This window comes from Lampetra fluviatilis, chromosome 29, assembly GCF_964198595.1.
Source record: "Lampetra fluviatilis chromosome 29, kcLamFluv1.1, whole genome shotgun sequence".
NCBI lineage: Eukaryota > Metazoa > Chordata > Hyperoartia > Petromyzontiformes > Petromyzontidae > Lampetra > Lampetra fluviatilis.
In genome coordinates, this window is record NC_136303.1 from 4,316,826 (window position 1) to 4,437,360 (window position 120,535).

Sequence of the window (120,535 nt, forward strand, 5' to 3'; positions counted from 1 at the left end):
GCTTTCTCCTACAACATCAGAGTGCAGCGCCACATTAAATACGCACTACAATGACAATAGTTTAAAGCGATTTGAAGCATGTTTTATATTTGTGGGGGGGGGGGGGGCAGAGCTTTGTGACGTCATATTTGAGGGGGGGGGGTCTGACTTTTTGTGACGCCGTGTGACGATGGGGGGGGGGGGTCAAAAATCGTCTAAAATCGCGTGACGTCATTTATGGACTACGTTTATTCCGGCAGCATTTTGGCTGTAGACCAGCGTCACCTGCGCACGTTCTCTGATTCACGTGCTCCTTCTCTCTGTCTCTCAATGTAAGGGGCCGTCCATAAATGACGTCACGCGATTGTGGACGATTTTTGACCCCCCCACCCCCTCGTCACGCGGCGTCACAAAAAGTCAGACCCCCCCCCCCTCAAATATGACGTCACGAAGCTCTGCCCCCCCCCCTCCCCCAAAACCATATTTCCATTTTGAAAATAAAACATGCTTCAAATCGCTTTAAACTATTGTCATTGTAGTGCGTATTTAATGTGGCGCTGCACTCTGATGTTGTAGGAGTGTTGTTATAACAATTAGTGTTGTTATAACAATTCTATATTTATTCAAAGTTGCGCACTTTGATGTGACGTCACATTTCTCAACCCCTTCCCCCCTCGTCACACATCGTCACAAATGTCTGACCCCCCCCCCTCCAGGTGCGTGACGTCATTTATGGACGGCCCCTAAGTCGAAGCATGGGACGTGTCCATGATTCTTTTCACACTTTTTCAGAATTTGTTCCTCGATGAGATGTTTATCCCCAGCGCACCGTTCAATTTAAGTCCCGTTAAAAGTTATCGAGGGTTGAGAGTGGTGACACACCGGTTGGCGCACCGTGCCATGAACACATGATTTCGATTTAAAGCTTTCGTGACTGCAGGGATTCATCTTCTTGGTTCTTTCGGTAAAGTCACGTAGAAGGGAAGTAATAAGACATTTATTATTTTATTTTATATTATATTATTTTATTATGTTTCCCGTGGTCCGACAGTTAAGTGAGTTCGTCTTACACTGAACACATTACTGATTTGTATCGTCATCTAGGCGAAATTGAACATCGTTAATTGGAATAACGCAGGAGGGGTTTATGGGCTTTTTAACGGCTGAAACGCCATCCTGTAGTACTCTGAAACATCCTATAGGTTACATTTCGATATAAAGCTTTCGTGACTGCCGGTATTCATCTTCTTGGTTCTTTCGGTAAAGTGAGAATTATTTTATTATGTTTAATTTTTATTATTTTATTACTTCCCTTCTACGTGACTTTACCTAAAGAACCAAGAAGATGAACACATGAGTTCGATTCCCAGCCACGACTGACGTTGGCTCGCGTGGTATCTGAACTAGTCTGCACCACCCAACTTTACCAACCCGCATTTACCAGCGTGGTGAAGTGTAGTATGTTCTAGCAACCTCCACGTCTAACATGCATGGCCTTCATCCAGCAGTTGATTGACAAAGGACCGTACATGATTAAGTAATGTATGCATTATTGTATTTACCATGTTACCATGAAAGCTGATTAAACCACATCTGTATATGCACTCAATCAACACGTGACAAACACACACCGATCGGCACTCGGTCTACACAGCTAATTGTATTCAAACCTCCCGTGAACACATCTGAATATTATGCTTTATAATCAATAATATAATCACGCCAAAGTTTACAATAATTACGGAAGAGTGTGATGTTTCGTCTCTCTGGGCTCTGACATAGAGCTTCAGGGTGCAGCGATAGTCATTTGGATAGAGTTGCCCAGCTGAAGCTCTCAAATTAAAGCTCATTCCAATACATGCTGCAACACGCCGATTAAGTGGACCCAACGCATTATGTCAATTACCAAAGTTGAAAATTAGGATTAAATGTTCTTGGTTCTTTCGGTAAAGTCACGTAGAAGGGAAATAATACAAATTAAACATAATAAAATAAATTGATACTGTTTTATTTCTCATTATTTTATTATTTCCCTTCTACGTGACTTTACCGAAGGGAACCAAGAAGATGAATCCCTGCAGTCACGAAAGCTTTAAATCGAAATTTAGGATTAAATGCTTTACGGGGTGAGTTGAACTCAAACGTGAGTAACAGGTGCAGAGACGAGAAAGAAAAGCATCAGTCAAGACATGGGAAATAATAAACGCCGTCTTTCAAAACGAAGGAATCTAGAAAATCGTGGTGGACAACACCAAACGGTGACATTAAGAACGATTTATGAATACTTAACATTTTGAAAACGCATTAGAGCACGCGAATTACATGCTCTGAAAGCTGGAAACGAGCGAACGCATCTAGAATTAAACTAATGCACCGACTGCATCGAATGGCTTTGTACTGGGGCACAGATTTGTGTGTGCGTGTGCTGTGGTACCCGATAAACAATGGAGTCATTTACTGTCGGCTCCATTGCCTTTAAATTCGCGACTGACCACATCGTTTGGCACGGCCTCTCAGCTTAGCTCGGCGTGGTGGGTGGGTGGATAGGGGGGTTGGTGGGGAGGGTGACACTAAAACGCAGCCAACAAACAACCAAAAATATGCAAAACAAATCCCCCCCGGGGCAGACAAAATGACGGACGCATGAAAAAAAAAATTGAAAAAAGCTCACGGCGCAATTCTGGTTTCCAGAAAGGGGCTTTGTTAAACCATCCAGGCTCAGCAACGGCGCTCGATATAAATACTTTGGGATGCTCTTCTCTTTTCAACCGACGGGTGCAAGTTCACACGATCTCAGCCGCAACCAAGCAAGCCACCTTCACCTCTTAAAACAAACGGAAAGAGAAAAAAACCCAACAACAACACCCCCTCTCCGAAATCAGCGCAATGGAAGTGACCATTCAGCACCCGTTCCTGCGTCGCTCCTTCGGCTCGCTCTTCACCAGCCGTCTCTTCGACCAGTTCTTTGGAGAGGGCCTTTTCGACAGCGAGCCTTTCTTTGGGCAGAACGTCTCGCAGAACCCGTTCCTCCTCCTGCAGGGCCGCTCATCGCCCCTGCAGCGCCTCACGTCCATCCTGGATTCGGGGCTCTCCGAGGTGAGCGGTGCAAACAAACAAACAAACACTAAACAACAACAACAGCGACAGCGAAACGCGACGCGCGCAACATCCAACCCTTTGGAGTTGCATTGGGAGATAGAAAGGTGGATACGCGTGAATTAGAGATCGTGTCTATGTTACAAATAAGAGTTCGCGCTGTTCAGAAGAACAAAAAAATAAGATGTGGGGCTTGAGCACAGTACTTTGTTGCGAGCAATTGCCTCGCGGAAAACGTGGTCGTCTCTGCAACCAGTTGCGGTCGGTTGCGCAACCGGTTGCTTGCAGTCGAGAGAGAATCTGCTCTCGAGAGTCGATCTGCACGGCGTCTTGCAGTCAGGTTATGTCGCGTGCACATTTTGTTCTTGCAATCCTGACATCGCAGGTTTAATTTTATCTTTGTGCAACTTACTCGCTCAGATGATTAAGTTGCGCGATATTGAGAGCGCTTTGGTTGCCCGGGCTGATCACGCAGTTACGGACCTTGCGCTTTTAATTGCCGTATTTACTCAAAAGCGCATTTCATTTCGTTATTCAATAACCATGAATTCTAAATAAGCCATCCTTAAGGCACGCAGCATAGAAGAGTGTAGTGATGAAACTTAACTCAATGCATACATCGCACCGAGCACGTAAGGTCAGCTGCATCATTTACCTCCTCTCCTGGTCCCCCCTTCCCCCCCCCAGGATCGTCCTCTTGTTGAGATGAGGTAGCAGCTGTCCCTGGGGAAACCTGCAAGCCTTCCCGGCAACGCTACAAGTCCACATCTATTTTTTGTTCAATAATAATAATAATGCACCTTCATGACAAAGTCTATTGACATGCGGTGCTCCCCTCTATTCTGGAATTGAGAGATATTCGTCATCCCGTGATATGCCCCTGTTTTTTTTATGTTCCTTAGAGATGGCAACCTCAATAAATAATAATCCAGCCAGTGGACGAGGGCCTCTCCCAGTGGTGATGTTGACACAACGCGCCAGTTACTCATTTAAGGAGGGAGGTGCGAGACCGGTTCAGATGTCACCGGTGCGACCAACGGTCGGGGAACGAATCTAACGCAGGTCGCTACATTCCGTGTTGTATAAATGCCTCTTCAATCGTTTTGATAATATGGGTACATACTCTTAGTTCCTTCGGTAAAGTCACGTAGGTAAAAAAAATGAAATAAAAATTAATAAAAATAAAAACAATATTAATTTTAATTTCATTTTTTTACCTACGTGACTTTACCGAAAGAACTAAGAGTATGGATCCTTGCAGTCACGAAAGCTTCAAATCTAGAATTAATATGGGTACAGCAGTACGTCTGGGCTGTAGCTGCGGTAGAGTGGATAGCCAGGCTCCACTACGAACCTGGCGACCCGAGTTCGATTGATTCCCGACCTGGGCTAGCACCAGTGACCAAGTGATACCGGTAATGCCCTTCACCCCCTTGGCGTCCACAACCCGCACTGACAGGCGTGGTGAAGTATAGTCCAAATGGCATCGTGACACGACGTGGCGTGTGGAGGCCTTAAATATATATTGTGCGTTTTGTTGAAACTTTATTAACCTGTAAATCGTACTAAAAAAAGAACAGAACGGAACGACCACTAATAATGAAATGCATAATAGTTCACTATCTCGGATTGCAATGCGCGCGGCAAACTCCGTGCAGGTAATAATAATCATAGTTTACATTTATTTGTAAGGCTGCGTTCCACCAAAGTCTCGAGGTTATGTAATGCGGAGCTTGGGAGATTCTTCGGTTAAGCAATGAAGCGAGCAAGATTTCGATTTGACTACTTTTCTGCATATTCTTGGTTCTTTCGGTAAAGTAACGTAGAAGGGAAATAATAAAATAATAAAAATACATTTTTTAAATATTTTTATTGTTGTATTATTTCCCTTCTACGTGACTTTACCGAAAGAACCAAGAAAATGAATACCTGCAGTCACGAAAGCTTTAAATCAATACTTTTCTGCAGTTGATTAATCGGGCCCCTTTCAAAAGTATCGCGATCGATCCCCACATCCTGCCGTCCGAAGGAGGGAAACCCCCCAACCCCGCCCCCACCCATATAAGCCACGCCCAGCGTAACGCAGTTGATGATGTCGATGACATCGCCGAAGGGGTGCCTTCAAAGAGCTGAAGACAAACGTTCTTGTGTAGATCGCATCGAGTGTTTTGGCAAGCGAGTGTTTGGGTGCAGATATTAAAGCAAGTTCGGCGCAGGTCGGGCTGAAGTGGCTGAGACTACGTCCCGCTACGTCTTTGTATCCCCAGCGCTGATGTTTACACACCGCACCAGGTCTTCAACAATGGCTCGACCTCGGGAGAGGCCCGGTGACCGGTTCAAATATTCGCCACCGATGTCAGCAGCCGGCCGGGAACCCGAACTGGGCACGGTGAATTCGTAGCGTAGTGCGCTAAACAGAGGCGCGCGCACACACGCGGGCACCATGTGCCCTGTTGCGTGGCACCGGGCGAATCGGTGATTTGTGCATCATTGTCACCGTTCGTTTGCAGCGCTTCTTTTTTAACATGTTGAATTTCACTTCTCAGACTGTCACCATCTGACACTTTCTTAGCTCGACGAATCGGCGTCTTGATAAGAGCAGCAACAGGGCATTGAATGCTAAAACCAAATCAAATAACAAGAGCATTGAAACTGCACAAGTAATTAAAACGATCAAAATATCGTACATTGCGGGAGTAACTGATAAACTAGCCAGATGTTTGGAAAAACAAAACATCCGAGTCAAATTTGGCACAGTACATAAAATACAGAAATTCATATCTGGTACAAATGATGTATTACCGAAGCTATCAACACAAGGTGTGTACAGGATTAACTGCACGTGTGGCAAATGTTATGTTGGGCAAACAGGACGAATGATCAGCACGAGACTAAAAGAACATCAGAGAAATATTAAATTCTCCCAAATACAACTGTCAGCAGTAGCAGAACAGGCGTGCCACAAGGACACTCAATTGATTTTGATAATGTTGAAGTTTTCTGCAAAACTAGCTACTGCTGGCCAAGACTAATTAGAGAATCTATCGAAATTGAAAGAAATCAAAAATAACTTAAACCGTTCGGATAACTACCGCCTTAATGCTGCGTGAAAGCAAATCATCAAATAAGACATCAATTAAATGCATGCCTATGAAGGGCAGCGTACTTCAATAGGGATTAACGTTGGTGGGGCTATTTTAATAAACACAATAGACAGGAAGGACAAGTTGAAAGGGCTCACATAATGCACATGCATAGTGTACGTTGCCTCAGTAATCCCCCCCACATTGTGCAAGAGCGCGTGGTCAACACATCTACGCCTCCACGTAAGGAACGAAACACAAATCTGGCTATCGCCTGATGAAGCTAGTTGCAATTACTGGCGAAACGTCATAGTCAGATTGTAAATGTTGTGGCTTGGCTCTCCAACACACCGGCTAGTGCTGTACTAGTATACTACACTATACACTACACTATACACTACACTATACACTACACTACACACTAGTGCTGTACTAGTGACGAATTGGCCACGTTTTGTTTACGTGACAACCCTTACTAGTTGGCTGTGTCGGGTGGTGGCGGGTTTAACGACACATTTATATATTTACGCGATCTAACCCAAAACCCTCTATTTATGGATGAATGATGGCCGATGGAGAGTCCGTGGGTAAGTCCGCCGCGAAGATGGAGCGATGAAATCAAGTCCATTCGTAATGTGCATGAGTGCGGTGTACGCTAGCGGCACTGCAGCGTGAGCGATGGCGACAGCGTTCTTCTGCATGTGTATGCATACCTTCTTTCGCACCGTACGGAGCCAACCGTGCTAATCGGAGGTGCTGGGGAAAGACAACAAACTAAACACAAAAGGCGATTCTAAAGAAATTCGTTTTCACTCGAGATGTAAACGTGCGCAGCTCCAGCGGCTCCGTAACATCGGAAGCAAGAGCGTTCCAGACGGCCCGCTAGAAGCGCATCTGAAGGCGCCCGATGCAGCGACCGCCTTTGTTCGACGGGTTAGCCAAACAATCATCCAGCAGTGGATAGACATTGACTGCTGCTGCTGCTGCTGATGATGGATGAATGTGTGCTTGGAGTGCAGTTGCGCGTCGACAGGGAGCGCTTTGCCATCCACCTGGACGTGCGCCACTTCTCCCCCACCGAGCTGAGCGTGAGGATCGTGGACGACGCCATTGAAGTGCACGCCAAGCACGAGGAGCGCGCGGTAATGGCTCGCGCACGCACACGCAGCACCTACAACAAAGACAAAGGTCCCCCGTGTAGCCTTAACAGACTGTTGGGGGCAAGTGCTGTTAGCGAGTAGCACCCTAGGGGATAGGCCAGCACAGCACACGAGGGGGGCTGGTGGCCAGCATCCACACCCGGCCGCCTTTGTCTCCCCGGCGGCGATGTTTTTGCACACCGCACCAGGTACTTAATTTGAGGCTGAGTCGACCTAGGGGAGGCCCAGGACCGGTTCAGATAATCGCCACTGGCGTTGGCCGTGAGCGAGTATCGAACTCGGTGCGTGAGTGCAGCGGCACTCACCACTTGGGGTGCGACGGGGAATAATGCTCCGGCTCTTACATTTTTTGTTAAAATCAGGATTTTATGAAACAACAACGATGGGGACAAACTCGAGACCCCTCCGACCCGATGCAACCAGTTCATTGCTATTTTTTTTATTTATTTTTATTTGACCTAGAAAGGCCCACTGAGCTACATGGCTCTTTTTTCAGAAGCGACCCGGCCACAAATGAGAGCTCAACGAAGTGGCTTATCAGGTGGAAATTTATAATACCCAAATACTCAAAACGCACGGATTTTTTTCGAAATGTGGAGGGAAAACGCGGAGGACCTAGAGAAAAATCCACGCGACCACGGGGAGAGAGAGACGCAAACTCTAAATGTACAGCAGGTGTCAGGGTCGCAATCAAACCCACGACCTCCTGTATACCAGGCGAGGTAGTTAACATCTCGCCATTGTGGCGCCTTACATTAAAAAGCGGGGGGATGTAAACGCGGGTGTGTGGAGGAGGTGAGTACATTTATCGCCTCTTTCACATAAAGGAATCGAGTCAGGGAGCCAACTTTGCTTTCATCCGAGAGGTTGGAAGGGAAGAAGGGGCAGAGGGAGAGGTGGGTGGGGGGGTATATATTCATACTCTTTTGTTCTTTCGGTAAAGTCACTTAGGTAAAAAATGAAATAAAATACATGAATTTAGTTGTTTTCATTTATTTAATTCTATAAAGTCACGTAGGTAAAACATAAAATAAAAAAAAATTCATTTAGTTGTTTTCATTTATTAATTTTTTTACCTACGTGACTTTACCGAAAGAACCAAAGCGTATGAATCCTTGCAGTCACGAAAAGCTCCAAATCTACATATCTGTTTTCAAAACCAACGCAAGTAACGAGCAGCTTTCCGTGTCCGGCCGTAACCTAAAGGGTCAAACGTCCGCCCCGTGTCCACCCCACCCCCCTCCAGGACGAGCACGGCCTGGTATCACGCGAGTTCCTGCGCCGCTACCGTCTCCCCGTAGGCGTCCAGGCCGACTCGGTGACGGCGGCGCTGACCACCGACGGGGTTCTGACTCTGTCGGCGCCGCGTCGCGATGGACGGGAGCCGCGGGACGGACGCGAGACGCGCGACACGCGTGAGCGTCCCGTGCACATCGCGTGCGACGACAAGCCCTCCCCCGTGGGGCCTCCTCCCCCCGAGCGCAAGTGAAGGGAAAGGTGGCGGGCGTGGGGGAGAAGTAGCGAAACGCACGAATTTGTTGTGTACTGCATATACCGCGTGCGTTGACTGCTTTCGACGGCCATTGCTACTACTGTGACCGTCGCTATCGCCACGCGCGCGCGCGCTCACGCACACGCACGCACGCACACACACTCACTCACGCATACACACTCACACATACACACTCACGCACGCATACACACTCACGCACGCATACACACTCACGCACGCATACACACTCACGCACGCACACTCACTCACGCACGCACGCAAGCACACTCACGCGCGCACGCACACTCACTCACGCACGCAAACACACACTCACGCACACTCACTCACGCACGCATACACACTCACGCACGCACACACACTCACTCACGCACGCACGCACGCACACTCACTCACGCACTTACGCAAGCACACACTCACGCACTTACGCACGCACACGGGCACTTACCTGCAGCGGTGTTTTAAATTAACAAACCAAAAAAGGTGCTATCCCACCCAGTAAACGGGCTACGTTGGTGCGACGTCTGCATGTGGTCGGGACCGTGAGGCCAACGTTGGCACGACGTTAGCCCAACGTTTCGTGTTTACTGCGCAATTATTGCTCTTCATCGGCACGAAAACCATCTGGGCACATGCATGAACGCATAATCTATGCGCAAGAATGCTCACAAGCACGCGTACAATGTGTGTTCGGGAAGTTGAAAAAGCAAACACATTTTTTAAAAATCGTGTTCAAATTACTCTAGATACATCCATCACGGTCCAAGATGTACACTTATACACAATAAAGTAAAAAAACAAACCTTTTCGCAAACGCAAAATCAATATTTACGAAATCGAATATTCCAATAGTTCCCTGTGAGAAAATATGAATGTTATAATATATGATAGTTCAAGTGAGACGTGTAATTCCATTTAGGGCGGTTTCAATTGTGTCTGGTGTATAATTGGCACTGAATTGATGGACGGACGACTCTATGGGTCCTTGCTTATTGTTCTAAACGCATGTCGTGTGCATGCTATTACAGATTGGTGGCGAGTCAGATAGATTTGTGTAAATGCGTGGGCACCCGTTGACAGCTGAAGCATGACTTTATAAATTAAGAAAAGGATATCGTTTGGTCTGGAAAATAACCACTCCCTTCGTATTACGACTTGCTTAATCATGTTTAAACCGTGACAAGTTATTAAACATCAGAAATAGTGAGAAAAACAATTCGCAAAAATGCAATTTGAAAGCGCGTTTTTGACACGTTTCTGAAATAACTGCTTACGAGGCAGTGGACCAATTCGACTATTAGCGATTCGGAAAGCCAAACAAGAACAATACGTGTGACGATAGTTGATGTTGAAAATGTCATGTGGGGAAGGGACCCATACTCCCGCAAGTGATGCGTGTGCCTCGTGTACGGTGACACGTTGTGATCTGTCGCTAATTACTGTGGGAGCAGGATGACACCTTACCGATCCACGCACCGTGATACCAGCCGATGATAAGATGAAATAATTAGATTTCCCCGCTTGCACGAGTCGAACGCAGCTCCGTCCTGCGGTCGGCTGCTCACGACAAACACCGCTTCGCTCTCTCTCTTTTTTTGTTTTCCCAAAGTGGCGCTCAACTGAACACAATGTAACGGCAAATTAAAATGCAATCACGTGACTAACATCCGCTGTGTGTCCTCTGGTCTTATTTCATTGGCATTGAGGGGTTTGGAGTGCGCTGCGTGGCGCTGCCTGTCCGCCACGGCGTACAGGGTTCAGAAAGGTGGCCATCAGACGAAGAGATAACGCTTTGGAACACGATTGTTGTTCCTGGGTAGTAAGTGTTATTTTCTAATCGCTTATGCCTCAAAAGTATAGAAAATGGCTATTTATTCCCTACAAACTTTGCTTTTGTGAAACAGGACTTTATGTGAAGGAATGACACAAATGCACACGTTTTCTCATTGAAAATAGGTACATTTCAAAATATCACTGTGCTGGTCACAAAAGCAAAGTTTGTGGAGAATAACAGCCGTTTTATGTACTTTTGAGGCATAAGCAATTAGGAAATAACACTTACTACCCAGGAACAAAAAAGAATAGTGAATTAGTTACACAGTGTTATTGATGGAGTGCATTATTAACTTTGCTTTTGAGTTCTGGTCACAAAAGCAAAGTTTGTGGGGAATAATAGCCATTGTCTGTACTTTTGAGGCATAAGCAATTGGAAAATAACACTTACTACCCAGGAACAAATATATATTTTTTCTACACTATGGGAACCTCATTTGCCAGTAAAAAATATGATAATTGGTTATTTACCCTTCTATCTGGCAAATGAGGTTCCCATAGTGTAGATGCTTGCCCCGAGCTCTCATACTCTGATGGTGCATTGTCGTTGAGTTGTGCGCCTTTTGGCGTCATCTGGTCCAACCCATGTGAGACTAGGCTCTAAGGAAAGCTGTCTCGGGTGTGGACCAATCAACTTCAAGGACAGTGCACATTATCAGAGTTATGTTCTTTTGTTTGTATTATGACTGCAGGTATTGCGGTCTATTCAAACATGACTCCTTGTAAAAAGGTGTCAGTTTTGTTGCCAGATAGAAGGGTAAAGAACCAATTATCATATATTTTTTCGTTACACAGTGTAATCGAACGCAACCAGAAATATTTTGCGTGGAGTCGATAAAAAAAACAACACGCTTAGGAATTGCATTGAGTAGACGTGAAGAGGAACGCTTGGCTTGGAGAGAGTACGCACGCAGTTTGACGGCATCGTTCGAGTTTCCGAGAGACGTAAAGAGGACCTCAAGCAGCACGTGTCCGCGGCGAGAAGAGACGGAGCGATGAAATCAGCTCCTGTGCAGTCGGTTGGATCATTACATATTCTGTGGTTCTTTTGGTAAAGTCACGTAGATAGAACATTTTGACAGGTAGGAATGAACAGTTCCACACTGCCCACCAGGGATGATTTGACTGTCTGTCGTGCACGAATGCGCTGTCCAACCAAGTTCCTACTTGCCCACTCCGAAGGAACGTGTTTATTAAAAATAAATAAAATAAAGTAAATTATTTTTCAAAAAAATGTGTATTATTATTCTTTTTCTTCCACGTGACTTTACCGAAAGAAGCAAAGCATATGAATTCCTGCAGTCACGAAAGTTACAAGTCAAAATTTGGATCATTCCATCGCAGGATCGTGAGAGGCGGTGGCGGCTTGTGGTGGCCTTCATCCAGCAGTGGATTGACCATGGCTGCTTATGATGGATCGCGTTGTTGGATCTAGTTGTAACTTCCTTTACACGTGAGATGCATTCCTTGATGTGGCCCTTCCACAACATGCGCGTCGTGGGAGGTTAAATGCCCATACTGTACTTCGCCACTCTAAATTTCGATTTAAAGCTTTCGTGACTGCAGGGTTTCATCTTCTTGGTTCTTTCGATAAAGTCACGTAGAAGGGAAAAAATTAAATCATAAAAATTAAACATGATAAAATAAAAATTATCACGACGTTTCGGCCACAACACAAGCAGCCGTCCTCAGGTGAAGAAACAGAGCTGTCAGAAAGACAGCGTCTTTCCGACGCCATCTTTCCGACGCTTGTGTTGTGGCCGAAACGTCGTGAGAATTTTTATTTTATTATGTTTTATTTGTATTATTTTATTATTTCCCTTCACCACTCTAATTAGTGCGGGTTGATGAAGAAAGGGGAAACACAGGCGTGAGATGATGGGATGCATGATAGTCGTACATCCAAGCACTATGTATGACCGGCTCACCGATAATTGGCTCACGGAAATCCCCTTACCCACGCGATTTGTTTTATGATTGTGCAAATTACGAACACGGCAGAAAATTCATCATAATGTCCGCCGTGTTCACTTTCGCTCTATCTGCGTGAAAGCAGGAATCATCTTTCTTGGCGAGATACACACGAACAAAAGGGATTCCGCTCTGGCAGTCCCCCACATCATCAAATCGGACAAGCGGATGTTGTCAGTACTGTATCATGCCAGCGATGGTCATACTTCCTGACCCTGCGAGCAGAATGACCAACACCTCCATATGATCGAGGTCAACCAGGACGCAAATGGGCCGATCACGCGGCTGGTTCGTGGCGGGGTCTGTTTGAATTTAGAAATCTGCGGCAGCACCCTCGGGAGAACTCAAGTCTGAGCACCGCTGCTAAGGGGACAGTGGCCCAAGCCAGCCGGACGGTGGTGGTTCAAGTTCAAGTTCATTTATTAGGTATAGCCCTGTGAGCCATTCGGCTCTTGAATCGGGTGCAACCGCAACAAAGAAAACACAAAAACATGAACAAAAAACATCTTAAAGTGAATATGTGACTGAATGCAAACAGAAAATCCAAGAAAAGACAGTAAAATATTGCAGAAAAAGCACCGTACACAAAAATGTGCAAAAATCCCAGTGGGATGCAAGTCAAACAACAACAACCACAAGACAACTTAGATTAAGGCCATCAGTCTAACTCTGTACTACAACAAACAAACATGGCCAAACCAAAAAAACGTATCGAAAATCACCAAAATAAAGCCATAAAAGCAATGAAAGAGTGATCATAGGAACTGTGACCGAATTTTCACAATAAACGACGGAAACAACATGTACTACCAAACTCTGCAGCCATAGCTGGCTGCATGAGTCACTCCACAGCAGCAGGAGCATCAGTCGGAGTATCAACATTTTTCAATGCACCTTTAAGATCAGCTATGCACGTGGCCTGTAGCCCAGCGCCATGCAGGCAGCAGCGTGGGTTGGCGAATTACACAAATGTTGTGAAACTCTCTTCCCGCGTGCGTGGAGGTGCCCATACCCTGGCTCGCCGTGAGAATGCAGTACAGCAAACGGGAAGGCCTGTTCCGTCCGTATGGGATCGCGTGTTTCGCCCTCGCACGCGTGGAGTTTTCTCCAGGTGCTCCGGTTTCCTCCCGCGTGTTATTATGGTTACGCCGCCTTCGCAGATTTCTCTTTGGTGTTTAAAAGAAAGTTACGCCGTATTGCAAGGTTATAAATGAGCTGCGTTACTATTATGTACAATATATAGCTATTATATAAACATTACACGTTCATTTTGACATCTGGCTGTCAGCAAGAGATTGGCAAACTTTCACGTGACGCGATCCCTCAGCGTCTTTATACCGAACCCTGTGCGAATTACCTATTTGCCGGATTATAAGACGCCCCAGAAAGTCAGACGCACTTCCAATGTTGTGTCTTGCGTTAATTCGCGTATACAAATTTGTCCTCACACACACACACACGCGCGCAAATACTGTACTGGATTATAAGACGCACCCCAAACTCTTGCTTGAAAATACAGGGGGGGGGAGAGGAAAGAGCGCGTCCTATTATCCGGAGAACAATGTATTCATTTAATTTTACAATTCGATTAATTTTCATGATTCCGTGACGCGTATCAACAGACTCTGCCTTCTCGACAGACCTGTTCTCCACCTGAAGACGGCTGCTAGCGTTGTGGCCGAAACGTCGTGAGAATTATTTTATTATGTTTTATTTTTATTATTTTATTATTTTCCTTCTACGTGACTTTACAGAAAGAAGCAAGAAGATATAAAATGTATTTCCCCTCGTCATGAATGTAGCGGCCTCTAGTGGCAGTAGTGGTCACGTGAACCCATTGGCACGGTTGGCTAGGTACGGTGCGAAAAAAGTCCAACATATATACAACAAAAACGAGTTGAAAATAATGAACTTTTTTTCGTACCATGTATGGTGAGCGAAATAATCTACCGTATTTGATTTACCAGCGTGTGCTATACAATACGTCCATAACGTTGTACCAGCCACCACGCCTCGAAACAAAGTGGTTATGACCATCAATTTCCAAAGTTCGTCAGATCGCGAAAGCCAAGCAGGATTTTCGTGTCTGGATATTGCTTGAATCGGTGAGCACAAAGCGGAGCATACGCAACAAAAAAAAAGAAACGACCTGACCAGAATGTATAGCTGAGCGAAGTGGATAATCACGTGGGAATGTATAACAACCAAATATTCTTAAAGCATGTTGATGATTCTAATGTGAATGTGGAGGGAAAATCCGGAGGACCTGAGAAAAATCCACACAAACACAACGAGACACGCAAACTCCAAATATACAACAGCAGGCGTGAGAGTCGGAATCGAACCCACGACCTCCTTGTATACCAGGCGAGGTAGTTAACATCTCCTCGCCACCGCGACGCCACACGTTTATCAGCGGATGGCCGTGCGTAAAAACCCACGTGTGTGCTTGGCCCGCCTTCAGCAACCCACGTGAACCAGCGTGGTGAAGTATGGTCACATAACCGCCGCGGCCCCCCTCTCATCCAGCAGTGAATTGACTGATAGAGGGCTGGACAGCACGAGTGCGTGGGGGGAGCGGGTGTGGGGGGAGGTAGGACGAGGAGTTGGGAGGGAAATATTTTCTGGAGCTCAGCCCCGGACAGCTGTTGTTGAACTTAAGGCAACTACGGCTAAACGACATTTGAATGGGATCGTGCGTGGCAGGAATCGCTGAGTGCTTTTTTTGCGTTTAATATCCACACACGTTAAATGTCATTGGCTCACGCCTCTTCGCTACATTCACCACAATGGCCCCAAACTTCCCTCCCCTCCATCCCCCACTGATATTTAATTGAATCGCAACGGCCACAAATCTTTACACCACCCCCTCGCTGTTCACACACAGTCGGCTGCTTGTGGTTTAAGACAAAGGGTGCTGATGGCAGGTGGGTGTTGAGAAAGGGCGCCGGCTGACCTATGAACTTATACGTCACGGTTGGAATCCCACAACAGCCAGTGCCAGATTATCCTCGTAGCACAAGTAGCTACATATGTAGTAGCTGCTATATGTGTAGTAGCTACGGGCCCCGCACTTTCAAGGGCCCCGCGCTAAATGCTTTCAAGCTATCAATTCCGGTTCAGTGATTCTGCACTTGCTCTATTACTATAGTACTATACCGCCTTCAACTTTAATGAACGACTGGGTGTTTAAGGTTAGCGATTTGTCGCATTATCTGGCCGTATAGCAAATAAAAAAAACTACAATTACTTTACTATGCAAGCTAAAAATGTGTGTTTTAATATTTATGTATTTTTTAAGTTTAGGGCCCCTTTATAACAACAGGCCCCGCAGTAGCTTAATCTTGCACGGACAACATCCCTGCCCGCCCAGGCAGGGATGTTGTCCGTGCAAGACGTGTTGCGCGCACCTTATAATCGTTGTGTACGGCAGATGGCGCCCTAAGATATGGTTAGCAAGTTTACGATTGTAAAAAAATAAAATTATCCCTACCGGTTCAGTTTCTCTTGTAAAGCTCCATCACGATCTAAAGCGGCTACATGCAGAACATGTTGTTGTTGTCTTCGTTGTTGTCTTCGTTGTTGTTTTTGTTGTTATTGTTGTTGTTGTCGTCGTTGTTGTTGTTGTTTTTGCTATGACGTACCGGACACGTTCTCGCGAATGGGTGCCAGGAATCACAAACAAACCGACGGAGTAAAATGTAACAACACAGTGGTGGTAGTTGGAGGCTTTCGCGACCAATGTCATCCACAACAGAGGTTTGGGGGGGGGGGGGTTCATGGATGGAGATTAACGAGAGTGCGTTTGCGATCTGGAAATTGATTGACGACTGAATTGGGGGACGACGGTGAAGGAACCGGAGTTTTGGAGAAAGAGGTAATGGAGAGATAGGGTGACCTGGTTTCTGACCCACCCCGACCGGACATCTGCAAAAAAAGAGCTTCATAGCTCATCGGATTTTTCCAGGTTTAAATAAAGAATCTGATTCTGGTCTCATTCAGATGGAGGACAGGCAAACATCGTGAGCACCTTTGGACGCTGCTAACATTTTACGTCAAAAGGCTCCACGTGGCCTTGCACCACAGCCCTGGTCAAATGTAGCTTGCAGTCAGCTGATGTGCACGACAGTGTTGATATTCGGTGTCCTCACACAACACGTGTCAGTCGCGAACGTACATTTAGTAGTCCTCTTGTTGGGAAGTTCACATTTAGACCGGATTATTATTTCATGCATCTAGACGAAGATGACTGCCGGGATGACGAAGGTACATTCTGATGATGTTCTAGAATGGCGAGAAAGATTTAATCTGCCATCAAATATAGTACATTCGAGTCGTTGATTATCAGTAGACAAATGTGAAATAAACATGTTTTTAACACTTGGGCCACCAAAGGTTACGACTTAGGTGTTGATTAGTTTCATTCATAGGGCAGGGTTTTCCCAAAGTTGTACATTAATGCAAGTCTTGTGATAAACACTTACACTACAGTATATGATCTCCATTATCAGGCAACTTCGCGTTTCGTCCTCCACGGAGTGTGATATTAAAGCTTCTAGAAAGTGCGAAAGGCCTGCTAATGGTTACTAAAAAAGACATTTATAATTTGAGTGCAGAAACAAGTAGACCTGTGCTGCTAACAAACAGCAGGAAAGCACGACTCCCACCATGCCTTGTGTGCATCTAACCTTGCATGCACAAATGCTCTCAGCCTTGTCTAGACCACCAACTCAAAAGCGCTTAAAAAGCGTCGCCGTCCCTTTGCACGTTTTTCGTGTTCTTCGACGAGTTTCCCTCCTCGTTTATGGAACGCGTTGGGGTTGCGTTGACCTCGGTGTGGTCAAATCCACGGGTTTTCTCCGGCACTTCTGGTTTCCTCCCACGAAGTGATACGCTCATGAATGTAATTGGACAAACATTTCGACGCAGGACCCTATATCCCGAGACTCAGTGTGGCTTTGTTTGGATAAAGGACGTTATTAAATGTAAAATTTTGAATTTATTTAATGTTCATTTTATGTTACGTTTCAAACAGTGGATCTTACATTTACGAACGATCATAATTTCCCTCCTTTATCGAACCGCTGCTGAATTAATGTCTCCCCAAGCGGAATTGGCTATGGACCGTGCTTTAACCGTGCTGGTGAGTACAGGTTGGTGATGGGTCGCACCTCGGACCAGTCCAGATACCGCTTGTCACTTGTGTTAGTTGTGACCGATACATCTCGGGCCACTGGGTTTCGAGTGGATTTGCACCACCGCTCCATCCCATACAATGTGTCCATGTCGAGATACATTGACCCACAGTTGTTGGAGGATACAGTATCGATGAATTTTTTTTTCCTTTAAACATAACCATACAGTCTGAGACGTATGCACACTTATAAATAAAAGGCGGGATAGGCTGAAAAGTGTTGAAACAAACTATTTAACTATTTTTGTTTTACCACATAAGGCTCTCTGAACTATATAGCTAATTTTCAGAAGCGAACTGGCTATCACAAATGATAGCTTAACGAAGTGGCTTATCACGTGGAAATGTTTAGCAGCCAAATACTTTATAAACGCATGTTGATTCTAAATGTGGAGCGAAAAACCGGAGGACCCGGAAACAATTCCACACGATCACGGGGAGAATATTCAAACTCCAAATATACAGCAGGCACCAGGGTAGGGATCAAACCCACGTCCTCCTGCAGACCAGGCGAGGTAGTTAACATCTCATGTACAACATGCAGAGAAGCATGCTGTACATTACACTGAGAGGCAGAAGGAGAAACACTTGCAGACAAAGAACAAAAGGACACGAAGGACATAATATTGTGTGGTGAATAAAAATAGATGGGCTTGGGCAGGACGCATCCTTGAGAAGGGATGACGATGATGGTGATAACCAATGGACGAGACTGGTGATGGAATAGCAGCCAAAGTAGGGAACACGACCAATAGGACAACCGCCACTTGCACTGGGCGATGAGGTCAACTGGCGTGCAGGAATTAGATGGATTGCGGCGACAAAAGACCGTTAGAGAGAGGTGGTAATTGCATGAGGAGGCCTTCATCCGGCAGTGAATAGACCATAGCCACTGATGACGATACATAAAATAAAATCCACGTTGAATCACAGTTTTACACTGTAACCAAATACAAAGAATTTCAAAAAGTCTGCATTGTATTACTGCAGCAAAAGCAAAACAAAATGAGAAGCGATTTAAATGTTTTTACCTCCAAGAATTGGCCATCACGAGAGAAGGAAATGAGAACGTCTAGGGTATTGCCGGCATATGCCGTATAACATGTGCACGGTATCAACACGCCCACTGTATATATTGCAGGATGTATCGCAATGGTCCCAATAACTCGAAGCACGTGTGTTTCGCTCACTTCCAAGTATTGTGGCGAGCATCAATTGAAATTGAACAGCCGGCTGAGCGGGCGAGGAATTGAACGCGACGTGGAAGGCAACGTCAATTTTACATAAGAGTGCGTAACATGCGCACAGACACGGCAACATCACGCGCGGCCCGTTGCATTTCAAGAGCATTCAAAGAGGGAGGGGAGGGGGAGACGGCACAACACTGACTTCATTCAAGCCCACCCGTTCTTGCCACACACTGTAGTAGCACGTTGCCCGTGTGCTTAGTTTCAGTCGGAACAGTCCGGAATGCTGTTCCGGGAATTATTTTGGCATGCCACATCCATCTCGCGCTGCCTTATTTTGTCCTCGTGAGACGGTGGTGGTGGTGGTGGTTGGTGGGTGTGCAAGATTCGTGCGCAAATAACTCTAGGGGTTTGCCAAGGGTGGTAGTGTTGTAAGGGTTGGTAGGGCCTTACGTATAATCCGTTGCTCCAAGTCAGCCTAGCAGCATTCCGGAAAATATTGAGTGATAAATTAAGCACTGCGCATTGCACGTAAAAAACATTCCCATTTTTTGTGGTTTTATTTGTAAAGAGACAGGTTTGGAGTGCGTTCGGAAAACTGAACTCAACGATGAAAAGCGATATACCCACGTGCCGAAAGACAGACATGTTTTATCTGTATACGTTACCCGCTATTCGTATCGACACATACAAAGGAAATGGAACGAGAGCTGATAAGTGCACTGTGAAGCGTGGAGAGATGCATGCTTGGAATTCGACTAGGAGACAGAAACAAGTATAACCCGTAAAAACAAAGTTTTTCACTATAAATCCTTTATATGCGTGGCGGCTAGAGTCCTCTCGTCCTCTGGCTTGAGATGGCTGCCACCTATGGGGCAGATGATTGCATTGCACCATTAAGCAATTGGTAATTAAATATAATATTTTTGTCCTTAAAAGTGTAAAATTTTGGAAAACAAATTTCACGAACATTAATTGTCACGCACAACGAGTCTGTGTGGAAAATGTCAGCTCGATTGGATCACGGGAAGTGGGTTAAAGAAACGACCGAAAGATTTGCACGGTCGTAAGCAAGCAAGCGAACTTAATATAAAGGATTTAAAAATAATACTACATGGACCAGAGAATAAGTTAGAATCATCGCGTTGTCTGTGAAGAAGGTTAGGTTTTAGCAGGACGCATCACTGGAAGGATTTATGGCTGGAGGTTGAAACGAACAAGTCAGCTGGCTGTGAGTCTCTGCCAGAGGTGGGACAAAGTCATTGTTATGCAAGTCCAAGTCGAGTCGCAAGTCATCAAATTCATGACTCGAGTCTGACTCGAGTCCAAGTCACATGACTCGAGTCCACATCTCAGAGGTGGGACAAAGTCATTGTTATGCAAGTCCAAGTCGAGTCGCAAGTCATCAAATTCATGACTCGAGTCTGACTCGAGTCCAAGTCACATGACTCGAGTCCACATCTCAGAGGTGGGACAAAGTCATTGTTATGCAAGTCCAAGTCGAGTCGCAAGTCATCAAATTCATGACTCGAGTCTGACTCGAGTCCAAGTCACATGACTCGAGTCCACACCTCTGGTCTCTGCATAAGGCAACCACTGATTACTTCACTGACAATATAGGACTGATTTTAGTCAGCCTGGTGGGATGAAATGCTAAATCGACCTCCCCCCCTCTCGGTCGCGACTTGAACTCGCAAGCTTCTGGTTGCAAGCTGATGAACGGAATGAAACATATTCGTGCAATTGAAACGTACAACAGCCGCGTGCATGCAAAGAATTAGGCATTAACAAGTTTGAAAGGAAAAAAAATGCATCCTCAAGTGTTAAACATTACACAACCGTTACGCCTGCATTCACATTGTCCTAATTGAGACTCAGAATTTCGATTTAAAGCTTCCGTGACTGCAGGGATTCATCTTCTTGGTTCTTTCGGTAAAGTCACGTAGAAGGGAAATAATAAAATAATTATTATGGTTTATTTTTATTATTCTTAGGTTTTTTTCGGTAAAGTCACGTAGGTAAAAAATTAAAATTAATAAAAGTAAAATAAAATGAAAATCACGACGTTTACCGAAAAAACCTAAGAATATGAATCCTTGCAGTCACGAAAGCTTCAAATCTAGAATTATTTTTATTATTTTATTATTTCCCTTCTACGTAACTTTACCGAAAGAACCAAGAAGATGAGGCTAAGAAGTTTGCGCGCAGTTTGTGGCCAGGAGATGGCGCTATAAGAACTCATTGTTGAATCCGTGCGGAGCTTTTTGCTTTCACCATTTTCTGTCGTGAATGATCTCCAAGCACTCGGATTTCCTCACACGTGTCAAACAAGTCACCGATGGGATTGGCCAAACATCTCAAATGTAGGACCCATCTGCAATGAAAGTGCCATGAAGAAGGCCCAAATAGATGTGAAGCTTTCGTGACTGCAAGGATTCATACTCTTATAATAAAATAATTATTATGGTTTATTTTTATTATTCTTAGGTTCTTTCGGTAAAGTCACGTAGGTAAAAAATGTAATTAAAATTAAAAAAATAATAATAATAAAAAAAAATCGTACTATTTTATTTTTATTATTTTTTATTTCATTTTTTACCTACGTGACTTTACCGAAAGAACTAAGAGTATAAGGCCCAAATAAATTAAGGCCCATTACCCAAAACGTCACTTGTTTTTTGACCTTTTAAGGCCACAGCTATATTAACGATGTAATGTGCTGTAATGCTTTTATTTGTGCTTGTGCGCCACTGCCAATGCATCAGCATGTCCAAATTATGTTTAATCCTGACAAAGATATTCTCAGACTCGGGGAGGATTTACCGGTATTATCACATCACTTGCTAAATGTGATTTAGAGGTAGTGTCATTCCATTTCTGAGGAGCATCACACATGCCAAATAAACTAAACTAAAGTCAGAACATGCTACGAAAGTGTAGAATCGGCACAACTTCAGTGTTGAAAGTTTGCCAGGCGTTCCACAAAACGACCTGTAATACCGAATGCAAGAACTTCCTTTTTCAACAGATGTGGCGAATCAACAGCGAGAATGATGCCTTTTACTTTACCCAAGAAAAGCCTCGCTGGGTCTTGAGACTGTTCTTTTTAGGATGGTCCCGCATTGGGATATTTGGTCAATTCCATTGACGAGCGTTTGGCGCATACGATGGGATGACACTCAACAATGTCTCCGTTTGCTGTGCTGTCATCATCTCCTGGCCCACCTCGTGGCCTGGCGAAGTTCTGGAATCTCTCGATTTAAAGCTTTCGTGACTGCAGGGATTCAACTTCTTGGTTCTTTCGGTAAAGTCACGTAGAATGGAAATAATAAAATAATAAAAATAAAACATAATAAAATAATTCTCACGACGTTTCGGGCACAAAGCAAACAGCCGTCCTCAGGTGAAGAACAGGTCTGTCGGGGAGACAGCTGCTTGCGTTGTGGCCGAAACGTCGTGAGAATTATTTTATTATGTTTTATTTTTATTATTTTATTATTTCCATTCTAAGTGACTTTACCGAAAGAACCAAGAAGATTCTGGAATCTCACTAATGCGTGCGTGTGACCCACCAACCCATGTCTCCAAAGCGCTGGATTTTTAGCCGTGCATTGAGAGTGGCGATGTCATCATGCGATGCACACAACGCCGAAGCTGCCGTTGTTGTTACGCATTAGCTGGAACACATCAAAGGGCGTACGGGCCACATGGCACATGATTTTGTGAGTGCGTAAACAAGCACGCTGGAAGCGGTATGCCTTTAAGAACTTGAATGACGCACGTAAGGGAGGAGAAAGGGGGGTTTTGCGGTAAGGCGGGGTGGCATGGTGAGTGAGTGTGTGTGTGTTGGGAGAGGGGGGGGACTGATGCGGGTTGTTGAGTGGTGGTGGTGATTGTGATAGTGTGGTTGGGGTTTGGGGGCTTGGGTGTTGAACCGATGTCACGGCAACGGGGTTAGGAGGTGCTGGTTCGTGGACACAAACAACAGTGAAGTGAGTTTTGAGAAATGCAAGCGGTGGAGGGGAGGTCAAATCGGTGGTGAGTTTCGGGGGGGCAAACAAAGACAAAGATCCCCCGCGTAGCCTTCACAGACGGTTGGGGCACGTGCTGTTAGCGAGCACCAATGAAGGTGTTCGGTGGGTGGGGGGCCAGCACCACGCCCGGCCGCCTTTGTCTCCCCAGAGGCGGTGTTTACACACCGCACCGGGTACTCATTTGAGGCTGAGTCGACCTAGGGGAGGCCCAGGACCGGCTCAGATAATCGTCACTGGTGTTGGCCGTGAGCGGGAATCGAACTCGGGTCACCGGGTTCGTAGCGCAGCGTAGCGCTAACCGCTACACCACCGCTCCTCACACACACACAAGGACAAAGATAAAGATCCCCCGTATAGACTTTAACAGACTGTTGGGGCAAGTGCTGTTAGTGAGTAGTACCTATGAAGGCCGGGCAGGGCACACGAGGAGGGGGGGTGTTGGCCAGCACCACGCGCAAGGACACACACACAGAGAGACACACAGAGAGACACACACACACAGACACACACACACAGAGACACACACACAGACACACACACAGAGACACACAGAGAGACACACAGACAGAGAGAGACACACACACACAGACACACACACACAGAGACACAGAGAGAGACACACACATAGACACACAGAGAGACACACACACACAGAGACACACACACAGACACACACACACACAGACACACACACACACAGTCACACACACACACAGAGAGACACAGAGAGAGAGAGACACACACACAGAGACACACACACAAAGACACACAGAGACACAGAGAGAGAGAGACACACACAGACACACACACAGAGACACACAGAGAGAGACACACACACAGAGACACACACAGATACACAGAGAGAGAGACAAACACACAAAGACACACACACACACAGATACACACACACACAGACACACACACAGACACACACACAACATGGGAGGGGTGGGGGTGGTTGTTGGGCCACTGAAAGCCCGGGGAGTCACTTCAAAGCCATCGCCTTCTGTTCGCTCCGCCTAAAATTGCATTGACGTAGGTAGGGGTGGGTGGGTGGAGGGGGGGTAGAGCGCGTAACGTCATCGCGGCCAATAGATTTGCATGTGCGTGTGTGTGTGCGTGTGTGTGCGTTTGTGCGTGTGTATGTGTATGCGTGTGTATGTATGTGTGTGCGTTTGTGCGTGTGTATGCGTGTGCGTGTGTGTATCTGTGTGTGTATGTGTGTGTGCGTGCATGTGTGTGCGTGTGTGCATGTGTGTGTGTGTGTGCATGTGCGTGTGTGTGTGCATGTATGTGTGTGCGTGTGTGTGTCTGTGTGTGTGCGTGTGCCTGTGTGCCTGTGTGTGCATGTGTGTATGTGTGCATGTGTGTGTGCATGTGTGTGTGTGTATATGTGTGTGTGCATGTGTGTATGTGTGCATGTGTGTGTGTGCCTGTGTGTGTGTGCGTGTGTGTATGTGTGCATGTGTGTGTGTGCCTGTGTGTGTGTGCGTGTGTGTGTGTGTGCGTGTGTGTGTGTGTGCGTGTGTGTGTGTGTGCGTGTGTTTACGTGCATGTGTGTGTGTGCGTGTATGTGCATGTGTGCGTGTGTGCCTGTGTGTGCCTGTGTGTGTGTGCGTGTGTCTGTGTGTGTGCGTGTGTGCATGTGTGTGTGTGCGTGTGCATGTGTGTGTGTGCGTGTGCATGTGTGTGTGTGCATGTGTGTATGTGTGCATGTGTGTGTGTGCGTGTGTGTCCGCGCCGCTCGCTAACGGCACTTGCCCTCCTCCCCCACCACACCGCCAAGCAGTCTGTGGCAGGCTACACGGGGGACCTTTGTCTTTTATGTCAGGCGCGCCTTGGTGGGGAGGGCGAGCGCGTGAGAGTTGAGTCGCTTTATCGCCACACACACACCCGGGCGACCCCCCACCACCACCAACACCACCAACACCACCACCACCACCACCCAACACCACCAACACCACCACCCTCCCACCCCCCACCACCACCACCACCCACCACCAACACCACCACCACCCACCACCACCACCACCCACCACCAACACCACCACCCAACACCACCAACACTACCATCACCACCACCCACCCCCCACCACCACCACCACCAACACCACCCACCCCCACCACCACCAATACCACCCCCCACCCCCCACCACCACCACCACCAACACCACCCCCCACCACCACCATCACCACCACCAACACCCACCCTCCCCCAACCAACACCACCACCAACACCATCACCACCCACCCCCTTCCACCACCACCACCCCTTCCACCACCCCCAACACCACCACCACCCACCCCCACCACTATCACCACCACCACCCCCCACCACCACCACTACCACCAACACCCACCCACCCCCCACCAACACCACCACCACCATCACCACCCACCACCACCACCACCCCCCCCCACCACCAGCACCACCACCACCACCAACACCACCCCCCACCACCAGCACCATCACCCCCCACCACCACCACCCACCCCCCACCAACACCACCACCACCAACACCATCACCACCCACCCCCTTCCACCACCACCCCTTCCACCACCCCCAACACCACCCACCCCCCACCACCACTCATCCAATGCCTGCCGGCCACGAGAGGAGGCAGACGCAGCAGCAGCAGCGGCGGCGGCGGCAGCAGCAGCATCACTGAGCGAGAGAAGAGAGGAGAAGAAGAGAAGAGAGGGGAGAAGGAGGAGGGAACGATCGTGGTGTGTATCGTGACTCTTGGCATGCCACCGTGCGCTCGTCACTACAGGCAGCGAAGCAGCCTCCTCCTTTCATCCAGCAGCAAAGTCCAAGAGACATCATCATCAGCATCATCAGCAGCAGCATCAGCAGCATCATCAGCAGCTGCTGCTGTGGCTGTGGTCCCTCGGTGCTCAGTGACCATGGCTGGGTGCATGCACAATGTGCAGCTACGAACCCCCGTCAAGGTTGGCTTCTACGACATCGACGGGACGCTGGGCAAAGGGAATTTCGCGGTCGTGAAGTTGGCGCGGCACCGCATCACCAACACCGAGGTGCGTTGCGAACGCGTGGATTGGTGGTGGTTGTGTTGGTGTGTGTTGTTGTGTGGTTGTGTTGGTGTGTGTGGTTGTTGTGTTGTTGTTGTGTTGTAGGTCCTCGCGAACATCACTTGGCCATAATAGTGTGCTCAGGCCATGGGGTGTGTGTGTGTGTGTTGTTGTGTGTGTTGTGTGTGTGTTGTGTTGTTGTGTGTGTGTTGTGTTGTGGTTGTTGTGTGTGGTTGTGTTGTGTCTTGTGTTGTAGGTCCACAACAGTGTGCTCAGGCCATGGGTGGGGGGGTGTTTATGTGTGTGTGTTGTGTGTGTTGGGTGTATGTTGTGTGTGTGTTGTGTGTGTGTTGTGTGGGTGTATGTTGTGTGTGTGTGTATGTGTGTTGTGTTTGTTGCGTGTATGTTGTGTGTGTGTTGTGTGATGTGTGTATGTGTGTTGTGTGTGTATGTTGTGTGTGTATGTGTGTTGTGTGTGTATGTGTGTTGTGTGTGTTTGTGTGTGTTTTGTGTGTGTTGTGTGTGTGTATGTGTGTGTTTTGTGTGTGTTGTGTGTGTGTGTGTATGGTGTGTTGTGTGTATGTTGTGTGTGTATGTTGTGTGTGTATGTGTGTTGTATTGTGTATGTTGTGTGTGTATGCTTTGTGTGTTGTGTGTGTGTGTATGTTGTGTGTGTGTGTCTATGTGTATGCTGTGTGTGTGTTGTGTGTACATCGTGTCGTGGCCGGACACAACAACAACACCACCACCACCACACTCCATTCCCATTACACTCCTCGAGCGCCGTGCACGTTGACAGCAGCACTTGCCCACAACGGCCTGTGTGGGCTATACGGGGGATCTTTGCATTTGTGTGTCTCTGTGTACTTATTGCGGATGTATGTTGAACTTCTTTCGCACGCTACGTAGCCAACCGTGTCAATCTATCTGTGTGTGTGTAAGTCTGTGTCAGTGCCGGCCCGAGCCTCTTGGGGGCCCTAAGCAGAATTTGATTTGGGGGCCCCCCTCCCACCACGCAGACTCATCTGTGCTAGAAGATTATTGACACAAATGTCACACTATAATGTTATAGCGAATATTATAAACGAATACAGTGAGGTTATGTATTAATAAAAAATAAAAACAACACTTAAAATACTTCACTCTTTTATTAAAACTTCTGAATACAAACGGTCACAAAAAACATATTAAATAAATTATTTGCAAATGTGCATTAAATGTGCAATCTTTTAAATAAAACCAAAATAGACAAACATTAATCTAATCAAAAATAGAATGTTACAAAAAAAAAGATACTTAAATAATGAAAGCAAACATAAGAACAGCAAGGGTTCAACAATGTCAACTGTACAACAATGACCTCAAAATCGTTCCTTCCTAGCTTTTCTGGAGGCAAAGTCACTAATGACATCATTGTATGGTATTGCTTGGCCAACTTTGTTATTAATACTAATGACTGCAAGTCCACTTAGTCTTTCCTGGGCCATTGATGATCTCAAATATGTTTTTATCAATTTGAGCTTGGAAAAGCTCCTCTCTGCTGAGGCAACTAACATGGCTTTGGTATATTTTCTCATAAAGATCAATACCATCGCTTGCCAAAGATCTTAAAGCAGAGACCGCACGTGCTTTGCCTATGAAGCTGGAATATTCACTTCAACACAAACAGCAATGCTAGCTAAGCTTGTCATCGCTGTTTTCTCCAACTTAAACCGATATCTATCAACGTGAAATACACACCTACTACCTAGATAAATGTATATTAATAACATTTCACTGTTGTGGCGGGGATTTAGCTCTGGTGCGTTATATTACCACTTTTATGGCTTATAAAAATATCATGAGTCATGACTAGCTAGCTGCTTCCTCAAGTGACGTGAGCACAATTTGTGCTGCTGCTGCACAAAACATACTGTAAATAATAATGCAAACATACCTTTATCTCGCTCTTTTTTCTCCTCCTCGGTCCTTTTCTTTTTTCTTTTTTCGGCACCAGAGGGATACGTCCTTTTTTGTGACATGGCTTAGGCGTATTTATTATCGTGACGTACAATTGCGCGCACCTGCCCGCGCCCGCGCCCGCGCCCACGCGAATTGTCAATGAGCCGTGACATCCGTGAGCCGTGACAAAGCAGCAGTTGTCGACAGAATTTTCTTGTCTTGAATCATTTATTCATTCATTCATTAATTCATTTATATCACTTGTTTAAGTTATTTAATTGTAAAAAAAAACGATTCGGGGGCCCCCTGGTGGCCAGGGGGCCCCAAGCAGCCGCTTAGTTCGCTTATGCCTCGGGCCGGCCCTGGTCTGTGTGTTTGTGTATTGAGAATTGTGTGTCCGCGACTGTGCATTATTTGTCTGTGTGTACAGTATTTGTCAGCGTGTATTTGTTTATATGTGTGTATGTGTGTCTGTGTGTGTCTGTATGTGTGTGTCTGTGTGTGTCTTTGTATGTCTGTGTGTGTCTTTGTATGTCTGTGTGTGCATGTGTGTATATGTGTGTGTCTTTGTATGACTGTGTGTGTATGTCTTTGTGTGTATGTCTGTGTGTGTATGTACGTGTGTCTGTATGTGTGTGTCTTTGTATGTCTGTGTGTGTATGTACGTGTGTCTGTATGTGTGTGTCTGTATGTGTGTGTCTGTGTGTGTCTAAGTGTGTACGTCTGTGTGTGTCTATGTGTGTGTATGTGTGTGTGTGTCTATGTGTGTGTGTCTTTGTATGTCTGTGTGTGTATGTACGTGTGTCTGTGTGTGTGTATGTACGTGTGTCTGTGTGTGTGTGTCTGTGTGTGTCTAAGTGTGTGTGTCTGTATGTGTGTGTGTGTCTGTGTATGTCTGTGTGTGTCTGTGTGTGTCTGTGTGTGTCTGTGTGTGTCTGTGTGTGTGTCTTAAGTGTGTATGTCTGTGTGTGTGTCTCTGTGTGTGTCTAAGTGTGTGTGTGTGCCTCTGTGTGTGTCTGTGTGTGTGTCTCTGTGTGTGTCTAAGTATGTGTGTGTCCCAAGTTTCGTTTTAAATCGAGCAGCATTGTTTACATGAGCAGCATTATTGTGACGCTATCCCATTGCATTCCCCTTTCCGTGCAACTCCTGATCACAACAGTGAACTTTACTTTGTTTCAAGTTACGGCCGCGTGTTGAATCGGAGCATTTTTTTCGGTTGTAAGAGAGGTTTTGAGAAGAAGAAAAAAACATTTGGATAAATGAAAATGTAACGCGTAACGCAACGAAACACATCTGTTACCCAACTCAAGATCATGATAACGTAACATGCCTTAAAAGAAAAAATCTCCCCTAAATAAATACATGTTCGGACGCATTGCATGATGTAAATGTAGAATTTTGTATTTGTATTCGGTTTAAAAAGGTTTCAATGAATGGAAACCTCTGCTGACTGATGGACACCATAAATGTATAATATATGTAGAGCTAAAATGTTGTAGGGGGAAAAAGTCTCCTGGTTTTGAGTTCTTTCACTCAGAATTCATCACGAACAAAATTGATTGACACGTTTCTCGTGAGAATTCAGGGAAGTTTGTGGGGTTTGTTATCTTAGCTAACGTGGACGAGTTGAAGATACCTCCTTAAACTGACACCATTTTTGCAAATCAACTTGTTTTTTCTCCTGTTATTGCTAACAACTCATCTTTCCTGCATGGCCATCGTAACACGCAATGTGTTACAGATTGTAACTTTCAAATTGCCATTGGTAATCTTCACCCATCAAATGATGATGCCCCCTCTACAATGATGATGGTCTGGGTGACAGTCATCTCACGGTGACGTTTGTATGACAGCAAAGACAAAGATCCCCCATATAGCCTTTAACGGACTGTTGGGGCAAGTGCTGTTTGCGAGCACCTATGAAGGCCGACACGGCACGCGAGGGGGGGGGGCATTGGGTGGCCAGCACCACGCCCGGCCGCCTTTGTCTCGCCGATGGCGATGTTTTTACGCACCGTACCAGGTACAAATTTGAGGCTGAGTCGACCTAGGGGAGGCCCAGGGCCGGTTCAGATAATCGTCACTGGGTGTTGGTGACCGTGAGCGTGAATCGAACTCGGGTGGCCAGGTTCATAGGGCAGCGCGCTACATGCTACACTACCACACACAGACACACACACACAGACACAAACACAGACACACACACACACAGATAGACACACACAGACACACACACATAGACAGACACACACACAGACAGACACACACACAGACAGACACACACACACAAAGACACATACACACAGACACACAGACACACACACAGATAGACACACAGACACAGACACACAAACACACACACACACAGACACACACACGCGCGCACGTGGTGGGTTTGTAACAACATTACTGTTAATAAGATGATGCTTATTTTCGCTCCAGTTATAGGTCGCAACAACGGCAAGTTATACAGACACCTCGTTTAATGCTTCTGCATTGACGAGTCTCGCAAAGCACTTTGTTATTATACCTGGAGTACAGTCTATTGTGAAATAGCAATCATGCGACTTGCACATCCAGTTTGCCATGCCAACTTGTCTTGGTTTACTCGCATAAATCCACAGGAATTCGAATGTCTAACTTACTCTTATATTTAACTCTGAAAACAATAACAGACCGGAAAATATTTTTTTGTATGCATCTCTTGTAACACACGTGGGCGCGTGTGTGTTTGTGTGTGTGTGTAGTTTTGTGTGTGTATATTATTCTGTTTGTGTTTTGTGTGTGTTTGTGTAAGTCAACCCATGGCACCTGGGTCTGTCCCGTGACCTCCTGCCAGCGGGCGTTCGACACTTCACGTGGCCTTTAAAGTGCACATAGCCTGGCACAAGCGTCGTGGGTATGTCACCGCCATTTAGTGGCGAATGACAGTTGTGTATGTGTTTGTGTGTGTTTTTGGGTGTGTTAGTGGTGTGTGTGTGTGAAATCAGTGGATCATGAATATGTGGTCAGTTGTGTTTCTTTATGTGTGTAATGTCAAACGCAGCAGAGCGTTTTCCAGTGCGTCTTTGAAACCGCGACAAACACCGGCGACACAAAACGGGGAGCCACTTTTGCCCGCTTGGCCAGCCTGGGTGCCGTGTAAATTTTGCCAGGGGTCAGAAAAAAAAATCTCAATCCGCCACCGTTTGAGGTTTAGCAACCAACGCATTCCAAGTGCACGCATTTTTGCCAATTTACAGGTAAGCTGTGCCTTTTTATGGCCGCCCGTACCCCTCGCTTTGATGGCCCAATCCCAGAGTACCCTTTTAGGATTCGTGCGATGTATGGTAATGATTGCCGAAAACGTGCATTGTACGGCCACTCCTGTTCGGTCAGCCCCTTTGCAAGTGCAATGATCCCCGTGTTTCTTGAGTTCTCACCGGGTTAAGCAAATAAACTTGAACTTATTGTTTGCTAATGTCCCAGGGTCGTGGTTGTGTTGTGTGTAGGCCTGCAGGCGGATTGGAGTGACATGCCACGGTCTGGATGCTAAACACTTATTTTGTGCAACTTTTCCGAACGCATGTAGCAACCTACAGCAACTGTTGCGTTACATATCTTTGGGACCTTTGTGCCAGTATACAAAACGATGAAAAATAGGTGTTAATAATGTTCAAACGCCAAATAGATGGCTTTTATAAAGGCATCACTTCTGAATTAACCACACATACTTGTGGCAAAACATGCACGTTGCGTTAAAGTGATGTTTGAATGTGCTTTTAGTTTGTTGTCCTTACCTGGCAACTCTCGATTAGCACGGTTGGCTACGTACGGAGCGAAAGACGTTCAACAGACACACACGTGCACACAATGCGTGCAACTTGCCTTAAGCGTAATTTATTAGTCGTACGGGCAAGCATTTTGTGTTTGCCAAAATCACACATTAGATAAACATATTACCATCAGCATCATCATCATCATCATCAAGAGCCATTCTCTTATCCACTGCTGGATGAATGCCACCGATCTACCACTCGTGAACAGATCGCTCACAAAAAGCGATAGGTCTGCATCAAGCTGGGCTGTTTGTGAATGGCAGCCTTGTTGTGTATGCACAGGTATTGCAATTGTTGTTTATGTATGTATATGGATTAGTCAATTTGTGTACAGCTTGGCCATACTGTCATGAAGATATCTATTATATAATAATAAGCCCTTAACAAGGCAAGTGACATTTTCTCGGAGATGCTGGTGGCTTTTATTTAGTCAATTAATTACTTTTGCTTAATTCGTCTTGGAAACCAATTAGGAATGCATCGTTGGAGAGATTAGCCCTAGAGTTGATTGTAAGGCCTTGAAAACAGCCTCCGCTCCACAAAGATTAAACACCAAAGCATAAGAAACGAATACAAAATGAGGCATGATTTAAGAATTGCTTCAGTGCGATCTCTTTGCAGAAATAAAATAGGAAGAGTAGTCGTTTGTACTTGACCACACTAATTAGTGTGTGGTATACACGGAGGCAAATGTCCAATGCATCATCACCATCATCGCGAATTTTGCCGTGAGAGTCCACGAAACCAGATTCTTGAGTTTTTCGCCACAGTAAATTCAACTCGCTCGCCTCTGGCCATATGGACGGCGCTCTTTTTAAAAAAATAAAGTATTTACAGTGGCATAACGACGTTACGCAATCATTGCTTTCCCTGCTGACGGATTATACTGCCATGGAACTTTGCTCTACGACGGTGCAGCCGTGAAGTCAGCCCCTTCTTGTGTGCGGGGAGCGGTAGTGTAGCAGGTAGCGCACTTGCGCTATGAACGCCGAGTTCGATTCCCACTCACTTGCCAACGCCAGCGACAGTTATCTGAGCCGATCCTGGGCCTCCCCTAGGTCGATTCAGCCTCAAATGAGTACCTTGTGCGCTGTGTAAAAAACATTGCCACTAGGAAGACAAAGGCGGCCGGGCGTGGTGGTGGCCACCCACCCCCTCGTGTGCCGTTCCGGCCTTCATAGGCGCTCGCTAACAGCATTTGCCCCTACAGTTTGGTAAAGGCTATACGGGGGATCTTTGTCTTTGTGGAGTGTTTTTGGGAAGTTTGCCACCCCCCCCCATAATCGAGTGCTTCATGCCTCATCACCCCTACTGAAGGTGCTTGCCCTGTGTGCCTGTCACGGTGCCGTATGTATCACTAGAGTTGTGCGTGTTGTTTTATTTCCACTTCTATTTTTTACCGTCGGCCCCGTTTGCCTGCCTGCCTGCCTACCCTGCCCTGCCCTACCCTACCTGTCCATCAATTTGGCCGTCGGTCCGTCTGCCCATCTGTCCACAAAATCTGTGCCATTAGCCGGCCCTAAATCTGCATGTCTGCCCGCTCCCATCTGCCCGCTGATTCCCTCGGCTGTCTGTCCATTTAACAGCCGCCACAGACATTGGGGGATGGGGGTGGTGGGGCTCTCTACCTTTGAATTTTAAAGGCCGCGTAAAATCTCCGCTGTCTACCCCATGATGCGGCATGCATGCTCGTGTGGTCAGTTGGACGATTGCCGTGGCCTTCCAATGACACCGACATCACACTGGCTTATTATCAGCATCATCATCATCACCATCATCATTTTACCATGGGCCATGATCAGTCTACTGCTGGGTGAAGGCATTGCCAAGCTCATCTTCACCGCTGATGGTCCTGCATCGTAACCGCAACTGCCCAGCATCTGCGCATGAGCCACATCGCGTCGCTCCATCTCCACGGCGGAGACGCTCTCTTGGGGGTTGTTTATTCCTCTGCCTTCCGCTCGGGAGTTATCATCGCCCACCGGGGTCTGCAACCAGCATAAGTTGCGTGATATTAATGAATGAATGGATGCATGCGCGTGGCAAAAGTACAACTTTGAAACGGGATGGAAATAAACATCCATCGGGGCAGTCAAGCCACCCGGGCGAAACACCAAAATGTCGAGTCCGGACAATGTGTGAAAAAAGTTCACAATAATTAAACGCAGATGTGCCATTGCAAAACACAAGAGTATCGACGGCGTTCGAACCATTATGCCCCGTAAATGTTGAGCTCGGGGGATTTCTTTCGGGCGGGGTGACGGGACAATGCATCGGAAGACGAGCAGTGCTCCTGTAAAGATGCGTCCTATAAACGCGGCGTCGCGTGCGTGCGCCTTCGTGCGTCCGCGTTGCATCTCACGATCCCAGCGACAAAACAACACGCGCTCGCTTGCTGTGGCGTCAGCTTAACCTAACGAGCTGTGCAGGCGGTGCAACTGCGTACGCTGCCCACGGGCTGGAGGGGGCACAGAGGCGTGGAGAGCTACGGAGAAGGGGGGGGGCGGGCACGTTTGGTGGGGGCAGGATGGCCCCATTTTATTCTTTGCACGAGAGTGCCGTGCCAAGCACGCTACTACACCACTCGCTTGTGTCATCAGGGATGTCCACGGGGGGGGGGGTGCGGGGCCTGGGGGAAATCACACTGGGGGGGGGGGGGGCTGTGAACCTTGCGCGAGAACTCGCCTTGGTCGACTTAGCCTAAAGAAGGTTTGTTCACACTCTTAGGTTTTTTCGGTAAAGTCACGTAGGTAAAAATTAAATAATAAAATAATTGTAGAAATAAAATAATAAATCACGACGTTTCGGAGGCAACACAAGTCTCCGTCATCAGGTGGGACCGTCACAGCTAAATGTACTGTATCAAGTGAGGCAAAATCCAAGAGACAAGCTCTTAAATACAAGTCGAGGGTTTGTTCCGCCACCTATGAACGTAAGCGCTGGAGAGACAAAGGCGACCGGGCGTGGCTCAGACCACACCGACTTCTTTTGTCCCGTCTCGTGTCTCGCCTTCAATAGGTGTTTCCCAACAGCACTCATCTCGGACTGTGAGATTTAAGTGGATGTGGGACCTACACAACCTTTGTCTCGTGTGCGTGTGCGCGCGCGTGCGTGTGTACCTACGCACGCACGTGTCACTGACGCAAGTGGCCGTAATGTCACACAATCCTGGAACAAAAATCAACACGATGTCACAACAATTAAAGTGTCACAAGCGTGTTCCTTGCCCCCTAAGCACCCGGCGTTATCGCCTCCAAAACCAAAAAACACAAAAGACAAAGCTCCCTCGTATCGCCTTTAACAGACTCAATCACAATCAGAATATTTAATCCGATGAACTATGAAGCTATTTTTTCACAGATGCCCAGTAGGGATGGGTCAGAATGTTACGACAACAACAAAAATACAGAAACACGATAGAAGTGCAAAGTATAGGAAAGATAAGCAAATCACAAAAAACAGACTCGATTATAGAATGCAATGAAGCATTGAAAACTGTATTTTCTTTAAAACTAAACACTTTTTTTTTATTTTACCAGGTAAGGCTCACTCAGCTGTTAGCTTCTTTTTCAGAAGCAACCTGGCCACAAACGACAGCTCAACGAAGTGGCTTGCCATGTGGAAATGTATAGCAGCCAAAGACTCCAAAAGGCGTGTTTCTATGTGTCTGTGGTCGTGGTGGTAATCGGGCAAACACCTATGAAGGCCCATAATCAACGTTTTTGGGTTTAGATCACGTTATTTATAAATGTGTCGTAACCCTCCACCACCCAACACGGCCAATCAGTAAAAAAATGTCACGTTGACAAAAGACAAATAGTTCACTGCTTTAGCCCACCGGTGTGTTGAAGCGTGAAACCACAACATTTACAATTTGTCTTTTGTCAACGTGACACTTTTTTACTGATTGGCCGTGTCGGGTGGTGGAGGGTTACGACACATTTATAAATAACGCGATCTAAACCCAAAAACGTTGCTTATGAATAATATTGGTCGCGAAAGCCTACGTGTTAAACTGACCTATGGAGGCCGGCCGCACGGCTGGCCGGCACCACGCCCGATTACCACCACTAGCGCAGACATCGCCTACTTCACGCATCTTAACCTGCTGCCACATCCCCCATCATCCTCCTCCTCCTCCCCCCACTGAGCCGGGTTGGACCCTGGAGGAGAGGGAGGGGGGTGTTTGGGGGTCGTTCATTGACGTCAGTAATCGGCGCTACATTTGCGCTTACGCATGCAGGTTAAGGCAGAGCAGCAGCAGCAGCACCTTCGGTCGCATTGCCGTGGCGTGGTTGCTGTTGTTGCTGCTGCTGCTCCGCCTAAGGACCTGGCTGGCATGTTACGGGGCACGCATTGACGCATTCCAGCCGGTAATGAAACATGAAAAAAAAGGGCGTGCGCGCACACACACACATTGCGATACACCTAAAGTATGTGCATAGCCATGCCATGCGTTATGGCATATTCGCATGAGAATGTGGAAAATGTTGCGTTGGCTAGCCGCGAAACAGTTCCCACATGTTTGTAGGAAAAGGAAAAATTATTAATCGTGATAATGACCACTGCTGAATGATGGCATGCACCTTAACAGCAACCACCTTTTCCGCAGACGAAACGCGGGCATTTCTCAGTCGGCACGAGGTCTGCGATAAAAGCTGTGCAGTAGCACTGCGATAAAGTTCAACGCTAGACCGGTACCTAGCAGATCTCGGGTGCAGAACAATTCCTGCCACATGAACACACATGGCAATTACTGGACTGTCCGGGTCAAACCAAAACAGACGGCAATCCTATCGTCGTAATAATTATAAGCCACGGTCAGTCCGCCGCTGGATGGCAAGCGTGGAAGGAGTCGGGAAAAAAGAAATACCCTCTCGAAGGAGCTCACTAGTGGATAATACCTTTCGCCGATAATCCTTACTCCCTCCAAGCCGGCCTAGCGGCGTTCAGAAGAAAAAAAAAATCGAGTGTGAAATTAAGCCCTTCCTCTAACCATATTGTGATCTGCGTCATAGACTGCACAAGTTGCTTCGCTTGCGAACCTCGTTGGGGATTAATCTGCGGATTTGACAGCAGCGGCGGCAGATGACGATGATACAACAACACATTGGTCGTAGGAAAAAAAAAGTATTTAAAGTGGGACGTTTCGGGCAGTGGGCCCTTTCCATAGCGCATCAATGAAAAATGACCGTCGCCCGTAATGTCATCTAAAAATAGGGGTGTATCAAATGTAGCGTACGAATCCTCATTAGCATCAGCGAATTAACGTAACACGTCAATTCATCTCTCGTCTGTCACTGCGTCCACATCTCTCTTCTCTCATCTGTACCGCGTCTCTATTCGTGAACTTCATTTATCTTGTCTCACTGCATCTACATCTGTTCATAAATCTCCTGCCATTTCACGAGGAATGAAATTCCGTTTCGGGCCGTCAGAATCCCGTAAAACGTGTTTGCGGCTTCTCCTGACGCAGTCAGTGTAAAATTACAGTTGGTGCTTTACATCAACATCAGCCATACGCAGAAGAATAAACGATGGGTTTTAATTTTAATTCATCTAACTGCTAAGCCCTCAAGTATGTCTGTGCATTACGGTGCCACGGTGGTGAGATGTTAACTACCTCGCCTGGTGTACAGGAGGTCGTGGGTTCAATCCCGATCCTGACGCCTGCTGTATATTTGGAGTTTGCACGTTCTCTCTCCCTTTGATCGCGTGGATTTTTCTCCCGTTTCCTCCGGTTTTTTCCTCTCCACAATTAGACTCAACGTGCGTTTAGAGTATTCGGCTGCCATAAATTTCCACGTGTCTTTGTGGTTGCCAGGTCACTTCTGAAAAAAGAAATATGTAGCTCAGTGGGCCTTACCTGGGCTAAAAATATAGTTTAGTTTAAAAAAAAATACACAGTTTTCATTGCTTCATTGCATTCTATACTCGAGTCCGTTCCTGTTGGATTCTTACTTTTATTTTAGGGCTCTACTGGCCACCGGCTCCATTCAAAATTGCATCTCACTTGTCGAATCCCCTGCCACGTTGACCCGGTTACGACCGCTGCCACGGCGAATGCCTGTGCCATCAGCTCCGTCCGTGAAGGGAGCATCAGGAATGGATTAGCTTTCGTGCGGCCCGTTTTTTTTCCCCCCCTCATTCTGACCACATTTATTTAATACAGTGCATACTCTTAGGTTTTTTCGGTAAAGTCACGTAGGTAAAACATTTAAATTAATAAAAGTAAAATAAAATAAAAAAATCACGACGTTTCGGAGGCAACACGACAGCTGTCGTAGCTGTGACGGTTCCACCTGAAGACGGAAGCTTGTGTTGCCTCCGAAACGTCGTGATTTTTATTTTATTTTACTTTTATTAATGTTAATGTTTTACCTACGTGACTTTACCGAAAAAACCTAAGAGTATGAATCCTTGCAGTCACGAAAGCTTCAAATCTAGAATTAATACAGTGCACCGTTGGGTTATTTCATTTCTATTTTCTGCCCTCGCCCGAGTTCCCACCCTCCTATCGCCACCAACGCCGCTTCGCAATCGAGGCAAGATGTTTGGAGGGAGGAGCAGTGGCCAACCAACGTGGTGAAGAATGAAGTATGGGGTCATATAACCACCTCCCCCTCCTCCCAGATCCGTACTTCGTTGGGAGACCCTCATCCAGCAGTGGATTGACTGACAAAAGGGCTGGACAGCACGAGTGTATGGGGGATGGGAGTTGGCAGGGACATATTTTCTGGAGCTCAGCCCCGGACAGCTGCTGTTGAACTTAAGGCAACTACGGCTAAACGACATTTGAATGGGATCGTGCGTGGCAGGAATCGTTGAGTGGTTTTTTTTTGCGTTTAATATCCACACACGTTAAATGTCATTGGCTCACGCCACTCCGCTACATTCACCACAATGGCCCCAAACTTCCCTCCCCCCCCATCCCCCACTGATATTTAATTGAATCGCAACGGCCACAAATCTTTACGCCACCTCCTCGCTGTTCACACACAGTCGGCTGCTTGTGGTTTAAGACAAAGGGTGCTGATGGCAGGTGGGTGTTGAGAAAGGGCGACGGCTGACCTATGAACTTATATGTCACGGTTGGATTCCCACAACAGCCCTGCCCCCCCAGGCTAATTTTCGCGGGGGGCATTCGTGTTATTACCGCGTTAAACCGCGACCTGCGCTGTAAAGTGGATGTTGGCGACCCACTGACGTCATTCGCAAGAGTATGCCATTATGTGCCGCCACGGTTATGGCTAAAATTGCCACCCCCCCACCACCAACACCGCCACCGTTAAATTGTAAAAAAGTAATCGCAAGCGGTTACTGCTCTTGCGTAATTATCATTTATAGTGGCAGAGGTTTGCCTTGCAAAGCAAAAAATGCTATGCCTGCGTAGTTCAGCAGTTTGTTCAGGTGCTAAATGCCAATGTCGAGGTCTGATAGGCATGACAAGGCAGCTTCAGGAGAGAGTTTGTGTAGTTTGTTCTATTCCTCCTGCTCCTCCTCCTCCATTGAAGGGGCACAGAATGCAGTGGTTTACTGCATGGCCCACAGTTTGTGTTGCATGGCCACAATCGCAGCACTGTGTGTGGCTTGTGTCAAAAAATGTGCCCCCTCTGCGAAGGTTGATGATGTGCGGCATCGGCCTCTTGGCGTTTTCTGACGCGGTCGATGTTTTCCGCCAAGTGTCTTCGAGGAATGCCGAACAATAAATGCAACAAAGATCCTTCACAAATGTTTCTATTCGTATAGAGCATCTTATCTCACCGGTTGACTGCTAGCCCAGGTTTCCACCCTTGAGCTCTTGTACATGTAAAGGGCCGTTCGGGACACGCTATGCGAACTCATACAATTTATCTTTTTACAGATATCTTTAAAAAATACGGGTGGGGTGGGTGGGGTGAAAATAAACTTTCATTTGGTTTCATCGAGCCTTCCCGTCTCTTGGAAGTGAGTGTCGATTACTTGCAATGCCACGGTTAGGAAGGAAACGGAGACGGCATGCCACGATATCAATGCAAATTGTGTGTTTTTTTTTTAACTCGTACAACCCACGCGCACAGTACGTGCGTACGTCTGAGCCCGAATTTCAGCGCAATGTTAGAGGTCTCCCTAACGGTAGCAGCTGCAAAACGCAGAAGCAAGGTCATCATCGGACGAGCCCGATGTTAATGAATGTGAACAATTTCTGCGCACATTTTTACCACCCCACCTTTACCCCGTCGTATGAAAACCATCGCAAGAATGGAACAAACAGTGTCGATAAAATGCTATCCAAGGCGAATGTGGATTTATGTAGTGGTGTCTACAAAAATGCGACCACATCGCAAGAAGCCGCACGGAATCGGTGGGAATAATCCATGCGGACCATATGGTTGCGGGTTTTCAGATTTATTTGATTTAACACATTTGATAAAAGGTTACGCAAAACTAAGAAAAACAATCGTGCTGTGTGCCATCTTGGTTCATGCGATTGTTTAGCTTGTTTCGGAGGGGGCGATGGGGTTTGGAGTTGAGTATCCTGAAAAAAAGTTGATGACTCAAAATACAGCATGCATACGTATAGCTTTTCAAACCCACCCTAGCGTCAATGGAAGACTTTAAATGTCCACTTTTTAATTGAATCGTCTCCCAACAGATGGCAGCGGAATGGAATGAATCGAAGCCACACACTGGCAAGAAAAGCCTTCGTCCCGGAGAATTAAGATATTGTGAATCATCAAGGGGTTTTTTGCAGGGTGCCCCGCGGTTAGATGCGTGCAAGTGTGGATGTGTTGGTATTCATCCGACCCGAGTTTAGACTTTGCGGCTTCCGCTCAGGTGTGGACACATTTCCCGAGGCTTCGCGTTTAAAACGGCGGGCGGGAGAATAAACGCACGCTAATCGGGCCCCCTCCGTGTTTGAAATGTCGACATTAAAAATACAACGATGTTAAATAATGGTTGCATCGCAATCACTGCAGAGTGATAGTTCCTAGTTCAAAGCGAGGAAATAAGTTAACGCTGTGTAAAAATGTAATGGCGTGGAGCGGTGTTAAATCAGTTCGCTCACTGCAATATGAACCTGGCGACCTGAGTTTGATTCCCGGCCCCGGCTAACATCAGTGTGGTGAGTGAGGGCACTACGGTGGCGAGATGTTTACTACCTCGCCTGGTATGCAGGAGATCGTGGGTTCGACTCCAACCCTGACGCCTGCTGTATATTTGGCGCTTGCATGTCTCTCTCCCCGTGGTCGCGTGGATTTTTCTCCAGGTCCTCCGGTTTTTCGCTCCACACATTTAGAATCAACATCAACACGCGTTTGGAGTATTTGCCTACTGTACATTTCCACGTGATGATAAGCCACTTCGTTGAGCTATCATTTGTGGCCAGGTCGCTTCTGAAATAAAGAGTTATAGCTCAGTGGGCCTTACCTGGTAAAATGTAAGTTAAGTTTTAGTTTAGTGTAGTATATGAGAACTCGTCCTGACCCTCCCCCACTTACACCAACCTGCACTGACAAGTGGGTGAAGTATATTCTTGGTTCTTTCGGTAAAGTCACGTAGAAGGGAAATAACAAAATAATAAAAAACAAACATCATAAAATTCTCACGACGTTTCGGCCACAACGCAAGCAGCCGTCCTCAGGTGAAGAACAGGGCTGTCTTTTGTTATTTCCCTTCTACGTGACTTTACCGAAAGAACCAAGAATATGAATCCCTGCAGTCACGAAAGCTTTAAATCGGGTGAAGTAAAGTCAAACAACACAGATTTTTACAAGACCTGCCATGACTTTGGAAAGCCTAGGCCACCACTGGCTATCGGTTAGCGATAAACTCGCAGTGTTTTCATTCGATATTGGTTGGTAAAGCGCGATTACATGTATGTGATGAAATGCCAGTGGCTCGCCTGATGTAAATCTACACCCCGTGTTTATGTGGTGTTGCGACACCACTTTCTCAGCCTGCGCAGTTTGGAGTTGCGTTTCAGGCCTGGTACATTCTTGGGGTGCAACGATGCATCGATTCGTCGATTACATTCATTTCTGAAGACTCAAGCAACAACATATGCCAACGAGCATATGAACCGCATGCTAGTTCGATGTTTCGGCGAACCGGTGCAAACAAATCTGTACATACGAGACAGGAAAACAAAACCCGAGGAACAATACAAACAAGATGATAAAAACGAGAGAAATAAAATAAAATATTCTTGAAATGCGTCTCCATCACCGAATCTCAACAGTTAATCGAATTGTGTCAGCTTGTTGTTTCCTCCCCCATCCGCACCCCCAATGAGCACGGTTGGCTACATCCAATGCGAAAGAAGTTTCAACATACATATAAAAGGGTTAAATCTAACACCACCAGTAGTATAGTATATTGTACCCAGGGGGCTGTGTTGAACAGTGGTGGTGCGGTTTGTTTCAACATGGACTGGCAGCCCAGCCAAAGTGTTCCCAGCAATTGCCAGGTTGGCTTTGTAGGTAGTGGCTTTGAGCTCAAATGCAAGTGGGACTGACGGCTCCGGTTATGATTAAACGTGCCGCATGTATGTTGAACTTCTTTCGCGCCCTACGTAGCCAGCGGTGCTAATCGGAGGTGCGCGATCATGACATTCAGACCCTCTCTCCCCTACCAAATATTCAGAATCAGAATCTTGATTCAGACCGGAAGCATCCGAGGAGTCGTGAAGCTCTTTTTCACACATGTCCAGTATGGGCAGGGTGAGCAAGATACAGCAGCAGACAGCACACACACAACGATAGGGAGTGCAGAATAGAGCAAAAAAACTGGTAATCAAGTAATTAAATAGAAATAAATAATGCGTGCATTAATTCTATAGGTCCGATTTAACAAGCTTGGGCAAGGCAGCAAACAAACCAGTCCCAGGCTACAGCACGATAACACCACGCAGCCGTAGTTCCCCAATACAATGGCAGCATTGACATTGAACTATCGATGCTGCGCAGGTAATGATCAATGTTACAAATGACATTCGCAAATGTGTGACCGCTGCCATGTCCAGCACTAAATCTTTTGGTGAATAATTTAATCAAGTAATGAATTTCATCATTGCACCCCAGTTAGTCCATGCACAGCAAGCAAGCGCAAGCAAGCGAATTTGGCAGCGGCACAAATTGTTGATGGACATTTCAGACCACTGTGAAGATGCGGGTAATCATGACTATGGGGCCGTCCATAAATGACGTCACGCACCTGGGGGGGGGGGTCAGACATTTGTTACGATGCGTGATGAGGGGGGGGGGGGTGAGAAATGTGACGTCACATCAAAATGCGCAACTTTAAATAAATATAGACAACTCTTTCTACTTAATTAAATAGACTTTTTAATAAATGTTTTCTCCGACATCAGAGTGCAGCGCCACATGAAATACGCACTACAATGACGATAGTTGAAAGCGATTTGAAGCATGTTTTATTTTGGGGGGGGGGGGCAGAGCTTTGTGACGTCATATTTGAGGGGGGGGGTCTGACTTTTTGTGACGCCGTGTGACGAGGGGGGGGGGTCAAAAATCGTCCAAAATCACGTGACGTCATTTATGGACGGCCCCTAAAATCGTTAAGCGGATTTTTTTTTTACTTTTGCAACAAAAAATGTGAACTTCAGGGGGGATGGGTGGGTGGGGGGTGTAACTCGAAAATAAATCACGTGTCCACCCTTTTCGACAAAAGTCAGAGAATCTCACGAGATACTGCGGTGGTGTCGGAAGTCGTCGGACAAGGTTGGACAATTGGTGCATTATTCAGTTTTAAGTGTAAAACCATTTGACTTATTATTCCATCAACGATCCATACTTGAAAAAAAAACTCTGACCCCCTCCCCTCCTCTCCCCCCCTCCTTCCACCGTGTGTATCGTGAGGACGATTTTGAAATGTTTGACTGTGAGCTTGCCTATAATTTGTGAAAGGGCCCCCATGGAATGAGACGGTGACGCAAGCAGCCACATGCCAGCGTCGTACACTACACTCGACATGCACACACCAAGACAAGACAAAGGTCCCCCGTGTAGCCTGCACAGACTGTTGGGGCAAGTGCTGTTAGCGAGTGGCACCTGTGAAGGTCGGCACGGCACACGAGGTGGTGGGTGGCCAACACCACGCCCGGCCGCCTTTGTCTCCCCGGTGCCGATGTTTACACACACCGCACCAGGTACTCATTTGAGGCTGAGTCGACCTAGGGGAGGCCTAGGACCGGTTCAGATAATCGCCACTGGGTGTTGGCCGTGAGCGGGAATCGAACTCGGGTCGCCAGGTTCGTAGCGCAGCGCGCTAACCGCTACACCACCGCTCCCCACTCACGCACACTCACCCACCCACTCACCCTCCACTCACCCACGCAACCTTAAACACACATACACACACACACATGTACACACACGTGTACACGCAGACACACTAAGTGGCGGTGACGTCACCACGACGCTTGTGCCAGGCCATGTGCACCTTGAGGCCACGTGAAGTGTCAAACGCCCCCTGGCAGGAGGTCACGGGGCAGACCCAGCAGGTGCCACGGGTCTACTGACTGAGATGACTGGCTGATGCACCACCTGTGCCCCCTACTGTGCCAACTTACTGTGCTTTAGCCACCCGGCGCTCCGCTCGTTGTTGTGAGCGTCGCTCCTCCGCCCTCCGTTGTTGTTGGAGGGCGACTGCCTCCAACTGCCCAGTAGCGTCCTTCACGAGCCTCCTGCACACACACACACACAGAGACACACACGTGTACACATACAGACACGCACGTGTACACGCACGCACACAGTAGGTGCTGGCTCTGTGCAGGAAGGCTGTGAAATGAAATTGCCAAGGCACGACGGTAACACGCGCTTGCCAGATACAGCACTCCCCGCTTACACCGTTGCTAGTTGGGGGGGCATTTTTAGCATTCCAGCATTTCTGTGTTACACAAAATGCAATTATTAATTCACCGAAGTGTAATATTGCACGGGGAAGGAGGTGGGGGCCTTGGCGGTGTTTGTTGATTCCAGGATGTGTGGGTAATTTACAGGCCAGGATTAATGGGCTGCTCCGAGTGGGTTTTGTGGCCCCTGGCTTTATTCTGGCGAAGTGACCTTGGTGGTGGTGGTGGTGGTTGTTGTTATTATTAAGCAGACACACCACGGAGTTTCTCTGATTTTAAACAAAAAATTAAAACAGGCCTCCGTTGTTTCGCCCTTGGTGTGTCTTTGCTGAGTGGTCGTTCAATTTGGCATATTATTTTTTAATTGCTCTGCTACAGCTGACTACTATTGTTGTGATAATTGTTGTTGTTGTGTGGTTAATGTTTTGTGTTTGGTGATATGCCAGTAGTGAGTTTGATGTTTTCTTTATTTAAAATCTCGATTTAAAAAAAATAGAGAACGGTTAGGTTTACATGCCCTACTATGCATGTGTGCGAAATTGTAAACAACACAGCTTTCTTTACGTAAACAAACACGCGTTTGTGTGTGTGTGTGCGTGGTGAATGAAACCTTACTGTGCTCGATAAGTAATGTGTTTTTTTTCTCCTTTTGTTGGAGAGTCGGAGATATTTGTTGCGATAAACACCCAATTTTTTACATTGACTATGAACGGGTTTTTTGATTGGGCTGCAACGCGATTAGACTATAATCTGCCACTAATGGAAGGGCATACTTTCTTCTTATCGGAGGGAGCACCGTCTTGAGTTTATCTGGTAGACCGAATTGTCCGCTGTGCGTTCCACGGGCACCTTTATCTCTACTGTCCAAGACTGAATTCCAGCATCGTCATAATAAAAGAAATGGGCCATTGAGGTTTGTGTGGTGTGTTGGTTGGGGGGGGTGATTGCATTCGGTGACAATGTGTGAGCCATAGCAGGCTGTAAGTTTAATGACGTCAAGCCCCCAGACAGCAGCACCCCACCACCTCAGTGCTTGCGTACGCACGTGCGTAGGTTCGTATGGGCGGTAAAGACATAAAGATAACGAGACCTGTCAGTGTTACTGGAACACAAATTAACCCGTAAAAACAAAGTTTTTCACTATAAATCCTTTATATGCGTGCCATCGGTTTTATTTTATTATTCATTTCTGTTTTTCTTGAGTAAGAGTTTCATTTTCATCACGTTGGTATTTTAAATTAAATATGAAAAAAAATGTTTCCTAAAAAGTGGAACATTTTGGAAAAAAATTTTCACGAAAATAAATTGTCACGCACAACGAGTCTGTGTGCAAAATGTCAGCTTGATTGGATCACGGGAAGTGGATTAAAAAACGACCGAAAGATTTGCACGGTCGTAAGCGCGCAAGCAAGCAAGCAAGTGAACTTAATATAAAGGATTTAAAAAATAAAAAATAAACTCGCCTCTTGGTGCCCCCTTGTTTGTGCATCTCTCTGCCCTTGCTTCGCCAGGTCGCGATCAAGATCATCGACAAATCTCACCTGGACGAGGGCAATCTCAAAAAGGTGTACCGAGAGGTGGAAATCATGAAGCTGCTCACGCATCCGCACATCATCAAGCTCTACCAGGTGAGGATGCCGAGGGAAACAAAAGGGGATTTAGCTTTTTTGGGTGGGGAGGGAGGACGAATTGGATGTGTCTGAGGCTTCGGGGACTCCTGGCAGGAGGTGGGGAGGCGGGGGAGGGGTGAAAGGAAGGCGATGGTGATGGGGAAGGAGGGTAGTGGTGGTGGTGGTGGGGGTTGTGATGGTTACCCTGGCAACCGTTGCTAAGGAAACAGTTTCAGTTCCCACCCCCAAATGCGTCATTATTGTACTAAGTGGCAGGGGTTTTTTCTTCTCTTGCTTCCCTGTTTCACTTCACGGGGGACGGGAGGGTGGTGAGAATTCTCCGAGCCGTGCACTTTCGGCAGCTGACAAAAACTGGGGTTTCGCTGGTGCGAGTTACCCGCAAACACAGGCGCGCACCGGATTATACCCGCCGGAAAAGTTCGCTCGTTCCAAAAGCGTAAACATTCTATTTAACGTTTACCAAAAAAAAAATCGAAACGAAAAGAATCCACCCTTTGTGAGTGGCTTTCGGCGCAGCGCGAGAGGGCCGGGCGAGCGCGTGCGTGTGTCTGCGTTATGTTTTCGGGTGGAAGTTGTCCGTTTTATTTTATTTTTTTGCAACAAAAATAATTGGCTTCCAGCGATGGTCGACAAGCATTTTTTTTTTTGGCCACAGCTTCATGTGCCCCTTGTCGAAATTTGCAATTGCTGGAATCGTTATTGGCGGCTGCATTGTCACCGTTTGTACTCAAGTCGATTTTTATAATTCCACCTCTACCCCCCAAAAAAAAACATTTTCAGAAAATGTAATTTTGCAGTCTGCCACAGATATTTTCTTTTGGTATTGTAAGAACAAAAAAATTATTTTGTAAATAAATAGTTTTTATTGATCACAATTTATGGTATTATATCAGTTAAGTTGGCAAATGATGGTGATAAATATTCCTCAACCTATAAACTTTGAACATGAAAAAGTCTTTCAACAGTCATCATTATTTCTGTGCGTTTGCAATCGTAACCCCCTAAAAACGCACAAATAAATTAGGCTTAACGATCAGGACCTGAGCACCATTCCAACGAGACTTTTCACATGACAACTATAAATTTATAGCCAGCGTTTTGCTGTGCACGGAGGTTTGCAAATACTGCCCTTAGTGCGACATTGCAGTGCTATCAGCAAGATCAATCCTTCAGTGCATTTGCTACGAACACTTTTTAATTCTGAAGCAGACCCAGCATTGTGCCGTTCTGAATTGTTTGCCGACACCTAAGTGGTGGCGACGACTTGCGGGAGGCTTTCATCCAGCAGTGGATGGATCGTGGTCGTCGTCGACGACGACGACGATGTTGACGAAATAAGTTGCATCGTTCTCCTTTCCGTCGTTTTTTTTTCTCTCTTTCATTTTGAAACTTGCGGCGGTTTAAAAAAAAAAATAGTAATTTTATTTTTCTACGGACCGTAAACGGAACACCTAAATGGGTATTATTTTGGTCGAAACGAGTTCCTAAGTGAATGCCGGAGTGGCTCCCCAAAGGGAGCATGCGGTGAGGGTGGCAGTCAGTGAGGGCAGCAGAGCCGGGCCTGTGTTCTTTAGCCGTCGAATGATTTACTGGGTGTCGGCCCATTGGCTTAGTGTCGTAACCTGATCGTTGCCCAGTTTGACGTCAATGTCTTCGGGATTCTCATAAATAAACAAACAGATTTGGCAAAGCCAAGCGTGGCTGAGAATGTGAGTTGGGTGGGTGGCTGGGGGGGGAGGCGGCGTGCGGTTTAAGGTGGGGGCTCGAGGGGAGATTGGGCCTGTGGGCTTTGGGGAGTGATGGGGGGGGGTGTGAGACTGCACTGCCACCCAGACACTCTGGGGGCTTGGTGAGATCTGGTTGGGGCGGGGGGGGGAATGGGGGGGTTAGAAAAAGAGATTGCAAAACGTGAGGCAGATAAGAATGTCTGACTACACCACCACCGTGCTTGAATGTTCTAAGAAGAACAAAACATTAACAATAATCAAGAATGATAATCGCAGCGTTTTTGCAGTCTTAATTCCTTCGTTAGCTGCAGGCTTGAACAAAAAAAAAGGAATTACAATTGATGCTCTGTCAGCTTTACGAGCGCTGCGATGCCATTTTGCAGCGAGCAAAGTGTGCCACACGCCGGCAGTTGTGCCACATGCCGGGCGCATTGGCCTGCGAGGGTGCGTGTTTGCAAGATGTCAGCGGCGCGGCTATCGAGTGTGCAGGCGGTGCAATTGCACCCGACCCACGAGACGGAGGAACCCAGGCCAGAGGTTGCAACCGGGTACCCGATACCCGTACCCTACCCGATACCCGGCTACCCGTACCCGGCCGGGTACGTACCCGGCTGGGTACGGGTACGGGTAGCCGTTTGCAACCCTGGTGCGGCCGGGTACGGGTACGGGTAGGCTGTGAGTCACTGGTGAGTAACCGTTTGTCACTCATTTCGGGTAGGGTACGGGTAGGGAATGGGTACCCGTACCCGGCCGGGTACGGGTATGGGTACCCATTTGCGACCCTGGTGCGGCCAGGTACGGGTACGGGTAAGGAATCAAAACCCGTTTGCGACCTCTGACCCAGGCGCTGCATGGGCACCAGGGGGCCCATGCCAACCACCGCTATGCCTCGGCGAGATGCGCACAGTCCGTACAGCTAAAGTGAGAACGCCGTCGTTCTGCTCGATGTGCTGTGCTGCTGGAACGCAGCTTTGGTACGATGTTGATGACATCACCAAGCCCAGTCCGTCACCTCCCGTCCAGTGGCACAACTTGCAAACGGAGCCAAGAGTTTATTCGGCGAAACTTATTTCGCGTTACCCGATGAGTCGAATAATCGAACCGATACAAATCGGTAAATCCATGGATGACTTAAATCATCGGATGGCCGGCCAGCCAGCTCTGTCGACGCCCGCGTGTGCCCGCGTGCGTGTGTCCGCCAGCAGTGCTGGAAGAGGCGTGCATGCGTACACGTGAGTGTTGCCCAGCTGACGTACCAGGAGAGTAATGCGACCCCCTCCTTCCTGGTCCCTTGACGTCAGTGGCCCCTTCCTGCCTTGGCCGGGAGCCAGACGGCACACACACAGAGAGAGCGAGAGAGAGGGACGACAGAGAAAATGCTTCGTGTAATAACTGTTTAGAGGCGTGCGAGAAGGGCACACGCTCCAACGGATGCGCGCACACACACATGCGCTCGCTTGTGCGTGCTTTTGTGCGTGCACGATCACTCGGCTCGCTCGTGCTCGGCACGCATCCGCCGCTCGCTCACTGCCCCACGGTTACGGTGGGACGGGTTGGACCCCTGGCTCCCGATGCACAACCACCAGCGTTGTAAAATCCGATGGATGAAACCCAGCGGCGTATGGTGCAGTTGTTGGCATGTGGGCCCTCTAGGGCTCGGAATGAAATGGGACCCCCCCCCACCACCACTCCCCGTCTCTCTCGCTCTCTCTTCGTAGCTCGGCGCTTTTGGGCTCCTCTGGCCCGTGAGTCCCCCAGTTGCAGTTGCACCGCCTGCACACTCGATAGCCTCATCGCCGATGAAAGCCTCGAGAACAATGAACAAATACGTTGAGATTGTTGCCAAAAAATATTGCGTGAGTTTTACAACAAAGAACCCCCGTGGCTATGCAAGCACAAAGAGAAACGGGACTTCTGATCAACCAGTTTATTTCTACGGAGAAAATAAAATGTGTTGCGATTACTCTTTCTCGACGTAAACCACAATGAAATGGACATCAACCCGTGGAAACGTCTTGACGTAGCATTCCCCTTCAATGCGAACACGCAGAAACATGCAAGCGTGTCCGCTAATGCTTTGGTCTGGCATCCACCGGCGCAAACGCGCCAGTGGCAATTGATATCTACTAAAGCACGGCCTGGGTCACCCATAGGTTTGACTCACGCCACTTGAAATGAGTAACTGGTGTCGTGTATTTGACGTCAGCCTTGCAGAGGGGGAGCGGGTAGGCGGAATTGGGGGGGGGGGGTGGTTGAAAATGCAATGGTTAAATTTCGATTTTAAGCTTTCGTGACTGCAGGGATTCATCTTCATGGTTCTTTCGGTAAAGTCACGTAGAAGGGAAGTAAAAATATATATTATAATATAATGCAATGGTTCTCTGTTGGTATTAACAGATGCTCGCTAACAGCAGTGAGAATCTGGGCAGGATTTGTACAAAACCCTGCCCTTCCCACTGTGGCCGACTTATTAGTGAGCTTCACGGCACTCACCAAAGCAGCTGCAACTTCTCTGTGCCATGCACAGCCCCCTTTGTCAATCCACTGCTGGATGAGGGCCTCCCCACGTTGTACGGGTCACGGTGGGGAAGGGAGCGGGGTTATTTTTGGCCCTACTTCACCACGCTGGTCAGTGCGAGCTGATAAAGGAGGGGAGCTTAGGTACGGGAGAATAGAAGTCCTGTGTGTGTAGAACTTTTCGATTTAAAGCTTTCGTGACTGCAGGGATTCATCTTCTTGGTTCTTTCGGTAAAGTCACGTAGAAGGGAAGTAATAAAATAATAAAAATAAAACATAATAAAACAATTCTCACGACGTTTCGGCCACAACGCAAGCAGCCATCCTCAGGCGCCTGAGGATGGCTGCTTGCGTTGTGGCCGAAACGTCGTGAGAATTGTTTTATTATGTTTTATTTTTATTATTTTATTACTTCCCTTCTACGTGACTTTACCGAAAGAACCAAGAAGATGTGTTGAACTTCTTTCGCACCATACGTAGCCAACCGTGCTAATCGGTGGTACAGTTTGACATCTTACATGAATTACCCATCCTGGGGATAAGGATACCGAGAGGTATGAGTAAAGAATTGGCCGTACACAGACACATTTTTTGTTACCAGGAATTCCTAGTATCATTCGCTGCGGATGCCCCTGCTGCAAAATGCACAGTGATGTAGTTTACAGGAAAACTGTACCGGGCCTCTTGCAGCACTCTCTTGCTGTGAGAGTGAACAAAACACAATCCCCGTGTGGCCTTGCAAGAGCAGCAATTCTATTGGCCCAGACGCGCACAATGACGCAAACCGATCTTCCGTTGAGGCCAATCACGTTGACTCGTACCCGTGGTGAATGTCCAAATTGGCGTCGCTCCCATCGATGCAGGCGAGGAGATGGCACGGAGTTATTCGAGATGAAATATAATTAGTTATTTCCACAGATGTATCAGACACGGTCACAAGACAGACAGTGGCTTGGGGTGGGGGCTCCCTCCTCTTACCCCCCCCCCCCACTGTCAATTCTTCTAGCGGGTCTAAATACCCTTGCAAAAAAAAATGCACGTATAAATGGGCTCTCTCTTAACTTGTTGGAATTCGGATTTGTTTTTTTGGGAAACCAATGATGGCCATTGCAGAAGAAAGTTAAATTGTACAAATTTATCACGGTGGTATACGGGCAATAAAATTTAACACTGACCACTAATAATCTGAAATGTGAGCATTTACGCCTCAGGCCTGGGTTGCAGTGATTCAGAGCCAGTCGACAAACAAAGCCGCCCTTTTAGGGTGTCATAATAAGCCCGGTATTCTAGATTCCAGAATAACCCGGAATGATGTGAACGCTTGTGATAATTCTGCTAAAGTGCAGAGTATGCTCGGCACGTCACCGCCCGTCATTATATTATTAGTGGATTAAAAAGGCGTTTGTAGTTTTGGCCATTATCACCATCATCATCACCATCATCTTCCTTTTTATTCATTGGTTCCAACTTACACGTCGCGGGTGGCAAATGACAGACCACAGGGGGGTTCCAAACCAGTTCCAAGGCAGGTTGGAATTTTGATTGATGGCGGCGTTAAGTCTCAGAGCTTACGAACGTAAGTGCCCCCACCCAACCCCCCACAAAGCCCCCCCCCCCCCCCGTGCCCCCCCCCGCACCACCGACCCGGCCGTGCATCCGTCAAGCAAATGCGAGCGCCTTTAATGGGCGCGCGACAGCGTTGCTCAAGCGAGCGCGCAATTAACAAACCCACTTCACCGCTTGCTTGGTCAGGTGCCCAGCCCTCGGCCGCCATCAAACAAACCAAAAAATTGTGGGGGGGGTTTTTTGTTATAAACTGCGGTTTTTAAAAAATCGCTGAATAATTATCGAAGTCACGTGGTGAATTACGCACGGAGATTACTGTGAGAAGCCAAGCGGCCCTATAAGGTTGGATTGTCCCAACTAATTTAGTATCACCGTATTCTCTTGATTTATAAGAACCCCAACTCCAGAAAGAAAAATGCACCCCCAAAACGTAGCGATACGGTTATAACGTATCTCTCTGCTCACGTACGCATGTGCACGCGCACACATCTACCGGATCGCCGAATAAGCGGCACCGTCGAATTTGTCCTTACGTTATGAAGTGAAAACAAAAGTGTCCCTTTGACTGCGGAGAATGCGGTGTAACTTCGCTGAATGAAATCGAAGCTGAACTGAAGTGCGGACGCATGATTAATGTGCTGTCGTCACTCCGAGGCAGCTGGACATTTTCGGCGTGTTTCAATACCTCCTGTGCTGTCGACGATATCCCAGTCACCCTAGATCATTTACTCCTTGTTTTTTTTATTATTATTCTTATTATTATTCTTACACACGGTGTTGTGCACCGACTGCGCTAACACACACACACAAAAACCACGCACAAATTGACGGTCGTAATCCACGGTAATTCAGGAAGCTGATGCGCTTGATGATTTGAAACAAGATTTGTCTCGGCGATCTTCGGAGCAGAGAGAGAGAGAGACGCGAACTCACAAATTGTCCGTTCTTGCCTCCGCGCTACACCGCTGTGAGCCTCTACACCCGCTGCCGCCGCCGAGTGTGAAGTCTCCCTTTGTAACTTCGCTTGTTTCCATCCCCCTCCCCTCCGCCACTCCCCCCTTGCCCTGCCTTGGCGACAGGTGATGGAGACAAAGAACATGCTCTACCTAGTCACGGAGTACGCGCGGAACGGCGAGATGTTCGGTGAGTTGCCCTCTCGGCCACGACTTCCCTCGCTTCCCCCCCACCCCCTCCACGCACATGCCCAGCGTCTTGCCTTCGTGTGTAGGTCAACTCAGCCTTAAAATAATTAACCCCCCCCCCCCCCTCCACCGGTGCGGTGCGTAAAAGATTGGCACTGGGAAGACGCGTGGACGGGCGTGGTGCTGGTCACCCACTCCCCGTCGTGTGCCGTGCTGGCCTTGAAAGGCGCTCGCGAACAGCACTTTCCCCAACGGTCTGTCGAAGGCTAACTGGGGGATCTTTGTCTCTGTATGTTGTTGAACTTCTTTCGCACAGTACGTAGCCAACCATTATCTATGGTGTGGTAATCTCGTGGTTAGCACACCGTGCTATGGATCCGGCGACCCAAATTTGGTTCCCGCTCACGGCCAACATCAGTGACGAATTAACGAATTCGTCGAGGGCCTTGCCTAGGACTATCCAGCATAAAATAGCTGGTGCAGTGTGTAAACCTCGATAAAGTGATGAACAACTTAGTGGGGAAAGCCAACAGTAGTTGTCCTACGGATAGACTCGTCCCCGCCAAAGGAATGTAACATTTCCACCGATTGCCTCAGGGGAGATGAGCTCCGGCCGCCCCCATGCTTATTTGGGCAAGCAATCGGAGAGCACCGCGCAGTGGTTGTGGAATGCGTGGGTGGACAACGGGCGTTCACAGCCCCCCCCCCCCCCCCCCTTGTAAATTAACACGAGCCCATCGGAGGTGCCGCCATGGTGTGACGCATTCGCAGATAACATTGCCTTTCGATTTAAAGCTTTCGTGACTGCAGGGATTCATCTTCTTGGTTCTTTCGGTAAAGTCACGTAGAATGGAAACAAGAAAAATAATAAAATAAATAATAAACTACAACATCATATTATATTTTATTATTTGTATTGTTTCCATTCTACGTGACTTTACCGAAAGAACCAAGAAGATGAACATTGCCTCTTGCTTTTGATAAGAGCCTGACAGGGTCCCTGTGCGAGTGCGAGTGGCAGCGTGGGGCGCCGTTCAAACATTCGTGCGTGCAGGTTTGCGCTGCGGATCCGGCGGACTGAGCTCAACAGGGTCACGTGGTTATCTGCAGTTTTGCTGCGCCTCTCGTACTGTGATCGAATACAGCACGTTCATTTGTACAACTTCAAAATGCCTACAACAAAAAATATCCATCGATTCAGCCGCAGATGAGTAGTACCGAGTACGTTGTCTAAACTAAACTATTTTTTATTTGACTAGGTAAGGCCCACTGAGCTATATAGCTCTTTTTCAGACGCCACCTGGCCACAAATGATAGCTCAGCGATTCCCAGCGATTCCCAGCCATGGCTAACATCACTGACGAATGATGTCAGGACCACTCAAATTCTTTATCTAACGGACAATGAAACATCATCGGCTGAGTTCGAGGAGTTTCCGTTGAGCGAACGAGCTGAAATAACCATCGCACTGACACTGTTTATACGCAGACACACGGGGGCCCTGACCGTAAACCTCGAGGCACCTGAGCATCTTTGCACGCTCTGTGGCTTGGTGTGAACACCTGTTGGCTGGTGCGCGCTTGCTCCTGTACCTATGGGGCAATGCATGCCTCTATGGGGCGTCAGCACCACATTGCAAAGGAGTTCCCCCCGCCCAACCTCGCTCGCCCCCCCACTGCCCCCGTAGGAGCGAGTGCATGCGAACGGGAAGTTCAGCTTCATTAACTGAAGGGGTCAAACTTGTGAGGCTCCACAGGGGCTCTCTGTGTCTTGACCTTCGCTCTCTCTGCCAGCGAAGTGTCGCTTTAAAGCTATCTGTGTGTGTGTTGGTTCATGGGGAGCGGCGGTGCAGTGGTTAGCGCGCTACGAATACGGCGACCCGAGTTCAGTCCCCGGTCGCGGCCACCAACAACAGTGACGATTATCTGAACCTGTCCTGGGCCTCCCCGAGGTTGATTCGCCTTCACATGAGTACCTGGATACGATGTGTAAACATTGCTAAGAGGGAGGCAAAAGTGACCGGGCTTGTGCTGGCCTCCCGCCCTCTCGTGTACCGTGCCGGCCTCCATAGGTGCTCGCTAACAGCACTTGCCCCAACAGTTTATTAAGGCTACACGGGGAACTTTGTCTTTGTTGGTGAGTGAGTGAGCGAAGGAGGAGCAGTGGTGGAGTGTGATTTGTGCACCCGGCGACCGAAAATTTGCGAGTGACATATAAAACAGTCTTGGGGGAATCCCCTAGGTCGACTCAGCCTCAGACGAGTACCCTGAGCGATGTGTGGCCGCAACCGATTCCTCGTTATGCCGCTTCCCACCTTGATAGGTGCTTGCTCAGCCCTCGCCCCAACAGTCTTTGGGGGACGATCGGGTGGGATCTTTGTCTTTCTGCGGTCGGCGAGTGTGGGAGTCTGAGGCTCGCACCAATTGAGTTTCTTTAAATGTTAGTCGAGGCGTAGTCATCGGGCGCGGGGGGGGGGTGGTGGTTACGCTGCTGGAGCGTTGTGTGCAGAGCATCAGCCGGTGATGACGCGCGTGCGACGCACACGAGCTGGAGGGTGAATCACAGAGACGCGTCTCAACTTGATTGGCGATGTCTCATTGCCCTTTGCCTTCTACGTTTTTGTAAGGTATGCGCAGTATTTGCGTATTTATCTACGTATGCATCAGGGGTGAAGATTGCTTAAGAAAAGAACAAATATATATTTTCAGGTTTTTTTTGTTGAAAGAAACACTTTTCAATCGTTGCCCGGGCTTTAAGGTGTTCGGACCATTTGCTTGATGTAATCGTTTTAAGTATCGTCACGCTAACAGGAGTAACGTCACCTGATGCCATGTGACTCCACTTGTGGTGGGAAAAGCACGGACGTAGCATCGTGCAGTTGACATCACAAGAAGTGATGTCATGTCAGATGAATCCCTTTTGTCATATCTAGGCCGGATTTTCTGAATTTTTGGAATTCATCCCAGAGTCGGAAATACGTGCTGAGTATGTGTGTTTGTGCTTATCCAGTGACGCTGTACATAGGTGTATGCGTAGTTTTCTCGAGTTATAATAAGTATAACCCGTAAAAACAAAGTTTTTCACTATAAATCCTTTATATGCGTGGCAGCGAACTTAATATAAAGGATTTAAAAATATATTCACCTGTGGAGGACGCGGGGATCGATCCCGCGACCTTTGGCATGGGAAGCGAGGGCGCTACCAACTGCGCTACTCCGCCACGGCCTGTGGAGGGGTTACGCTCTGGGCTCTTACACTGTGACGTTCAGCCAAAGCCATGAATGAGTTATATTTGAATATATGTAAAATATTTTTTTTTTGCCTAAAAAGTGTAAAATTTTGGGAATTTTTTTTCACGAACATTAATTGTCTCGCACAACGAGTCTGTGTGGAAAATGTCAGCTCGATTGGATCACGGGAAGTGGGTTAAAAAACGACCGAAAGATTTGCACGGTCGTAAGCAAGCAAGCAAGCACGCAAGCAAGCACGCAAGCAAGCACGCAAGCAAGCAAGCGAACTTAATATAAAGGATTTAAAAACGTCTATTGGTCACTGCTAGAAACATTTCTCTGCGAATTTGCAACGACAAATCGTTCAAAAAAGTTCTGGCCGCCCCAAATCCACGCCTCTTGCACCTCAACTCGCATCCGAGCAACGTACGCACATGCAACCGAGGGGTTCTCGAACGCTGTCGCTCATCTCCACAGCCCATCTCCTTTCCCCACCTTCGCACAACTTTCCCTATTAAATTGCTAATAAGACATTGACATGTCACGTGCCCCCCCCTCCCCCCCTATTGATTGTTAAATGATAAAATAATTCACCTTGGCGCGCATTCGCAACTGCGCGCTCGCGTTTGGTGAGTCACGAGGAGCCAAGTTGGAACGGATTCCTCCGCGTCACACGCTCAGGAACGATCGCGCGAGGTCACAGAGGGTCAGGCCGAGCGTGCTATGGAGCCACGCGGCTTTGCCACGCAGCGACCCGGCAACGCAGCGTTGGTGGATCGCGCACAGAGCTGGCCCATCGTGTACGTGAGACCAGAGGACAGCGGTGCGATGCCTGCAGGAGGCAGTGTGGCAAGCAGGTTGCTGACTCTCTGTCTGCGCCGGGATTCACCGTTTTGGCGGAAGAAAAAAAAATCACGTCAGCCGACAAGGAGTTTGGCCAAACGTGTCAAGTAAGACGAGATCGTGTAACCATCGCTGCTCAAAACTATTTTTATTTTTATAGAGTGCAATTGTGAACAACAGACAAATCAGACATTAGCACATCAAATCGGCATAATCATTGATTCACTGCAGCTCAAAGACTCTTGAGACTCGGCGAAGGTTTTCCGTAACAGTAAATGATTTAGGAAACAAAACGAAAAAAAAAACACAGATTGGGACTGGATACCTGCGTGCCACGCAATTGAAGCAAGACGTCCTGTGAAGAGCACAGCGATCGTTCTCGAACGAGACGCCGCTGTGCCCTCAAAACTGATCGCGTGATCATCTGTGGAGGGGGGCGGTGGGAGAAGGGTACATGGGAGGCTGCTGTGGATTGAATTGGGGGGGGGGGGGTGCCCGCAGTGCTGATGGCATTTTTATACCCCCCCAAAAATGCAGAAATAAATCCAGAACGGAACGTACAGCCCTTGATAAGAACGTGCGACGAACCTGCGACCGACGTCACACTTCAAGTGAACCCGTGGTACGTGCGAATGTGCGGTGGGCGAGCTAATTGCACGGTGCGCGTTCGTGTGTATTATTATATCGTGTCGTTTGTAAGGCAAGTGAGAGAGAGTGAAATCGGTGGCATTGGGAGTTGGGTTTTTTTTTCTTTCTTTTGCCGGGCAAACGAAAAATCGGCGAGAATCGGAAGGCGCAATGGTAATTGTTAGATACGTGTTTGGGAGAAAAACAAATCTTAATTGTGCACTGCAACATTGTAAACACAGTACGGTCGTGGGTTTCGTGAATAGGGAAATATGTGAGCGTGGTTGGCTTAAAATGTCGAGTTGTTTAAAACGACGAATGCAAATTGTGAAATGCAGTACTAAAGGGTATTGCAGCAGACTATGAAGGCATCGTAAAATAAAATGTACTCGCATTTTTATTTGTGAAAGAAAATTAAAACTTGAATGCACAGTGTGCATTAAATATAGGAGGAAAAAGACAAACATCCTGCTATAGCCACCACACACTGTTGAGAACGAGTGATGTGAGCGAGCACTGATGAAGGCTGGCACGGCGCATAAACAGGGGAGGTAGGACATCACCACGCACGGTCGCCTTTGTCTCCCCAGTGCTGACGTTTACTTACACACCACACTACGTACTCATTTGAGGCTGAGTCTACCTAGGGAAGGCTCAGGACCGGTTCCGATAATCGTCACTGATGACGGTGGCCGTGGGCGGGCATCGAACCCGGGTCACCGGGTTCGTAGCGCAGCGCGTTAACCATTGTGCTTCCTTCACAAAGACGAAGATCTCCTGCATAGCCTTAACAGAACTGTTGGGGCAAGTGCTGTTAGCGAGCACCTATGAAGGCCAGCACGGCACACGAGGAGTTGGGTGGCCAGCACCACACCCGACCGCCTTTGTCTCCCAAGTGGCGATGTTTACACACCGCACCAGGTACTAATTCGAGGCTGAGTCGACCTAGGGGAGGCCCAGGACCGGTTCAGAATAATCGTCACTGATCTTGGACGGTGAGCGGGTACCGCTCCGCTGTGTGCGTGCGCACACACACGCACACACACGCACACACACGCGGCCTGGCCGTACGTCCGTGGCGCACGCGCACAAACGCAAACGCCGCCGCGCGGGGGGCCGTGTTTGATGAGCGCCCGTGACGTGTGGCCAAGGGAAGGGGCCCCCGCAGGCCCCCCACTGGTCCCAACTGCCCCCAACTGCCCCCCACTGGTCCCAACTGCCCCCAACTGCCCCCCACTGGCCCCAACTGGCCCCAACTGCCCCCAACTGGTCCCAACTGCCCCCAACTGCCCCCCACTGGCCCCAACTGCCCCCAACTGTCCCCCACTGGCCCCAACTGGCCCCAACTGCCCCCAACTGGCCCCCACTGGTCCCAACTGCCCCCAACTGCCCCCCACTGGCCCCAACTGCCCCCAACTGCCCCCCACTGGCCCCAACTGGCCCCAACTGCCCCCAACTGGTCCCAACTGGTCCCAACTGGTCCCAACTGCCCCCAACTGCCCCCCACTGGTCGCAACTGCCCCAAACTGGCCCCAACTGCCCCCCATTGGTCCCAACTGCCCCCAACTGCCCCCCACTGGCCCCAACTGGTCCCAACTGGCCCCAACTGGCCCCAACTGGTCCCAACTGGCCCCAACTGGCCCCAACTGGTCCCAACTGGCCCCAACTGGGCCACCACGGCCGTGACGTCCCACTCCCTGGCTCCCACCGCGAGCATTGGCGATATTTGCCGTGCGTTTTCCGGGCGTGACCTTCATCGAAGGGGGGGGGCAGGGCGGCCCCCCTTGACGCGGCCGGCGTGCCGTGCTCACACCCCGGCCGTAACCTTTTGCCGTTCCCCCCCCCCCCCGCCGAGTTTGCATTTCAAGCGGTGGCTCCTGTGTACGCCCCCCCCACCCGCCGTGCCCCCATCACCCACCTGGGGTCCTCAAACAACAACAAAAAGCGGGCTTGGCCTTTAAGGTGTTTTTTTTTCGTTTTACATCCCCCGCTTATGTTTTGTTTTTATTAAATTGCTGCGAGTGGTCGTACCGTGCCGTTGGCAAGGCACTGTCGGTTGCGTGACGCCACTGAGCAGGTTCTCTTCAAGAAGTTTTACAGACCTCGGACGAAGCATTTGAGTGCCTAGATCACTCACGAGGACATCTCTTCTCATGGCCGCTCTACATAAGCCGTGCTAATCGCACCTCAGATTAGCACGGTTGGCTACGTACGGTGCGAAAGAAGTTCAAGTGCGCGTACGTACATACATGCAAGGCAGATAAAAGAAGAAGACGCTTCGTCTCAATCCAATGCTGTACCGGATGAAGGCCTCCCCTCAACGTGAGGACGTTTGATCGTACTTCACCGTGCTGGCCAGCGATGGTTGGTGAAAGATCAGTGGCTGGGCGGGCTACGACCACTTCAGATATCACATGCCGATGTTAGCCGTGACCCAGGAGTAGCGCGGTGCGTCAACCACCGCACCACCGTTCCCACTCCGTTCGACGAAGCGACATTCAAATAAAAGACATTGCCCGTGTGGCACAGACGTCGCAAGAAACACAGCATTAGCTTAGGAGTTTGTGGTGTCTTTCTCCCCGTGGTCGCGTGGATTTTTTCCTCCGGGTCCTTAGAATCGACATCACGCATTTGGAGTATTTGGCCGCTATACATTTCCACGCGATAAGCCACTTCGTTGCGCTGTCATTTGTGAAAGCCAGGCCCGCTTGTGAAAAACATCTATATAGCTCAGTGGGTCTTGCCTAGTAAAATAAAAAATAGTTTGGTGTTTTGCATTTCGCCCTATAAGGGAAAGTGTGTGGGAGTTTTGCGGGAGGCCGTTGTTTTAAAAGATCCGCTCATCCACATTTTACGGGGGATCAGGTGACACTTTGTTCAAATCGCGGTGAAACACAACGCCATTATCCTCCAGGTGACACGAAACCCCAAACTGGAGGAGGGTGTCTTTACCGCACGGACAGATGCGTCTTTACAAACCGTGGCTGTGTGCATTAGCCACCTGGCCGCACGAGCACCTGCTTTGGGTTTGTACCTCAGGACCTATTGCCTCCCCAACAACAACAGCCGCCATTCGCCACTAAGCGGCGGTGACGTCACTGCGGCGCTCGTGCCAGGCTGCGTGCACGTTGAGGCCAGGTGAAGTGTCGAATGCCCGCTGGGCAGGAGGCCACGGGACAGACCCAGCAGGTGCCACGGGTCAACTGACCGAGATGACCGGCCGACGCACCACCCGTGCCCCCTACCATGCCAACTCGCTGTGTTTTAGCCACCCGGCTATGTCAATATGAAATATAACGACTCTGAATTAACGTCGCGCCCGTAACATCACAACACGTGTCTCAGAGCGAAGCTTTTTTTCTTTCCTAGGGGGGGGGCGTTCCCCCCCTGACGGTGGCAGCTGTCCCTGTGCGGAACAGGGTGAACACTCTTACTGACCAACCTCGTTACAATGCAGGGACACACACACACACACACGTCGTGTACCTGTGTATGCTTTGCCTGTGTTCATCATTTAGCGGCTCGTTGTTCTGTAGGTGTCCTGCTGTTAGCGACCGAATTCGGTGTGAGGCTTTCCTGTGCCTCGACATTGGCTCGTTCATCTAACGTTGGACTTTGCACGCTCATCAAGGTGGCCTGCTGTATGATGCGCATATCCGGAACTTACAGGCAAAGGATGGAAGTGCATTATTAAAAGGCTGGCTCTCCTCGAGTGCTGAATTATTATTTAATTCTATGATTTATTGCAGTGATACCTCGGGGCGATTTCACGACTCATGTGTTTTTTTACATATTTGCTGACAATATGATTTACGCGTTTGATATTCCCTTCACTCTCATAGCATAGAATTGTTTCAAATTGTTTTGCCGAGAGAAAAAGAACACCTCAATATTTTGATCAACTGACCCTTTTGTGCAAATTATGTTTTCATACGTGTACACGTACACACTAAGTGCAAATACACGCATAAGCGTATAGACTACTCATTATATTATTATTGTTTTACCAGGTAAGGTCCGCTGAGGTATATAGTTATTTTCAGAAGTGATCTGGCCACAAATGATAGCTCAACGAATTGGCTTATTACGTGGAAAAGTATAGCAGCCAAATAATCTAAACGCACGTTTCTAGACTCTATGTTTCTATAGAAAGAGCTCCCAGGGTGCACTGATTTGCACCCATGCTTGTCTACTCGGCTGGTATATTACAATGTGGTGCAATGTTGATTATATTACAATGTCTAGCACATTGCACTACGAACCCGGCGACCCGAGTTACATTATTCAAACAACAACACAAAATGTGTCAAACGTGTCGAAAATCACTCGGCCTTTGAGCATTACGCAAAAAAACGACACCATCAGCATTTCCTGAAGAAGTGCAGTGTGGTCCCTCTCGCCGCTGAGTTGACCCCGTCCGTTGGACCGACATCTGCTATGAGTGAAAATGTGAACCACGTTTACCAAACCCACGCTGACCAACGCCAGAGAGTGGCATATCTGTCAACCCAAACGGTTTACCCTGTATTCTTGTACAGGGATATTGAGTTTTCAGGGTCATATGGCCTACAGCCGTTTCAGCACGGGCAAAAAAAAAATCTTTGTCTAGATGTTTGTGTTTCTCCCTTGTGATGGGACCTTGTGGGATGAACGTTGAGATTTACAAGGGCACGGGGTGACCAATAAGGTCTGAATTGGTCTGTGATGAGGTAGAGAGAGGCACTGACAGGTATGGAGCCCTCATCCAGCAGCGAATTGACCAAAGGGCCGCCAGAAAGTTCACGGACGTGCCACGGCTCGCCGACGACTCGACTCTTGCGAGCCGTGCGTTTTGCACCCCACGGGCCCCCCCCCCCTCTCCGCCGCCCCACCGTCATCGTCGCTGGCTCGCCTCCGAACTCGGTCGCGTCACGACGCTCGCGCACCTTTCGACGCGCTCTCAAAAGCCCGGTCGGACCGGTCAACCGTGCGCGAACTTCTTTATTTTTAATTCCAACCTCCACCAAACCTCCCCCTCCTCCCTCCCTCCCTCCCCCTCCGAGCCCTGCGGCGGTTCCACTCATCACGCTAGAAGCGCGCCGCAGTGGAAAAGTGACGTCTGCGCGCGCGGCACAAAGGGGCCCTGATGGAAAGGCGCACGGTGGCACAGCGAGGCTGCAGATGATTGCGCGCGCGTTAGGAGCGCGGACAAGCTGGAGGAGCCACGTTCTAATGACGTCAGTCGCCCCCCTGGTTCCCATGGCAACGGCGGTTGCCCTGACAACGTCCTCTTTAGGTGGTGATGATACGGTTGCCTGGCGACCGCTGACACAATGCGTGTTTCGCACTTTGCACGAAGTGAAACAGAATTCGGCGTTATTCCCCAAATTCTGCGCAGAACGGCCGCAACTTGAAATGCGTTTTTATGCTTTTCATTGTGTGCAGGGCAGCCGATTTAAATTGCTATTTCCCACATTGTTTGGCGCATTCAAAATTAGTTTTCCTTTTCGGCCGGTTTCATTTTTTAATGCCGGTGCCTTTAAAAGGGCCATCATTTCGAATTCGATTTAAGACCAAAAGTTTAGCATTGCAGGTGTGCATTTAAAAAAATATGCATTTTATATGAAACAAAAAATCCAAAATCTCACAGACTGCCAAATGTTACCATCCCATTCGACATCATTCCCACCTTGTTTAGCGGTTAAAATTAACCACCGCCTAAAAAACGTTTGCATTTCACAGCGCAACGCAATGGGCTCTCGTGTGTGCGTATTTCAATTTGCAACTCTATCCCTGGCATCCACATGTGTTCTTGGCCGGGTGATCTTTGCCGGATTGAAGCTGGGCCAGCTTTCCTTGGCGGCGGGGGGGGGGTTCCTGAGTTCAAATCCCGACTCTCAGCGTCGGTAACAAACAGAGTTCAGATCCCCTGGTCCCTTTGCTTTGAGGTCTGGGCAAGGCCTTCTACGTAAAAAAGAAAAACACATGTCGCGACGGGCGTATTGTTGCGTTGCTGGCACCGCTCCGCTTTGTAAAACGGTTAAAACGAAACAAACGAGGGAGCTCGCAAAATCGCCAATTTGGGTTGCGTAAAAATGCCACGGCGTTTTTACATGAAAAGGAAATTCGACTTTAATGCTGCTTTTGATTTTTGGAAAGAGAGTCCTCGTGCCTGGCGCGAGAGTGAGGGAGGGAGAGAGGGTGGCCATCCGCTAAAGGCTCGAGTCCTTTACGACTGCTACTACTTTTTTTTCATTTCACCAGGTAAGGCCCCCTGAGCTACGTAGGTCTTTTTCAGAAGCGACCTGGCCACACACGAAGTGGCTTATCATGTGGAAATGTATACTCTATTAACGCACGTCGATTCTAAATGTGGAGGGAAAAACCGGAGGACCCGGACAAAAATCCACACGACCACGGGGAGAGAGAGAGAGAGAGACATGCAAACTCCAATTATACAGTCGGAGTCAGGGTCGGGATCGAACCCACAACCTCATGCACGCCAGGCGAGGCAGTTAACGTCTCGCCACGGCGGCGAGATTGCCGCTCTCCTCTCTCTCCGCTGCACCGCTGCAAACGCGCCAACGAGAACTCTTCACCCCGGCTCACCGAGGTGCACATGGCAGACGGGGGCACGTTGTCTGTAGAGATGTTGCAACTGCGACGGGGTCACGCGAGGCCAGGGCGCTATAAACGTTTCACCTTTTGTGCCGTTACAGCGTTCAGAGCGACCGCACGCTTTCGGCTGCCCCTGCTGGCGTGCCCGTGCGCGTTTGTGCGCGCACGCCACTTCTGTGCATTTGTTAATGCTTGATAATTTAATGAGTTTTGTGGTGATTGATTTTAATTCACGTCTGTTTTAAGACATTTACATTCACTTGCTACAAAGGCGCATTTCAGAAAATTCGACAAAAATTCGCTGCGTAATCGCGAACATGTTTCAAACTAAATGCTCTCTGCGCTCACGTCATATCTTATGGAACAAGATAATTAATGACGTATGAATTGCGTTTGATACATACACATAAGGTGTGAATGAATCGATTAAGGCATGAATTAAAAACGGCTTAGCTTCAGAGATCAGAAGAGATCGGGCACACTCAGGGTGAATTAGAATTAGTCTTTTTTGTTTTATCAAGGTCATTTATGAACTGTATGGAGCGGTGATGCAACGATTAGCATGCTGCCCAGTGAACCCGGTAACGGAGTTTGATTTCGGACTGCAATTAACATTGGTGGCAAGCGTTATCGGATTCTTGTTGCCTTGACCAACCCGCGCTGACCAGCAAGGTGAAGCAGGGTCACGTGACTCCCCATGGTCCGCTCGGTGTGGGTGTCATGTGACCCCCATGACCCTCACGGTGGCGTGGGGGTCATGTAACCCTGCCTGAGCGCGTGGGGAGGTCTTTGTAAAGTGTAGCGGGTCAACGAGGCCTGTGGATGGCACACACACGTTCGCATCAGGATGAGAATGGAATTACAAAGCGCCGAAGCGTGCGTGCGTGCACGTGTAATAACTGCCCAGTAGAGGCTCCAATTGTGGAGGCATTTAGCAGGACGATGTCAAAAAACCGGCGCCTCTCTCCGATGTGTTTCCATGTTTCTTGGTGCGATGTCCAATGGTTCGCCCCAGGTGCTGGAGGCTTCTTCGGCAACTCAAGTAGATCGCTCACGTTTAATTCGGTTTCTTCAACAAGCTCCCGGGCACGTGGCGTGAAAAGGTTTGGACATCTTTCCAGCCGATCAACACTCGGTGGGCAACCCACGTGTGTATACAACGTCGGGGAGTTTCACACCGCGACCGCAAAAAAACAACTCTTCACAGACGTTGCTCATCCTTCCCCGCCGCCCTTCCCCGCTTCTCTCGGCAGACTACCTGTCGAGCCACGGGCGACTGAGCGAGCGCGAGGCGCGACGGAAGTTCTCGCAGATCTTGGCAGCCGTGGGGTTCTGCCACCAGCACGGCGTGGTGCACCGCGACCTCAAAGCCGAGAATCTGCTCCTGGACTCCAACATGAACGTCAAACTTGCCGGTAAGAGAGCTCGCACGGGGGCTCGCGTCCGTTGTCGGGTTTATTTTTTTCTTTACCGGTGCCCCGTCGGTCATAAAAAAAATGTTATACCAGGTAAGGCCCCACTGAGCTATTTCGTTGTTTTTTTAGAAGCGTGGAAATTTATAGCAGCTAAATAACTATAAACGCTGTGATTCTAAATGTGGAGGAAAAAATCGGGAGGACCTGAAGAAAAACCCACGGGACCACAGGGAGAATTTGCAAACTCCAAATATCAGGGTCGGGATCGAACCCACGAATCTCCTGCGTACCAGGAGAGGAAGTTAACATCTCGCCACCGCGGCAAGTAAAGCCGCCACGCTCTCAACTGCAACGACTTCCGACGTTGCCTCTGTGTAAGCGGTGGAAACGGCACATTCCTACGGCAGAGCACAGTCAGATTGGTGCAATTGTTATTGACTTTTTCAGTGATGTAACTCGCAAGGAGGGGGGTGCCCATTACAGAGTAGAGATGATGACGTTAATTGTGATGATTGCAATGATAAATATCGTGATGATGTATCTTGATGATACAGATAATGGTGTTGATTATGGTTATTGGCGATGAGGGTTATAATGGTGATCGGGGTGGTGATGATGATGTGATTGTCTTTATGCACTCAGCAAAATTCTGGCTGAGATTTCAACTAGCGCCCTTGTATTTCATGGGCCCACGACTACCTCTCCAACTGAGCTGCAATGAACACGCTCGCATAATCTAAGCACATACTCGAGACAGAACCACGTTTTATGTACACTCACACACAATATATCACAATTGCTACGACAGTGTTCCATCCGCTGCTTAATTTATCATATATTTAGACTATTTTTTTCCCCTACTTTCGCAGACTCTCCGTTGGAGCACATTAAGACCCATGTCCGAATGCCCGTAAATATTTATGCGTTGACACGCGTCCGGTATTTTACGGAACCTTCCGAGTTTCCATTGCGTCCGCGAGCGCGCTGGGCTAACAGCGGCGGGGGTTATAATTACGGCGCGGGTGTCGTGTGCAGTAGACACGGCGCGTATTCGATGGCAATTGAGAAGTTGATTGCGAATGAATGAGAGGGGTTTGTAAACGAACAGAGCAGGTGGTAACTGCGTCGCTAGGGGACACATCGGGTAACCTGGCCGTGGCTATATCTTTTTATCCAGATTGTAATCCTATCGCCGAGACCAATGCGTAGTATGGTACATTGACCTTTAACCGTCAGTGGTTTCTCTCCTTCCAAAACATTGGAAGAACATTGTGTTAGGGGGAGCTTTGGGGGGGGCAGGAGGAGTGGGGGGTAACAGCATGAAAATGTTTAACTTAAGTACGTTCCGTTCCTACGTACGGTGCGAAAGAAGTTCAACATACAACACTTTGTTTTCGTAAACGCGGCGGTGCTGCTGCTACATTGGCGGTGGCGCAGGGGAAAATAAAACCTCAACGGCGCATTCATCGACAACACTATGACCTAAATAAAATATAGATACTCATCGCTATGGAGGACCATTGGGCGAATCATCGTTTTGTTTATTTTACGTATTTTTTAAAAGCATGAGTTTTTGTTGTTTAACAAATCGATTGAGACGTTTCTTTCCCCCGAAAAGGTTAACATCAGCCGCGTTGCAAATTTGTCTCAAGCACCATTTGAACAAAAAAACGAACACGTTAAATGGCCGTTGTTGTTTTCTGCATTGCTCGTTCTCTCTCTCTCGGCGGAGGTAACGCGCGTGCATTACGTCGATGTATTACGTTCAGATGGAAGTGTGTGGAGGAGTGCGCCCAGGGGGGGGGGGGGGGGTGGCGGATACAAAGCTGGTGCACCATCAGCGCGATCATTCCACGCCGGCCAACCGAGTGGCGCCTCCGAATAGCGCGGTTGGCTACGTACGGTGCAAAAGAAGTTCAGCGCACGTACAATTGTCGTGGTTGGAGAACTCTCCAGCCACGTCTGGCCCATTCGCAGCATTGCCTCAACCACTAAACTCTGCGACCTTTGCCACTGCCCTAGAATGATCCCTTAACCCCCGAGCCTGACTCATTTATTCATTGGAACCGTACCCGCAGGCGCATCGCGTCGGCCGCGTGTTTCTCCATTATTAACGACTTTTACTTTGTGTCTTTCCGCGAAGGCGATTAGTTATGGAAATGCTTGGCTCCTGCCACGGTAATGTGGAATGTCTCGCCGCTGGCTCGGTGCTATGAGGGTCAAATGAGCAGCAACCCTTTTACCACCCGGACGGTCGTTCACGCTTTCCACCTTTTCCCTCGAGCGTTTTACCTCTGCAAACAAAACGCAACGGTTATAGCAAAGGCGCTCGCTCCTCCCTCCGCCATCCGTGGCCAATCCTGGGCTGTCTTCCTCACCTGACCCTGACTCGGCAACATCGGCTGTGTTTTTGCATACTGAGTAAATGTGGTGGTGGTGGTGACGATTGTCGGAACCGGGCCTCCCCTAGGTCGACTCAGCCTCAATTGATTGCCTGGTGCGGTGTGTAAAAATCATCGCCACCGGGAAGACAAAGGCGGTCGGAGCGTGGTGCTGGCCGGCCACCAACCCCTTCGTGGCGCCGTGCCGGCCTTCACGGGTGCTCGCTAACAGCACTTTCCCCAACAGCCTCCGGGAGGGAGACTTTACTGGGTTTCTTTGTCTGCGATGAGGTCAAGTTTTGGGGTTGGACTCATAGAAGCCACGTGGGTACAGCCGAGTTCAGTCGGCGGTCATACGAACGGCCGGGTAGGAGGAGGGGGGTGGGAGTCTTCGCTCACGTGTTCTTGTTGTTTAGCTGCACGGCATTGAGTAAGCGGTTTATACAGCGGCTGGGGCGAGGAGGAGGAGGATTTCTCGAATTGCCTCCTTTTGCGACGCCGTTAAAGCGGCTCGCGGTGCCCCTTTCCGATTCCCACTTTCGTTGCGCGGCTCGGTGTGCGTACGTCCGCACGCGTGCACGTTGAACTTCATTTGCCCCCCCCCCCTCCCCCCGTACGTAGCCAACCTTTGCTCATGGGATGTGTATGAGAGCCAGGGTATGGCCGTTCCCCTAGACAGGGTGTTTCCACTTAATGTGTTATTAAAGTCAGGTTTTATTTCAAACAGAGGGGTGGGGTCACATGACATCTGGACCACCACCCTGCGCAAGCATCTTGTAAACAACAACAACTGCTCACGTGATTTCGTGTGTGACGTGCATTGGAGGGCAGGTGATTATAAGTACGTGGATGCACGTGGAACTTCTTTCGCGCCGTACGTAGACAATTTGACACGGCCCCGCCGTCACAATTTGAGGTTTGTGATTCGAGTCGAGAATCGATTTTTTTTTGGTATTGTATTGTTTCCCACGTGGTTTACGACCTCGTTTGTGCGTTCATTGGCCCACCTGGTTAGTGTATTTACCGCTCGTCTTGCCGAGCCAGGCAGCCAGCCACCTCATCAGCAGCGTGGAGGTGTAGTCCCCAGTCCTCGATGTTATTATTACGACGACGACTAATAACAATGATTATTTATGAATTGTCTAACGGAGCACTGCAGTGTTTCATTCACAGCCTTTGCGCGTCATGCAAAAGCCGTCAGCAGTTGCTGAAAAACTGCATTGTGGTTCCCTTGTGGTGGGTTACCATCAATATACATGTGTGCACACGTGACCTACTGACAGCAGCAGTGATACCAGGGATGGATAACTGTGGAACGGATTTCCCCTTAGTCGGGCCTCCACAAATGTTTTTAGTTTTTTTTTCTTCCTGTAAACCTCCTGCTGTAGTGACGTTGGCGCGTGATTTGCATACGTTTAGCAAAAACAATCGTAAATAATGGATTCTCACTCGCCCATTCTGCATCTCGAGAGGAAAACTCAATCTTACAGTCGGCAAATCGATGCCTGATCGATGTCATGCATGTGCGCGGTACGGCATCGCTTTTATGTTTTCCTGAGTAAGCTCAGCTAACCGTATTAACAAAAACGCCAGATCGTGATTTCTTTGAAGGCTTTCAAACAATAGGTGGGGATTGAAACGTGAATGAAAGAATTCGAACAAAGCCCAAAGTGGGCCACTGAAGGATGCAATGGTTGTGTTGTGTTTACGACTAAAGTCGTTCTTGTGTGTTTTGTAACGTTACGTAAACGTTGGTTAGTACTCTCTCCAATCGAGAATCTACATCTAACTCTGCATGAGATTACAATATGTGTGTATATATACACACACTGTGCTGTTGTGGTGTTTATCTTTGTAACCTCATACTCAAACAGAACCGTTGCCATAGGTCAAACAGAATGTTCGTTTAATGTTACATTATTCCCCGGATTATGAGATGCTTCTGGAGGAAATGAAGACGTGCCTGGTGTCAACGGAGTTTTTAAAGTTATCTCATTCTGGTCAACATCAACGTCAAATCTGGGCACGCACACACACACGCGCGCGCGTGTAGGATTATAAGAAGCACCCTTAGTTGGAAGAGCTGTAAATGTACAAAGATAAAGATCCACCGTGTAGCCTTCACAGACTGTTGGGGCAAGTGCTGTTAGCGAGGCCCTACGAATACCGGCACAGCACACGAGGTGGGTTGCCAGCACCACGCCCGACCGCATTTGTCTCCCTAGTAGCGATATTTACTTTTGAGGCTGAGTCGACCTAGTGGTGGCCCATAACCGGTTGGGACAATCGTCACTGGCGTTAGCCGTGGGGCGGAATCGACCCCCCCCCCCCCGGATCGCTGGGTTCGTAGTGCAGCTGCGCTAACCGCTACACAACCACCCCTCCCCTCCCACACGTACATCGCAACAAAGAAAGCTGTACAACAGGAGTATGGGACCAGCAGGCACGGAGCGTTCCGCGTGATGGGAGTGCAAAGGGGCTTTTTTTTGTCCGTGTTTGGGACACTACTGGGGCACTTGCTTGTTTCGGCGGTGTGGGTTGACCGGGGGTCGTCGTGGGCTGTTGTTGAAATCTCCGTGGGCCCCTTCTCGCCTCGCCTCCGCCGCCGCCACTTATTTATTGCATTGTCCCGTGACTTTGGCCATTCGTTGGCGACACGTGCTTCTCAACAACAACAGCAACAGCGACAAAAAAACGCCAGCAACAGAAACGCGTCTTTGCCACTTCCATGTAAAACGTTCCCAATCGCAGCTTGGCACGCGTCCGATAAGTCTGGCCGAGCGAAACAAAAAGCGCACGCACGCACACACGCAAGACAAGGATCTATCTCTCCGTTGAGACTTTCACACCGCTGTGGCCAAACGCTGCTTAGCGAGCACCTATTATGTGTGGCCTGTGTGTGCGGCGGCACACGTGGGGATGGGCGATTCGTGCGGTCAGGGCATAATAATGCACCTTTGCCTGGGGTTTGCCACCTTTGGCTTTCTCGTTGCTGGTCGCCAGACGCCGGACGGGGATTACTCATTTAAGAGCAATTGGCCGCGGGTCGGGAATCGAACTCGGGTTGCTTAGTGTATCGAACTTGCTTGTCTATTCACATAGCGCACACAAAGGCAAAGAAACCCCCGGGGTAGCCTACGTAGACTGTCAGGGCCAGTGCTTTTTTGCAAGCACCTGTCAAGGCCAACACCACGACGGGTACTGCACTGAACTCATTCAAGGCTGAGTCTACCTAGGGGGGGCCCAGTTCAGATATTCGCCACTGATGTTGGCCGTGAGCGGCAGGCGCATCGTGGGTCGGCGCAGGGAGCGGCAGCCCCCCCCCCAAACAGGTTGGACCTCATTAAATTTTCAAAACTTGCCAAGATGTATTAAGTTCACGTTTTACTGGTAGGAACGAAGTGAACCAGCCTACAATAGATTATATCGTCTGTCCGATGTCCGATTAGGTGTAGCAGCATCGCCCCCTACTGCAAACACTTGGCAGGACCCTACAAAAAACTTTACACTCAGTGAGGCTTTCCTGGCTAAACAAGTGTAACATTCCCTTATAATTCCCTGAGATAGTTTTTGATTAAAACATTTCAATTAAAAATTAACTCACAGCGGCCTAAAGCCTACAGCTAGGCCTAAAGCCTAGAACTAGGCCTCAAACTCTCCCTTCGTATCGTACCCCCCGCCATTTCATTTTATTATAGTCATTCATTCGTTCGTTCCTACCAGCCCACCCCGCAGGGACCTGCTATTACGAGCGCGCGGGCTCGCAGCAGCAGCAGGAGCAGCGTGAAAAACAACAAATGGGTGGCGAGCCGGCACCGTTCTGCACCCACCCGAAAGGGCCTTTATTTTGAAATGCCACGAGCCTCTCGCTTCAAGGCGCGAGAGAGTTAGCGATTGACGTCAATTGGATGATTAGCATGCGGGACATGACTGGGCAGAGGGTTGGAGGTGGGTTGGGAGGGGGGGGTTGCTCTGAGCAATTGAAATGTGACCCCCACACACCCACCCACCCCCCCATACGCTACGCACACGTGGGGGTGGTGTGTGGGGGGGTCTGGTTGTGCTCTCGTGGCAAAATAGAACGGGGGGGGGGGGTGGTGGTGGTGGTGGGGTAGGGGGGACAACGGGTCGCGGGAGAATGAGTTGGCGGAGAATGAGTTCGGTTTTTTTCCTTCAAATTAAGTCAACTCCCCCCCCCACACGAGCTTCGGAAATGTGTTTTTTGTTTTTTTTTAACCGGGATGGCAAAAACTCGATAAAGAAAAAGAGAGACCCCGTGGTACAACAAGATCAAGATTTCATTCCGCAAGAGTCACGTGGGGGGGGGGGTCACCGTCATGACATAGACAAAGATCCCCTGTGTAGCCTTAACAGACTGTTGGGGCAAGTGCTGTCAGCGAGCACCTATGAAGGCCGGAACGGCACACGAGGGGGTGGGTGGCCAGCACCACGCCCGGCCGCCTTTGTCTCCCCAGCGGCAATGTTTACACATCGCACCAGGGTACTAATTTGAGGCTGAGTCGATCTGGGGGAGGCCCAGGACCGGTTCATATTATTGTCACTGATCTTGGACGGTGAATCGAACTCGGGTGCCCGGATCCGTAGCGCAGCGGAACGCTATCCGCTCCGCCGTGTAGAGACGGTCCATAGAGACGCATCGGAGGTGCGTGGGGATTTCGAAGGTACGCGTAGCTTTTTGTGTATCAAGTTTCATTTCACGCAGCTCAGGTGAGCGCACTGAGAGACGCGGGGGTGGGGTGTGAGGGTGTCTCGTTTCTCAGGAGTGAGCCGGGTCGCCCCAAGAAATGTGACGGCGGCGAAGGCGAAATGAAATCAAGGAGACACCCGACGAAGAGAATGGAAATCGAGGCGGAAAAAAAAACCGCCTTGCTTATGAGATCCGAAATATTTGCGCCCGCGTTTAAAAAAAATCAGGTTTTAAGTAATAGGTCAGCCGTCTTAAAACGTTGCGCAATTGAAGCGAGATGCATTTCTCACCCGTTTGAAGTTCAACAGAAATGCATCTTCCTCTCCACACACCCCTTATTTTCTAGGTGTCTCTGTGTGCGTGGGAGCGGTGGTGTAGCAGTTAGCGCGCTGCACTACGAACCCGGTGTCCCGAGTTGGATTCCCGCTCACGGCCAACACCAGTGACGATTATGTGAACAGGTCCTAGGCCTCCCCTAGGTCGCATCAGCCTTAAATGAGTACCTGGTGCGGTGTGTAAACATTGCCACTGGGGAGACAAAGGCGGACGGGCGTGGTGCTGGCCACCCTCGTGCGCCGTGCCGGCCTTCATAGGCGCTCGCTAACAGCACTTGCCCCAACATTCTGTTAAATCTATACGGGGGATCTTTGTTTTTGGGTGGAAGGTTTACGTACACGCTCGCCTTATTAGCCGCATATTCAAAGGCCCAATCTATTATTAATGGAGGCCAGGCGATGATGTTAAAATACATAAATTTCCACTGGGTGGGGGGGGGTGATGTGTCTATTCAGCAAATGTGATCTGATGTTGCTGGAATCAACAGTGGCTTTCCAATGCCAAAGTACATTTGGCTGGGGAGCCGGGACATACGTCGTTTGGGTGTGTGCGTCGCCGCACGTACAATGCAGCTTGCTGCTCACTCGGCAAATATTTAAGCAGGCTTTTAAAATAAAATAAAAAAACACGGCCCTGGAAGATGCCGCTAAATCAGATGTGTAATTCACAAAATTGCGGATTGGCCACATCGGGTGTTATCGACCTGCCTTGTCGGTTTCTTTGCGAAGTCTCTTCAGTTTTTGTGGTTGCGAGATGGGGGCCGAAGGCAGACTCACGCTGGCCGGATGAGCACGAAAAAAATCACGGACGGGCACACGCTCGGTTTGGCAGAACGGGATGGCAGAGTCGATGCCGTGTTTGTCGAGCGATTAAAGTGCAGTCACACGCAGCACGTGGTAGCTGGTGCCACGCGCTGTCAATGACACGCTATCTGAGCTGGAATAAAAAAAAAGTAAATTTTGAAATGCACCCCACGATCAACAAATATACAAACACACGCCAGATAAGCTGATTAAGCAAAGAGTTGGTTTAGATGGCACCTGATAAGTAATTCATCCAGTTTTGTGCAGTACATTCGATATGCATGTTCCTATATGCATGTTCCTATGCGCTAATTGAGCATAAAAGTCACGCATGTGTTCACATTAGCTAACGTATTCCACAGTCAACCCAGACATCGACGTCACGCCTGGATCTCATTCGAACAAACGTCATGCTGCGTCCTGCACATCCTGCACAGTAAAGTTACACTAAATACACGCGGGGTGATCTTGTACGTATTGTACGTTGATCTTCTCTCGCGCCGTATGTAGCCAACCGTGATAATCGGTGGTGCTCGTATAGAAAAGGTTTTCCTCCGATCCTATAGCTCTTAGGGGCCGTCCATAAATGACGTCACGCACCTAGGGGGCGGGGTCAGACATTTGTGACGATGTGTGACGATGTGTGACGAGGAGTGGGGGGGGGGGGTTGAGAAATGTGACGTCACATCAAAATATGCAACTTTAAATAAATATAGACAACACGTTCTACTTAATTAAATAGACTTTTTAATAAATGTTTCCTCCTACAACATCACAGTGCAACGGCACATTAAATACACACTACAATGACAATAGTTTAAAGCGATTTGAAGCATGTTTTATTTTTTGTGGGGAAGGGGGGGGGCAGAGCTTTGTGTCGTCATATTTGAGGGGGGGGGTCTAACTTTTTGTGACGCCGTGTGACGATGGGGGGGGGGGTCAAAAATCGTCCAAAATCGCGTGACGTCATTTATGGACGGCCCCTTAATCCCCCTCGCCACTAGCAGCCAGCAAGCCCCCCTTTGCCACGTGAGTGTTGCTGAAGATCACTTTGCTCTTACACCAAGTGAGCTCCAGTTGGGGTTTGTTCACCTGGTGGGCGGGCGGGCGGGGACGAAGCCCAGCTGGTGTTCAGCTCCGATTGGGAAACGTGTTTTACTTGGAAGATGCAAAAAAACGCATTTCTGTTTTACAAAAGACGCGAGGTCGCCCCGGCCGGAGATGTGGAACCGCAACCAGGCCCTGACACGGGCGCCAAACCGCCCCACGGCCTGGCACAGACAGAGGGACACGTTGATAATAATTCAAGACATCTTCCCCAGCTCCCAATAGCCCCGTTGTTAACCGAGAGGACAGGTGCACTCTGCCATTAAAGACGAGATTTCCATCGGACGTGGAAAAAATGTGACCGGCTGTGCGAGAGGTTAAACCCTCGGCTGGCTTGTGACCTCCCTGTCACCCACACCCCCTCTGCTGCATTTTCCGACGGTGCGGTTGTGGAGGAGCCGGTATCCACGCCGCCGCAGCAGCAGCCTCCACCGCGGCCGTACAGTGACGTTATTTACAGTAAAGTGACGGCGTTAGCGGGAGTCCATCAGGCGCTTACGTCTGTCTGCCAGTTGAAGGTCGGGTCTGGAACAAAAATTCTGCTAAAAAAACTTTTTTTTCTCCCGGTTATAGACCCGGCGACGCGCATCCCGGGAGACCGCTCGTCACGACTCACTGCTCGACTTTGGCGTTGGGAAGTTTTTTTTGCTGGTCTCGTGGTCTGGGAAGGGGCAGGTAGCTGACGGTATAGTGACGTATTCTTAGGTTTTTTTTTCGGTAAAGTCACGTGGGTAAAAAAATTAAATTAATAAAAGTAAAATAAAAATAAAATAAAAATCACGACGTTTCGGAGGCAACACAAGCTTCCGTCTTCAGGTGGAACCGTCACAGCACGATAGCTGTATCAAGTGAGAGAAATTCCATAAAAACAGTCCTTGTATATATACTGGTTGAGGGTGGGAGGAGCCAAGGTAGGCCCTGAATATTATTTTTGTGAGGTTCGGTGCGGCTGAAGCACGCTGTTAGGAATGAGCCTTTGTTGTGTAAACTAGGTGCAGATTATGTAAAGGTGCGTGTAAATGGGACTGAGCCTTTTGTTATGTAGAGGTGGTTGATACAGCTATCGTGCTGTGACGGTTCCACCTGAAGACGGAAGCTTGTGTTGCCTCCGAAACGTCGTGATTTTTATTTTATTAATTTAAATTTTTTAACTACGTTACTTTACCGAAAAAACCTAAGAATATGAATCCTTGCAGTCACGAAAGCTTCAAATCTAGAAAGGTAGAGTGACGGTCCACTGGTGTCCAGGGCGCCGCAGTGGCGAGATGTTAACCAGCTCGCCTGGTATGCTGGAGTTCCATGGGGTTTCGATCCCCATCCTTGACGCCTGCTGCTGTATATTTGGAGTTTGCGGTGTCTCTCTCCCCGTGGTCACGTGGATTTTTCTCCGGTTTTACCCTCCTCATTTAGGATCAACATCACACGTTTTTGGCTGCGATACAATTTCACTTGATAAGCTACTTCGTTGAGCTATCATTTGTGGCAAGGTCACTTTCGAAAAAGAGCTGTAGAATATAGCTTCGTGGACCTTACATGGTAAAATAAAAAGTTTAGTTTGGTGTTAGTCAAATAATTAAATGTCTTATTCCTCAAAACCTAATTGCGAGAGGCACACAAGTGAATCCAGATAACTCGTGAAATCTCATCGTCCAAACGTGGGCTTTGGTTGAGAGTGGGCAGCTTAAGTGGATGAAAGAATTAACCCGTAAAAACAAAGTTTTTCACTATAAATCCTTTATATACGTGGCGGCTAGAGTCCTCTCGCTTGAGATGGCTGCCACCTATGGGTCAGATGATTGCCTGCCACCATTAAGCAATTGGTAATTAAATATAATTTATTTTTTCCTAAAAAGTGTAAAATTTTGAAAAAAAAATGTCACGAAAATTAATTGTCACGCACAACGAGTCTGTGTGCAAAATGTCAGCTAGATTGGATCACGGGAAGTAGGTTAAAAAACGACCGAAAGATTTGCACGGTCGTAAGCGCGCAAGCAAGCAAGCAAGTGAACTTAATATAAAGGATTAAAAAAAGTAAATCCTCTGCGGGGAGACTGCACAAACTATAAGAAGTGCCTTGTGAAGTGTTCCAACGAAGCTCGCACGACTATGCGGGCTATCAACTTTGCTCCAGAATAAAGCCTCATTTGCGAGAGCACATTGGACACGCTCATCGGCACTTTCGCTTGGTTTATATTATCAAATTGCTATATTTTGTTCTTCATATTTTTTTGGTGAGAGGTACAATTTGACGAATAACGCCCCTTCGTTTCCTGCTCGTAGCACCTTGCGGTATGTTGAACGCGAGCGGTACGTGACGGTAACCGGTGAGATTTTGAAACGTCCATCGGCCAAATGGCGACACGAAAAATCTCGCTTAAAGGCCCCCTCGTCGCAGGCCAAAAGCCGCTTTGCGCAACACCGCTTGGGGGACACATCGATGCCGCCCCTGTCACCAGCTCCCCGCGACGGTCGTGTCCTCTCTCGCGTGCACGTACGCCTGAGATAAATGTCTGCGCGGAGTCAAGAGGCCACGGCGTCGAGCGGCAGAACGACGGCACGACTGGCAGACGTAAACAAAAGCGTGCGTGCAAGCATACGTATGCATCTACGTATGCATCTACGTATGTTGAACTTCTTTCGTACCGTACATAGCCAACCGTGCCAATCGGAGGTGTGGGGGAAGGACAGCAAACTGAACACGAAAAGCCCTTTTTTGTGTTGAGTAGCTAGAAACCCTCCAGTGCAACAGATGTTGACAACAGGTTTACTTTGGGCATAGTTTTTATTTTAATGCTTTTACACGTGACTTTCACGCAGTTGTATGTAGTTCATTGGCAGCCTTAAGAGGGATGCTTAATCGCGTGCATTAAATCGTACCTTTCACCCTCAAATTCAGTCTCTCGGTTTCACGCTCCACGGACGTTTGAACAAAAAAAATCCTACAAAAGAAATCCTACAAAATAAATCCTATAAAATAAATCCTACAAAATAAATCCTACAAAATATCCTACGAAATAAATCCTACAAAATAAATCCTACAAAATAAATCCTACAAAATAAATCCTACAAAAAATACTACAAAATAAATCCTACAAAATAAATTCTACAAAATAAATTCTACAAAATAAATCCTACAAAATAAATCCTACAAAAAATATCCTACAACGGCCAGAGTGAATTCCACGAGCATGGGAAAACTCGCCCAGTGGCAAACGTCGCATTTTGCTATCGTGGCACCGTCGTCTCTGAAGGTCGAGTTGTATTTTATTCGCCGCTTGGCAAATTACTTTGATATGAAATGAGCGTTTTGGCAAGAGCGTCAGTTGTGGGAAAATGTACAGCATTCATCATGGTTCCTTACTCCAGGGGACTTCCTCTTAAACTTTATAATGTTGAGTCTTTTCCCTCTCCCCAGCTCTTATCGCATTAATGAAGGTAGCGGAAAATGTTGCTTGCAAAAAAAACCCATTGTTGTGGAATTAGCCTGGGAACAGGCAGTGCTTTTTTGGGGGGGGGGGGTAGGAAAATAAATATACAAACAAGGACAAAGACCCCCATGTAGCCTTAGAAGAATTTTGGGGCAAGTGCTGTTTGCGAGTAGCGCCTATGAAGGCCGGCACGGCACACGAGGGGGTGGGTGGCCAGCACCACGATGTTTACACACCGCACCAGGTACTCATTTGAGGTTCAGTCGACCTAAGGGAGGCCCAGGAGCGGTTCAGATAATCGTCACTGGTGTTGGCCATGAAGCGGTAATGGAACCCGTGCGGCCGGGTTAGTAACGCAGCGCTCTCTAACCACTGCGCCACCGCTCCCCACTGCGCCACCACACACGCACACGCGCACACATGGCCGTTAAATGTCGTGACAGCGAACAGGAAGTGACTGGGATCTGTGACATCATCTCCTTTTCCGTTCTTACCCCGTGGCAGTCGGTCAAGGACCCACATTTTTTTTGATTGTAATGTGGAGCCATTTAATGACCTTATTTTGTCCATATTTTGTGGGTTTTTTGTTGTTGTTGTGGTGGGTTTGTTTATTGTTGTTTTAGAATATGATGTTCGGAGAAGGACTTGCAAACAAACGGGTTTCCAGTCTGCACAAGCCCGGCACGGACTGTGCGTGGAAAGAGCCGATTCAAATCTATCCGGCACAAATGCCAAATTATGTTCATCCATTTGATTAACGGTCCCGAATGGTGCCACGTTTCCATAGGTCCCAGTGGGATTGCTATTATTGCCACTTCAGCGATAATGCGCCCCCCCCATCACTCCACCCCTACACACGTCAGTGAACTGCAGGACCACAACACATCGTTAATTTTTCCATTGTTCCCTCGCAAATAAAATTTGTTGGGGTTTTTTTTATCTTATTCAAACATCGCTGTTTTTAACCCTTTTAAATGTAGCTAGCGTGATGAGACGTGGTTAGTTTTTTTTGTTGCATGTTAAACAAACGCATGTTGAACAATCCTCGTTTGGCGATGTTTGCACCTCCCAAGTGTGGCAGACGTCTTGAGATTATTCCGCCGTTTAGGTAACCCATTTGAAAACCAATTAATTTGTAATGTTTGCATTGATATCAGTTATTTTCTATTTCTGTCGTGGCTGTGAGCGTTCCAAATCCCAAATCTACTAATCTCGTTCCTCCATCTCATTTTCTCCTTCTCATTTTCTCCCATCTCCCTCTTCTGCTTCCCTCTAGATCGTTCTATCGTCTAGCTTGTCCAATATTGAATTAATTCACAGGAATTAAAATAATATTGTTCGACACTCCCATGGTTACACTATTCAACTAGAACTATCAACAATTGTTTTTTACCAAGCCCACTGAGCTATACAGCTCTTTTTTAGAAGCGACATGATCACGAATCATAGCCCAATGAAGTGGCTTATCGTGTGGACATTTATAGCAGCTAGTTGCTTTAAACGCACGTTTCTAAACATGCGTTTATAGTACTTGAGTGACGTGGTGGAGAGGCTGTCGGATCGTGTATATGTGTGATGCACCCATCCACAAAGCACTAAGTTCCTGCGAAGTGGAAGTACAGCAAGTAGGTTCTAGATTTGAAGCTTTCGTGACTGCAAGGATTCATACTCTTAGGTTTTTTCGGTAAAGTCACGTAGGTAAAAAGAAATAATAAAAATAATAGAAATAACAATAGAAATAAAAATAAGTAATTGAAATAATAATATCATTTTAAATAATTGTATTTCTATTATTTTTATTATTTATTTTTACCTACGTGACTTTACCGAAAAAACCTAAGAGTAACAAGTAGTTTGTTGACCTATTTTGTGTTCAGTTCATATGTTTTTTTTTTTAACGAGTGAGTTTTCCCCAAACACTTCCAGTTTCCTGTTACACGCAAAAATGCATTTGCCAAACGTCCCAAGTTGGAACCGTCTGAATAGAAAATTGTCTCGGAACTCGTGAAGCTTTTCTGGCTAAGTGCGAATTTATTCATGCAAACCACCTGGAATGCGCCAGATCTCATCAGATCTCGGAAGCTAAGCAGGCTTTGAGTCTGGATAAGCGCTTTGATGAGGGATTACGTGCATAACAGGATATTACTATAAGTCACCGGGTCACTTTGTGGGCAACATTGGGCTTTGCAGAAATAACACTTGATGTTACTTTACTTCTGCTCGCTCGCGTCTGTGCTTGAGCCGCTGACGCCAACCCCCGTTGACGAGCACGGTGAAGTACGGTCAAATAACCTCCGCAACCCGTGCAGAGTTGGGAGGCGCTCCCCCTACCCCCTCCAACCAGCTTTGGATTTATAAAGGACTGTACACATTGCACATCGACCAGTGTTACGAATCCTAGATTTGAAGCTTTCGTGACTGCAAGGATTCATATTCTTGGGTTTTTTCGGTAAAGCCACGTAGGTAAAACATTAAAATTAAAATTAATAAAAGTAAAATAGAAATAAAATAAAAATCACGACGTTTCGGAGGCAACACAAGCCTCCGTCTTCAGGTGGAACCGTCACAGCACGATAGCTGTATCAAGTAAGAGAAATTCCTCAACCAGTATATATACAAGGACTGTTTTCTTGGAATTTCTCTTACTTGATGCAGCTATCGTGCTGTGACGGTTCCACCTGAAGACAGAGGCTTGTGTTACCTCCGAAACGTCATGATTTTTATTTTATTTTTATTTTACTTTTGTTAATTTTAATTTTTTACCTACGTGACTTTACCGAAAAAACCCAAGAATAGTGTTACGAACACTCAACACATAATGCCCGCGCTCCGAATTGTTGCCAACTACCGCTACGTCTTTCCCCTCCTCACCCCCCTCCCTCCCCATGACCCCACGATGACCTCCCGCGGCGCAGACTTTGGATTTGGGAATTTCTTCCGGCGGGGCGAGGCGCTGACCACGTGGTGCGGCAGCCCGCCGTACGCTGCCCCCGAGGTGTTCGAGGGGCTGGAGTACGAGGGGCCGCAGCTGGACGTCTGGGTGAGTGGTGGTGGCAGCGGCGGCGGCGGGGGGCTCGTAGCGGTTGGCGGGGGGCTCGTAGCGGTTGGCGGGGTCAAATGGGCCCGCGAGCAACTGCGCGGCCCTTTCGCCGACACTCTTTGAGGGCCACGTGTGAATATGGCTCGCGAAAGAAAAAGCTACGCACGCACGTCCGGTGCAGGTCGCTGGTGGGAAAGAAGTTCTACATATACACAACAAGCTTGCAGAGATGCACGTATGTATGTTGAACTTCTTTCACACTGTACGTGGGCAATCGTGCTAATCGGAGCCAACCGTTCTCATCGGAGATATCGCAGCTTCAAATCACTAAAGCCAAAATATTGTAATAAGGAAGATCCCAATTCTGTTTGGAATGTGTTCCCGATTTTTTGGATTGTTTCAAATAATCGATCATCTTTATTTTGTACGTTATAATTTTTGACAGTTTTCTTTTGGATTGATCCAAAAGCACGATGCCACTTGCATGATGCCACTTCCATGCTTTTCCCACCGAAAGTGCTGCCATGGGGCATCGGGTGACGTCACTATTGTTAGACCCAAAGAAATCCAAATATTCTTTAAAATCAAAAACCCATCCCGAGTGTGCACTCTGTGTGTATGATGCACAATAAACGATTGCGTGCGTGCCGGTGGTGGTGTGTGTGTGTGTGTGCGCGTGCGTGTTACGTGCCGGTGGGGGTGTGTGCGTTGCGTGTGCTCGCTAACAGCACTTGCCCCTACAGTCTGTTAAGGCTATATGGTGGATCTTTGTCTTTGATGCATGCGTGTGTCCCGCAGTCCCTCGGAGTCGTGCTGTACGTGCTGGTGTGTGGAGCTCTCCCGTTTGACGGTCCGACGCTGCCCATCCTCAAGCAGAGGGTACTGGAGGGGCGATTTCGCATTCCCTACTTCATGTCTGAAGGTGAATCCCCCACCCCCCCTCCATCGTCATTCGAGTAACACGATGCCTTCCCACCCAGCGGCATCGCCACCAGACACGCGGAGAATTGTCTACGGCCTCGCAAATATAGCGATGACCTTTTTTGAAGAACCGGCCCATTGCATAACGAAGCATGGAGAAGGTGCACGCTTAAAATTACACCGAGAGATGAAAATAGGAGCACGTGGATTCCTGAACGTATTCGAGTCCAAGTGTAATAAAGGTCGTTGAGGCGACTTCTGGAATCCGTCTTTTATTCAACTTGCATTACAGCTTTCCTTCATGCTGCTGACAGGCAGCGTGAGAGGGACAGATAGAGAGAGAGACACCGCCACGTGGCAACCCGGAGCCCTGCTCCCGCGTGGCCCCCTTCCTCTGTTCGTTCCCGTTCTGACCACGTGTCGTTCGTCTCCACCCCTATTTAATACCCGGGTCACGTGGTACGTTTCCATCAATCCTGGTTAGCCTCCATGGAATATTCCAGGCTCCCTCGTAAGCTCCCGGGACCACGCCCCTGACTCATCTCCCCATTGGCTGTGGCCAAGGCCAGCAGAACCAATCCTTACAGCTGTCACCTTTCCATTACGTCAGGGCCACGCCCCTAGGCTTCCCCCCATTGGCTATAGACCAGGACCGGCAGAGCCAATCATCATGACGAGTTGTGATACGTCAGTGAGCCGGATATATCCTCACATTACACAAGTAAACTAAAAAATATATTTGACCAAGTAAGGCCCATTGAGTTATATAGAGCTCTTTTTCAGTAGTGACCTGCCCACGAATGATAGCTCAACGAAGTGGCTTATACTCTTTGGTTTTCTTCGGTAAAGTCACGTAGGTAAAAATATAAAATAAAATAATAAATGAAGATTACAACTAAATAAAATCACGAAATCACTTGTGATTTAATTTAGTTGTTTTTTTCATTTATTCTTTTATTTTATATTTTTACCGACGTGACTTTACCGAAAAAACCACAGAGTATGAATCTTTGCAGTCACGAAAACTTCAAATCTAGAAGTGGCTTTTCAAGTGGAAACCTATAGCAGCCAAATGCTCTAAACGCGTGACGTTGATTCCAAATGTGGAGGGAAAAACCGGAGGACCCAGAGAAAAATCCGCGCGACACAGGGAGAACATGAATGCTCAACATATACAGCAAGCGTCAGGATCGGGATCAAATCCACGACCTCCTCTATCCCAGGCGAGTTGGTTAACATCTCCTAGCCACCACTGCGCCCTTCCAGCAGTATATTGACAAAGGGCTGTAGATGATTGAGAGCACAGTGAGACGAAGAAGTATATTTTCATATCATCATCACGATCCATGGGCAGCTAGGCCTGTAGGTATCCACTGCCACATTTCGTCATTCGTTTCCACTTTCCTGACCGTCTTGTAGTGCCAATTTGCTCAGTGGCCACATCTTTCTGGCTCCAATCTCTGACGTCGTCAGCGAGCCACTCGCTGCTAGGTCCTCCTCTCTTCTCGGGTTCCTTCCATTTTTACGAACAACACACTTTCACACGCACACACGTGACATTGACGGGGCACGTTTTGTGAGCGAGAGTCGGCGCGGGACAGCACTGCGTCCAGCTGCCGCTGTGTCCACAGCGCCGATCCCGCTCACGACTAACACCTGCTCAGATCAGCGCTCTTCCTAGGCAGTTCGTACGGCTAAATGGGAGGGGGGCGAGGTTGGGGCGGGGTGGGGGAGGTCGTCTTTCGTTCCCCCCCCTCCGCACGTTTCACATACACGCCGTTGTGTAAATACGCGTAACGGCATCAGTCTTCTGCAGGATTTGAACGCCCCAGTGGAGACCGCCCGATGAGGTCCCAAAAGTCGCCGTCAATGTGTTTCTGCTTCGGTGATTACACGGAGCGGGTTGTAAACGTCGCCGAGAGACACACCGCGCATCGCTCGGTGGGGGGGGGCGGAGGAGGGGGGTGGGGGCCCGTGGACGCAGAGACGCACGGTGGTCTTGGACGTCACTGACGGGCCGGGCAAATCCCGAATGTAGAATCTGCGTTTTATCCCACCAGAGATGGCAGCGCGTTTTGCCCGACGAAGCTACCGACGAGCTGGTTTTACACTCTGATAAACAAATCAGCTTTGAGCTGTAAATTTTCTCCTGCTACTTAAAAATAGCGCAATTTTTACGGAGTAGTAAAAAAAAACTCAAGCTTGATCGAGTGACCATTGTCTGCCGCCGAAATGGAGACGTTTGGTGCGTGCCGTTGAATTGTGCGCGCAGGAATGTCTGTCCCCGTTGGAGGCACCGCCCCGCCGCTAGGAGCGCGACTGGTCCTCCGGTCCGTTGTTTTGATTTCACGCGAAAAGCCGCGACAAAGTCGTGCCACGATAGGGGTGACGTCGCGTCCTTCGTCACAAATCTCGCGTCCCCCCTTTGGACTTGCAGAATCGTGAAATCATTTCTGTTCATTTTTGTTCGAGCCAAGAGTGCCCATTCCCGCTCACACGCCGACGCAGCCGCTCGTTGAGCGATGGAGTCGCATTCTTTGCACAGCTCGTTTCTCCTCTGCGCTTGTACTTTGTTCGCTTAAAAAGCGTTGACTTTGTTCGTATTCGCTTTGCTGTTTGTTTTTACCGTCTCGGAGTTAGAGGGCTAAAATGAAACGACGGCAGTGCGTCATCGATGCTCGCTCCCTCAGATATTTTGATGGAGGAATCTAGGGAATGTCATGGTTACATAAGCCAGATTTAGACTTCTCATATCGGAATCAGAATGTGTATTTATAGTGGAGGAATACGATGAGCTATAAAGCTCTTTTTCACAGATATCCAATAGGGGCGGGTAAGAACGGTACAACAACAAACAATACAAAAACACGATAGGAGTGCTAAGTATAGGAAAGGTAAACAAATCGCTTGAAAAATATATACAAATAAAGCTATTTTCATTTTACCAGGTAAGGCCCACCGAGCTGTGAGCTTCTTCATCAGAAGCGACATGGCCACAAACGATACCGCAGCGAAGTGACCCATCAAGTAGAAACGCATAGCAGCATAACAATCTGAAACGATCTGAACGCACGCTTCTAAATATATGACAGCATTCAAACGCAGCCGTGTGCACGAGCAGAAGGAGACGCGGTGCGACGCGTGACACCGAGCAAACGGCGATCCCGACCGCACCGATCGTCTGCGTTGACGCGAGGTTCTCAATTTTGTTGTTTCCGGCCGAGCGTGGCGCCGCCACGGGCTCCATAGCTCGCGTGGAGAATCTGGATCCTCATAGCGATAGGCCCCCACAGGCACGGGGGGGGGGGGGTGCGGGAGGGACCGGGGTGGTGGTCGGGGGGGCGGCAAGAGGCCGCGTGAGCCAAGGCAAAACGTGTCGCCGCGATAATCATATTCATCTCTTTGGGTGAAATTAAATTAATAAAATGAAAAGACGCAAAAACGAACGGCGGTGATGACGCATTAACACCTACTCGACGACAACGGTGGCGGCGCTTGGAAACAATTGTATAAATTAATTCCTTTTCCCCCTCTCCCCCTCCTGACCTCAGTTTGTAAAGCTGAGTCATTTTAAAGGAAGGCTAATCGTTTTTTTTTGCGTGTGTGTTTGTGTTATTGTGCAGATTCCACTTAATAAATGTGTCATATTATTATCGCTGCGTAGGTGGGTAACGTTAGCTTTATTTTAAATAACAATAACAACAATAACAACAACAAAGTATGACGTACATACACGAGTTCTTACGTAAACGTAGTGGAGCTAATCAAGCCCCTTCCTCAGTTCTGACGTGGCAATGTTGTGCTTTGTGTATCTGACAACAGCACCAGTATTCGTTGGTCTAATTAATTACTTTGGATTGTTTGGCTACTTGTATGTTTGTGTGTATATTTTGCTCGCTCGTTTGTCCGAGAGATTTATTTCCTCATTCGATTATCCGTGTTTGATTGTGAAACTATGTTTTATTATTTAAAATCACAATACGGGAAAACTTGATAATTCACATATATACACAAACACGTACAGAAAACCATGCTAGTTGGCTTCATCGACACGCTTCGTTCGAACACTTTGCAATCAACTTTTGACAGTTTTTATCGCGCCGTATCGCGTTTACCAATTTATTTATCCGTCCGTTTGTGACGCGCCTGTTTTTTTGTATCCGTCAACCGTTTGCGCCGTCTTCAATCGTTCTCTTAATTCACTCATCTCCCTCTCTCTCGCTGCGCCGCTGCAGACTGCGAGCACCTCATCCGCCGCATGCTCGTGCTCGACCCGTCCAAGCGGCTGACGATCGCGCAGATCCGGCAGCACCGCTGGCTTCAGGGCGAGGGCGGCCCGCCCCGCGCTCTCGTGCTGCCCGAGCAGCCGCCCATGGCCACGCTCGGGGAGCAGCAGAGCCGCGCCGAGCCGTCTGCCGTCACGGCCGCCGCCGCCGCCGCCACCGCCCTCCCGTCGCCGCCCACGCCGCCTCCGCCGCCGCCGCCGCCGCTGCCACCGGCCGTGTCCGTCCAGCCAGCGGCCGCGTCGGAGTCCGCGTCGCCATCGCCACTGTACAGCCCGGGCCTGCCCCAGTACAACGAGCACGTGCTGAGGCTCATGCAGAGCCTGGGCATCGACCAGCAGAAGACGCTGGAGGTAGCCCGTCGCGAGTCGCGTTACGTTCGCCGAGCGACGTTATCCGTCGTTGCCGCGGTTTTTTTTCCCCCCTCGTCCCCTGCTTAACAGCGTGCACAGTTTTCCCATTGCAAAGTTTCGATTTAAAGCTTTCGTGACTGCAGGGATTCATCTTCTTGGTTTTTTCGGTAAAGTCACGTAGAAGGGAAATAATAAAAATAATAAAAATAAAACATAATAAAATAATTCTCACGACGTTTAGGCCACAATGCAAGCAGCCGTCGGCTTGCGTTGTGGCCGAAACGTCGTGAGAATTATTTTATTATGTTTTATTTTTATTATTTTATTATTTCCCTTCTACGTGACTTTACCGAAAGAACCAAGAAGACATTGCAAAGTTGTTTCCGCTGATTTTTTTTAAATTTTGACGACGTCCGCCAAACGGCCGACACAGCGACCGTCCGAGCGAGCGACGGACACCCCAACCTCGCTCACCACCTGCCGTTTCCCCCGCGCCGCGTGCGTTGCGTGCGCGAGCAGTCGCTGCAGAACAGAAGCTACAACCACTGCTTCGCCATCTACCACCTGCTCGTCGACCGCCTGAGAGCTCACCGCTCCAGCTTCCCCGTGGACCACCGCGTGGACGCGCGCAACCGGCGGCCGAGCACCATCGCCGAGCAGGCCCTCGCCAAGGTAGACGCTCGCGCACGCACGTGCACGCGCACGCACGTGTACGCGCACGTGTACGCGCACGCAGAAGCAGCCGCCTTCACCAACTCGAGCGGCGACCTGAAGCGGACAGCCCGTGTGTTTACCTGCAGCTCACGCTTTGGGCTGCTGCACAGTGAGCATTTAAGCCTGTGCAGGTGCATTTATAGTAGAGGACAGGGTGAAAGATTCAGCCCTGCAATTGCTTGCTCATAACGCCGCTTAGCAGGACTCGCTCCTGCAAAGCCGAGTCTTCCATGCTGCGGTGGTGAGATGTTCATTACCTCGCCTGGTATTGGGGAGGTCGTGTGTTCGATCCTGACTCTGGCAACTGTATGGATTTTTCTCCAGGTCCTCAGATTTTTCCCTCAACATTTAGAAACAATGTGCCCTTCGAGTATTTGGCTGCTATATATTTACACTTGATTAGCCACTTCGCTGAGCTAATATTTGTGGTAGCCAGGTCGCTTCTGCAATTAGCTATATAGCTCAGTGGGCCTTACCTGGTGAAATAAAAAACAGTTTAGTTTGGTTTATAGTTTTGACTGTGAAATATCTCGGGGCCGTACAAAGAAGTCCTCGCTCGTTCGTCTTTGGGAAGTCTCTGCTGTGTGGAACGCGCTCCGCAACCCGGCGCACTTCCTGCGTGGATGGAGCCACGTTGACAGGACTTGGCGATGGGACGCGTGCTCCGGGCAGTCGACGCGAGGTCCAGGCTTGAACCATGCCATGCGTGACGGCACGGCAGCGTTGCATTTCCTTCTCGCGCGCTTCTAAGTCGCTTGTAGAGTGGATTGCTCTGTAATCGCTGATTGCGTGGACCTACTCGCGCGGGTTTTTGTGGTCTTTGTGTGGTAGGCACAGCTGTTAGCAATTATCTGCTGTGCAATCCATCTCCATGGGGATGTTTATTGTTGAGTCCTTCCCCCCCCCAACAATGTCCCATACTTTGGAGGTGATGCTAATAAAAATAGCGGCCCTAATTGCGTGCGCAGTGCTCAATCGAGAGACCGCACAACTCCTAAAACACACGTTTGGGCACGCGTGGCAATGAAGCGCCGCCTCAAATCGAGCACAGATCACGGCCCACGTACACGCACACTTTCTGTCTCGGGAGCACGCCCGTGTATAAATACTGCCACGTTTCTTTACATGTACTCGCGTATACATTACATTTACATTCCGTGGGTAATGACTTCCACGTGACGTGGAAGGAAGAGAGGGAAAAAAACGTGCGCGTAGTGGCGCGTTAAGTGATTGTGTGCGAGCGAGCGAGCGCGTTGCTAAGTGTGTGCACGCGTGCGTGGAATGGCAGCCGCAAACCCTGGCGACCCCAGCTCGACTCCCGGCCACGGCGAGCATCATCGGTGTCGGGGCACAGCATCTCAATTCCCCCCGCCACCCGCAAGCGCTAACAAGCCGCGTTAAGTAAAGCAAGTGCCGTTCCCCCTCGCTCCCTCCCCTCCCCCCCTCCACGTGTCGTTTCAGGCCAACCCAGCGATGTATCCCATGGGTCTCCTGCCTCAGAACATCAGGCATCACCATCAGCAGCAGCAGCAGTGCGCCGGTTTCACGGCGCTGGCGACGGAGCGCGGCTCGTTTGCCCAGTCTGGCGGAGGACACCCCATGGAGCTGGGGCTGCTGGAGGAGGAACTCTTGGTGCCGACCCCCAAGGTGACTCATTCTTCCCACCGTGATTTATCGACCCTTCCCGCCGGGTCCATAATTGTCGACGCGGCCGGCTGGACCAGTGTCTTTGAGGCTAGAGAAAGCGGGCCAAAGGGGACGTCTTAGGTGGGGTTGGCGCTGTCTACCACAATGAGACAAAGATCTTCTTGGTTCTTTCGGTAAAGTCACGTAGAATGGAAATAATAATATAATATAATATAATTTTATTATGTTTTATTTTTATTATTTTATTATTTCCATTCTACGTGACTTTACCGAAAGAACCAAGAAGGTGAATCCCTGCAGTCACGAAAGCTTTAAATCGAAAGACAAAGATCCCCCGTATAGCCTTCAACAAACCATTGGGGTAAGTGCTGTTAGCGAGCCGCTATTAAGGCCGGCATGGCACACGAGGGAGGGGGTTGGTGGCCTGCACCGCGCGCAAACACACACACGCCACGTACGTGGATAGACATGTTATCGAGCCGTGTGTAATGTGGGTGGAAAGATGAGTCAATTCATCGATGAATTTAGGTTGATTCTTGAGGTAAATGTTACACGCATCAAATCGCAAGTGTGGGAATGGACATTTTTCACTGGTATATAACATTTAATTGTGATGGCGTCATGCGCCCCACTCCAGCTCCTTGTGGCCAATACCTTCTGTGTATGTTTAAGAAAAGGAAAGATCGCGACGGTGAATCTCAACAATTCGTGGAAACCCTATGCGCCGCAGTGGCGAGATGTTAACTACCTCTCCTCCTGTACAGGAGGTTCGTGGGTTCGATCCCAACCCTGATATTTGTATATTTGGAGTTTGCATGTTCTCCCCGTGGTCTAGTGGATTTTTCTCCAGGTCGTCCGGTTTTCCCACCGCATTTAGAAACAATGCATTTGGAGTATTTGGCTGCTGTACATTTCCACGTGATAAGCCACTTCGTTGGGCTGTCATTTGTGGCCAGCTCGCTTCTGAAAAGAGCTACATAGCTCAGTGGACCTTATCTGATGAAAAAAAATTAACAGTAGTTTAGTTTTAATAGTAGTTTAGTTTTAACCCTGACCCTAATATGATCAAATTCCCATTGGCGTTGTGAGTCCCCCGCACCCGCCATTGTCCCTTCTAGCGACGTCTTCCTGCCCCAAGCCCGCTTAGTTTTTCCCAACGGTGAATATGACGTCTCTAACTTTCGCAAGTTGGCTAGTTCCGCGTGATCTTCTCCCGTATTCTCTCAACGTATTTTCAAGCGTACGCTTTTTCAGCTTTTGTTCCGCGTCCATCGAAGTGCGCGCAAGCTTTTTTTTCCGCAAGGCGCACATCCAAAAGAGGAACAACTCGGCCCCTAGCTTCCCCCCGCAGGACGTGGTTTATTTTTGGAGCAATTACAATTATGAGCGGAAAGGAAAGAAGCACGTAGAGATTTTAATAGACCAGAAGATCGGCTGTTGTGTCAGAAACCATCCCTTTGAAACCCTTTCTTTCGGACAACATAATAATACGCTATCGACAGCAAAAGTTAAGCGTTATTTCTTAAAATACCATTTGCCATAATTGCCATGTGTAGCCACAGCGTGTCACAACTCGAGGCTACGGAGGGCAAATAATTGAGCAGAAATTCAACGCACAATAAACAGAAATGGCGACGACGATGGTGGAGGCGACGACAATAATGATAACAATAATAACAATAAAAATAAACACAATTTTACGAGTGCGACGGTGGTGATTTTGATTGCAGCCAGGTGGCCGAGCGGGAGTTAATTCCGTCGTGCGGCGTGGTGGACTCCGTCTAATGGCCGCACTCGTCGAGCCGAGCCAGGAGACGAACGATTTGAGACGGGCGGTTCGCTCAGCGTGTGTCCGCGCGCCGATTGCCGTCGTGTTCCACAACACGCCAATGTCCCACGGATACTCGACCCTGCCATTGCCACGCACCGCACCCCCCCCCCTCCCCCCTACTCTGGTGCAATCAAGTCACTGCATTCCTATCGCACGTTTCACACTGGCCTGTGCCTCCCAGGTGTTTAACCCGTTCCCTTTGTGAAACGTTTGCAAGTTGCAGGGTGGGTCCCTGTTCACCGCTGCATCTCGGAAATGCGCCAAAGCGGTTCAGCGTTGATTTTATTTAGAGAGGCCTAGCGCCGTTGTTTTTAAAGACATTGTACTCACCGCAGAGAACTGTAGCGACACGACCGCACTCTACGATAGCCGGTGCCGAAGGAGGTGGTGGGTTTGATCCCGACCCTGACGTCTGCTGTGTATTTGGAGTTTGCGTGTCTCTCTCCCCGCAGTCTCATGGAGTTTTCACCGAATCTTCCTATTTTCCCTGCACATTTATAATCAACTTGCGTTTAGAGTATTTGGCTGCTATAAATTTCCATCTGATAAGCCCCTTTGTTGGGCTGTCATTTGTGGCCGGGTCACTTTTGAAAAAGAGCTTTTTGCTCAGTTGGCCTTACCTGCTAAAATAAAAAATTGTTACATTTAGTTTAGGTAGGCCTCATCCCAGTTTAACGTTCCAACGTATGCACGTGCTTGGAACCGGTGGCCCAACGTTCCACGTTTACCGGGATGTGACCCGCCAAGGGCCTTCTGATATGAAAGGACGTATTTTTCCCCACACTCGTGGTGTAGGGATCGCTGGCAGGCAGCCACAGCAGCAGCAGCAGTCTGCAGTGAGGGAAAAGGAGACGACCTCGTCACGTAACCTCGCGCAGCCAACATTGCGTTTTTGTCTCTGGGCAGAGGCCTTATCAACGCACACAAACCCCATGCTTCCACAAGTGGGTCGAAGGTCACGATGCGGTCTTAAGGTGGTTCGTCAATATTGACCTTGACGTAGGTTATACGTTGGCCCACTTTTGTGAATGATGTTGTTGAGTATTTAACGTCTACTTGGCATGAGACAAGGTTGGGCGGGGCGGGGGGTGGGAGGCGTGCCGGTTTTGCTTTGGTAACGGCGTTTAGAAATCAGCCGCTGTTGGCAGAACTGGCGTCGCTGCATGGAGTGGCACGCGAACGCAGTTCACGTGACTCGTGCGTTGTGTTTTTTTATTCCTTCGCAATTTGCGACACTGTTTTTGTTGGCTGTATCTTGCATTGATGCTTTCGAGTCGCTGTAGACAAATAACGGAAATGCGGAACGTTGCAATCGCCGTTTTTCGTGCGGGGGTGTTTGAGCTGTTTTGCGTTGATCGTCCCAAAAGTGCACATTTTGCTGAAAACAGTTGGGCGCTTTAGAACGTTTCCACACAATAAGCTGTGGGTCATCGTCGCACCCGGTGCAGTGAATTCCGCATATCTCTTTGCTTCCGTTGACTTAAGGGGCGCCGCGGTAGCGAGATGTTAACTGCCTCGCCTGGTATACAGGAGGTCGTGGGTTCTATCCCGACCCTGACGCCTGTTCATTTGGAGTTTACGTGTTCTCCCCGTAGTAGTGTGGATTTTTCTCCAAGGTCCTCAGATTATTACCTCCACATTTGGAAACATCGTGCGTTCAGTGCATTTTTCCTGCTATAAATTTCCACGCGATAAGCCACTTCGTTGACCAATAATTGGTGGCCGAGTCGCTTCTGAAAAAGAGCTATTTAGCTCGGTGGGCCTTACCTGGTAAAATAAAAAATAGTTTCGTTTTAGATTAGACTTCATTCGCACGCCTGCAAGCAACCAACCATTCCCTGGCGCCAACATGTGCAGCATTCAAAACAAAGGAGATCATCTCCAGTTTGCAGCCCTTTGCCCAGTACTGCAAATTCCTCGTTACTATTATAGGGGCGGGGGGGCGGGGGGGTGAGTTTATCCGTGGGCCAGCTGCTGTTGACTTCCCCTAGAAGTTGTTGTTCCTCGTTTATGAAGATCCTAGACGGGGTGCAGGGCTGAGCCACCCCTGACCGCGAATTGAACTCGCACACCTTCCGATCGCGAGCCCGACGGGCTCTTAACCGCCGCCCCGTGCCACCCAGTGGCCGGATTTCCCCCCAGTAATATATATCTTGCTTGCAACCAACGCGGCGGCGGCGGCAGCGTCTGGAGGCCGCTTGAGTCAAGTCAGCACGAGGCTCCGGGGGGTGGAGGGGGGGCCCTCTCCCTTGTGGCCGTGGCACGTCAGAGAATGTATCTCTGGTTACGGGAAGGCCTGCTACAAAAAAGGCCCGTTTATTTTCGTGGCTTTTAAACATTTAATGAATGAATTGTAATTGATGTCTGGCCTCTGGTATTTTAGTAAACCTCAGGGGCAAATGAGGCATGGATGGAGGGCGGCAGGGGGGAGGTTTGACTTGTGTTTATTATTATCATCATCATCAGGGAATCCTGGGACCGAGATATATAAAGCTAATATAGATAATTGGGCAGCGCTTGCATTGAGATCATGGTGATTGTACCCCAGTAGTCGGCTGGTTTTCGCGTGAGCTGTTTCGTTAACAACGCTGTTTTGTTGTATAACAACGGAAGAAACCTGGGAACGGTTGTGTCTACCAACGGATATGAGCCCGTTCACCTGGGATCAGTTGCTCTTGAGCAAGCCGCACGGTTGCCCCACTTCACCGATGGGGACCCGGTGAGCGTCAGAATGGGAGACACGCACAGCTGCTCTGTGGCAGGATCGATCCGGCTAAAATTGCCACCTGCTTTGGAATCCGGAATTCAAAGTTCGAGTAAGGGCTGTTCCCCGCGGATTGTGGTGCAGGGACAAACCTCCCTGTGGTACAAAGTGTAAAAATACTATTCCAATAAAGTAAAAAAAAATCGCTTTGAAAATGTTTGCAAAACATTTGGACGAAAATGTATTCGTTCCAAAACGTGACGTTGTGGCCGAAACGTCGTGAGAATTTTATTTTATTATGTTTTATTTTTATTACTTTATTATTTCCATTCTACGTGACTTTACCGAAAGAACCAAGAAGACTTTTGTTGTTGTGCAGATTTGCGTTGAATATTTGCTGGGGCTTCGTCTTTGAGTAACTTGGGTTTGTTAAACTTGGGTTGTTTTGCTTGGCGCGCTCAAATATTGCCCCGTGCGTTTTTGTCGTTTCAGCCCACGTAATATGTGTGTATGTAGAACTACTTTCTCACCGTACATAGCCAACCGTGCTAATTGGAGGTGCAGGATAACTCACACGACACTTTTCTCTCAATCTGGCTCTCATCTGGTTATATAAACAGTGTGCGTAGTTTTATTTAAAAACAAGAACAAGCATCTTTGCATGGCGCAGCATTGTCTTGTGTGTTTGTGTGCACGTCTGCATTTAAGTGTGTGTGTGTGTGCATGTGTAGTGAGTTCAGGGAGACGACGACGGAGTTGAGGCACACTCTTTTTATTAACTCAGGGACAGACACGATAGTTGAATGGGGTAACGGCTCCTTCACCCGTACTAGCTGGGAAACCACCCTTAGTACTAAGTCCCCTGTCCTGTTCCCAGTCCTCCTCTAATAGGCTACGGGAGGCTGTCTGATCTGGCCCTGGTAAGCACAGATCCCGGCACCCAGCTAAGCCGACCTTGCTCTTACAAGAGCAGAGGTCCGGAAGCTCTTGGGCCGCGCCGCTGGCTTACCCAGCTCGGCCCTGACAAGGGCAGCGAGAGAGGGGAGTCCCAGGGCCTAATCTGCCGGTCTTCGGACTTCACTGGTCAGCTTCGTGTTCAACTGGCCCCGAGCTCTCTGGCTCCCCGCCTTTTATAGAGATCCCCTCGGAGGGACGGGGTTATGGGGGATCACAGAGCCCCCATGGCCCCCCAGTGGTTAACGGATGCGGACGTCGGTGCAGACACCCGTGTGTGTGGGTGCAGACACCCCTGTGTTTCCCGTCTGCCTTTTCTCCCATAATAACCCCTTCACATGCGTGTATGCATCCACACGCGTATGCGTCATGTGTGTCTGTCATGTGCGGTGGTACAGCGGTTAGCGCTGTGCTGCACTACGAACCCGGCGACGCGAGTTTGAGTCTTGTTCACGGCCAACACCGGTGACGATTATCTGAACCGGTCCTCGGCCACCGCTAGGTCGACTCGGCCTTAAATGAGTACCTGGTGCGATGTGTAAACATCTCCACTGTGGAGACAAAGGTGGTCAGGCGTTGGTGCTGGCCACCCACCCCCTTGTGAGCCATTCCGGCTTCAATAGGTGCTCGCCAACAGCACTTGCCCTGGAAGAAATAAGAAAGAAGAAAAAAAATACAGCACTTGCCCCAAAAGTCTGTTAAGGCTACACGTGGGATATTTTTTTGCGTGTGTCGTGTGCGCTCACCCCCTTTCCCCCACACCCCCAGGTGAGCGGCTGCATGCTGGAGCCCGTGCCTCCGACCCGCAAGGGCCGCTCGGTGTCGCCCATCAGCCCCGTGATGGAGGCCTCCATCGACGAGGGCGTGGAGATGGAGGAGCCGTGCGACTCGGGCCGCGGGCTCGCAGGCCTCACCCCGTTGGCCAACGCAGTCGCCCCTCCCTCGCGCCACGACGTGGCCAGGACGACGTTCGCCGACGGCGGAGGGGACGGGGGTGGCGGGCTGCACGAGAGCACGGGTAGGCGGGCGGGCGGGCGGGCGCGAGCTGCTAGCCGCTCGCTCGGAACAATACAAATAAGTAAAGATCAAACGCACAGAGGCAGCCCAGCATCAGGGCATGGTGCCAGCACCACCGCTGGGCTCCCTAGGTTCAAACCCGGAGGCCTGTGTGTGCCTCGTAGGAGGAGGGAGAGGGGCGGGAGTGGTGGCTGCTTGCTTGACAGCATTGGGCTCGCATTTCTGAGAGCCGAGTTCAAACCCGAGGCACGGGTGACTCTTCTCAGTGTGGTGAGTATCCTTATCGGGGAACCGGGCCAACGCAACCCCCTGAGTTTCTCGTGTTTGAGCGCTGGGTCCTTGTTGTTTCTGAAAGAGTGCCAGATAGTCACAGTTGGAGGGAACCTTTATTATTCAGAGCTCGTGGCAATGGCCAGCTGGAGATTAACGTGTGCAAATTACTTTATTGACCTTTAATTGACCTTGGAATCACGTTACAGCGAGGAGTGGAAATTACCATTGTAACGTGTTTGTCCTTCCATGATGTATTTACACTCAGACCTCTTGTGTAATTGGGTGAAGCTGTACAGTTTGTTCAATTAGATCGCTGTGCTACCACCTGATCGTAATTAAAGGTTTTAATTCATTCAGATCCAGTCCGGCAGATTAAATCCAAATGAATGAAAATAACATTGAAAACATTTATGTGGTGTTGTGTGTAATTATAGACGTTATTTAAAAGTATGATTTTACCATACTTTTCATAAAATGTTAATACTGTCGTATACAATGTTAATACTGTAGTAAAATATATAGCAACGTGATTTCCTGCTCCAAATGAGCATTGAAGCCATCCCGTTTACTGGCCTGAGCCAATTTATCGAAATTACACATTCCTATTACGGAGTTTGTGTCTTCCATAGGACAGCCACAGCCTACCTCCCACAAATTGTTAATATCAACTCTGAAACGATATATTTTTATTTTATCAGCTAAGGCCCACTGAGCTACGTAGCTCTCTTTTAGAAGCAACCTGGCCATCACAGATGTTAGCTCAACGAAGTGGCTCATCATCATCACGTGAAAAGTTCAACACAAGCGTGTAACGTCGTTAAAATTATAAGCAATGCAGAAAATAAAACACGCGTACAAATACGAAACTTCAAGAAATAGCTAAACAAATGAAGCAGGAGCATTATTAGCAGCAGCAGCAGCTGACATCACTTTGTCCAGCCACTAGCAGATAAAGGTTTCCCCTGCTTCATGTCACTCACGTGACGTCATTGGACCGTACTTCACCACGTTTCTCCAATAAAGTGGTATAAACAATAATTGAAAAAAGATGTATATTTCAGGGCAGGCAACCTACTTACTGTACATCCTCCCTCTTCGTGCTACGTACAAATGAAGTGACGCTTGTACCTGCCTCTCCCCCACGCAGAAACCTACTTCCTGCTGGGCTCGGGCTCGCCGTTCGGCAGCATGGGCTCGGAGTACTGCGAGCTGGGCACCGTGCTGCATCACTCGAGCCAGGATCTCCCGCCCGGCGCTCCCCCTCCTCCGCCTCCTCCTCCCCTGCCGCACCAGCACCAGCACCAACGGCACCACCTGCACCAGCACCAGCACCACCAACAGCAGCAGCAGCAGCTGGCGGCGTTGCCCGCGGCCGCGGTGGGAGCGCCGGGCGGTTGCTCGCAGCGCGACGCGGACGGCGGAGGGACACCGTCGCCGCCGCCGGCGCCGCTCCTCCCCACCGGAGGAGGAGCCGGGCTCGTCCACCAGCAGCAGCAGGCCGGGCAGGGCGAACGTGACGAGCACAACCGCTCCCCCGTCAGCTTCCGCGAGGGTCGGAGGGCGTCCGACACGTCGCTCACTCAGGGTACGCGACGACGTCCGTCCAGTTTCCCCCCTAACCCCCCCCCCCCGGGACGTTTTAAGGGACGCTCGCAAAATCTGCGCCGATAGATCGGCGAACTATTTCCTGGGCTGCTGTCTTCTAGCCACCTTGCAGCCCGCCCGCCCGCCCGCGATGTTTTATCTGCGCACGAGTGAATTTGCGTGCTTGCAAGACCCACGTGTAAGAGCACAGGTGATGATGATGATGATAGCAGCGGTATCGAGTGACGATATTGACAGTCATAACGACGATGATGATGGTGATAATAATGATGATGATGAGGGTAATGAAGATCATTGCAAGATTGATGACGACAATGATAACGACGACGACGATGACGACGATGTCAACGGTGCGAGCTGCCTGCGCCGCTCCTGCCCCATCGTTCGGTCGATGGTAACTTCCCGCCAGATAGCTGCCGAGTGGCTCGGTGTGGTTGGCTGACCTGCATTTGCCTCCGGCAGGCGTAGTGGCCTTCAGGCAGCACGTGAGCAGCCTGGCCCGAGCGCCCGGCATCCTGGAGCTCAACAAACACGAGGCCGAGGTGGAGGAGATGGGCCAGCCCGAGGGCTCCGGCCTGTGTTGGCAGGTTGGCCAGGTAATCGAACGGCGATTGTCGTCGGGCACACGCACACACGTGGCCAAGGCGTGGCACGGTCAATGTTTCGCTCGTGAGAAAGAAAAAAAAAACACCAGTGGACGTGTGGATGCAAAGCGGAGAATGCGTATTGTTTGCGGCAAAAAATTAGTAAGCACGGAGACATTTTAAATAGAATTGACCTGTGCTCTTGCAGCTGCTGCTGCTGCTGCAAGCCTTTCGTGTGCAAGTCCTTTCCATATACGACGTATACTATTGTTGGTGGTCATTGGCCTCGTACACAACATGTTGACTCCTTTGAAATGTTGGGTTGTCAAAGGGGGACTTAATCAAAGAGTATCGCTGTACGTATATAAGTGTGTGTGTGTGTATGTTCATGATTCATGCTGTAGCATCATTGAACAGATTCATTTGCTCCTTGTACTCTGATGTTGCGTTCATGGGATTGAAAGAATACGTTTCAGTAACAAACACGAAGCACGATAAAAAAAGCGCCCCTATTAGGATGAACATTATAATACAAATTTGCCGGGTTAAATTTTCAACCGTGGGTCGTAAACAATGCCGATAACATCATGGATGTAAGCATACGCGATCTTATAACGAAAGATAAGAACGGTGGAATTCAAACGGAGGGCTTAAAATCGACATCTAAAGCATCGAAAATACGGAGGGACGTAAACAGGATGTAAACACGGGGCAGTGCACCTCCCACGCTCGCCTTTACAACCCTTTGAAGCGACCCCCGGCGACCCTGGCAATGTCCTTTATACAACGTTAGTCACGACTCGGGGGCGAGCATCACGCGCGGACGTGCGGCCGTTTCCCGGGAGATGACAGCATCAGCTGTGCCTCCTGTGGGTTCACCCCGGCTCAAGCACATGGCCCCCCCTCTCCGCTGCTCCCCCCCCATCTCCCTGCCCACCACCACCGCACCCCCCCCAACCCTCCACCCCCATTGCCTACACCAAACGCCCCCCCCCTCCTCCCCAACCTTTCCCTACCGTGATTCCCCTCCGCCCCCACCCGTTCCATCAACGCACCTAGCAACCAAACAGGGACATTTTGTACCACAGCATGAGGATGAAGTGCCGCGTGAACATCTGCCGTTGAGAGAGTGAGAGAAAAAGAATAATAATAATGATGACCGACAAAGGAAAACATATTAACGCGCGCGTTTTCATCGGCTTAAATTGAATGCCCCCGTAGGACGAGTTGCGAAGAAGCGGGGCCCTGCCAACGCTTAAAACCCTTCGCCACAGGAAATAAATGCAAAAATGTGGAAGACGTGTTTATTGGAAAGCCGCGTAGTAGGCGCGCCAGTATACGGGAGCCTGGCGTTAACGGCGTTCAGCACGATTTAAGCGACGCTTTTTTTTGCATCTTACTCGTTCGTCATCTGCAGGCCGATTTTTGCCCGGTGGAAATTTAGCCAATCGGGAGCCATTATAGCCAGGGAGAAGGTCTTTTTATTTCAGATAAAAACAGACCTCCACGTGATGCTTTTTATTTCATAATTGTTGGTTCAAAATTAATCGGACGTTCGATACATTTTTTTTATTAATTGTAAAAATCTCTTCTTTCTTCCGGTCCACTTGAACATCTCGCACTCAAACACAACACGACAACGCCTGCACATTCCCCTCCGTTTGCTTTGGTTTTGTTCGCCGCTGGTGGTGGTGGTGGTGTTGAAGGATGGTGGCATGCAGCATGCTTCTTTGGGGTTCCCCGGTTCCTATCACCCGCATCTCCTCCTTCGCCGGCAGAGCCTTGACGCCTACGGCTTGCCTACGCATTCCCAGGTCAGCCTACCAACCAACCCCTCGCTCCCCTCCCTCCGCCGCTTCCTGACTCAAGCCCTGTGCCTTTTACAGCAGCACAATCGTGTTTCCATGGGCTGACTCGTGCTCTCTCTCTCTCGTTGTATAAATGTGGTGATGTGAACTGGGGGTGGGGGGAAGTAGCTGTGGTGGAGCAGTGGTGAGCGTGCAGGGTCCTGGTTGGATTGCTTGGCCAATTTGTTAAGTCTTTCATAAGCGTTTCACTCGTTGGATCTCCTCATTCTGAGGTTTACAATAAGGCCGTTTCCTTGTTTCAATGAGATAAGCTAAAATTAGTACGAACATTGTACCCACAGCAATATCAATCTATCAGTGTTGAGCCACGGTTACTAATCAATGGTCAGCCGCATTCATATCTGGGAACAACACCGACCTGATTGACACACCTAGAATTTAAAAATGATTAATTTGCTGGTGATTACAAATTGCCGAGTGTTTATGATTCAGCGGTGAATGTGAACACCACGTGGAAGAAACTCCCCCACTTCACATATTTGGGGCCTGGCTTCTCAGGCTGAACGCTGTTGAATGCGATGCCACTGAATGGCCCAAGTTAATTCTAGATTTGAAGCTTTCGTGACTGCAAGGAATCATATTCTTAGGTTTTTTCGGTAAAGTCACGTAGGTAAAACATCAAAATTAATGAAAATAAAATAAAAACAAAAATCACGACGTTTCGGAGGCAACACAAGTCTCCGTCATCAGGTGGGACCGTCACAGCCGAATTAGCTGTGACGGTCCCACCTGATGACGGAGACTTGTGTTGCCTCCGAAACGTCGTGATTTTTGTTTTTATTTTATTTTATTTTCATTAATTTTGATGTTTTACCTACGTGACTTTACCGAAAAAACCTAAGAATATGGCCCAAGTTAATTTTATACTTCATTTTAATATGATGGATCTCATCTTGTTTGTATTTCTGAAATGCAATCACTATATATGTTTTGATTTAAAGCTTTCGTGACTGCAGGGATTCATATTCTTGGTTCTTTCGGTAAAGTCACGTAGAAGGGAAGTAATAAAATAATCTAAATATAAAACAGTAAAAATTCTCACGACGTTTCGACTGCAACACAAGCAATCATCATCTTGCTGTGGATTTCACACCTGATGATGATTGCTTGTGTTTCAGTCGAAACGTCGTGAGAATTTTTATTGTTTTATATTTATATTATTTTATTATTTCCCTTCTACGTCACGATATATGTGTTTGCGTGTATATGTTAGGGATGTGTTCACAGTTTTCAGATTAATCTAATAAAATCCAAAAATCAGGCCTACATGTCGGATTATCCGAAATTATAATTTTACATTTTTGGATCGATCTAAAAACGTGAACGCACAGATAATGGCGCAGCATTTAAAGTCAAATTCGCGGTTTTCTACCAGAAGGTAGCATCGCTTGAAATCACGTTTGTTAGCACAAAGATGCGTAAAATTGCTATGTCACGTGAACCATCCGAGACTGAAATTCCCCCAAAACGGATTCGAAATCGTCCTCATGAAACTGAAAATCCCTGAATGCAAATGTTTTTTGTATCCAATACTCAACCCTGAATTTACATGTGTGGTACTCGCAATGTTTCCGTCAGAACGCATGCCAGCCAGTCACGCGATTGTGGTTATTATGAGTTTGTGCCACAGCTGTTGAGCCATGCCATCCCGTGACCTGTACACAATTGATTCAATGCCGCTTTGTGGATTTCACTTGAATGTCAACCCTACTTTACAAACGTGGAGGATTACAGCAAACTCAGAGTGGTCCTCTCTCTCTCTAAACACCATGTACATGGTACAGCCCTAAATTTCGATGTAAAGCTTTCGTGACTGCAGGGATTCATCTTCTTGGTTCTTTCGGTAAAGTCACGTAGAAGGGAAATAATAAAATAATAAAAATTAAACATAATGAACTAAAATTATTCTCACGACGTTTCGGCCACAACGCAAGCAGCCGTCCTCATGTGAAGAACAGGTCTGTCGGAAAGACAGCGTCTGAATGACGCTGATGAGGGCCTCCCAATGATTTGTGTTGTCATGGGGGTTAAGTGACCGTACTTTCACCACGCTGGTCAAGCATAGAAACGCGAGCATAATACAGCACTACGATGAACTTCACTACGTTGTCAATGTAACATATTCGTAAACACTAAATGAACCCGTATTTTGTCTTGGGCCCTATCGGCGGCCAACAAGGGGACACGATTGGTAACAATCATCAGACAGATTGGTCGTGGCTCCAGTCGTACGGCAGCACGAGAATTCTGCCGCTGCCGCTGCGCAGGTGTACGCTGTCACCTATACCCCCAAAAAAAAAAACGGAGACAGGGGGACACAGAATGCCGCGCCTCTCGGCCAATGTGAATGTGACTCTCCTAGCACCGGGACATCGTCAATCGGCGGAGATTTCGGTGTTCACAGCTGCCTCTCGGTTAGACCGAGACCCTAAACCTTCGGGAAAAGCGAGGCTTTGGTTGGCTGATCAGAAGCGAGACTCTGATTTCCCTGAGTGGTGCTCTCACTCTGTGCCCGCCACTGGCCGGGAGAGGATGTGCGGAATCAACGGGTAGAGGTTGGCAAATGCTGCCACCGCTTTACTCGCGACCCCTGCTCTACGTGACGAGGAATCGCGTCTTGTAACGGCCTGGGTCCTGACCGCTGTTCGCTCTGCGCATGTGTGTAACCATCTCCAGACCCTGGGAATGGGGTGCAAAAGCCGGAATGGATACGTCGTATATGGAAAGGACTTGCACACCAAGGGCTTGCAGCAGCAGCTGCAAGAGCACAGGTCAATTCTATTTTAAATTTCTCCGTGTTTACTTTTTTTGCCACAAACAATGCAGTTTATCCAGCTTCTCGTGTGAAATGCATGTTTTGAATCGTTGTTTCTATTCGCACAGAATGAGAATTTCAATTTGCATTGAGATTGCGACACCAATGAAATCAAAACGTGTTCCGATAGCACGCAAATTACGAAGGTAATATACGACGCTGGTTAGCTTTGCTGTCAGTTCACTCGCACTGAGTCGTTGAAGTCTATCCCTTCGCCAGCCAGGAGTATCTCTGGACAGTAATCAGAGCATGCCATTTGCTTTGATGCTGCCATGGGGTAATCATGAGCCCACTGGACTCGCAATCTAGAGCTTCCTTCAATCACTCCATCTCTATCGACCCATAATAATTATAATAACAACAACAATAATTTACAGCCGTTTGTCTCGGGCGTGAACGTCTCCCCATGCGGTGTCGATCGTGAGGATTGGTTAACCGTACTTCGCCATTGTGAGTTGATGCCAGGCAGGAGGAGGAGGAGGAGGCCCTAGAACGGTGCAGAAATCACTCGGGTTAACCGTGGCTGGGAAGCAGACAACTTATTTGTTTTTTTATGTAAGCATTTTTTATTGTCATTCAAGAGCCCAGAACAACAAGTGGGGAATGTCAAAAGGAGGGATAGAAACAGCGTGTGGCCTATAACAGGCCAGGGCATAATGCACCCTACTGTGGTGGAGTGGGGAGGAACAATGTAACCAAACAAAATTCAAAATAAAAAATAAGATGAACGTGATGTCCAAGTTTATCAGTCCTGCGCTGTCCCAGGAGCAATGTTTAGGGAAGCGGATGACTTCTTAAAAGGAATGATTGCGTTACATTGTCATGATGGAGGTTTTCTGCATGGTCACGTAATTGTGCCAAATAGCCTGCCGTGGTCACGCATGCTAGTAGGGGCGGTTGGCTCTGTGCATACATACATTCATCACGTGGTGCCGTCTCTCCCCATCGCAGACTCTACCAGAAGCGGATGCAGCTGCAGCGGCTGTCCGTGCAGACGCACTTCAAGCAGCTGCACCTGAGCGATGGGCCCTACCCTCAGCCTTCGAGCGGACTGCGCAACCAGCAGCAGTGCCAAATCATGACCCAACAGCAGCAGCAGTCGCAGCAGCAGTCGCAGCAACAGCAGCAGCAGCAGCAGCAACAGCAGCCCTCGCACCTGCTTCCTCACCAGGACGTTCCGACGCATAGCCTGCACAGCCACCTGCACCAAATGCAGCTGCAGGAGAACCAAGGAGGCCAGTACGCGACAGCTCAACAGAGCAGTGACGCGCATGCAATGCTCCCGCAGCACTTTCACTTGCAGCAACAGCAGCAGCAGCAGCAGCAACAACAACAGCAATCGCTTCAGCAACCTGAGCAGGTGTACGGACATCCGCAGCACTACTCGCATCACCTGCAGCAGAGCAGCCAGGCTTCCCAGTTGCAACTACAGCAGCAGCAGCAACAGCAGCAGCAACAGCAGCAACAGCAGCAGCAGCAGCTGTACGCGCACCAGCTGCAGCGCGGACCGCAGGCGTTCACATCAGGGGCGGAGGCTCACGTGACGTTTAGCCGCCCTTCCAGCTGCGACGAGCTCCTGCAGGCGCAGCTGCATAGGCAGCAGCAGTACCAGCTGCACCTGCTGCAGGTGGGCGCCGACGGGCAGGATCTGCGGCCGCAAGCGCCGGCGCCGTACGAGTCCGGCGCAGGCGAGGGTCCCCGCGCCGACGGCGCCGCGTACCTGGAGCAGTGCCGCTTCGCGCGCGACTTCCTGCAGGGAGGGCAGCCCTTCGCGGTGCCGGCGGGCGGCGGCGCTGGCGGCGGCGGTGAGCGGGGCGTCCTCCTGGACGGCGGAGAGAGGCCGGGGCGGGTGACGTACCGTGACGCCGGTGCCGCCGGAGAGGAGCTCGAGCTGCTGGGCTGCGAGATGATGGAGGCGACGGAGAATCAGTCGACGGTGCTCGCTGGCTGCTGGTGACCGCCACCCACCCCCCCCAGCCGTCACCGCGAGGGAAGTGGAGATGGAACGAAAGCCCGGGAGAGACTCTTTGTTGGCGCGCCTCGTGGCGGTGCCGCGTTGTAGCGATACTGCGCGCGCCCGACAGCATTTTGTTTGGGAATGTCTGCGTTCGATGAGGGGAAGCGTTTCAGACGGGGGGAGCCTCTTTCCAACCCAGACGCTTTCCGTCAGTTTGTTTCCACCAAATAAGGTAATTTGCGAATTCCCGCGAAGTTCCGTGGGCGACGCGCGTTGGCAGAGAGGCGGACGAGATGCAAACCGAGTCGGCGAACGATGCAGCATGTGTGCAGCAGTCGGGCTGCCTGAACACTGGGCCCGGCGGATCGACTGAGGGTGGAATAACAACGCCGCCTGTGGCAGTGCGAAAAATTGACGCCGCTGTGAGCGCAAAGGTTCAGGCATTTGGACGTAGCAGCCATGTGGATTCTCAACAAAAGCAACATCAACATCCTGCTGCTGCTGCTGCTTCAAACTGAAAAGCACCAAATATGGATGAAATTATTACGAACATGAAACAGGACATTGCCTCTTGCGGGCCAAGCACACAACCACAGGTCTAAAATTATAGCTTTTAACAGGTTACGCGAATGCTTCCAAGCTTTAGATTTTTTTTGTTTGATTTTAATTGTTTACGCGCGTGAGAAACATTTCGGCCTTAAGCTGTTTGACAAGAATGACCCACCACGGAGGACCTTGCTGAATAAAAGCCGCGGCGAATAAATCGTAACGTTGCGGATGCTGAGAAGCAAAATACGTGCCGGGGTTTCTTAACTGCACCCCGCAAGCGAAAGGGATATCTTAAATTGAGGAAGGAATTTAATAGGGCCACGAGAAAAGGGGAGGGGGTGGGATTTAAGCTGACACCACGAAGCGAGCTCGTTCCCAAAGTGGGGAGGTGGGGGGGGCAACGCGAGATGATTTCTCGCCGGAGTCGGCCCTCGCTCCGGGCACATCTGGGGAGAAGTCGAGAGGGGGTGGGGGAGCTGCTAAGGTGACACGGTGATGACCGCGAAGAATGTGGTCGAGGAGGCGGTCGGCCGATTTGGTTTGGGAAGAGTTTTGAGGATGAATGATGCCCAATGACGCCGTCTGCCCTCCCGAGTGTCCAGGGGGGAGTTGGAGTTGCGTGTCTGAGTACGGATCGCAGTGATGCGATCTGTATGGGGCGTCGAGTACAAAACGAAGGGCTGTGAATGGTACAGGGGAACCAAGCGTGTTAGGACAGTTTTAGGGCACATCCTCGCCCCCGCCACCCCCCCCCCCCCCGTTTTTTATTTTATATATCTAGCTTGTGAGTTCTCTCTTGTCAAGAAAACTATTGAAAAAATATAACAACAGCTGCGCATTTGACGAACGTTCGAACAATGAAAACGTTGGCTGGCTGCTTGCGACGAACTAATATGTCAAAAGTGGCATTCGGCTGATGGAACAACTTATTTTTGTGGTCATTCTCAAACTTTAATGTTTAAAAAAACACATCAATTATTTGCTTTTAATGTAAGCAGTACATGCGTACATACATCAGTGTGACATCTGAATATCTAGCATTTAAGACGGCTTCAGTGTTACGTACAAAAAAAATAGTGTTTGATTGGTTACTGACTATCATCAGATGACTGTGAAATGCGTGACTTTTCAACTGTGGGGGCGATGCAATAGGATCGTTGTTTAGCTGCACAGAAGACCCACGCCTTTGGCATGATTAGGCATCGTGACAGTGGCTTATCGTCGGTTACCGTGGGAATCTGGTGCAAGTAATTAAATGCGGGGGGGGGGGGGGGCGGGGGCGGGGTGCACCCCACTGTCCAATCCCTACCTCTTCACAGCTCCGGCACCAGGCTTCTGGCGCTGTTTGCACCGCCCGCACAACCTGCGGCTACGTCGTGGCGGTGACCCGCGAGCATCGGAAAATTAAACGCCGTGACCCGGGCTGGAGAGAGGAGGGCCACTAGAAGGAGCCAGCTGCAACTGCCCCCGGGCAGCTTCGTGTGAGCCCCCAGAGCTTCCAGTAACCGAGGGGGCGGTGCGTTCACTTGGGGTCGCCCAAAGGAGATGTTCACGTTCGTGCTGCTCCTACGCTCCCTGCAGTTGTCGGTGCCATGCTTTGAGTCGCGGGGCCGTGCTGCAACCAGCCCCCCCCCTCCCCACCCCCGACCGTATTGCAGCAGGTTGCCCTGGTTGATTAAATCGGAGGCAGTCCAGGGAGGTCGTCGATTTGCTCGCTGGCATCGGATGGAACACCGTCCACGTTGCCAGGGAAAGTTGGCCCCTCCGTGAGCACATTCATAGGGCCGACGGGCAAATGTGGTTGTCAAAAATTTGAGTAAAATGTCGAGTCAGTAACGTTAAAATAGTGCGTCTCAACATTGAAATATATGGTGGGGTTTTTTTTTTTTTACACGTTACGGTTTAAAAAACAATTGGTTCACGAGCCTCATCCGAGCTTGTTTGTAATAGTGAATGACCCGATTGGGGTAAGCCGGACCGTCGCTCGATTGAGGCAGTTTCTCCACGTTTTGTTTCCTGCCGTGGGGCTGTCTGACCTCCAGAGGGACTGCAATGCGCAAAGACGCATGATGCTCCTATGGTGCTCCCCCCCCCACCCCCCCCCCCCAGCTCACGACAATTTCTTTCTTGGCACAGTTTTTTTTTAATCAATTTGGCATCACTGAGCCGAGCGCGGAACACCGGCAAGGGACAATGTTGTACGGGACATTTAAATTGTGAGCCCTTTTCAATGATCATTCTCTAGGATGTTGGTGGCTTTCTTGTGTCATTGGCTGGGTACTGTGTTAAACGCGTCTGGGTTGTTTTGCGCATTCAGGTAAACTCAAATGCCTCTTTAAGCACCAACCCATGTCCCGCCACCGCAGCGATATTTAGACCAACGGTGGTAACTTTTCTCTGTTAAGTGTTGTGCAATTAATGATAATGATATAACAATATTCATAATTGGTGTCAGTGGAATACGGTGTTATTGAAGAGCGTGCTCGAGAAAAAGAAACAACTTTAAAATATTTGCGAATGACATCGATATTATATAATTGCCTATTGTGTCCTTTGGTTTGTGCTAAATTCCACAATGTTTTATCAACTTGAAAAGAAATGCGAATGTATAACTGTAAAATCAGGCGGTGTTTTATGTGTATTCAGAGGGTGGTTAAATTTTGTGTGTTTCTTCAATAATAATAATAACAGTAATAAGCGTAATGCACTGCTTTCATTGAATGTGTACATTTATATTTAACATTAAATTTATTGTTTTGCCTCCGTTTCAGGCACGTCGGTCTGATAATAATAACTTTGTGCTCCAGTGGTTCATGCCTTTTTATGTTGCTTGTGTGTTCATTTTAACTGTAAATTTTTGGTACTTTTGCTGTACAGACTAACAACAATTATACATATTACAAAACTGTAATATAAGTGATAGTATTGTTTGTATGAGATGAAGAACTCACTTGCACAATCAGGGGGGAAGAGCTGCCTATTTTAATATAGGTACTTTATTTAGCCCGACTTGTTCAGACAGCAGCACAAGGTAGGCGAAACATGCCTACTTGTTACGTCAAAAGCGTCAGGGTTATTTTACCGCGGTTTTCACATCGGATCAGTCCACGCTTAACGTCACAAACTGAGAAAAATTCTAGTTGGCCCCTTGCAGACAGCCGCAAGCGACCTGCAGAGTGGGCCTTGTTGATCCTCCCCCCACTCCACCTGCCGGAGCCATTCCAACGCTGTCCTTTGCTAATTTGCGGGCGGGGTGGCCACAGCAGCGGTCTTCTGCCGCTTCGTTCGTCGTGCCTTGCGCACGGAGGCTCGGAAGAAGCCCCCCCTCACCCCCCCCCCGTTCATATATTTGGGGCGTCTCGTGCCGCAAACAGCGAGCAAGTCCGGTTTGCCTGTAAGGTGAACAACGCATCGTTTGGAACGGTGGGGGGGGGGGGCGTTCGTGGGCTTCGCACTTCAGCAAGCCAGAACGATGGGACCCCACGTGAAACGCGACGAGAGCCGACGGTAAAACGCGTCACTGCGGTAACCCGAGACGATTGTCGTTGCCGGCGGCCGTATTGCTTATGAATAGACCATTTCTCCACTCTTGCCCAACGTGCGCAGGGATAAAACTTGTGCAACCAATGTGTTACCACTTTGAAGCCGGCTTCGACCGAGAGAAAGAGAGAGAGCGCGTGCCAAGCGACTTTTGCTCACGATCCAAGAATTCCGTTGCGCAGTGCCCGTCGCGAGCAGGTGTCGATCGAATGTGCACCGTGCTTAACATTGTAAATGTATTTGCTCTCACCGATGCAGCCAAGTTCTCCCTTCCCACATGCCTAAAGTTCTGCTCAAGGTCCACACAGTAGCGTACTCCTTTGGTGGAGCGCGCACACTTTTGGACGGCGCAGTACATCCCGCGGCCAGCTCCGCATGTGCACGCGGTGTATTGGTACGCGATAGGACGTGTCAGTATCTCTGTGGCGAGATGTTAACTACCTCGCCTGGTATACAGGAGGTCGTAGGTTCGATCCCGACCCCGACGCCTGTATATTTTGAGTGTGCGTGGTCTCCCCGTGGTCGCGTGGATTTTTCCCTCTACATTTAGAAACATGCGTTAAAGAGTATTTGGCTGCAAAACATTTCCACATTGATCAGCCACTTCGTTGAGATATCATTTGCGGCCAGGTCACTTATGAAAAAGAGCTATGTAGCTCAGTGGGCCTTACCTGGTAAAATAAACATTGTAACATTGTTTAGTTTCATAACATCGCGCATTGTAACGGTCATCATTTCTGTCCTACCAATTGCACGGCAGGGTGATTAAGCTGGGAATGTTGCTCTTGACGACAAGGAAATAGATTCGACGTTTTGGCTGGTGGCCTTTGAGAGCCTTCCGTTGGCCGCAACATTGAATCTGTGTGAGAGAGAGAGAGATTAGTACCTATTCTGAGTGTTTCTATTTAATGTCCACGAACCGAAATTACATCAAGCAATGTGTCACGTAGTTGAAGAGCCAGTAGTCAGTAGCACAATCTCTCCAAAGAGCAAACCACTTTACCTATTCTTACATATTATAAAAAAAACAGCGATGGAAAATGTATTTTTAATCGAGTTAAATTGATAACCTTTATTTTATGAATAAAATTACGAAGCACTTCACAACCATGCTGGTTAACGACACGATTGGATTTTGGTATTTTTGTTAAATGGACGTCAAGTGTCACGTGCAGGGGAAATTACCGCACGACCACCAGGAACTCCACTTTTAGAAGAACCCCGCGGGTGAAGGCTTTTGTTTGTTTTGGGTGCCATTGAAGGCTCTTATTTTTGCTGTATCAGCATATTCAAAGATGATTTGTTGAGCCGTATGGCGGCATGACTCTGTGTCACTCTTTCAAACCCGGCATCTGGTGCATTTGACATACAACGGCCGAAAAGTAACCGTAACTGCTCCCGTAGTACATTTATCCATAAGCAAACTAAATGTTTGGCTTGCTTTTGACCAATATAGGACAATTCAACACGTTTATATGCTCAATAAAGTACCGTAGTAGTACTCGTAATGATGATAATTTTCTGAAACGAATTCATATTTAAAATATTTGTCTCCGAATTGATTGCAGGAAGGGTCTCGCTAACTTTAAGGCGGCTGTGAGGGCACTCCAAGTCTGGGGATATATGATCGGTTACATTTGCTTCACGTATTTTGCAAATGGTCATGTAGACAGAGCCTCCACATTGCAAACATCTTATCCGTTGGAAATGTAATCTCTTTCATCTGGTCACCGCGGCATTGCTTCTTGTTAAGCGCATCCTATACTTAAGGTGTTGTAAAAAAAAGTACAAATAACGCGAGGGTAAATTAATTTATGTATTGAAATATCTATGTCGAGGTAAAATATGACTGTAAAATATGTAGAAAGGCAATACAAGCAAATTGTGCATGCACAGTGGTGCACTTTTGCTTGCAATAATCAAGACCGTTCAGCAATATTGTTTATGAAAGTATTTCCAAAAAAAAACTGAGTTTAAATGTTACTATTAATGACGTTAATACAAAAAAATAAAACAATATAAAACCAAAAGGTCCTGAGCAATTTGTTGAATTGTTTTTTTTTTCTTTCACAAACGAATCATCCCGTGATCGTTGCTAAAGTGGATGAGGTTTTTAATAAACGCAGTGAAAATGTCGCAATGTTTTTTTATTCTACTTGTACCGCATTTAACGTTGAGCATATTGTATTCCTCTCGGCGTCGTAAATTGTATTTGTTAAATATCCGCCCTGACCGAGGGAAAGCTGTGGCGGGGTGGTGGGTGGTAAGAATTATTTCAATTATAAAACCTCTCTGGCTTGCCTCCAAACACCACCTTTTGGGTAGAAAGACGAGATGGCTTTTATTCATTAGATTATTGACTTTGAACTTCGGGGCTAAAGTTCCCATGTGGCGGAGGCGTAACGCACAACGCACTCAACTTCAAATTGCCTCCCCATTATCTTTCTGAGGGAAAAACATCGGCAAATTAATCTATGTGCCCCACTCTTCTTGCTTAACGGTGCAATGTTTTTTTCCCCCACAAATTTAATATACGGGAAAAAAATTCTAAATGGCACACTTGATGAGTTTTTTAGCCCAGTTTCCATCGTTATTCATTTGCAACCGCAATGTGTGTTTTTTTATCTGAAACAATGAGATGGTGTTACAAACTACGTTCTCTTAGTCTACTTTCATATTGACATTGACATTCCGCTCATACTTTCAGTTGAACTGTACGCAGTTGTAAACTGTGAACAAGTGTATCGCAGGGAATATTCAAACAGATGAAATATATATCTTTGAGATTTAAGTTAAAAAAAAAACCTCACTGTGACAAGTGTTTCATTTTTTTTCCATGACTGACCTATGTAGCATTTAGTCGAATGCTGTTAACCTCAGTGCATCATTCTGTGATCTTTATCCGTGAGCACAGATCCTGTGATGGGAAGGATTTGTGCTCTGGGGGATAGTGTATTGCTCTTGTGCAGTTGCAGATGGTCTCTTTCTGTTGTTAACTTGGTTTTTGTTTTGTTAAAGCGCTGGTTATATAAGTGCTGACGTCAATAAACGTGGCAATGTGCAAAGAGCCTTTTGGATCCAACTTTGCGTATACTTAAATTGCCTGGGCATTGAAATTATATCCCTTGTTTTCCAGCAGTTTAATCAGACCCATTTGACTGAATGTGTTATGCATTCTTCTGTGTTTTATTAGACACAGTTTAAGTATCCCTTTTCATGTTCTTGTTTTAAGCCATAGTCGGCGAGTGTATAACTCACAAGGTACATAAAAAAAACAAGTATTCAAACCTAATGGGACTCAAAGGCACATCAAAGTTATCAAGATGAACAAGATCACCTATTTGGCTTTCAATGTTTAGAAGATTAGAGCCGGTTGTTTTGCCATCAATAAAGACTTACGAATTTTCAGATGCGTTTATCATTGCTTCGCAAATAATGTGAAAATACCCCAAAAGCTCGACAAATGTTTATTATTACATTTTGGCAAAAAGGCTAAAATTTATAATAATAATGTACAACCCTTTGTCAGTTGACTGCTGGATGAAGGCCTCTCTATAACGTGCTGGTCATAGGGTTTTATGAGCATACTTCACCGTGATGATCATTGAAGGCTGGTGAAGGGAGGATGGGGCCCTGAACTGGTTTAAATATCACTCGCCTAACACATTCCTGCGGAGGGAGCTGGTAGGAACGTTGGGTTGCTCGGTCAATGGCCAGGGTCACCGGCGGCGTAGTGTATTCCGCAAATATGCCCGACTGTGACGGCGGGCACAAGCCGGCGTGAGTAGGTTAAACGTTGAGTTTTATAAGGGCACCACGGGGTGACCAGCCCCTCCCCACCCAGCCCCACCCCTCCCACCCTCCCCACCCAGCCCCACCCTCCCCTCCCCACCCAGCCCCTCCCTCCCCACCCAGCCCCTCCCTGCACGACGGACGGACGGACACAATAATCCCCTGTGGGCTGGTGTAACCAGGAGTTTCCTACCAGTATAACGTTAGCCGTGGCTGGGAATCAACATTCCAGACACACATGTTCATAGTGCGGCTAACCACTTGCACCACCCTCCACCTCCAAGAGGGTTATAGTTGCCTTGAACAAAAAAGGTAACACCCCACAGCTTCGCTAAAACATTTTTTTTAAATATATTGATCGGTGGTAAGACGTTCACATGACCGCATGCGATGTTTGACAAATAAGGCTACATTTCTTAAAGGTCGGCAGAAAGAAGTCAAATACTTTCAGCGTCACTTGCCATGCTGGGTTTTGACAGCTTATGACGCACGCACACATTGTATATTGGTGAACTTCACATTCATTCGCGAACAAAAAGAGTTTGCTTCTTATTCTTGTGTCAATAGACACAGGGGTATTCATGCTTGCGTGTCAGGGCCTCATAACACAAATGAAAATGTGAAGGCTTCAACGACCAGTTCCCAGAGGTTTTCTGAGACGCTTATTCACCCGTGAAAGCCACCTACAGATTTCACTGCTTTTGAATTGCTGATTTATGTTGAGAGGAATACAAAACAAACCAGTAAATTCATGGCAACAAAAGCTAACCTCACGTTCAACTTTAAAGTACCGCTGCTGCTATCGGCTTCTTCTCTGCTCGATTATAATCAGACCCAGATTAAGCATTGTGTAGGGAGCTCTGTGTTGGCCCATGTTAGTAGCGTAGCGTCGGTTTGGCAAGGGCCCTGGTGGAAATAATGAAAAAATTAACCCGTAAAAACAAAGTTTTTCACTATAAATCCTTTATATGCGTGGCGGCTAGAGTCCTCTCGTCCTCTGGCTTGAGATGGCTGCCACCTATGGGTCAGATGATTGCCTGCCACCATTAAGCAATTGGTAATTAAATATCTTTTTTTTTTTCTAAAAAGTGTAAAATTTTGGGAAAAAAATTTCACGAAAATTTAAGGTCACGCACAACGAGTCTGTGTGCAAAATGTCAGCTCGATTGGATCACGGGAAGTGGGTTAAAAAAACGACCGAAATATTTGCACGGTCGTAAGCGCGCAAGCAAGCAAGTGAACTTATTATAAAGGATTTAAAAATGGGGCCCCGTGACCAATCTCCCAACCCAATCCCTTGCCCAGTGCCTGGGCCCCCTCCTTTCCCGTGGCCACCAGTGCAATAGTACCGACTGCACTCTCACCGCACTTCAGATTAGCACGGTTGGCTACGTACGATGCGAAAGAAGTTCAACATTCAGTGCACGCAATAGCTCGGCCACTGGCCAAGGCTAAAGTACAGCTTCAGGGCTAGTCTAGCACTCACCATTGATTCACCCACCTACAAACTGGCCCGATTTATGTCTGAGACCTTACAACCATTCACTGGTAAAACCGCCTCAGCTGTACTTAACTCAGCTCACTTGGTATCGTTAATTAAGGACATCTCACTATCTCCAGGTGATTTGCTCGTTAGTTTCGATGTAGTTTCTTTGTTTACCAAAGTTCATGTGCCTGACACCGTTGCAATCATTGAAGATTTGGTCCAACAAGGACTGAATGCTGATGTACTGGCCCTGGTGAGACACTGCCTCACCAACACTTACTTCACCTGGAATGGAACATTCTACAAACAAGTTGAAAGTACCCCAATGGGTTCTCCCTGATCTCCGGTTGTAGCCAATGTTTTCATGGAAAATTTTCAGACAGACGCCATCCAGGCATCCACTCTACGTCCGTCCTTGTGGAAGAGGTACGTAGATGACACGTTCGTCATCTGGCCACATGGCCGACCAGCTCTGAACCAATTCCTCAACCAAATCAATTCCATACAACCAGCCATCAAATTCACCATGGAGGTGGACAAGGATGGCAAGCTACCATTCTTGGATGTTTTAATCGAAAAGAGGTCAGATGGCTCAATGGGCCACTCCGTCTACAGAAAAGCAATCCATACGGATGCCTACCTAAAGCCTGACTCCCACCACCATCCATCCCGGAAGAATTCCCTCATCAAAACTCTACACCATAGAGCTCGATGTATTTCCAACCATCATCACCTAGCCAGTGAACTGGAACACGTACGCCAAGCTCTCAAGACGACACACAATCCGTAAAGCTATCACCCCAACCGTTGGGAAAGACCCATCTGAGGACCAATCAAAACCATCACCTTGCCATACATAGCAGGGGTCACCAAAATATTTCCAAAATCATGAGCAAACACAAGATCCAGGTTCGATTTAACACAGTACAGAAAATTCGAGATCTGATCCCATCTGTGAAGGATGTGATCCCTGACATGCAATACCCCGGCATCTACAAACTAAGTTGTGTCTGCGGCAGTAGTTACATTGAGGAAACTAAGCGACATGTCTCGGACCGTGTTCGTGAACATAAAGCAGATCTGAAACACCTTGGCCGTGACTGATCATTGTTTTAATGCGGTGGGCTCACACGAAATTGATTTATCTAAGACGAAGGTACTTTGCAAACCCACTGGCTATAAACAAAGATTCGTTCATGAAGCCATCCATATATACAGACATAGACACAATTTAAACCGAGAAGATGGGTACAAACTTAGCAAGTCATAACTGGCTGTAATGTTTCCATTTTCGACCTGGCAGCCCTTTAATTGGTGGCAGCCCACCACCAGCACCATCACTACCCACTACTACCATTTCCTCTAGCAGCAACTTCCGTTACATTAACATTAGCTACCCCACCCATTCTGCTGACACTTGGGCTAACGCCCATTTTAAACCTTTGTAGACAGTTTGCCTTGAGAGGCTAGCCCCACACTCTTTGGTTCTTTCAGTAAAGTCACGTAGGTGAAAAAATAAGAATAAAAAATAGAAATAACTAAATTAAATCACGACGTTTCGGAAGCAACACAAGCTTCCGTCATCAGGTGGGACAACCGGAGCAAGAAACAGAATTGATGACGACCGCATGTGTTGCGATCGAAACGTCGTAATTTTTTTGTTATTTTCTTTGAACCTATCTACGTGATTTTCCTGAAAGACCCAAATAATATGTACTAGGACCCTTGCATAGTCAGCTTTCCAGGGCTACAATTACTCAGCAGCCAGGGCAGGCAGCTGCGATTGAGGTCACGGAGCTCAGAAGGGTAAGTGTGGGTGGGTGGATGGATGAACCCAACGGCTTGAGATGTATTCTAAGGTAGTGTACTGGTCCAGGGCCCCAAATAACTTTCTTGGAAGTCTGCCTATTGCTGTCAATGGATGTCTATTTTTCAGATGGCAAATGCATAAATCTGTGAGAATGTGTGGATATGCATGGCAAAGTCTATGATCATAATAATAATTTACAACTTCTTGTCAACCCACTGCTGGATGAAATTCCCACCCTGTGGCAGTCCGCTCCTCCGATTAGCACGGTTGGCTACGTACGGTGCAAAGGAAGTTCAGTCATGGGTGTTGTTTGACCATACTTCAATCTGCTGGTCAGTGTGAGTTGGTGAAGTGGGTTGTGGTGGGGGGGGGGGGGTAAACGCAGGCCCAGTTGACATGTATGTCAAATCGAAACGCTTAATAGTAACATGCCAACCGCTCATAATCAACGTTTTTGGGTTTAGATCGCGTTATTTATAAATGTGTCGTAATCCTCCACCACCCGACACGGCCAATCAGTAAAAAAGTGTCACGTTGACAAAAGACAAACATTTCACTGCTTTAGCCCACCGATGTGTTGAAGCGTGAAACCACAACATTTACAATTTTTTTGAGTAGCACGACGTTTCGCTGGTAATTGCATCCAGCATCATCGGGCAATTCGCCAGAATGGTGGTAAATAACGCGATCTAAACCCAAAAACTTTATTATGAATAATATTGGTCGCGAAAGGCTACGTGTAGCATTTCTTCACCACGGGTAGTAGGTAAAAAAAAAACTTCCAAGCACAAGGCAGTAACATTTTCACCATTAAGCCACCTCGTAATATTGTGCCAGCCAATGCTATAAACTCAGTGCGCATTCCTCTTTTTTTATTTACAGCGTTTGGGCACCAGAAGTTATGTGTGCGACAAGCAAACAAATCCCTTTCATATTCTGTGGGTCTTTTGGTAAACTCACGTAGATAGGTTAAAAGAAAATAACCAAAAAATAACAAAAAAACTACGACGTTTCGATCACAACACCACAAGCGATCGTCATCAGGAGGAAAAAAAAGAGGGGGAAAGCTGCTGAGGCAGACCCAAGGAATATGAATGCCTGCAGTCACGAATGCTTTAAGTCAAGAAATCCCTTTCGTATTTCATCCCACAACAGCACATTGCATGTAACCGCGGGTAACGACACACGGTCACAGTATTCTTAGGTTTTTTCGGTAAAGTCACGTAGGTAAAAAAATTAAATTAAAATTAATAAAAGTAAAATAAAAAATAAAATAAAAATCACGACGTTTCGGAGGCAACACAAGCTTCCGTCTTCAGGTGGAACCGTCACAGCACGCTTGCTATATCAAGTAAAGAGAAATTCCAAGAAAACACAGGCTTGGTGCGGGCTTCTCAGCCAGCGGCGTAGTTTTTGTTGGGGAGACCCGAGTGGCAAATCGCAAGAGGGGGGAGAACAATTCTGACCCCGCCTCGTTGTTACAAGATGACATTGTGTAAAGCCACTGAATGGCAATTCATTGAACTTTGTGCGACGAAGTGTACCGGAAAACAAGGGGTGGGGGGGGGTGCGTACACTTAACTACGTGACAAGTCAATTGTGGTCACGGAATGCTGTGGCATACCGAGCATCGGCCACGGCATGAGAAGTTGCGGCAGTGAGTTGTGAGCCGTTTCATTATTCGTGGACTGTCAATTGCTGAAGTTGGCAAAAGGGGCTGCTACAGCAGCCACTTAAAACCCTTACTTTAGTTTTGACGCTCCACTGTTCCGTGTTCTTTATATAAAAAAAATTCCCATTCACCATAAGGACAAAAAACACATTATTATATATAAAAAAAATCGAATTGGGACTATGAATTGTGACAATCAAAACCTCAGGGAGGTGGGGGGTGTGAATCGCTGTGCCGAGCAATGACAGTGCTCCTGCACATTTCACTTTTAACGATTAATCACCCGCACGCAATCCCTGTAAGTGGAAAAGGTGAAATGAAGTTTGTTTGGTGCCTCCCCAAACAGGAGTGTACCGCCACTTTCAAAAGCCCAATCAATCGATCGTGCCTTGTAAAATATGTGAGGGCTAACATAATGGATGGGAGGGAAGGCAGCTGGCATGGAGGGCCAGGACAATACATCGATGACCTGAATGTGACAAAACCTTGCTGATGTCGTCAAAGAGCACAAACCATCACGTGATCTCCGGTCATCTTTGCAGCTGCGGCTTTTGCCCAGACATCGAACAAAGCCATTCACTGCATCGCGCGCGTACAGATGCGCTTCTGCGGCCGTCTGGAAGGCTCTTCCTTGCGATATCAGGAAGCCACTGGAAATATGCAGTTTTAAATCTATATTGAAAACGAATTTCTTTAGAACTGCTTTTTGTACTTAGTTGTCCGATTATCACGGTTGGCTACGTACGGTGCGAAATAAGTGCAACATACATAAATACAGACGCATGCATCAAATCAATTGCCCAAGAATCAAAAATTTGTTTGCGTGTAAATGTAATGCAAACACTATGCTCGTCCCATGCTAACACATGGGCCGACATGGCACAAGAATGGACAAAACGAGTCGAACAACGCAGCATGGTAGAAACAAACGGATACAAATTACAGTTCTAGAGAGACTGCAATTTCATGGTACTCAAGAAGGAAAAGTGCCCAAATACAGTGCAAAGGCAAGAACTACAGACGAGACCAAAAAAATACAGCAGGCAGACATTGATGGTGTATACTCATTGCTCAATCCAGGCAAGCAGACAGTGGAAAATTGCAGGTTGAAGTGCAATGGGCGTTCAAAGTCATAACGCACTTAAGGACGCAGTGTACGTTGTGGTCAATATTGTTTCTCTTTCACCGAAATTCAAGGGTGGCCAGGGGTCTAGGCGATTTTTGTATCATTTCGTTTCCGTGTTCAAGAGCACCATTACATTCAACGTAATATTCACTCCCATTGAATTAAATCGCCACCACTTATCGGTGCAATGCATCGAACCACCGGTCAAGGTTGAGCATCTCAGTGAAGACATCTTCTGTTCGTCTTCACGAAAGGGCAGTTGAAAATGGCACATTGCCATGGCCGAGTGGTGGCACGTCTGCCACTTGCCGCCGAGGTTCGCGGTTCAAACCCCACCGGCTGCCCCTGTCCCCCATCCGGTTAATACCGCAGTCGTTTTCATAAAAAAAAAATACGCACTCTGAGATTTACAGTGGGCGTTGAAGATCCCGTGATGTTATTTGAACAAGCGGTAGGCCATGTGTGCCTGGCGTCACAGGGTTTACATTTGTCACATTTTAAATTTCTAGCAAATGACCTAATTTGGTTAAGCTACATCGGGACATCGCTCCCTGACTGTGAACCTTGCTGCAGCCGACGTCGAACATGACGCTGTTGTCACGGTCGCGAAATGTTAAATATCTCGCCAGGTATACAGGAGATTGTTGGTTCAATCCCGACCCTGACACCTGTATATTTGGAGTGTGCATGTTCTAATATAAATTTTTTATGGTTTTAATTTAAAGCTTTCGTGACTGCAGGGATTCATATTATTGGTTATTTCGGTAAAGTCACGTAGAAGGGAAATAATAAAATAATACAAATATAAAACAATACAAATTTTCACGACGTTTCGACTGCAACACAAGCAATCATCATCAGGTGTGAAATCCACAGCAAGAACATTTTTTATTTTTTTTTATTGTTTTATATTTCTATTATTTTATTATTTCCCTTCTACGTGACTTTACCGAAAGAACCAAGATTATAATATGTCTTATGGTTGTTATTGTTTGACTTGCATCCAACTGGGATTTTTGCACACAGCGTTGATATTCGATGCTTTTTATGGAAGACTTTGCTGTTTTTTCCTGGATTTTTTTCTGTTGTGCGTAGTCACTTTAAGATCTTCTTGGTTCTTTCGGTAAAGTTACCGAAAGAACCAAGAAGATGAATCCCTACAGTCACGAAAGCTTTAAATCGTCACTTTAAGATGTATCTTGTTCATATTTTTGTTTGTTGCGGTTGCACCCGATTC

At 48.2% G+C, this 120,535-nt stretch overlaps 2 protein-coding genes across 3 annotated transcripts; both read left to right on the top strand.

Moving 5' to 3' along the window:
• The first annotated feature begins 2,690 nt into the window (after window positions 1-2,690).
• Window positions 2,691-8,807, top strand: LOC144943057 (alpha-crystallin A chain-like). Its single transcript, XM_078870224.1, has 3 exons — window positions 2,691-3,075; window positions 7,178-7,300; window positions 8,565-8,807. The coding sequence occupies exons 1-3, from the start codon at window positions 2,866-2,868 to the stop codon at window positions 8,805-8,807; spliced, it is 576 nt and encodes a 191-aa protein (XP_078726350.1). The 5' UTR covers window positions 2,691-2,865.
• Window positions 8,808-25,629: 16,822 nt separating this feature from the next.
• On the top strand, window positions 25,630-112,481 carry LOC144942963 (serine/threonine-protein kinase SIK2-like). 2 transcript variants are annotated; one of them, XM_078870027.1, is made up of 15 exons: window positions 25,631-26,087; window positions 46,211-46,327; window positions 53,220-53,283; window positions 65,833-65,994; window positions 81,673-81,797; window positions 82,596-82,719; window positions 86,954-87,354; window positions 87,874-88,026; window positions 89,530-89,715; window positions 95,973-96,222; window positions 97,642-98,079; window positions 98,562-98,695; window positions 100,390-100,497; window positions 103,228-103,322; window positions 104,318-112,481. In XM_078870027.1, exons 1-15 carry the CDS (start codon window positions 25,797-25,799, stop codon window positions 105,321-105,323), a joined length of 3,654 nt encoding a protein of 1,217 aa, XP_078726153.1. In that variant the 5' UTR covers window positions 25,631-25,796; the 3' UTR covers window positions 105,324-112,481. The 2 variants fall into 2 exon arrangements, with proteins under 2 accessions (XP_078726155.1, XP_078726153.1); XM_078870029.1 differs by lacking the exon at window positions 100,390-100,497 and having other exon boundaries at window positions 25,630-26,087.
• Window positions 112,482-120,535: the final 8,054 nt, after the last annotated feature.

Bases quoted from the DNA above. Each gene is read 5' to 3' on its own strand.
- LOC144942963 (XM_078870027.1), top strand. From the start codon at position 25,797: ATGCCACCGTGCGCTCGTCACTACAGGCAGCGAAGCAGCCTCCTCCTT. The intron at 96,223-97,641 runs GTAGGCGGGCGG...TCCCCCACGCAG, and splicing joins CGGGCTGCACGAGAGCACGG to AAACCTACTTCCTGCTGGGC. The intron at 98,696-100,389 runs GTAATCGAACGG...GTGGTGTTGAAG, and splicing joins TGTGTTGGCAGGTTGGCCAG to GATGGTGGCATGCAGCATGC.
- LOC144943057 (XM_078870224.1), top strand. From the start codon at position 2,866: ATGGAAGTGACCATTCAGCACCCGTTCCTGCGTCGCTCCTTCGGCTCG. The intron at 3,076-7,177 runs GTGAGCGGTGCA...CTTGGAGTGCAG, and splicing joins TGGATTCGGGGCTCTCCGAG to TTGCGCGTCGACAGGGAGCG. The intron at 7,301-8,564 runs GTAATGGCTCGC...ACCCCCCTCCAG, and splicing joins CCAAGCACGAGGAGCGCGCG to GACGAGCACGGCCTGGTATC.